At 39.3% G+C, this 136,338-nt stretch overlaps 8 protein-coding genes, 1 non-coding gene and 1 pseudogene across 11 annotated transcripts; 5 read left to right on the top strand and 5 right to left on the bottom strand.

Annotated features, from left to right (window-relative positions):
• Window positions 1-201: 201 nt before the first annotated feature.
• Window positions 202-3,809, top strand: LOC143876383 (mediator of RNA polymerase II transcription subunit 27-like; annotated as a pseudogene). The gene is made up of 6 exons (XR_013250376.1): window positions 202-289; window positions 415-580; window positions 2,231-2,695; window positions 3,207-3,266; window positions 3,377-3,445; window positions 3,527-3,809. The product of XR_013250376.1 is annotated as a mediator of RNA polymerase II transcription subunit 27-like (transcript).
• Window positions 3,810-17,730: 13,921 nt separating this feature from the next.
• On the bottom strand, window positions 17,731-18,093 carry LOC143876382 (uncharacterized). The gene has a single exon (XM_077378090.1). The coding sequence runs from the start codon at window positions 18,091-18,093 to the stop codon at window positions 17,731-17,733; it is 363 nt and encodes a 120-aa protein (XP_077234205.1).
• Window positions 18,094-22,095: 4,002 nt separating this feature from the next.
• On the bottom strand, window positions 22,096-24,499 carry LOC143877673 (transcription factor MYB105-like). Its single transcript, XM_077379860.1, has 4 exons — window positions 24,438-24,499; window positions 23,692-24,036; window positions 23,027-23,455; window positions 22,096-22,654 (listed from the first exon to the last, which is right to left on the bottom strand). The coding sequence occupies exons 2-4, from the start codon at window positions 24,014-24,016 to the stop codon at window positions 22,389-22,391; spliced, it is 1,020 nt and encodes a 339-aa protein (XP_077235975.1). The 5' UTR covers window positions 24,017-24,036; window positions 24,438-24,499; the 3' UTR covers window positions 22,096-22,388.
• A 24,777-nt stretch (window positions 24,500-49,276) lies between these two features.
• On the top strand, window positions 49,277-49,349 carry TRNAE-CUC (transfer RNA glutamic acid (anticodon CUC)). Its single transcript has one exon. It is a non-coding gene; the product is annotated as a tRNA-Glu (tRNA).
• A 3,956-nt stretch (window positions 49,350-53,305) lies between these two features.
• Window positions 53,306-59,229, top strand: LOC143877672 (phospholipid-transporting ATPase 1-like). Of its 2 annotated transcripts, XM_077379858.1 has the most exons (8): window positions 53,306-53,388; window positions 53,501-55,387; window positions 55,723-56,029; window positions 56,159-56,864; window positions 56,969-57,092; window positions 57,276-57,495; window positions 57,636-58,106; window positions 58,657-59,229. In XM_077379858.1, the coding sequence occupies exons 2-8, from the start codon at window positions 53,734-53,736 to the stop codon at window positions 58,868-58,870; spliced, it is 3,696 nt and encodes a 1,231-aa protein (XP_077235973.1). In that variant the 5' UTR covers window positions 53,306-53,388; window positions 53,501-53,733; the 3' UTR covers window positions 58,871-59,229. The 2 variants fall into 2 exon arrangements, with proteins under 2 accessions (XP_077235973.1, XP_077235972.1); XM_077379857.1 differs by having other exon boundaries at window positions 53,312-55,387.
• A 10,896-nt stretch (window positions 59,230-70,125) lies between these two features.
• Window positions 70,126-74,546, top strand: WOX11 (WUSCHEL related homeobox 11). Its single transcript, XM_077378384.1, has 3 exons — window positions 70,126-70,783; window positions 71,644-71,819; window positions 74,404-74,546. The coding sequence occupies exons 1-3, from the start codon at window positions 70,168-70,170 to the stop codon at window positions 74,422-74,424; spliced, it is 813 nt and encodes a 270-aa protein (XP_077234499.1). The 5' UTR covers window positions 70,126-70,167; the 3' UTR covers window positions 74,425-74,546.
• A 6,012-nt stretch (window positions 74,547-80,558) lies between these two features.
• Window positions 80,559-85,746, bottom strand: LOC143877671 (cyclic dof factor 1-like). Its single transcript, XM_077379856.1, has 2 exons — window positions 85,495-85,746; window positions 80,559-82,266 (listed from the first exon to the last, which is right to left on the bottom strand). Exons 1-2 carry the CDS (start codon window positions 85,612-85,614, stop codon window positions 80,869-80,871), a joined length of 1,518 nt encoding a protein of 505 aa, XP_077235971.1. The 5' UTR covers window positions 85,615-85,746; the 3' UTR covers window positions 80,559-80,868.
• A 420-nt stretch (window positions 85,747-86,166) lies between these two features.
• On the top strand, window positions 86,167-122,325 carry LOC143876697 (uncharacterized). Its single transcript, XM_077378383.1, has 6 exons — window positions 86,167-86,490; window positions 118,775-119,141; window positions 119,230-119,388; window positions 119,473-119,559; window positions 119,651-121,750; window positions 121,833-122,325. The coding sequence occupies exons 2-6, from the start codon at window positions 118,786-118,788 to the stop codon at window positions 121,867-121,869; spliced, it is 2,739 nt and encodes a 912-aa protein (XP_077234498.1). The 5' UTR covers window positions 86,167-86,490; window positions 118,775-118,785; the 3' UTR covers window positions 121,870-122,325.
• LOC143876381 (uncharacterized) lies at window positions 99,811-115,661 on the bottom strand. The gene is made up of 6 exons (XM_077378089.1): window positions 113,770-115,661; window positions 102,566-106,261; window positions 101,856-102,112; window positions 100,774-101,006; window positions 100,185-100,545; window positions 99,811-99,828 (listed from the first exon to the last, which is right to left on the bottom strand). Exons 2-6 carry the CDS (start codon window positions 106,095-106,097, stop codon window positions 99,811-99,813), a joined length of 4,401 nt encoding a protein of 1,466 aa, XP_077234204.1. The 5' UTR covers window positions 106,098-106,261; window positions 113,770-115,661.
• Window positions 122,326-123,289: 964 nt separating the features above from the next.
• LOC143876696 (putative ubiquitin-like-specific protease 1B) lies at window positions 123,290-124,472 on the bottom strand. The gene is made up of 5 exons (XM_077378382.1): window positions 124,324-124,472; window positions 124,122-124,217; window positions 123,817-124,035; window positions 123,632-123,729; window positions 123,290-123,541 (listed from the first exon to the last, which is right to left on the bottom strand). The coding sequence occupies exons 1-5, from the start codon at window positions 124,432-124,434 to the stop codon at window positions 123,394-123,396; spliced, it is 672 nt and encodes a 223-aa protein (XP_077234497.1). The 5' UTR covers window positions 124,435-124,472; the 3' UTR covers window positions 123,290-123,393.
• Window positions 124,473-136,338: the final 11,866 nt, after the last annotated feature.

Here is a 136,338-nt window from a genome sequence, read left to right as displayed (position 1 = left end):
GATAGAGGTTTGCTGGCTGATTTGTTCAGCTCTTAACCTCCATTCACTTTTCATTCTAACCTTGTGAATCAAGGATTTTCGTCAGTTTATTGCTTTAGTGTCTCCTCATTGAGGTTTAGCGCATCCAATTTGAGAAATCCCAGCAAGAAGTAGTAGCCAAGAACCTGTCCTCACTGGTTCGTGCAAAGGAACTACTGGAATATGGAAGAGTTTCGTCTGCTCTGTGTTGAAATCTTCTCCAGAAACCGAACTGTAAGTTCATCAATTTGTCTTTTGGCCTTAGCGTCTGGTTATTGCAAGGAACGGGATCTTCTATTGTTGTATATTAAAGCAATACAGTCTTCATTATAAATAGACCCTTAATTCTTCATCTCAGCTAAGTATTATTAAACATTTGGTTTCTTTTCATCTTAGGAAGGCAACTGGAAGTTTCTGGAGTTTTAAATGGATCTTTTCAGTCACGGGGCTACTCTTGGGGTTTGCGCATACCCCTTGTTTGTCCAGATGGTGCTGTTGTCGCATATGCTTGGAAGCGTCAACTTGCTGAGCAGGCTGGTGCATCTGCCGTTGACAGAACTAGGTACATTTAAACATCTTTTATACAATGACAGCAAAAAGCTGCCCAATTGACAAAGTTACGCAAGTTTGTTTATCATCTGGAGAGTTCTCCACCTGGTGCTTCTTCTTTATGTCCTTGTCTCAAATGATATGATATCTACCAGTCTTAAGCTCCACCTGAAGCAAGAGTTCGGCAAATTCTTTGGCAGAAAGTCTGAATTGCCTACTAGGTGGAATGCTAACAATTTATTTTTAGAGATGAAATAAGCAAATCGCCCAAAAGAAAGGCAAAAGAGGGGACAATACTCAACTCAACTCAGCCTTTGTCCCAAACTAGTTGGGGTCGGCTAAATGAATCCTTTAGAAAATTTTCATCAAGAAGGTGAAGAATCTACCCGGCTCAAATTGACTAAGTCTAATCCAGACACTAGTTGGGTTTGTCTACATGGATCATTTTCTTCCATTCTCTCCTATCCAAGGTCATGTTCATCAAATAACAAAAAATGTTTGATGAATTTGTTAGATCTAAAACACAAGGGGAAAATATAAATAACAAATTTTTTTGATGAATTTGTATGATCTAACACATACATGCATTTGATCTAGCCCTACACAAAGTTAACAAACCAAGTCTAAGTAGCTTTTAACATTTTTAAGGAAAAATTGAAAAAAAAAACTAAAAAAATAAAAACTCGTCTAGCATATTTATGATAAAGCCAAACAACACACCCAAAACTAGATCAACTCTTATTTAGGCACTTGAAAGTTAAAACCATATGAGCTGGAAAAAGAGCACAAAGATTAAGCATTTTCATCCGAAACAAAAAGGTCCGAAACAGATGGTTTGGTGCATTGATTTGTAAGTTAGACGATCAAAGCGTTTTTTTTTCTCAAAGAGTTGAGAAAGGTCCCTAAAATCTTGCTAGAAACCTTTCCCAGGCGTTGAAATAAAGAACCAATTTGAGTTCGTTGTGGGCAACAATGTGCAATTTGGATATGGTTGTGACCATATTAGATCATAACTTGCAGTAAGCTTCACCAGCTAAGCCCTTGCTCACCAGTTATTATGAATATTGCGAACTAATTCCCAAGATTAGTCAAAAAACGAGAACTATAATTTCAAAGAGCTACATATTTTCTAGTGGATGGAAAAGATCTTTATGACTAAGTGATTGGAACTGGGAGGATATTCTGGTTGTTTGCAAAGTTTCAGGTACATATCTTTTTTTTTTCGTGTTTAATAGCTCAATTTTCTTCATTGTTTTTCCATAGTAACTTTGAAACTTTTCCTTTATGCTCTGTTTGGTTTGCAGGAATTTGCTGGAAAAGTTTAGAGAAGAATATTTTTGCAGAATTTCTTGATTTTCCATTGTTTGATTAGACATGAACAAAGTAACTTGAACCACTGCAGCTCAAGTTTTATTTACAGGGACCTTCAATTTACTATGATGTCACTCTAAATCAGCCATAATTCTGGAAATGAAAATTTTTCCTAGGAAAAATATTACCACAAGAAATGTTTTTCCTGCAATCCAAACAGGGCTATGTATCCATTTCTTTATTTTTAAAATTAGCTTGGCTTATAAAACTAAAAAGTGCAACAGAGGCAGTGAACAAGACTGGAATAAAATGTTCAATGTCCATTTATTATTATTACTCCTGAATATTTCAGACTAGCCCTCAAGGCATTTACAGACCAGGAGAGGCGGTTTTGTCCCCACCTTGAAGAAAATCATCTTGGCCAAACTAGTGGTGGAGATGTTGGAGCTTTTAAGAAACATTGTTTTTCCCGAACATCAGGAACGAGTCATTCAGATGACCTTAGGGAAGGCAGAACTTTATCTGATGTTCTAATCCTTTTGGAAAAACAAGCACCTGGCATGAGAATTTTCACTTACCAACGCTTAGATTGGCTGAAAAGGGCTTCATCATTGTCAGCAAATGAGATTCTCATTGACCCGTCCAAGGAACAGAACCTTCATGCTTCTAGTAAGTTAAGAGGATCCGTTGGTGCTGTGGCTGCAGATGAGGTTGCTGTTATTGAGTTGTTGGTGCCTTAGTTTTCAGAGCTATAGTATCATTGCATCCAGCCGGTTCTATAAACCCCGATGCCGTGGCATTTTTCTCTCCCAATGAGGTAATCTTGGCACTGGTTTTCCTATGAATGATTGTTTGAACTTGATACTGTCGGTTAAGATATTTTTCTTTCCAAGCATTCATAGCTTTATGTTCCATAGTTCTGCAAGAAGCTGAAGTGATTCTCCAAATGCTATCTTGGTCTATTCACTGCTTGATTTATTAATTTCAATTTTATGGTTTATTTACACTGACTATGTTCATAGAATCATAGTTAGGCAGTAAAAGCTATCAAAAGACAACGCATCTGTAGGTTGGATATCTTTACCATTAAAAAAAAAAATCTGTAGGTTGGATATCTATAGCCTCTCTTAAACAAGTACATAATGATTTCATAGACAACTCTGTTGTTTGCTGTGTTAAATGATACTATGTTTTCACCTTGTATTTTTACTTGATTACTATTGCGTTTTCATATTGTCGACATTTCAATTTAAGTTTTGTTGTTCACTTATTGTATTGATTATAGAAATCCTAGTCGGAGCCTCTAACCTATGAATATTCTATTATAGGGAGGCAGCTATATACACTAGAGAGGCTTTTCTGTCCATCATGTATTTAGGCACATCACGGTAAGGCCTTACACAGCCCACATACTTTACCTAATCGCAGTTCAGCTAGCTATGTATATCTACTTGGTTTTCACTTACATACTGTGGTGTTTTTCTTCATTGAATTGCAGGAACATGCTGGCAAGGCATTGCAGTGCTTTTTGGGTGCCAAAGCTGATGCGTCATTAGACCTTCTTTTGGTAATCTCGCTTTTTGGGTGCCAAAGCTGATGCGTCATTAGACCTTCTTTTGGTAATCTCTCTCTCTCTCTCTCTCTCAGAAAAAAAAGTGAAAGAAAAAAGAGAGGCAAGAGCATGATGTGCAGGGGAACTAAAGAAAACGCATGGGCTGCACAACAAAGGAATCCCTAGTTCTTTTCTTTTGCAGCCTCTCCCATGTAAAGTGAGTGGCATGTGATTTATCGGCTGTTCTGTAAGGCCAAGCTATCTTTGCTGTTTTCCGGTTCTCTTTTATTTGCTCCATTCCGCACGTATATGATCTCTATTTTTCATGTATACCCACCTGTTGATTCAACTTTGACGTGCTATTTATGTTGTTTTCGTAGCATTGGATCTGCAGCTACCAGACTCTATTTATGAAGGTTTGCAGGTAGTAAGAATGACTTTTTCGTTGTATTTATTTCTTTATATGCTTTTGAGTTTTAAACTTGCAATATTGTTGTGGTGCAGCAACTGTGGACGACTTCTGATGATGGATAAGCCTTCAGCTTTGCTCTTGCCTCCTGTTCATCTCCCCTATCGGCAATTTTCTACAACTAGAATTTCACTGATCCAAGAAGCATTGGCTCCAAAACTTCGAAGTTTAGAAGTCACCACTGCATATCATATTGGATGTTTTTCTGATGAATCCTAGGTGTATGGTGTATTCCAATGCCTGACATTAACTTATGTGGGTCAGGTATGCTCGCAAGTGACCATTTTTGGTTTTTCGACTGAAAATATATTGGCTAACCTAATAAATTGACAAATTTACTTCCTGGTGTTGAGAAATTGCTGTTCTTTTTCTTTTTCACGAAGTTGCGTACTAAATATATTGGCTAACCTAATAAATTGACAAATTTGCTTCTAGGTGTAGAGAAATTGCTTTTGTAGATAATCTGCTTTGCTTTTTTCTTTTCCATGAAAAGTTGCATGTATTACATGTTGGAAGTTTGAAATTGAAGGACCTCTAAAGCTTGTTCTTGTACTTGATTCTACTGATGCTTCAAATGTTTGTTGATTTTAATTGAATTTGTACATCCATATGTGATATTTTTTAATGGTACTTACATCCATATGTGATGCAAGCAAAGATCATATACACACTCATAATTAAGAAAAGATGATTCAAGAATGGAATCCGAGTGTAGGTCAAAAAGGAAACAAAAACTAATAACTTCAACAGCATTCCGTAATCCGTATGGAGCTCCATTAGCCACAAAATAGGCAGGCTTGATTTATAGATATGTTTAGTATTTTTATTTAATTTTGGGTAAATTTTATTTAGGCTTTGGTGGACCAAATGAAAAAAATGTTAATGGTGTTCTTATTTAGTAGGGAATCTAATTTTAGAAGTTCTATAGTTTTAGCAGTTCGTTTTTTGGGTTTCTTGGACATCATGTAACATAATTTCTATTTTTATTTTGGGTTGCTTTATAATAGAAATTATGCTTTATTATTTAAGTTGGTTTGAGGGTGAAGATTAATTCTATAACTTTGTAGGATAAAACTTGGGTTTTAAGGATTTTTGGGGTTGTATTTTTTTTCTGAGTTTGATGTACTCTAGAGATCAATGAGTAGTTACAAGTTTTTCCTTTTGGGTCGTGGAGAAGAAAAAACATAAAAAAGTGAGTGATGTAGTTTTAGCTTTCTCTCAGTTATGAATTTTTATTAGCGGTTATATTGGGACCTGGGTAGAACTCACCCTTAAAAGCTAGCCGTTAACGGGATGGCGCCCATTCCCTTATAAGCCCACCACATCTTTTTCACTTTACCTACGCGGGATCTTCTTGCTTTTGTGTGGAACCCCCAACAATCTCCCCCTCCACCAGAAGCAGTATGGGCAATCTCGCCCCGCCACGCAATGGCAATGTGGGAATTACGAGATTTTCTCCGATGGAATTTCACCATCCTCGGAGGCACACTGAGGTTATTGAGATCTTCTCCGAAGGACTTTTCCGTCCTCGGAGGTGCACACTGGATTTAGCCCGTCCCGGCTCTGATACCACTTGTTGGGACCTATGTAGAACTCACCCTTAAAAGCTATAGCCGGGGGGGGGGGGCGGGTTGCCCATTCCCTTATTAGCCCACCACACCATTTTCATTTTACCCATGTGGGGTCTCTTTGCTTCTAGTGGAGCCCCCAACAGGATACTTTTTTTATTTTAAATAACTTGAGACTCCCATGAAATGTCAAGAAGCGAAGAGAATATTATATAAGGAGTGTCTGTCGTGGGAGATGACTTTGTCACCATCTAGAATCACTTCACACACCTTTCTACGATGGTGAACACGCGGACGAAAGATATTTGAACACAACTAGTCTTCCTCTTCCAGGCTTGGGTTGTCATCATCAGAAACTAAACCAGTTTGCGTGTGCTGGTTTCTTCTGATAATCCTCATCAAAGTCTCTCTTTTTTTGTAATTTCCTTGTTTCAATCAAATTCTTGGCTCTCATGAAAATTCATAAGTGGAAATATCACTTTAATCGCACCGAGAACACTTTACAGTAGTGATGTTTTTGTCATTTTTCCTTCCCATCAAATCCCATTTTTTACTAGATTCTCCATGACTCATTACAAGTTGTATCTTTCGTACGGGCAAATACTAGCAGTTAGTCTAAGAGGTATCTTGTAGCCTTTTGTTGAACATCAAGTATGATGACCTTTGCCTTTCTGAAATGACTGACTGACATTAAAGAGGGTCCATTTAAAAATAAAAAATAAAAAAAAATGACAAGAAATATATTAAAAATTATATGAGGTTTACATGAGAGAGGGTCCAGGAGTTCCCAATATACTACAACGTATGAGGACCCGGGAGGTAATCTTGAAGCCTAGGAAAACAAAAAAGAAAGCAGGAAAAAACCAATACTCAGTCTCCATATGCTTTATCCCTATATGTCCACCCTTCCAGACCAAAAGAAAATTGTTTCTGCCACTAGAGCTGCAAATGAACCGAGCCGCTCGCAAACATGTTTAGGTTCGGCTTGTTAAAAGCTCGGCTCAGGCTCGTTCGATTAATAAACGAGCCAAACCCGAGCCCAAAAATTAAGCTCGTAAAATAAACGAGCCGAAGTTGAACTTTGTATAGTTCGGCTTGGAAAAGCTCGTGAGCTTTTTAGGCTTGGTTCATAAAGCCGAGCTGAGTCGAGCTTTAAAGCTCAGATTATGTTTGTTTTTTAATGATAAAATAAAAGAATGTGGGCTATTTATTAGAAATGAAAGGTTGGCCGAATGGTTAAGGCTTTGGATTTAGAGGGCCTGGGTTCAAATCCCACAAATGTTTGTTTTTATTATTCTTGAGCCGAGCCGAGCTTTCTCGAATATTTCATAAGCCGAACCGAACACGAGCCTTCATAAAAACTAAACGAGCAAAGCCCGAACACCCCCAAGCTCGGCTCGTTTGCAGCCCTATCTGCCACCTTCCTAGAAGGTCTTTCTTCATCTTTTTTCAGGGGTTTTAGATACCCCTGATAAAAAGTCTAAAATAACTTTACGATCTTCCATCGAAGATCTTGAAAACAACTGCTAGTAGCACTTCTCAAAAAAATTCTCTTCAACAAGTTCAAGCAAACTCTCCCTCAAGCTGTACACTTTCACAGTTCCTTCAACAGATACTTAGTCTTAAAACCAAAAACTTCTTCATCCAACACGATGGCAGAGGGATCCGTAGGCTTCAACTCCTTGCCTTCAATGGCCTTTCCTACAGCGATCTTGTCCTCCAATTTTTTACTCCTAAAACTCACTTAATGATGGCCCATTGGAACTCACTTAATGACTAATGAATCCTAAAACCCTCAAAATGCCTAATGCTAATAAAAGAAAAACAATGCAATTCTCACAATAATTAATTCAATCTATAATGACGGTCCCCATCACTCTCTATTCATGTGTCAACTATACTTTTTTTCTAGATTCTCTTTGTTATATGATTGGTGATGACTTCGTCACCATCTAGAATCACATCACACACCTTTCTACGATGTTGAACACGTGAACGAAAGTTGTTTGAATGCAACTAGTCCTCCTCTTCCAGGCCTTGGGTTGTCATCATCAGAAAGTAAACCAGTTTACTTGTTGGTTTCTTCTTCATAATCCTCATCAAATGCTCATTTTTTGGGAATCTCCCTCACTTCAATAAAATTATAGTCTCTTCTCAAAATTCATAAGCGGAAATATGACTTTCATTGCACCGGAAACACTTTAGACGAGTGTAACTAGATTTTCCATGACTCATTAGAAGTTATTGCCACTGTACGAGCAAACAGTAGCAGTCCCTCAAATAGGCATCTGTCTAGCCTTTTGTTGATTTCCACCAAAGGATGACCTGGGCCTTTCTCAAATGAGACTCCCATTAATGATGGCCCATTGGAACTACTCACTTAAATTAAAACATGACTAATGACTCCCAAAACCCTCTCAATGTCTAAAGCTAATAAAAGAAAAACAATGCAATCCTCACCAGAATTAATTCAATCTAACAGGACGGGCCTATCAATATCTATTCATGTGTCAACATTTTTTTATATATTCTCTTGTTATTTGATTGGGTAGTTTGAAGAAACTCAAACAAGCATCCTACATGAACACCGTGAAGCGGGTGGTTGTGATGCAATGGCAAGGGGAGTAAAACATTTATGCCATTCTTTTTGGAGGAGAAATAAATTAGGTGTACTGGTGTTGTTAGTAATACGGATACTTAAGCTACACACCATCCGACCCAATATCATTCTCATCATCATTTGCCATTATTTTTTAACCCCTGCTTTCTAGAATGAATCCAGTTTTTAGAATCCAACATGTAGGGGCCCGTCTGGATACGTGGGTTTTAGAATATGGAATTTCTTTAAAATTGTAGCTAAGAGACAAAAGAAGAAGCAGACTAGCTGTCCTTTTTTACTCATTTTTCCTTCTCGCCCTTCTTTCCTTCGGCAAGAGAGTAACAGATCCTCCCATATTTCTAGGTTTTAGAAATCTCAAGATGCATGAGAGATTTTTAAAACCTGAATTTCTCACTTAAAATCCAAGAAACATTATCAAGACCATGGTTTTAAATTTTGGTTTCGACTAAAATTTCGGATTTATCCGAAACCGAAATTTCAGGCAAAATTTGGTGTTGGCCGACGAAATCCCAGATTTAAATCCTAGAATTTTAGGACGAAAGTTCGATCGAAATTATTGAAATTTTGGTGATTTCGTTTGAAATTTGTTAGCATAATAAAAAATTGTTATTTTAGTATAAATTTCCATGAAGTTTCTAAAAATTCGAATGAATTTCGGTTTCGGAACCTTTTCGTTTCGGTCCTCAACGAAATCCGGTTGAAATTTAATACCATGGTCAAGACAGCATACAACAGCTTGATCATGAACCCTCTTTTACACTGTTTTCAAACTGAAAACCTAGATTCTAAAATCTGCGTATCCAAACGGCCGGTAGCCTTCTTAAATGGATTATTCTTTTTTAAACGAGAATGGTTTGGCCGTGCTAGTGGTTTACTACATTATCTCTCCAATTCAAGAATCATGTTCATCATCCTAATTAAAAATACATCCAAATGCATGCACCTTTGTTGCTTTTGTTCGTTCAATATGCCACATCTAAAATCACATCCAATGAAAGATCATTAGTTTATTTTTCGAACTCAGACTTTTGAGAAAGCCAACAGCCAGTTGCAACAAAAAAAGCAATTAGAATACGTGGTGTCGTGGTTTTGCTGATTATGATTTTGTTTCATCTTTTAATAGATGTCAAATCAGGTGGGAAACATAAAGCAACCATACTGATAAAGATGTTTTAAAGGCAGCAACTGGGTCGAAGTCTATGGTCCAAAATCATTACGTTTAAGTGAAGTTTAGAGAACATTATTGGGATATGATAAAGACTAAGAAAGTGATTTGTGTGAGAAGATGAGATTCTAGCGTCTAATGTAAAGAAGCCCAACTGTATACTAGAAATCCAAGGCCCCAATCGATGATGATAATCTAGTTAACTAAATAAAAAATGAAAATCTACCTATAACTTACCATCCATTAAGAATTTTCAATGATGTGACATCAATGGCATTAAAAAAAATCAACGGTTAGGGTTTGTAGCTTGACCTACTTTTGGGTGCATGGTAAAGAGGACAGCCGACCTTATTTTGTGTATCGTGTTGGATTTCTTTATTAGAGCATTTGCTTTCGTAACCCTATATTTGTTATTATTTGGGATGTGGGTTTGGGTTATGGCCGGACTTTTCATGATGATAGTACCTCATTTAAGTCAGCAATGGCTGCCCCATGCATGATGACATCTATTGAAGAGAAAAAGAAAAGCTGATTCCTTGTTAAAACTGTACTTCTTCTTTCCTTTCTCGAAAAACATGGTAAATGCTTTTTGATACAAGGACGTGGGTGTTTTACGTTTTTATTATTCTCTCCATTAGGAACTTAACTAATACCCTAAAAGCCTCGGGTTTGATGGAAAGTATCATGCTAGGTCCACCGTCCACACACCACTCGGATTGTAACATTATCCCCCACTCCATATCGAACATATCCTGGGGCTCACTCTGTTATGGCTTTAATTCTATTGGGTTTAGGTGGGCCTTTTTTCATGTCGTGGCCGGTGGCTTATTTTCTGAAGCTTTCACTCTGGTTGTTTGTTTGTACTTTGTACCCTGACAACTCCAACATCCCTATAGTTTCCAAAATAGCAATATAATGAGAAATAATGAGCTATCTAAATAAAAATGATGAATATGTGGAAGTTCTCTGAAGGTGGTTGAAAGAAAAGGTTGGATCACATTAGTTCTCCCCCTCTCTCTCTCTCTCTCTCTCTCTCTCTCTCTCTCTCTCTCTCCATAGTTCTGTTCAATACATAAAGAAGTAAGAGGTACACCAACCTTATGTATCTTTCATTATTAATCAGAGTACTTATTTTTTCTGCATGGGGAGCTCAGTATGAGGTACACCAACCATAAGTACAGTATAATAAATATAAAAATAAGGGAAATATTATCAGCACTACTGTATTTTGATGATGGCACTCCTTACTTTATTAAAAGTACGGTATGGACCGCACCATAGAATGATCCAAACCGTCCATTAGATGGGCCACAGTCTAAATAGGTTGTGCCCCAACGGGGGGTTAGGATCAACCCTCTAACATTCAGATTGGAGGGTTAGGATCAACCTATGGAAATGATCTTTGGGGCACAACCTATTTAGGCTGTGGCCTATCTAATGGACGGTTTAGATCATCCTATGGTGCGGTCAATACCGTACTTTTAATAAAGTGAAGAGTGCCCTTATCAAAATACAGTAGTGCTGATAACATTTCCCTAGAAATAATTGTCATTTGAAAGGATATTATGGTCCGCTACGGAGACTCTGCATCTTTTATTTTTTATTCTGATACTCCTAGTTCCAATAAACATATTTGATCGGTACTTAATAGCTAACAGCCTTTAAAAGCTCAGTAGAAAACTGTAAAATGAACTCAGTTGTATTTTCGTATTTCTCTTACTCATAGAAAGAGAAAAACAGGAACTCAGTTGTATTTTCGTATTTCTCTTACTCATAGAAAGAGGGAACTCAGTTGTATTTAAAATCTTTCTGCTAAGCGTACCTCCAAGTGTTGCGTATTTGTGACGCTAGTGTGTCTGTCAGAGGATTTTCATGACGTTCGTCGGATGTGTGTCAGGACCCGGCGGATGACTTGCCGGAGACTCAGAAGGCAGAGTACTCCTCAAATATTCTATTCCGATCTATTCGGTTTCTTTTTCCTTGCAACGTAATAGATGTACTATCAGAAATCGATCCTTTTCCTTTTTCATGAAAAGGCAACGCAAATTTTAAAATAAAAAATTTAATTTGAAAAAAATCAATTAGAATTTCATTCCAACCAAGGTGGAATGGGAATACTACATCGGATAGATGATTTGATGTAGATGGGCTTATAATGACGGTTAACGGTTAGCTTTTCTAAGGGTGAGTTCTACCCGGGTCCCAACAAGCGGTATCAGAGCCGGAGCATGGTAACCCTGGTTTAGCCTCCGAGAATGGAACGATCCCTCGGGGAAGATCTCGACAACCCCAGTATGCCTATGAGGACAGAAAAATTCCTCGGGAAAAGATCTCGTAGTTCCCACGTTGCTCCCCCTTAGGTGGGCGAGATTGTCCACATTGCTTCTGTGTGGCGGGGGAGATTGTTGGGGTTCCACGCAAAAGCGAAGATCCCACATCGGATATATGAATGGATGTGGATGGGCTTATAAGGGTTTGGGCACCCTCCCCTTAACGGCTAGCTTTTAAGCGTGAGCTCTATCCGGGTCAAAACAATTTCCACCTGATCTCATTCCTGCTCCTTGATTCTCTTCGTTTTTTTAACTAAATGCTGAAATCCGAATAGGATACCAATTCTTGCATCTTATTCGACAATCCAAAGTAACCTTATCCTTCTTTTTATCCTTTTTGCGTAGGTAAGCTGGGATCATGGTTTAATTTGAGATATCAGAATCTCCCTTCCTAAATTGGCATTAGGCCACTCTATATGAAGATGGACCTAAGTTCCCACGCGAGGACCAAGCATGTCAAGTTGGACTATCAATGGGTATGTGAAAAGGTTGCTCTTAGTCATTGATTGAATATAAACCAATACTGGGAAGATATTTTTCAAGATTGAAGAATAACCAATTTCAAAATTTCATGATTATTTTGCATATAATTTAAGAATTTCTAAGAGAAATTCTATTGATAGCAAAAGCCCAATTACCTCATCAATTATGTCTGGGACCCACCAATGACAAATTATGTCAGCTGTGAGGACCCGCTTGTTTTGGATTTTGAGAGTTGATTTATGTTCCAAACTGATTGGTAGACTTAAAATCAAACGCAATTTCGAGTCCAATAATCAGATGGGTGCATGTCATGAGGTCATGATCAGTGCCTTTCCAGAACATATTTAAATTAATTAGTTTGAAATTGCATGAATGGCACACCCACTCTTTCTATATCTTTTCTAAACTGTTATCTTTTAAATCATTATTCACATATATTTTATTTCCTCTGATGACGCTAACATAGTATGTCTCTATTCCCCAGTCAATCATCTACGCATGCTATGCATGAAGTGTAGTTAAAATTTAATGGGAAATAATATTCCATCGAAAAAAATCCATGAAAATTTTTCATGGAGAATTTTGGAGAATTTTTCATTTTCAAAGATGTATTTACTAATTTCCGAAAATTTAATTTTTATAGAAACAATCTTCTAATACTAACAATTTTTTTCATTAAAAATTGATGAAAAAAAATTTCAAATAAAAAATTCCATGAAAATTAATGAATGACAACTGGCGATGATATCTTCGCCCCCCTTTCATTACGCATGCGCCCCCTTATAACGCGATTTTGACGTCAAAAGGCATTAAAGTTTCCCACTTTTCAGGTCAGATCACATTACAAGGGAGCACATGCGTATGCAGGGGGAGTGAGAATATCATCTCCATATATATATATATATATATATATATATATATAGAGGAAAAGGATTGTACGCTCGAGTGTACCAAGCTTATGGTACGCTCGAGTGCCCAATCACATGTGGGCCCACTTTGTTAGGATGATCCAAAGCATTCATTTGAAAGGCCCTTACATAGATGGGTTGTGTACCAAAAATCAGCTCCATAGGATCATCCTAATCCATCCATTTGTGGAGGTCAAAATGGACAGACATTGTCTGTCCACAAATCTGCCCATTTTTGCCCTCCACTTTTGGAGGGGTTAGGATGATTCAATGGAGCTGATTTTTGGTACACACCCTATCTATGATAGGGCCTTGCAAATGAATGCTTTGGATCACCACAAAAAATGTGGGACCCATGTGATTTGGCACTCGAGCGTACCATAAACTTGGTACGCTCGAGCGTACAATCCTTTTCCTCATATATATATATATATATATATATATATATATTATTATTATCGAACAAATGCTAAACTAAAGGGCGCTTCACACTTTCCAATGCTATTATAAATACACTTTGATGATGTGGATCCAATGGTGGCACCCTTGCCAGTTGCCACTGATTTTTGTAAGGGTAACCTCTTCCATTTAGCATTTCTCAAATTTCAGTAGCTTTTAGCATCCGCATACACTTTCGAGTTGCTATCGACACTTCTCAGAGTGCGGATATCAAAATCCTTTTCTCTCTCTGTTTTTTTTGTTTTCCTGAAATTTACCCGTATCTACAGTAAATTTAAGTCCTCGGGAGAGTAGCAAGATAACGACCATTGGATGTAAAAATCGTTAGCGTTTTCTTTTCACTCTTCTCTCCCCTCTTCAGCACACGTGTCAACCATCTCACGTGAATCTAAAAACGGGTTTCGAAAGCAAGAACAGAAAAACGGGTCGACTTAATAAAGCCTTGGATAGAAATAGAAATTGATTTCGATTATACGGGGCCTCAAAGACTCTATCACGCCTGTCAAACGTCAAGAGAATCTGATTTCCTTCCTGTAAATGCTTTGAGATTCTCTACCATCACCATGACAACAAAATCTCTGTCTTTCCTTCTATTTCTCTCTGTTCTCACAAACACAGAGCTTGTGAGGACAGAAGAAACAGAACCCTACACCTGTATTTTTCTCTGCCACCTTCAATTTTCACATATGGGTATTTAGTTTTGTGGCCATTTCAAGCGTCTTATCTATCAAACTCAGTCAAACAAGCAACTATCATGCCTTTGAAGAAAACCCATTCGTCTTAAATTAGCCGGATTTTGCAGAGAGCATCTTTAATCTCTCTTTCTTTCTCAGATCGTATATCTGTTGGGTTATCCTATCCTACTGTTAGTCATGATTGAAAAGAGTCAGTCATGTAACTTGAAGAACCCAACCTTACTTTACTTGGAAATCTCCTCCTTTTGCTATTTTTAGGCAAAGGAAAAATAAATGACCTTCTACAGCTCACTTTGCCACCTCACCATCGTTATCTCTACTCAAAGGCCTATTTGGGCTTAGCCCTTTGGACGTGATGATGAATCTGCCTGCCTCGCTAGCTAATCGTATTTAAGGATCTAAATCCAAATCCCTGCACAGCTTTAAATTGCGTAAAAAAACAGAGAAAAAATAAACATTATTTTAATTTTTAACCTTTTGACCATGCTCTTCAAAACCTATATTTTCTATGTTCTCTCTTTGGTTAGATGAGATTTTAGTGGAAGTAGTAGTCAACAAGGAGGTGACAAGGGCGGGATATGTGTAGACTTGTCTGAGAAGATTAGAGGGAATTTTGGGGAATTTTGGTAGTGTGTTTGGTTAGATGTCAAAGCATGTGGGAGAATGGAGGGGTGTCGTTAACAAAATAAATAGTAGAAGAGAGAGAAAGAAGAGAGAGAAAGAGAGAAAAAAGTAATAATTACACATGGCATTTCATATTCTACTCTTCTCCCCTCTAAATTTTACCAAAAACAAGGTTTGGCATTGGCAAAGTAGAGGAGGGGACAATCCCGCCATATAGGCGCCACCTAAGCCAAAAGCTAATAATTATGTCTCTTCCATGTCTAGAAGTCCAATGGGATTTTAGCTAAAAAACGACAACCAAACAACATTTGGTATTTCATATCCCTAGAAATGCTCAGCCGTCTTCCCTACTTTTTGCAACCAAACAGAGCAATTAAATGAAAAACTTAGTCCTAAAGGGTGGGTACTGATGATGCCGAAATCTGCTTGTTATGATCTAGCGGTGATAGAGAGGGTCCTGCAAGCAACCTACACTCACAAAAAGTGCTTTAGCGGGCCGGAAGTTGTGGCTCCGGACGGCGACTTTGACACTCGAGTAAGAAATTGGTATCACAGGAAAACTAAAAGAAAGAGATGCGACTCAGAAGTGTTACTAGTGAGTATGAATATCCGCTTTGAGTGTGAGGGTCTCTCTTTATAGAGAATAGAGTCCATAATGATAAGAAACTTACTGTTTTAGGAGTCTTGCCTAATTGGTCGACTTTCCCAGGAGATAAGTTTATATCTATTTTTGATAGATATCATATATTCCTGAACAGGTGAGTTGTTGCTAATAGAGGTTTCCCTAGATGGAAAGTCACCGCCTTACATTATAATTCCTCTTTGAGGGACTGTTTCCCGTTTGGGAACGATGCTATTTATAAGGAGAGGATAACAACTTGTAATCCTTCCTTCTACAATCAATAAGTCGGTTCCTAATTAGTCGGAAGCGCCACGTGTCGCTCATCAACGGTTAGTCCAATCTGATATTTCCGTAACACGGAGAAAGCTTCTTGGAGGACGGTAATGTCGCTAGAAGCTTTTAGGCTTTTAACAAGCATGCCGTCGACATATACTTCCATATTGTGACCAATCTGAGAAGCGAAGATTTTATTCACCAACTGTCGATACGTTGCTCTCGCATTTTTAAGGCCGAATGTCATCACTTTGCAACAGAACAACCCTTGCTATGTGATAAAAGATGTTTTGGGAATGTCGGGTATCTGGTTGTATCCAGAAAAAGCATCCATGAAGCTCAGCATCTGGTGACTGGATGTGGCATCTATTAACATGTCAATTCGGGGAAGGGGATAATGATCCTTTGGGCAAGCACGATTTAGGTTGGTGAAATCTACACATATTCGCCACGTCCCAGTTCCCACTCGCATTTTTTACCATCACCACGTTTGCTAGTCACTCCGGGTAGTGTACCTCCCGAATGAACCCTACCTGTAGGAGCTTATCGACCTCCTCCTTTATGGCCTTTTGGCGTTCAGGGGCGAAATTTTGTTTCTTTTGTTTTATCAACCGGAAGGAGGGGTCGATGCTGAGTCGATGGACGGCTACATCTGTCGATATTCCTGGCATGTCTAAAGCAGACGAAGCAAAAATGTCCGCATTAGTCCTTAAAAAATTGACCAAGTTGGTTCGGGACTTACCTGTAAGGAGTGATCCAATTTGAACCATCCGTACCGAATCTCCCTCGAAGAGGGCTTCTAAGTCTGGTTCCTCTACAGACTCTCCCCGAGTCATTCGGTGATCCAATCGAGGGTCGGTACTGCCGATATGGAGTGATACTTTGGCTTTTTTTTGCTACCCTGATATACTCGGCATAGCAGTTTCTGGCTTTTTCCTGGTCTCCTTTCACCTCTCTAACTCCTGCCTTCGTAGGAAATTTAATTTTAAGGTGGGGAGTGGAGACAACTGCCTCAAGCTCATTAAGTGCGGGGCGTCCAATTATGGCGTTGTACATAGAAGGGACCTTTACAACAAAAAAAGTCTACATGATAGTTTTCTGGCAAGGCTCAGTGCCGAAGGTCACGGGGAGATCTATCCGCCCTTCGATACCGATTGAGCCGCCGGAAAACCCATAAATAACCCACGGGACGGGTGTAAGTCTGTCTAATCCGAGATGCATTTCCTTGAACGTCGTAATGAAGGATGTTTGAAAGAACTTCCTGTGTCTATCAGTATCTGACATTGAAATTGGCAATGATGAGACATACTACAACTGCATCGTCATGGTGACGTTGAATTGTCCCATGGTCTTGTTCGGTGAAGACTATTGGTTCCTCATCGTCTGAGGATTCGGAACGAGGTTTCTTTGTTGGGGCTTCCACCGCATGAACCTAGGCCACGTATGCTTTTTGCCTTGATAGGGTCGGTCCTCCAGAAGCTAACCCTCTTGTGATTACGTCGATATTTCCTGCTATTCTAAGAGGAGGATCCGACCTTGTAGCTGAGGATTGTCTTGCTTTAGAGGGTGTCCTTACCTGCTCAGTTCCAGAGGTGGAGGGATTCTGATTTCCCAGGTTAGACGGACCAGTCGACCCTTGTACTTCCGATTTGAGGGTCGGTCGAGGACCTTGAAGGTACTTATTAATACGGCCGAGTCCAGCCAACCTCTCAATTTCCACTTTAAGATGGTGGCACTCGTCGGTGGTATGACCATGATCAACATGATAATGGCAATACTTGTTGGTGTTACGCTTCCGACCGGTGCTTTTCATCTTTTTTGGCCATTGAAGATCCTCCTTACCTCGAATTTCATAGAGAATATTTGAAACAGAGGTGTTCAGCGGGGTATAGTTGTATCTTTCAAATTGCTACGAGGGAGGTCGGTTGTTGGGTTGTGACGGTCGGTTATCAGACCGAAGGGGTTTATTCCGACCACTGCCGGACCAGTTTTCTCTTTCTGCTTCTCCGGAGCTTTAGGAAGTTTTATTTCTCTCTCCATGGCGAAAGATTCGTCGTTGTTAACATATTTGTCTGCTACCACCATTAGTTCCTCGAGATCTCTGGGATGTTGAGGGCTACTTTAAAATCTCTATCATGGATGGCGGATTTCATAGCTGCTCTCACCATCTCATGATTGGGATCTTTGATTTGAGATAATTCAGCCCTAAATCGTCCTACAAAAGATCGTAAGGTTTCATCATTTCCTTGCCGAAGAGCTAGGAGTGCATCGGCGGGTTTTCTCTGTGGTTGGCTATTGGCAAAATACGTAACGAATTCCTGACTAAGCTCTCGGAATGAGGATATGGAGTTTGGTTTGAGGCGACCATACCAACGGTTTGCCCCCCTTTTCAAATAAGAAGAGAATGCGAGACACATAATCGCATCGTTGGCACCCTTAAATTCCATTGCTCTTTGGTATGCTTGTAAGTATTCCAACGGATACGTCGTACCATCATAGAGATCTAGCCTTAGTATGTCAAAATTTGGTAGCAATTGAGCCTGTGTGATGGTCTCTATGAAGGGCGATTATATCTTATTTTCTCATTCAGCCAGGAGATCTGGTTCATAAGGTTTTCTGATGTGGCACTGTATCTCCTTGACTTGTCGTTGAAGTTCGGCGAAAAAGATCTGAGTCAGGGGCATTAACTCCGTCTAATGGATTTTGTTGCGGGTTAACTTGCCCTTGATCCGTATTTCCCGCGCTATTAGCTCTTTGGGGAATATTATTATTCTGGACCCGGGGTAAGTCTGAAGGTCAGTTCCAGTGCACGTCCGTTGTTCGCCTCCCCGTCTCCATGATTCGGCCCCAGACTGGTGATTGAGGCCTAGGCCCGAGGGTCGATTATTCGCCGGCCTTCTGTTGCGAGGATTGCTTCCTTCGGGTGACTCGTCTTGTTCTTCCTCTAAAGTGAATTCCCCACGTTTGTGATTAGTGGGGAGCCGTTGAGCGTTTCAATATCTCCTGAAGGGCAACAAAAACACTTCCAACTTGTGTTGCCAGTTGGTTGAACATTGTCATGGTGACTGGAGCTATGTCGTCTTTGGTGGGAACTTCCTCAGGAATAGAATTTCTGGGGATCGTAGCTTGTGTTTCACTTCTGGTAATTACTCCTTCGTCCTGTGGGTTGACAGTGACGGATTTCGAGGCTTTTGATCTCGAATTTGTCATGGTCCCACAGATGGCGCCAATCTGATGATGCCTAAATCTGCTTGGTACGATCTAGCGGTGATAGACAGGGTCCTGCATGCCACCTGTACTCACAGAAAGTGTGTTAACGGGCTCGGAGTTGTGGCTCCGGACGGCCACTTCAACACTCAAGTCAGAAATCGGTATCACAGGAAAACTAAAGGAAAGAGATGAGACTCAGAAGTGTTACCAATGAGTATGAATAACCGCTTTGAGTGTGAGGGTTTCTTTTTATAGAGAATGGAGTCCACAATGATAAGAAACTTACTGTTTTAGGAGTCTTGCCTAATTGGTCGACTTCCTCGGGAGATAAGTTGTTCCTCGGGAGATAAATTTATATCTATTTTTTGTAGATATCATATATCCCGGAATAGGTAAGTTGTTGCTAATAGAGGTTTCCCCTAGATGGAAAGTCACCGCCTTACATTATAATTCCTCTTTGAAGGATGGTTTCCCATTTGGGAACGATGCTATTTTATAAGGAGAGGATAACAACTTGTAATATTTCCTTCTACAATCAGTAAGTCGGTTCCTAATTAGTCGGAAGCGCCACGTGTCCTCATCAACGGTTAGTGCCGATTTTACCCCCAACAGGTACCTCATAGGCCATGTATGGCAAGAATGAAAAAGTATTCCATGAATATTCATAAACCCAATTGTGCGAGAGTACCTGATAAGGAGAGGAAGAGAATTGACTGGGGGGAGTAGAGATCATAAAAGAACCTAAAAACACTAGTGAAAAGAAAGGGAGATGATAAATTCGCACCCCCTGTAGGATGATGCACACCATTTCAACGTGAATTGACGTAAAAAAGCGTCAGAGTTTAACGTTTTTTACGTCAATTCAGGCTAAAGGAGTGTGAAGTGCGAATCATCCTACAGCGGGTGCGAATTTATCATCACCCGAAGAAAATACCTGCTTAGAATTAGACACACACACATATGGAAACTTCAATAGATAATAGGGTTAAGATCATCCTATTGAAATGATTTTTTGGGCACAACCTATTTACGTTGTGGCCCCATAAATGGACGGTTTGGACCTTCCTATAGAGTAGGGCCACCCATCATAGAATTACTCGTTATTATAAGGACGACATTCAGTTTAGCATTCCTCATCATGTATGGCTTTGTAGTATTACTAAAGTCATTCACGTCTTCTGAATTGGGACATAAGTATTAGAATGTGACAATATTCTCTTAAAAATCCGGCTAATTTATCAGGAAGCCACTTTAAAGTTGATATATTGTGACAATATTCTCTTAAAAATTATAAATAATAAAAATTGCCCTTTGGATTTCTGACATTTGCAGCCCTTTTTGTGTTGTGATTTGGATCCGGATGAAATCCTTTGATTTCTAAATCAGTGACTGACAGTGAAAAAAATCAGATTTCCAAATATGTTGTGGAAATAAGTAATTGGAAATCCACATATCTCACAGTTTCCTTCACCCTCTTTGCTCCTCAGCTTGTCCCCTCCTGTAGGAAGTACCCCCTTCCTTCTCTGTATCCCTCAACATGAGCTGGCGGATCTATTCATTTTGTGTTCAAAACTCAATTCCAAATCCAGATACAAAATATGAGGTATCCAAAAGGCCGTAATGTTTAGTAACTACACTCATTTTTGGACTCTTGCACTGATTGTGAAAACATTATTTTGCGGGTTTTTGCAAAATGATCATAATACCCTTAGCCTTTGCGCAGTTCGTACATTTTTGTAGACTAATTTAATTTCTTGACACTTTAAGAGCACATTGTTTCAATCTGGAAGGTCCGTTCAGTCATGCCCGCCCTTGAATTGAGTGGTTAATCCTAATCCTTTGAATGCTGGGCTGCAAATGAACCACCATATTTAGAAATGGGTGACGCTCAAATTTAACTAATAATGAGTTTTTGATTGAATGTCATGATCACCAGATCGATGCAAATTCTAGGCCATGACCAAGGTTTTAAATTTCGGTTTCGGTACTGATTTCGGACCCCACTGAAATTTGAAATTTCGGGCCGAAATTTTGTAACAATTTTAAAATAAAAATAAAAAATGGCATTTAATCGAAATTACCGAAATTTGGAATTTCGCGAAATTCCTAATTTCGAGAAATTTTGGTTTCGGTCCCCACATGGCCATGACCAATCTGATAAGGATAGCTGTAGGTAAGAGAAAGTGGAGGAAAATATTAAGAGGGTTAGAATAGTTGTTACTGAGAAAGACATGTTTTAGATTTGAATAGGATTTGCATAGTCGCTATACTTACCTTCTAATTTTCTTCTATTTAAACCACTTCAAGGGCCCTGAATCCACAAATGTGGTTGCAATACATGCACGTTTTTCAACGGCCAGTAACTTTACTCTTAATCTCATTCTTCAAATCTAGACCGTCAACGTTAGATCAATTATTGCCCACATTAGATTTGATAAATTGGTTGAATTTTCCATTCTATTGATGGTTTGCGTGGGCATCATACAGACTATCGATGATCTGAAGATTATTTTCACCTTTCTAGCAGAAAAAGTCAGGCAAGACTTTTCGGATTTGATGAATTGATTTCTAGTCCAAAACTAGTTATTGGACTCAAAATCAAACACAACTTTGAGTCCAATAATCAGTTTTTCACTCAAAATCAATTCTCAAAATTGTCAGCATGTAATCTTAAGCCTCAAATGGTTTTTAAGTTTAATATGATTATTTACTAATAATCATATTTTAGGTCCAAAAAAATTATTATTGGACACAAATTGAGGGTAGACATTGGTGGAGTATCCCATTATTGGAGCCAAAGTTAGTTTGGTCCTTGTTGTTTCCTTAATTTAATGGGTTATGCACATGGTTTTAAATTTCAACTGAAACCCGAAATCGACACCGAAATCAACCAAAACCGAAACGGTCATTTATTTTGGCCAAAATTTCAGTCAAAATTTCGGTTTTTCCGAAATTTGGCCAAAAAAATTTGCTTTTTTAAATATTAATTTAATATTTCACCGAATACAATATTAAATTTGGGTTTTGTACCAGATTTCGACCTAAATTTCGAAATGAGGGTCCGAAACGGGTACCGAAACCGAAATTTTAAACCTTGGTTATGCATGTAGACATTGGTGAAGTATCTCATTTATTTTTTAAGGAAAAAATTTTGAGCTTTATTTTAAGTACATGGATAGGCATAGGAGAAAAGTTGCAAATGATATTTGATCCCATGGAAGATAAACAGCCTCATCACATAAGAAAACTAGGTTTATAGCATCAGATCAGAATAACAAAGGGGGGAAATGTCCAAACAAAAGAGACTTGAGGATTATTGCAGCAAAAAAAAAATACTCATGTTAGGCTTGCTTTTCTGCTGATAAACAAAATTTTTTTTCTAACCCCCCATTAGTCTTCCTTTTTCTTTTCTTACCTTTCTTTCTGTTATTTTCTGTACATACACTGTAAAAAGACCCTCACTTTCTCACCATAAACTCGAAAGAAAGCCTCAATGGTAACCCATTTTTCTCTATATGCCCCGAAATCCTCTCTAGGTTGCTCCAACACCAAGGAAATCAATGAAAGGCAAACTCATCTGCTCTCTGCCATGATCACTTTCCCCATAACCAAAGAGTTTCAATCTGTTGTTGGCCTCCGATTCAGTGGCTGAAACTTCAGAGTTTGAAACTGAATAACCAAATTGATCAACACCAGTCACCATCATCATCATAGGACCAGGATGATAGAAACCATTCCCAGAATGATCAAACTTTTTACAACATCCATTTCTCATAGGTACCATCTTTTCATCTGAGCCTGTAACAAATCAAGATAAAATATAATGCCATGAGAAAATGATGCCTCAAACCAGGACAAAAGGGAAAAAACAGAAATGATCCCAAAAGAAACAAATACACAAAACAAATCATCCATCCATCAAAAGAAGAAAGACCCATCAAAATCATATGCCAAAGCATGGAGAAATAAATGAAATGAAAAGGGGGAAAATCCAATCAGCAGAAAAATTAGACCGGAAATATAGGCAGGCAATTCTAACTGAACCATAACAAATGGAAAAAATACCCATAAAACCAATGGCTCAATAAAGTTGGAAAGCAATTAGCAAATGAAACTTATAAAAATAGAAATACAGAACAAAAAAAACTTAGAAAAGAAAACTAAACATACCCATAAGAAATTGAAAGGGCAGGTACTGTTGGGGAGGGCTAAATCTGGTGAAGACAGCAGGAACAATCCTGGTTGATGAATTAAGAGAAAGGTCAGTAGAGGTTGAGGCAGATTCATCTTTATTGCTAGTGATTGTTGATTCACTACATGCATTGTTGCTCATCTCCATCCTCTTATGAAGGGTCTGAGAGTTGGGCTTTCTCCTTCTATAAGCACTTGAGTGCTCTCTATGCTTTCTTGCCATGATCACATGCCAATGGTTCTTGACAGCATTATCAGTCCTACCAGGAAATAACCTGGCAATCATTGCCCATTTGTTTCCATAGAGTCTATGAGCAGCCATAAGCCTCTCCTCTTCTTCCTCGCTGAAAGCCCTCCTGTTTATCCTTGGATCTAGTTGGTTAAACCATCTTAATCTGCAACTTTTCCCTGTCCAAACAACAAAAATCAATACCAAAAAAAAAATATACTGAACAAAAGGTGGAAAAAAAAAAGAATTCTTGGGTCAGGTTCACAAGAAATGAAGATAAAAAAACAGGGTTTTCTTGTAATGGGATTTGGAAATCATTAGAATGAGATACAAAATCCCACTAGAACATTTTAAATTGGGGGTTTTCATTTATGGTCTTTTCACATGCTTTATATGTGTTGGGTATTTCTATTACCTGATCTTCCATCCAGTTTCTCAGCAATCAGATTCCAGTTCTGAGGGCCATATTGAGAAACCAGCTCTTTGAGCCTGGCATCTTCAACAGGTCTCCAATGGCCTCTTGCACAAAGCTTAGACTGCCCACCTCCCAAATTCTCACAATCATCCTCCTCATCTTGAACCAATCCAACTTCATTTTTCTCATTCCCAAAATACCCTTCTCTACCACCATCACTCCCATAGCTCTTCCCTTCAAAAGCTGTATGGCTTAACACCTGAAAACCCATCTCACTACACTTCTCGGCAGAATGAGAGCCCGGAGGTGGAGGATAAAAACCCATCTCTGCAATATTCCTGAAACCTTCACCATCACCATTCTGACAGTCAGTAGATTGCAGATATTGCAGACTCATTTTCCTCCAAAAAAAAAACCAAAAGTGTCGGGAAAAAAAAAAAAAAAAAAACTTGGGTTATCCCTCTACGGGCAGTAAAAAAACTTGGGTTATCCCTCTACGGGCAGTGGTATTTCATACAACATGAAAACCAAACTTCTTGACAAAAACAAAATGCAAAATCACACAAAACCCAACTCAGAGCCGAAAAAGAGAGATTTTATTCACTAAAAAGAGGACTTTGAGACATTTTCCCCATCTGGTCCTCTGTATCTCAATACTAAGAGCATTTAGAACATGAAGAAATCTGTGGAACAGAGAAAAAAAAAATATAATATAAAAAGAGATCCTAGAAAGGAGAAACCCACACGGCTATCTCTCTCTCCAGAGTCCTTACTTTGAGACTGATTTCTCTGTGGGTTTAGTGTTGCATGTAACTCAAAAACCGCTCGTGTGGTAAGAGTAGAGTCTCCTTTTATCTACGTGTCTTTCTGCCCTGTCCCTCTCTTTCTTGACAAAAAAACCAGAACTTGTTTGTCCATTAGCAAATCCCTTGTGCTTTTCAAAGTTAGAAAATTCTAAACACCGCCCCACCTGTCCTACTACTATTCTTAAAACGGTTTTTTAATTCAATGTGATAATATTTCCTAGAATCCTAACCTAAATTTTAAATAAATTCACCCCTTTTTCCCATATATTCGTTTCCCCTTTCTTTAATTACAATCCCATATTATATTGTTGTTAATATGCTGTTTTATCCGTTGTATATTTTTTATTTTCTCATTTTCACAATTATAGTATAATGCTGACATAACCTTTGTTGAAGTATAAATGATTAAATGACACCAACTTTAATAGCTTAAGCTTTTGGACAAGGTTTAAAATTTTGGTTTCGGTACCGGTTTAGGACCCTGAAATTTCAAAATTTCGGTCGAAATCTGGTACAAAACCCAAAACCAATATTTTATTCAGTATTAAATTTTGGCCGAAATTATTGAAATTTTGGTAATTCTGGTCGAAATTTCGGTGAAATATTAAATTAATATTAAAAAAACAGAATTTTTGGGTCAAATTTCTGAAAAACCAAAATTTCGACCGCCAAAATAAAATACCATTTCGGTTTTTATCGATTTCAGTGTCGTCGGTCGAAATTTAAAACCATAGTTTTTGAGTAATTGATTGATTCCCACCCTTATCCCATAATTTTCTACAATTTAAAATCAGTTTTAAAATGTTTATGTTTATTAAATCCAATTTTCGAATTCCTAATTTCTTCTATTTCGAATTGCTAAACACATTCCAACGTTCTTTAAACTGTCGAAACCAAAAAAAAAAAAAAAAAACAAGTTATTATGAAGAAATATTTTTCCCAGAATCCAAACAGTGCCTAAGTTCTAGAACAGTTTAATTTTACAAATATTTTCGTTTAGTCAAAGTCCCTATTTTACTCAGCCATGCTTCCAATTTTTCTTATTCATTCAAACCCACTTTCGGTTTTCCTTTTCTCTTTTCTTTTACTATAGATTTCTTGCGGTGTGACCCACATTAATTTCCTTTCCTTGTTTTTAGTTCAGTTTCTTGAATTTGATAATTTAATCCCAAGACAAAGTTGCCAAGAGCTCGCGAAATGCCTACTGGATGGTCCCTAGCAAATCCCTTATATTAATTAGCAAATACATGTTGGAAAAAAAAAATAACTATAAAATATCATATCGGGCTCCCTGTTACGTTACGGACGGTGACCATGAATCACCCACATGTCGTGTTCGAGTTTCATGTCCTAGATGTTACTTAGTGTTGTATTCTTAAGGTTATTGGTTCAATCATAGTAGAGCGGAAAGCAACCCCAACCGACACATATGTTAACTTGCTAAACGTCCTGAGGGGGGGGCCTACCTAAGTTTGGGTTTGACCTAGCTTGGCATGGAACAAGTTTAAATGGCTTAGCCTACTGTGTGTTCTACAGTCTTAGGGCTTATGATGTATTAGTTAGATATCTAATATTTGGTATTAGAGTATTTGAATTATAGAATGGGTGACCTATAGAGAGGACTATCCGAAAAAGGTTACTTGGTAATTAAAAATTAGAGTGAGAGCCATTAGAGTGAGGTTACCATAGAGCTAGCCGACAAGGAAGGAGCGAATTGTGGGACTAGGTTGGACCCAACTTGGTATGGTGCAAGTTTAAAGGGCTTACTTAGCCTACTGCACTCCATCAGTCCTGGGACATTTTGGAGAAATGGTTAGGTAGTACCTATCACAGTAGTCTCAATATAAATTAAAATTAAAATTTGGTAGAGTGACATCTCCACTATTTATATATAACTAATGAATAAGAAAGAATAGACGGTCTAAAATTTTAATATGGTAAGAATTATAGTGTTTAAAAATGGGTTGAGTGGCCTATTTATATATCTCTTCATTTTTATTTTTTAAATTCTCCGATTATTCAAGGATGGGAAAGATATGCCAAATAAAACAAGTAATGCCAAACACCTTGTCACACTCTACTATGCATTACATTCTAAAAATAGGAAAATTTCTGCGTGTTTCCAGCTTGGAATCAGATGCTATGCCTCTTGTGAATAAACTGCCGAACGGCTCCAAAACAAATTTACAAACTATGGGAAAAAATTTATAGAAGAAAAAACAAGAAATTTTAAACAGATCATTTTCAGCAATCTGTTAATTTTGATTTATTTGATATCAATATACTATTTAATAAAAATAGGCTGCTTATATTGGTACTACTTATGTTATAATAATTGCACAAACTCAGTTGTCTTTTGATTTTTAATTGGTTTCTAAGAGCTTTTGGGAACTGTAATATCCTTTTTGACAGCTGCAAAAACAAGAAGAGGCAAGAGTTGGTGCAATTATTAAAATATGGTAGTGCTAACATCAATGACCTAAAAAATAGTGCATTTGGTTTTGTTTGTTGAGTATTTCCTCACCTTTTTTTTCCCACAATTTCATCCTCCTCTAATTGTCTTCTAAAAATAACTACATCCTCACCTCCCTTTTGTTCTCTTTTGCTGAGAATAAAGTAATTTTCAGAAAAAGACAAACAAACACATGGTAGAAATGTCATTTAAAATATCACAATTACTCCTTACAAATTTCATAAGAAAATATTATAGGTCTCCTTGGTCTTCAATATCTTCCAACTGCAATCCTAGGATAAGGGAATTCAATATGCAATGATCACACACACTAGAACTAATCAGATTGTTACATATTTATTAATTCAAATGGATCTAACCATGCAAATTACTATAATACAAAGAAGAGATTAGAATAAGAAACTTATCTTGATTGGCTATGGCTGTGATCATCCGGGCTGAATCTTCTACTATCTCATGGGTCTGTCATATCTCTGGAAGGAAAGATCCTGTAGTCAAGTTAGATTACAAAATAGAACAACCCTTTTTTATAGAAAAATACCTTTTAGAGTTTCACCAACAATAGAACTCTAATTAGCCTGATCTATTTAACCAGCTACATTATCCGAACCTATCTAATGTAGTTGATTGGGCACACTAATCATCTGAGTCTCAATAAGGATTAGATGTGCCGATGAACCTTATTGCCTTTACTGATCGCTATGGTCAATGTGTAACACCAGTAATTTCACTTCTTATTAGGCCATTCTTTACAAAAATTGCAGCCATCTTGAACATCTAATTAGAACATTGGGTTAGAAATAGGTAATTTATACTAGCACTCCAACATTTAGTAGTAGCAAGCTCCTCTTCATTTCATTCCGTTGATTATTCATACCCAGATCACAAACACAAGAATTTAAGAATCATGAAAATTCTAATAATTTACCACTTTAATAGTGCCAATTTGTTGGGTTGGATTGGATCGGGATAAGCGGCGCAATCAGAAGACCATATGAACATTTTTTATTTTTTTTTGCTTCTACAACGCAATGTGGAAATGTAAACAGCGATAAAATGTGGGCACCATTTTGCTGGAATCATGAATATGCCATCATGATCAAAGGGTTAAAAATGTGGGTCCTTGTTTGAATCATGATCAATGGTAAATGCCCTTCTTATTTCCTATTTGCTGAATTTAGTAAGATAGTAACATGGTGTGACACCCAACTAACGTAAAAGGAGAAACATCTCCAAAATACAAAACGAGATAAAAAACATCAGAGTCAGGAGTTTCATGGCAGTAAATAGCAACTCATAATTTTCCTTTTTTTGCCATTTTCTACCGTCTACAAGGCTTAGGGTTCATAGCCTTTAGACTCTAAGATAGGAAAGGCTACTGTTCCCTACAAAACAAAGGACTATTATTAATTTGTGGGGTCATGTGTCCTACAACCTGCACCTATGATTGTACACCTTAGTCCAGGGTACTTTGATGCCTTTCATATTTCCCTATTTATTTCCGGTGAATGTAACACGCCAAACAAATATAGCGATGTGACAAGGGTAACCCCACGCAACTTTTATTAAAAAAATTAGAATCTGATATTCCTGCCCCCCCCTTTTTTCGAATCTCGCCCCTTTCATCGTTATCATTATATATCTTCTAATTTCAAATGGGACTGAAAGTTGGAATATCAACGTCCACGTCAGTTATATGACATTCAGGACTATAGAGCTTTGCTACGTGGTCCATGTGTCACTTTTGCTGACGTGTCGAAAGCTGAGACATGCTTACCCATCGAAAAGAAAAAATCTTTGTTGTGTACGTTTCTAATTTCTATCGACTACCATCCATGGTTTTAAATTTCGACCGAAATCCGAAATTTCGGATACCGGTGGGACCGAAATCGAAAATTTCCGAAATTCAATTTTTCGCCATTCGAAATTTTGGTTTGGTGACATTATTTATTTAAAAAAAAAGTATTATTTTGAAATTTGGGTCCGGAATTTGGAACAAAATTACCAAATTTCGGTGAAATCTGAAATTTCAGTTTTTGGTGGGGTCCGAAACGGTTACCTAAACCGAAATTTTAAACCATGCTGCCATAATGTTGGATCGTCATCGATGGGTTTAAGAAAATGAGTGCTATTATAAAAAAAAAAAGGGATTGCGATGTCATGTCCCAAAGAAAAACTTTATGATAGAGAGTTAAGTAAAAGCCACCTAGCCCTTGTAAATCTCACGGTCGGGCATCATATAAAAACTCGTTCCTCAGCTGTAATTTTTCATCATGGATCCTTCTTGTAAATGACATTCATGACCTCGTATGATGTCAAGTCTCAATAACGGGAAAATGGTATTGCCATCCACATGCCATCGTTCTTTTTCAAATAGAAAAACTTCATTGGTCCCTATAAATTGTACGGAGCAAATGAATTGTAAATTGAAGAAATGGTTCAATGCAAGTTGGTGGGAATACCTGCTCTTATTATAAATGAAAAGTAACATTTATTTTCCAAAAGGAACAGATTCCGGGAATACCTCTCTGTGAGGGGGAGTCAGTAATTGTAGTTCCTTTGTTGTCTGGCTTTTTCTCCAATGGGTTTGTTTACCCGAATATAAATAGAGATGGCCTATGGATATTTTGCCGTTTTCCAAGAATTTTAGAAAGGGTTTTTGTTAGAACACAGAATTCTTAAACCCGGCCTACTAGAGAGATGGTGAGTTTCTTGGGTTAAGTTGGATCCGGTCGGGTTTTTAATGTATAGCTTTCTATAGTGATTATTTCAAAAAGTCTAGAAAACAACAAATCTTCACACAAAAAATCTCTAAATCTCTAAGGCTCTGTTCACTCGCGTTCCCGGGAGACCAAATCCCGAGAAAACACCCTTTCTTTTTCCGAAAAAGCTAAAATTCGCATGTTCACTTGTCTTCATGGGATTTTGAAGGAGCCTAGGTGGAAAATGTCACATCTGGCATGAGAATTGGGAAAAATGATGCGGAAATGAGTATTTTCTCACAAGTGTGAGATTCCCTTTCCCTTTATTTTGGTGGGATCTGTTTTCCCAGGAAAACTAGTGAAAAAGGTGGTCAAGCAATTTCTCAGGAAACCTTTTCATGTAGAGTTCCTACGCAAGTGAACAGGCGTGGGAAACCTTTTCCTGCATAGTTTCCCTGGATTTCTTTTCCTAATGCCACGTCAGGTTTCCGAAAAACCTTTTCTTTTCCTTTTTCGGGAAAACAAGTGAACAGAGTCTAAACCTAAGTTGTCAAGTACATAATTTTGGTAAGGAAACAACTTTTTTTCACTTCACAAACATAACCACCTCAATGAAAACAATTATACCTGAAAATAATTTGGCATGTTATTTATGAGATATTTAAGAAAACCATAGCACACCTAAACGAGTTGAGTCGGGCTTCATGTTTTTTCTTTAAACCCGGCCCATGTTATTTTCGGGTTGACGCAGGTCGGGTAATACCCGACCCAAGTTGAGTAAAAAGAATGACCAAGGGAAGAAAAAGCTGGTGGATCATTTTTCTTCTCAAATTCCTCATTTCCACAAATTAGGGAATTGCTAGCGTCCATTGCGAAAGCTTTTTGTCTCCATTCACAAGGTGGCTGGTCTGACGTGCCACAGACCAGCCGCGAAAAGCCTTTTGCGATGGAGCTTAGCAAATCCCTTGTAAATAACATAGCTAACCCTCAAACTTCCATGTGATGAGGGCATTTTGATCCAAATGGAAAAAGCTGCCCTACTTTCCATAATAACTGAGAAATTAGATAAAAATAAGCCTATATTTTAGGTGTATTTTCAACGGCTATGATGGTTTCTGATTTTGACTGTGGCAGAGGAAAAATGCAGGTGACAGGGAGACAGTATAGGGAGTTGTTTCCCTTCTACCGGATATGAGAAGCGTAAAAGCAAGGGAAAGATCTCGTGAGAGATTTGGTTTTTCGTAAGTTTCTTTGTCCTGTTGGCACGTGTGAAGTCATGCTTACGAAACGTCTCTCAGAAGCGAACCGTTTAATAACCTTTTTACCACGACCCACGTCAATCCAAAACTGCTTTTTCGCTCGTACTTTTCTCTTCCGTTTTTCTTTGTTTCTTCTTTTTAATCTTTTTTCTTTTTTTCTTTCTGCTCTGAAACCGTTTCGCTTTTACATGACGGGGAAAGTGGTTACACGTGCATTGCATTGTTGCAAATCTCGGTCGTACACGTGTACGGCATGCAGGGCGATTACAGACGATTTCTAAATCCGTGTGGGGAAAAGTTTTCCCGGGCAATAAAATCTCGGGGGATTCTGTGTTTGGCGGGACTCGTGTTAGTGGGTCCCATTCTTTTTCTTTTTCTTTTTTTTTAAAAAGCTGTCTTTTTTTAGTGGGTCCCATTCTTTTTCGGGAATGGATGGGTGAGAATGGTTCGATGCTGGTAACGGAAAGAGAGCGACCTTTTTTCAGTTCTGTCTTATTTCGAATGAAATCAAAAGCTAACAAATGAATTGGCTAAGTTGGTTTTTGTCTTTCGAACTCCCATTGATTGAATTTAGTTCTTTAATCGCTACCGTCCATAAAGTGGGCCCCGTGTGGATAGGCAAACAATGGACTTGAATTGGAGTGTTTAGGATTGTTGGATCGGGGAGCTCTATCGTTGTATAGAGGAGATTAAAATTTAATTAAAACAAGAATCTCTATTGTTCAAGATTTGCATGGTTCGTGATATTTTTTAGTGAATCCGTAGATGTGGTCATGAGATGTATCGAATCAGATCCTTTGTTCAATAAAATGTGAGTTGAGTTTTTTTTATTTTTTTTTATTGTCTTATTTCCTTGCAGATTTAAGGGTCTTCTTTTCCGCATGCTTCCACCATGTTATCTCACTTTACATGAAAAGTTGAAAATATGCTTAGACATATCCCCCCTTTCGATAATGTTTCTCATGCTTACCTTCTAGTCTTCTTCTTATTCTTCTTCTTGAAGTCCATTCCCTTCTTCCTTTCTAGAGTAATTAATCTAGTCTGTACTTGAGTAACTTGCCAAACTACACTTCAACTATACTCGCACTATGTTAACGTAGGCCAATGTCTGAGTATAGTCCCAAAGGCCAAAGTGCCTTTCTCTTGTATGCCCTTCCAAATTAACTTCTTCTAAAGTGGTTAGAAATTCCCAGAGCACCCCTAGATTTATCCCTTCCCACCCTATTTTAATTTTAATGCATTTTTACTTGTTTCTCACTATGTAAGTGTTTAAAACGAAAATTTGGTCCTCGTTGTTTTAGGTGGCTGCCATTTCTTTGTCTCCTAAAGCTCCCGCTGTTATCACATGGACAAGAGCCTACTATTTGTTCCGCACGTGTGGATCCTTCTATCAAGAGAACAATATCACGTTCTCTTTATGGTAAGACGCCCGTATCACGAGATGGATCCGCATCCATACACAGGGGTGAAACTCGGGTCGGGTTGAGGCCAACCCGACCTAACCTGATTTCCAACCCGGCTGGGCTCAACCCGACCCAACCTGATTTGCAATCGGGTCAACCCGATTTTCAATTCATGCACATGATTTTTATGGATCCCACTGTTTTTTTTTTTTGCTCACATTCCTACACAGGCATCCACCATATAAAAATTCTTTGTAACTGAACTGAAGAATAAATTTATGTTGAAATTTAAGCACATTTCTAGCTTCAATGGAAAATGTGTTCAGTTGAAATCAGGTTTTAAGCACATTTAAGCACATATCGGAATTGAAAATCGGGTTTCAGGTCGGGTCGGATTGCCTGACACCCCAACCTCACCCAACCCAATTTCCAATTCGGATTGATTTTTCCCAACCCAACCCGATTTAAAAAAAACCCAACCCAACCCAAATTCGGGTTCAACCCGACCCGAGTTGCACCCCTGTGTGACCATCACTTTGCTTTTAGCTCACTTGCCAACACCCTCGATTTGCTAAGAAGTTTGGCTCTTAGATAACAATCATCTTTTGGCCCACCTGTGCGATGTTGGACTTGATCGGGTCCATTGACGTAATCGATGATCATAAGTCCACCACATTTCTTCCTACCCCACCTTGATCTGATGATACCAACCGTTGGATCGATGAGGCCTCATTCCAACGGAAGCTCGACTAGGACCATGTGGGTCACCCCACAAAAAATAATAATAATTAATTACTTGGAGTACATGATCCTTCATTACAAATAAGTGGTCCCTGCATTTTGATCTATTTGTTCCTTTATTGTAGCCTCAAAGTGACACATGGGTTATGACTGACCACTAACCCCAAATTATGTTGATCTTTTTCTTATATTAATTATGTTGATCTTTTTCTTATATTCAAGGGTGTTGAAATTGCTAAGATGCAAGTTGATGCATATGCATCTCACCATCTTAATGTTTTCTCCACGTGCAATTTTGGGGAGGTTCAAGTCTTCTCGAAGGTTGAATATCATTAACTCCCTATCAAAACCATTGGGACTTGCTAAGCAATTTTGCAAAAAGCCATTTCGCGGCTCACTTTTTCTAGAGAGGACAGCTACCAAGTAGCAGATTTTGTCTTATTCATTTGATTCATCTGAGGTGGCTGTTCTATCCCGAAAAAGTGAAGCGCGAAAAAACTTCTCTGCTGAGAAAGTGAGCCCCAAGATGTGTTTTTTTTTTGTTACGAAATAGCATAGAAATTTCCTGAATACAGTTGCAATCTTATAAAATAGTTTCTCTTTCCTCCATGAATATGGTTGAAAATTCTTCTTAATTAGGTTTTCAGCACGTATCACTTGTAAGGGAGACATAAAAAATCGTCTTAGGATCCTTTAGGTTAGCCGGGGCTTTCCCCTTTCTTGCGAAAGGACACAAAATGCAGCCTTTGTTGAAAAAGAAGCCCTTAGGGCATCCCCCAAGACTACTTTATTTGACCAGAACTTTCACAAACCATCCACAGACAGAGACTCACCACACCTTGCTTTCTCACACAAAAAACAACTTCATTATCATGACAACAAGGTTCCCTTTTGTCTTCTCCAATGGACCCCATATGCTTAATACAAATGGCCTGGGCCCCATCTAACTCATTACCTAGGTTTCCATCTTTTCTTTATATTTTCCCTCTTCCGATCAAATCACTTTCCTACCTTCTTTACACCACCCTTAGTATTTGCGACACTACATTCCAAATCTCATCCCTAGAGATATGAAACCCTCATTGACATCAAACCCTAGGGCAGCAAGAAGGAACTTTCATACATCCTGTATATAAATATATATTATATTTATATATGAGGATAGAGTTGCTGCGCTCGAGCGCAGAAACAGGGTGGGGCCACATTTTGGGTGGGATCCAAAGCATTCATTTGATGGGGAGGGTGTCCACCAAAAATCAGCTTCATTGGATCACCTTAAGGTGTCCATTTGTGGGCAAAAAATGGACAGATTTTGGTAGCCCCCCCCCCCAAATCCAAGATGGCGCCTTCCAAATGAATAGTTAGGATCATCCCCCAATGTCCCCACCCCCTATTTCTGTGCTCGAGCGCATCAACTCTTTTCTCTTTATATATACACATGGTTTTATGAGGGCCATGATGTTGAAGCTGGATACTAAACCCACTTTTGATCTTTATATATTTTAAGTTATTAGATTAGATGTAATTTGAAAATAAACAGTTGTACAATAAGTAAAAGTGGATGTATGCATGACCTTTTGGGCTGGAGGTGTTCTAAAGATTCTGCCCTCCTCTCCTTTCATTTTCTCTTCATGGTCTTCACCTTCATCATCTCATTCAGTATTCCATGCACATGTTTCAGACCTTACCAATAGTCACAGGGGGTCGAGTCCAAAGTGCCATTTTCCTACAACTGTCCAGTCATGGTTTGGCACTGTGCCATCGGACTCATGCCTAACTACGCCGTGACTAGTGAGAGATCATCTGACTGAGGTTGGACTAAGTACATGATAAGGAGGGGCTCACACATGAGACCAACAAGGTCTCATTTCTTGCAGGACCTAGGGTTTGGCCTTTGTCAACAAGTGGGTTATTCATATTCTCTCTAACTATTTATTGCATGTGTGGGAATCTCAATACGCACATATGTTACAAATCCGAATCAATTCCCTATCTGATTGATCTTCTTAGAGGGAACATCTGTTAGAATATGTGAGATCCACCGTTGGATTAGGTGTAGATCTCACAGTTAGATCTTCTTGTGGGAGATTAAGCAAGTTGGTTAATGAGGCAACCCACTAGAATAGGCAGCTAGATTTAATTAGTAAGTAGATTAGATTAGAATATTCCATCATTATCTCTTTCCATAGTCTGCTTGATCTCTTTCTATGTTTATCATGTATGTGTTCAATATAAGCACACCTTGAACTCTATTGTAAATCATCCAAGTTTAGTGAAAAATCATAAATTTATCATGGTATCAAAGCCTCACGATCCTAGTTTGGTCTGAGCACAACACATCAAGCTTCGTTCTCCGGCGGACGGCAGCCGTCCGCCCGGCCACCATCCTTTCCCTCCCCAAATCTCTTTGTCTTCTGCTTTCTCCTTGATATCTCTGCTGCTACTTAACTCTAGCCTCTGCCCGCTCCTTCTCTATATATGTTTTTTTTTTCCATTAATATTTGGCGCATCCCCACTGCGCATCCCCGCCGGGCAGCCATCCTTACTTATCACGATCTCAGTAGCCCCTTGCAAATCCCGTTGATACTTCCCATCGGATATGGATTGTGTCCATGCCATTGAACCAGTCAAAAAAAAAAAGAAAAAAAAAAGAAGCTTTCACAAGAAAAGTGTGCTGTGTTGCCATGGATGAGCTTGTTGAAGAATGCCCTCTAAATGTTCTTTCATGTCTAAATCCCTACTCAATGTTACTTTCATGTCTAAATCTAATCAACCTTTTTGTTGCTTATTCTTGTACCAGGTTGATTGCTTACTTTCATGTCTAAATCTAATCAACCTGGTTGATTAGATTTCCATTCCACTTCTTTTCATTCCAAGCACACCCAAATACCAATCATGCTACCCTAGATATTGATAAGGACTCTCCCTTGATTCCTTGTTTTTCCCTTGCATATTTTAATGTAATCCTTTTCTTGCGGGACTCACTATTTTTGATATATCCACTCTTTTTCTGCATTGTTCAACATTTTAAATGTTGCACACTATTGCCGATATTTGTCATCAAAATCTTCGCCGCTATTTGGTTTTCTCTTCCCTACTCGTCTTTCTCTCTTACTACTAGATTCTTTCTCTCTTATTTAAGTTGATGTGCCTTTCTTAAGGTGCGTGCCTGAAATAATTCCTCTACTTAGGTGAGGTACCTCGAATCCTTGAGGTGCGTGCCCGAGAGAGGCCTCTTCCTGCCCATTCCGGCATTGGTCCATTGTGACTCATTTCTTGCCCATTCCGGCATTGGTCCATAGTGACCCATTACTGCTCGCCCATCAAGGCTTGAGTATCATCTAGCTCTTTTGAGGCTATGATCTATTGGCTTTTAAGCCCTCTTCGAGACATATCAACAAGTGGCGTCTTCTTCGGCATTCAATATCGGTTATCAACGGCAACAACATCAAGGAATATTCATCATCAATCTTCAGTAGTGCTCTTCAAATCAAAAGATTCTATTTTCTTATGGGGAGAAAATCTTATTTTCTTATTGGGGAATTTCATTGTAATCAAAAGTATGTTGATTTTTCAATCCACATACGCTTGAGGGGGCATGTTAGAATATGTGAGATCCACCGTTGGATTAGGTGTAGATCTCACAGTTAGATCTTCTTGTGGGAGATTAGGCAAGTTGGTTAATGAGGCAACCCACTAGAATAGGCAGCTAGATTTAATTAGTAAGTAGATTAGATTAGAATATTCCATCATTATCTCTTTCCATAGTCTGCTTGATCTCAATATAAGCACACCTTGAACTCTATTGTAAATCATCCAAGTTTAGTGAAAAATCATAAATTTATCAACATCAGCCTCTTGACCCACTTTGAGGGAAGAGTCAATTCTCGTGTGCGCAAAGACACAATTTTTAAGATAAATTTCTTCATTTATTTGAAAAAGGCTATTCACATTTTATTTATACCAAACAAAAAACACACTTGCCAATTTCCTCTAAAACTCCTACACAAGCTAGTCTAAATACCTTAGCCCTTATCTCTAGTACTCCCACCCATATCAAACAAGAAATCTCCACAAACTACAAATATCTAAACTAATTTATTAATTTCACCATAAGTGAGACCCATCTAGGCATGTAACAACATACGTATTTACACAGGTTCAAACGTTGGGTCCAACTCCCATGACAGGAGCAAAGAGAGTCAAGAAAATTGTAGATCTTGATAATGCTTCTCAATTCCTTAATCTAATTCACTATTCTAGGGTTAGGTTTAGGGTTAGCTAACAAACATTTGTTCTGTCCTCATCTCTTGTTACACTCAAACGATTCCCCCATCACATTTTTAAGAACCCAACCCTACAAACTCAAAACACTAATCGACAAAACTCACAAATTAAATTGAAAATTGAGAGGGAGACCATGGCTAGAATATATTCCACATCCATTCCCCATATGCCTAAACAACCCCTCAAACACATGAGGTCACCCCAAATACCTAAAACATTTTCTCTAGAAAGAGATATAAGGTTTAAAATGAAACGACTCATCTATCCCAAATCATTTCTTAATCCTCAATCTTGCCTAATTAAATATCCGTACCTCCAATTTATTATATAAGTTCTGAGCATTATGCTATTCGCGCATACCCTTTACCTACTCACTACCATGGCAGTTGCTCAAATCCCGGAGATCAATGTCGAGACCCACATCCCCATAAGCTACAACCGATGGATACCTACTTTTCTCGCATCAACAAGTGTAGAGAAAATGACTTAAAATCATTAATTAATGGACCCTAATGGAGTTCTTAGTCCTAGTAACAAACAGTTGAACAACTCAATTGGGATTCTCTTGTCATGAAATAAGACTAGTGTTATGCATGTCCCTTACTACAATATAGTAAGATAATTTATCTAAAATTGTATGTATTTTCTTGTCCCAACTTGCTGTTAGAATATCCCTTCGGAGTTATAGGTAATTATGTTCAAGTGTATTCCATATTTGTTTGGGGGAAATGTTATCAGCACTACTGTATTTTGATGAGGGCACTCCTCACTTTACTAAAAGTACTATATGTCCCACACCATAGGATAATCCAAACCGTCCATTAGATGGGCCACAGCCTAAATAGGTTGTGCCCCAAAAATCATTTCCATTGGTTGATCCTAACCCTAGGATGTGAATGTTAGAGTGTTGATCCTAACCCTCTATAGATCGGAGGGTTAGGATCAATCTATGGAAATAATTTTTGTGGCACAACCTGTTAAAGTATAAACGATAAATAACGCCACCTTTCTTCAACAGCTTAAGCTTTTGGAGAAGTTGGTTAGTTAACATGGTATCAAAGCCAAAGGTCTCGAGTTTAAACCTCCCGGATAGCAGAAATCCACATGCGATGGTCGGCCTAAAGTGGGACCACATGTGCCACGTGTTTGCCAAGTGAGCCACACGTAAGGGGAGTGTTAAAGTATAAAAGATAAATAACTCCTTTCTCTAACATCTTAAGCTTTTGAAGAAGTTGGTAGTTTAATACAACCTAATTAGGCTGTGGCCCATCTAATGGACTGTTTGGACCATCTTATGGTGCGGGTCATACCGTACTTTTAATAAAGGGAACTTAATTACATGGAAATGGGTAAACCATTTTCTTGCATGACCCTGTCGGGAATTTCTCTTCTCAATCGAGACATCTAAATTTCCTAGATTGTTACTTGCCAACCAAATAATAACAGTAAGAATAAATGGAGCTAGAACATACACCCTTAAAATTAAACATGACAGCTTAGTCGGTTGTCCACTACATGAAAAAGAAAAAGAAAAGGAAAATCAAATAAAACAAATTGGATTTGGTCAAATCACGGTATAAGAAGGGGAGCGTGCGCGTAATGGAGGGGGAGTGAAAATATCATCGCCCTTTTAAATTGCTTTACTTTGAAATCTATTGTTTTTGTGGCATGATGGCAAAAACAATTGTATATTGCACTTTTGGCCCTCCAAAAAAAAGATGGCAGTTTTAGAGTTAGTTTATATGTGCAGTCTAATAAATCTAGGTTTGGTGCAATTTGTATGTGAACTTGTAATCCAAAAATATTATTTAGATAGCAAGTTTAGAGACAAATTAATTATTCCCAAAATTCAATTTTATTGCATATCTAAACTAGCCTTAGAAAGGTAAATGGAAACTATAGTTTGGATTTGCAGGGGTGAAAGACTTGAGAGATCTCCCTACCAATAAACTACCATAAAGACTTGAGAGACCTCCCTACCAATATACTATAAAGTAGTTTATAAAGTGCTGGACCTTGACACCTTGTCTATATCTTGGCCTACTGCTTAGTGGGCTTTCGATGTACTACTGGCCCATTGAGTTTTTTGGCCTAGAGCTTTTGGCCCATTGAGTTACCCAAATGCCTCTGTTTGGCTTTTATCCATAATCCATGAAACCGATGGCCTTTATAGCAGATTTTTAAACTCAAAACATGTGTTGGAAAATGAAAGCTAGAGCCCTAATTCTTGCCTGGCGAGTTAAAGCTGCTGCTGCTGCTGTTGAAAGCCCTTCATAAGATTCTGCAGAAAGATGGCTTCTTGAGGTTTGTAACTTTTAAAACCTGCCTCGGAATAGAAAAAGTGTAAGGGTATGTTAGAAAATTGAGTCATTGATCGTAAATAGAAGGGAAGTCTCGAAATTTACTAAGATTATCAATTGTATTTGATGGGTTCGTTTTCTCTTCCTTTGTTAAATTACTTTCCTATTTTATTGAATTTAATAATAATTATCTTGTTAGTCAAAAATCAAAACGTTCATCGATTTTAACCCTTGAGGGAACAAAAAACAGAACAATAATAAAATGAGAGGTGAAATGGATATGCAACAAATAGGATTATGATTATTGTCTCTGACATTTTCCATTGAATTTTCTGATTTCATCTGGGTTTTTCTTAATTTGTATTACAATGTTTTTGGTAGATAAGCTGGGGTTTAGCAAGACCCCTACCAGTGTGTATTAATATAAAAATGATATTGCAGTTGAATGTAAGAAGCCTCGTTAAAATCTTGAGATACAAAGTTAAGAAGTGAGGGAGGGGTAAAGAAGGGGAGGATATCATTCCCTTTACAAGGGCATTCCTCCATGGACCTTTGCAGCTTCCATTAATCACATTTACATTAAGAATAGAGTCTGATTGATAGAACACTGCGTTCTATCAAAACAGAAAATAGAGAAGAAGATGATAGAGAAAGAGGAGAACAATGAGTTAATTCGAGGAAACTCAGGCCTCCATTGAGTTAATTCGAAGAAACTCGACCTCCAATGTGCTAACTGCACTGATTGTGATTAGTCCTTGCTGAATAGCCATACAACATCTACATTACATAAAAATTGAGGAATGTAAAATAGGAAACATAATCCCTTTAAAAAAAATAGGTAACATAAATAAGCAAAATAGGAAAATGAAATTAAGGAAACCTACTAGAATGTGAAAATAACATTAATAAGGAAAACTGGTTCTAAGGCTGATTCTATCAAGATGCAAGCTTTAATTTCATTGCCAGTAGAACCCTTGGGCTCTATTTGGCTGCATGTAGTTACCTTGAAGACAGGGGCGGAGCCAGGAATTTACAGTTGGGGGGGCCGGATTAATTTACACTTGTCTACATTGGTAATTGGGGGGGCCATGGCCACTAAACTAGCTAGGCATGCAACTATAGCCATGCACCATATAAAGGAATTTTGCAAGTCATGGGGGGGCCATGGCCCCCCTCAAGCTATATGTGCCTCCGCCCCTGCTTGTAGATTAGTGGTATAAGTAGTCAATAGGGAGGAGACAAACATTTGATTTACCTAGAATTTACGTTGTAGAATAGTGATAAGTAGTGTTTGGTTGCCAACCTTGTAGAGTAGTGCGAGGGGGTGTCATTAACAATATAGAAGGAGAAGAGAAAGAGGGAAGAGAGAGAGAGAGAGAGAGAAAAGGCATCATTCTCCAAGCCAAATTCCAGGGCAAATGCCTGTGAGTTCCAGGGCAAATAGTTCCTCGATTTTTGTATTGATGGAAAAATGGCCTTGGGTGTAGCCTTCTGATTCCCTGGTAATGCCTCCTATTCCTGCTCAACCTTGCTCGAGCGAGGAGTCTATATTGATCTTGTACACATTTATATTACTATTACATAACTTGAAAGTGGTGACTGTAGGTGACTGTAGGTCGTCCCTGAGAAACCGGACATGGTAATTCCTGTGGCTAAATGTACTCCTTAACTCTAAATCAGTTTTTTTTTCCTTGAAAATTTTGTGCAAAAAATGGTGGGTGTCTCATCTCTGGTTTTGGCCGCATTGGGCCTACCTTGTTGAGTTACAAAATATTTTATATTACTTTAATGAAGATCTATATTAATATGCCGTGATAAATTGATTACATGTCGTTTAGTGTAAAGTACACTTCGATGAATGGGGTGTTTATTATGTCTCAGAGCACTCCATGGAAAAGTGATGGAGCTGGGAATCTCCTCCATACATGTCATGTAAAAGTATACGGACTGCCATTCCATAGAACCATTATGGAAGGGCCATTCCCCAAATATCACTCAGGTAGGCTGATCTGAGGTATCCTAATTGCAGCCTACAAATGGGTGATTAACACAAAAAATGGGGCAAAAGTTGTCCAGGATTGGACAATTAGGATGGTCTCAACTCAACTCAACTCAACTAAGCCTTTGTCCTAAACAACTTGGGGTCGGCTACAGTTAGGATGGTCTGATTTCTAAAATTTACGAGTCCTTGCCTATTATCAAGTCATTCTCAGTGCTTCATAGATAAAGCCTGCTTGAATGACTAACATAGAGATGAAAGTTGAAAAGTTAGTGTACAAACTGATCAATTTGAGATCAAATTGGGGCTGAACTGGGCCTTGACTAGGGCTCAAATCGGTTCATCACCATGCCAATTTAAACTATGTGATTTAGAGTTGTCTTTCTGTATTTTTAAACTACAGTTAAACCTAATTGCAAGAATCTTCCTCATTCTAGTACCATCATTGAGTGTGATCAAAGATGGGAGACATTCACCCATTACAAGAATTTTGAAACTCAAACGTAGCTTAAATCTCCTAAAGTTTGGTTGTTAATTGTGAAAGAAGCCATGTTGCTAAAGAAGTTGCTATTCTTGGCAAACTCTTTGTGGGAGTTTGCTACTTAATACTTTAACTGAAACAGGTATTTTGAAGGATTTTGACGATTATAAATAGTTCTAGAAGCCCTGAACTTCTATAGGTATATTTCTCTCCTCAAGTATACACTATGTAGAAGTTCATGAGTGCTGCTATGAAATCACTTTATAATGCATACCTTGGTTCACATCGGTGCAGTTAAGTTGGCCTAAAAGCTATGTCAATTCTTTTAAGGTTTCTCTCTTTCCTCTTGATATTTTAATGTGAAGTTTGAAACCCTTACCTCAACACTACATGCTTGAGGGCATCATCACTGGGGCAAAGGATCAACTTCATTTTTAAGTTTGATATCATGTGCAGCTTCTTTTTCTTCTCAGATTACTGATCCTAGGCCCTGTTCATTTGGGATTTTGACGACCGATTGTGAGCCCCAAACCTATTATCGGACTCAAATTTAATTATTATTTTGAGTCCAATAATAGGTTTTGGGCTCACAATCGGCTGTCCCATTCTCAAACGAACAGGGCCTCAGAAAGTTAATACGCTTTGCTCTTGTGCTTTGAGGTGATACTATTCTTGTAATATTTTGGGTTTCGAAGCTTGAGAGCGATGATCTTTCTAGTAAGGCAGATTAATCCGAGACAGAACATGTAACCTTCAAAGAAAAAAAAATCTGAGACAGAACATGAGACTGAAAATACAGAAAGCATGAGTGAAAGGGCAAAACAATCACTAAAGAAATGTACATGAAAGTATTAACTCTTTTGCATGATTCATGGCAGGAAATCTCTGCAATTACTCTTAAGTATTAATTTTAATCATTCCATTTTTTTCTTAATTATGTTTGCTACTATGTATTTTGTCTTCCTGTAGCTGATTGTCAATGAAATGAGCAGTTTCCTTTGAAAGGGACACTCGTTGTGTAAGAGTCCCAATTATTATTATTATTATTTTTTATGAAAGTTTGGCATTGAGAGGTGGAACTGGAGCTCACAAGCCAAAGAGGCTACTTTCCTAACCGTGTCTTTCAGTTTATCTTTCTGGAATAATCAAATCATGTATTTTGAAAAGAGGACCACTTGAGTAGCTCACTAAACTTCTCCAAATTTAAATTCCCTCATTCCACAAGTGAAAGCGATGGGAAACATGCAAATTCATGGGGTTCCCTTTGCTCCTACTAGTGAGTGTTGGCAGAATTAAAAGTACATCCAGACTTAATTTCCAGTTCAAACTGGCATGTTCATTTTCTCTATCATTGACAAAAAGACCATCCAAAAGTTCCCCAAATACATTGAGTTGACAAGGTTAAAGTCTATGATTTGGCCGACACTTCGAATTTATTGCCGACTCACGTGTCCTGCCGTGTCCGACACGACACCCGTGTCCACACGTGTCGACACTCCTTTGGACACTTTTACTTGTATTGCTGGAAGTGTTAGACTTAATGTGGGTGTATGGACATGTTTTTGTACCGTGTCAAGTGTGGCATTCTGTTTTTTTATTGAATATTGTGTGTACCTCATTTAGACAACTCGCATCCATGTTGAAACTGGACACAGGAATCCATATCCACAAATCATGATTACATATACTTTCTATTTTAGTTGTGTCCCTGTTTCTAAAGTCTGGGGGTTTGCTGTGTCTGACACTCCGTGTCCGTGTCGACACGCGACACTCATGTCCATGTCCACAAATCATAGGTTAAAGTAGCTTATATTTAGGGAACTACCAAGCACCTTCATTCCATATGATTATTTAAAAAAAAATAAAAATTCAGGTGTGAATATGGGTATGAGACACAATTTCTGAGGGTGTAGAATGTAGTATATAGAAGAAACTGTGGCATGTAAAAATATGGGTATATTAGAGTAGTTGGTATTTTAATTAGCCATCCATGTGTTGGTAACTGCAACTCTGCAACTAATTTATGTTCTTATTTTTTGTACCTTAGGATCATCGCTTTATGGGGATTTCCATGCCTGTATTTTGTTTCTTTTACACTTACAAAATGATAGGCTTTATTATTCATGTTGATGGTTGATATATGGACAGGTCTCTTGCAATTGAAACACAACTTCAAAGTGTTAAAAAAAGCTATTTTACATTTTCTAACATTTTCCTAAACTCACATAGATCAATCCTACCATCACCATTTTCGTCAAAAACTCTGACCATCTTCTTGCAGTCCTCCAACTTCATGCCTTCTTTGAACCCCAACTTGCACATGACAGTTTGCAATTCAGTGGCATTTATGAACCCATCTCCATCCTTGTCAAACACAGAAAAAGCTTCCTCCAATTCCTCAATGCTCGCTTCCTTCTCCTCCATTAAAATGGAAATTTCTTCCAAAAGTCCGAAGTTTCTACATTTCCCATCATAACACCTTTCAATCTCCTTGCCAAAGCTCGCCATCCCAAGCGTCTCTATGACTGTATGGACATCATTTCCTGTCAAAATCCCTTCATGGGCACCATTAATCTCTGTGTTTTTCGATGAAATTTTCTTCCCACAAGACTCACAGTCCTCCTGACTGTAAATTTCACTCTGCATTCTCTCTGCATCCACATAACATCTGTTTTGTTTATGTGGAAACCACTGGAATTCGATAAGGAGAGAGGTTAGAGTGTAAAACAGTAGGGGCTCAACAAAGTTAAGGATCCAAAATGGGGTAAGGATCATGTTTTCTGTCATGTCTGTTGTTACAGTTATGAAAAGGGCTATTGCTGAGGGGTTTCACAGGAAGATCTTCTCTCTCTCTCTCAAATATATAGATAATAGATTGTTTTCCCGTGTGGGGAGGTAAATTTCGTAGAAGGTTGCATGAAGTTTCTTTGCTGTATAGTCTATAGTATTAAGTAATTGGGTCTTCGGTTTCTTTGAAAGCAACATATAGAAGATGCTGTGAAATTTCTGTGAAAATGTTGTCTCTGGTTAAAATCATTTCATAGTTGACTTGATACTATTCAATGTACAGTGTATATAATATACGTGTGTGATACGGACCAATGGGGGACAAACATTAGGCGAAATTATCAACAGGACCCATGCTTTTCAAAAATTACCAATGAGGGACAAAAGAGGTCTTGTCGGTAAAAGCTGGATGAAAACGCCCTTTGGCATTTACAACACGTTTTGACTTTTTTTTCTTCTCTCTTCCCTCTTCTTTTACTTTTCCATTATCACCTTTTTGATTTTTTACCTTACTAGTCATTTTCCTCCTTGTTCAGCTACCATTGTTGCTGGCAAATCCTGAAAACTTGAATGTTGAGTTCTTACCATCTATATCCAGGTTTTTTTTTTTTTTTAGGGTTTTGTACTATTTTTCATTCCACTGTTTCTGATTTATCTTGTTTAGGGTTTAAGCGGTTTGTATTTTAGGGTGTGTTCTAGAGATAATGCATGGATGGCTTCACTCACTTTTTTGGACGACAAGTGGTTGTATAAGAAAAAGTTGATGTAATACATGAATGGATGGGTACACATTTTTTGATTTACTTAAATTTTTTTTTTGTAATACACAAGTTGGGATGTAATATACGAAGCACATTTAATGAAAACAACATCCATTTCTTTTGTTATTTCTATCACGAGTAGAATTGTAATGCCATTAGAAGAGTTGCTATAGGCAGGGGGTTTTGTAGTAGAAGGGGTTTATCAACTCAAAAGTAGGGTTACCAATTTTCGAATGGGCTTATCAAGTGCTTGAAAATTGGCCGAGGGTACTGGAGTTTTGGAAGTGGGTTTTCAAGTCTCTAGGATTGAGGTTATCTAATATAAAAATGGGGTTACCAATTTCTGAATGAGGTGATCAAGTCTTTGAAAAGTGGCCAAGGGTACTGGAGTTTTGGAAAGGGGTTTTCAAGTCTATGGGAATGGGGTTATCTAGTATAAAAAATGGGGTTACCAATTTCTGAATGGGCTTATCAAGTCCTTGAAAATCGGCCGAGGGTACTGGAGTTTTGGAAGGGGGTTTTCAAGTCTTTGGGATTGGGGTTATCAAGTATTAAAATGGGGTTACCAATTTTCGAATGGGCTTGTCAAGTCCCTGAAAATTGGCCAAGGGTACTAGAGTTTTGGAAGGGGGTTTTCAAGAATTTGGGATTGGGGTTATCTAGTATCAAAATGAGGTTACCAATTTAATAATGGGCTTGTCAAGTCCCTTAAAATTGCCCAACAGTACTGAAGTTTTGGAAGGGGTTTGCAAGTCTCTAGGGTTGGGCTTATCCAGTATCAAAATGGGGTTACCAAATTCCGAATGGGCTTATCAAGTCCCTTATGAACACGTTTTTACTTCCTGTTCTTTTTTTACTCGTTCATTTTCACTATTTTTTTTCTTTCTACCCTACGATTCATCTTCCTCATCCTCCATTAAAAGGGAGAAGGAGAAATGCAAAACCTTAAAAGAAATGAAAAACAAAACCTAGATATAGAGAGACAGATGGGAATGAACTCATGTTTCAAGTTTTCGAGCTTTCTCGCCTCCAATGGTGGCTAAATGATGAAGAAGATGATTGGTAAGGTAAAAAAAAACATAGTTGAAAATGAAAAAGTAAAAAAAAAAAAGGGAAAGAAGAGAGAAGAGGGAAAAGTGGAAAAGTAAAACGTGTTGCTTAAGAAAATGGCATTTTGGTCGAACTTTTAATGACAAGACCTCTTTTGTCCCTCGTTGATAATTTCTGAAAAGCATGGGTCCTGTTGATAATTCCACCTAATTTTTGTCCCCCATTGGTAATTGTTCCTTCTTTGAAAGCAACATGAAGATGCTATGAAATTTCTGTGAAATTGTTCTCCGGTTAAAATCATTTCATAGTTGACTTGATACTATTCATAATATATATGTGATAAGTATCTGAGTGTCTGTGTGATCCGGACCATTCATTTAATGGGCCCAGCCATGTTATGAAAGATGGGTATTTTGATCATTCCACCCACATTATGTATTACAAGATAGGGTGTTCTTAGTAAGTTCTATCCATATGATTTTTATACCTAAAAAATACTTTCTTCAAAAAGAATGGATAAGTGCAATTCCACCATTTGGTAGGAATTATGCCTATCCATTTTTTGATGAAAAATGATTCTTTGGGGTGGCTCTTATAATGGGCAGTTGTGCGAAAAACAATAGATATGAACCCGGCAAGTATGATCTAAAGATAATCTATTCTACAATCAATTGCTTCTCCCTCTATTCATGGATAGAACTTATCATGGATATATTGTAGCAAAAGAGGAAAGGCATCGCAATTAGAGATCGAGATCAATGCAGATGATCAATTGATCAATTAGTGGAGCCACATGGTCTTGTATGCACAATTGAACCGTTGATCTTGTAGATCATCATTAGTCGATCCACGGTCTCGATTCCATAGCCGGATTTGTCGTCAACTGATCGGATCTGATCAAACACACAGGGGCCCAAAAAGTGGATATTAGGTAGAGCCAAGGGCCAGAATAATGGGTATGATCATGTATACATCCTATATGTGTGCCCAAAAGTGGCTATTAGTAAGAGCCTAACTGCCATAGTCTCTCTGTGGATTAGTTGATTCAACGGATCCAATTCGGACCGGATCCACCTATCTGTAGTGGGCTCACATTGAGCCCACTCACTTAATACTTAAGCTACCCTCTCTATTGTATCCATAGGGGGGCCACGTAAACTTCAGATCTAAATGTAGACTCAAAATCCAATGGAGCATAATAGATCCAAATTGAGGGTGTCAATCATTCATTTATGTCTATTTCTGTGTTTGTTTTCAATGACGATTATTGGCTTTTTGGAGTTTCTTTCCTTCTACCTCCTCTAACCCAAGTCCTACCACTGTACAAAGTAAGTGGACTTAGGACACTCCAATGGACGGTCCAATTCGAAACGGATCGCAACCCAAACTCAAAAGGTAGGATCCGAAAGCACTGGTCACTCCAACTGAGGATCCGAATGGATCGAGACCAAGACATCTAGTGGCAGAAGAAATTTAAGCAAAGAAGCAAAGGTGAAGACCAATTCAAGGTGGGCCTACCACATGTACGATTGAGATCATATTGGGCCCACATCGAGTGTTTTTGTGAAGAAAAGTACTCGTGGGTTTAAAGGTGATGGCATTTTCCAGGAAATTGTGCCTTCGAACTTCAAAGTGCATGAGGCTTTTTTTTTAAGTACAGTGCATACGTTTTCAATGCAGCCATGCCTTTCAACGTGAGTCACGGATAATGCAGTTTGATACACGCGTGGGCTTTCGAATCAACAAAGCCAACATTGGGCTTTGTTTAGGTTTGTCACAATAAGCCCACCAAATCTGTTGAGGGTTATCTGGACCGTCCTTTTGGTGGGCCCTCTCTGTGGATGAAAATTATTCTTAGATAGGAAAAGACCAAGATCTACATGGACGGGTGGATCTTCACAAACAGTATGGTAAGATTAAACATTTGTGATTTTTGGCCCATGGCCCACTCCGTCAACAGGTTATTTCGGTTCGTTTTCAACCATTAGTAATTTAGTAGTGTTCTTCATAGAAATGACGTCGACTGTAATTTTACGAGGAAAATGGTTTAGCTCCCTTTGATAGATAGAGAGGTCTTAATTAAAGAGTTAATTAAGAAGATTTTATAAAGCGGAATGATATTTGCCCCCTCTGACAATAAAATACCCCCCTAATGGTATTTGTTAAGTTTTAGAGACAAAGAAAAATGTTAAAGGGGTGAATTTATCCTAAAGCAGTGAACCATTCTCACAGGGGGCGGGGGGTGGTTATCCGTTTAAGGGGGGAAAATATCATTTCCCATTTATAAAATAAAAATGTAATTAGAATTAGAGGCCCTCTTAGGATTAATAGGATCTTATAACGATAAAATTAGATCCACTAACATATTAACTATAAAAGTGTGGTGTTTACAAACCGACGGGTACTTTAGTCTTTCACTAAATTACAGGTGGTCTTATAGAAATTTTAAAATAAGATATGCGGGGTTTCAAATGTTTTAAAAGAAATTAATTTACAGTGATTTCAATGTAGCACAGTGATTTCAATGTAGCAACAATCCGTTGTAGTCTAGTTGGTTAGGATACTCGGCTCTCACCCGAGAGACCCGGGTTCAAGTCCCGGCAACGGAACTTTTTTCACACTTTTTCCACCGTGCTCCTCTCTCTCTCTCTCTCTCCTGCAGAAAAGAGAACGGTTAACAAACAGTCTAGTCACGATCAACCGCGAGGATCAATTCTATGGTGACACCTGGGACATGTATTTTCAATCATGACCACTGATCTTGTAGACTATTATTACAAGGGGAGCCACGAAGTCTTGATCCATGCCAAAAGGAAATTGCCTTTGATAGAGAACTGAAAATCAGTGGTTTAGTTTTCTTGGCACAACCTTAAAAATGTCAATAAGGGCTTAAGATTTAAAATATTAATGGGATTCCATGAAATTATTTTTCATGGATGCCAAACTTGCCCCTCGAAAAATCTTCTAAGTGAAGATCCAGCAAGAATACTTGGGTACTTGTAAAAAGCTCGAAGTGCCTAGATCAATCTGAATGGACAAGGGAAGATGAGATAGGGTATGATATTCCAGAGCAAACTCTATTGTTCTCTCTGTGGTGCCAGTTGCTTTATTTTTCAGCAACTTCTTCGGAAAGGTTTTCTCATCTCCTATGTATTAGGTCCATTCACATTCAATCAAGGGTTGAAATCAAACTTTGTGGATAGACTTTTCATCTCCAAACATGGAGAGACTTCTCATCCCTGCGGTAGCCCACTACCTCCAATTATACACACCTATCTAACACAACTACTCTCTCACTAGGTGGGATATTGTCAACCACCTGATGAGCCACTCACACTAATCTGGTTGGCAAGCAGTAGGCACATCCTTTCCCAATGTTCCCAATGCACATGTCATGAGATTGATAAAGGCGCCAAACCGGAAATCAGTTTACTTATACAAAATAATAACATATAAATATAATTAGGAAAACAATGCATGTGAGTGTGTGCAATATGTGTCCAGGAATTGTCACATGATGATCATCACCATCAACGGAACTCTAATCGAGGGCTGATGGCCACACGATCCAACACTAAGGATATTCTTGTCGTAAAAAATAATTATTTATATATTTTTTTGAATGATAGCCAAAAATTTATTAAAATAAAAGAGACTGAATGGTCAAAGTACAAGAAGTAAAAGATAATTATTTATATGTTAGACGCTTTACACAATATGGATTGTTTAGGATGATCATGTATAAGCCTTCCTACAATAGGAGGCACCCACTTTCAAGATGATCATGTATTTGCACCCCACTATAGATGGCCCACGGTTCAAAATCTACCCGTCATAAACCTAATTCGTTTTAGATTGTGATAATCCAAAATCGGTTTGGCACTCACAATCAATTGTCATAATCTTAAAAACAAGGTCTTACCTGTTCGTTTTAGATTGTGACAACCAATTGTGAACCCCAAACCAACTAGGGTTTGTCGTTCATCATCGGTTGTCATAATCTAAAACAAACAGTGCCTAAGCTGTTTGGTTTGGATTTTGGAGTCACAATCGATTCTTAAAATCCAAAACAAACACGGCCTACATCTTGATCTTGATATGGGCTTTTATATAAAGAAAGGGGTTCCATTATTGAAGCAAGAACTGTGGATATCATTCCCTTTTCTTAACAATCTATTTGCAAGCCTCAAATCAGTGGGTTACGATTATCTAGTGAGGTAGATTTTTGGGACATAACCATTCATAGTGGGTCTAGCTGTTGAACGGCTTGGATCATCAGACAAGTATCTCTATTTGTACTGCTGATCTTGGAAAAATAGGGTCTGGCACAATGTTTATCTTCAACAGAACCAAGGGAAGAAGAAACTAAGAAACATTGAAACCCTAGAAACTGGAGATGAAATTCTACTCGTTGGATTCAAAAATCAAAGCTTAGTTGGCAGACATTAAATTAGTTTATTTGTAATAAGGCGTAGGGGTGTAATAGAAATAATTGAGAAGAATATTCATTTGTTGAGAATTAAATATACAAACCCATCCGCGCCATTTCCTAAACTATTAATTAAAAACTTTACCAAATATATTTTAAACCCACTTGCCTAAAAGGCGATGAAAAAACAGAGAAAAAGAATGAAAGATAGAAAGAAACACGTGCAATGGAATCAACACATTAGTTTATCTTTTCTGTTAACTTAAGGCTGTTGATATTTGCACTACCATGTTCTGATCATTGCATTTACTCATCTTATCTTTTATTATTTAAATAGTTGTCATAGTTCTCATAGAGCTCTCAGAAGCCCATTAAAAAAGAAATGAGAAGCTTGGGGTTGAACAATTATTAAAACATGGTTGTGCCAATATTTAGTAGCCTAACTAAATAAATAAAAGAAATTTTTTTTATTATACCACATTTGAAACTTAGGAAATGAAGCAATGAATTTGTAGACGAGTTTGCTTTTGGATGAGCAGCCAAAATTAGCGAGAGCATCCACGACAATGTTTTCTGTTGGGGTTCCACGCAAAAGCAATAGTCCCACATTAGACATGTGGATGGGTTATAAGAGAATGACCACCCTCCCTCTAATGGCTAGCTTTTAGAGGTGAGTTCTACTCGGGTCCCAACAAGTGGTATTAGAGCTCAGGTGGAGCAATCGTCAAGGCCGGGTAAAGTGATCGTGAGTGTTGTGGAGTAAGCACTACACCGTGAAGTGTAGTAATATGAGATGGCCGTAAAATCGAGTTCTACCCGGTTAAATTCCCTACAAATGGTATCAGAGCTAGGGCTACCCGGGCCCCAACATTTTCCTCCCTATATTGGTGATGGCAAGAAGGCTTGATCTGATGAAGCTATGAATGAATATCCTTCTATATGTATTGAATCGTCCAAGGAACTTGCTCCTTGCCGAGAATGAGGCCGACAAGTACTTTGTTGTCCAATTCCACTATCAAGTTCCTCACTTGGAGAGCCCAACAACATCTAAGACTATCTAGGAGAGCAGATGTTTCTGCAAGCATGTTTGTGCATGCCCTTAACACAGTAGGAGGAGAAAGTCTTATAATTTACAGTTCTGAAAGCCTTTCTCAACTTCTAGCTATTAGAAGATTAGCAAGATGTAATGATGAATAGACGCGATCATGACTCAGCGAACGTGCCATATGTACGGAGTAATCAGGACCGTTGATCTGATGGGTCATTTGTTCATGGTGAATGGATCTAAGTCTAGTGCTGAATGGAGATCGCATTTGCAAGAGTGAGACGTAGAGAGATAAATAATATATTTAAGGAAATGATATCAACACAACCATGTTTTGATATTTGCACTAACTCATCTTGTCGTTTATTATTTAAATAGCTGTCTAAAGTCATTAGAATTCCAAAAAAGCTCTCACAACCTAATTAAAAAAGAAATGGCAAGCTGGGTTAGTGCAATTATTAAAATATGGTTGTGCTGATATCATTTCCCTATATGTATTGACATCACAGATGACATGAACAAAGGTCTAGAATCATCCCATGAGGTTGAGACCTACAAGGGAAAAAAGAATTCTTAGATAGAGTTGCTTAATAATAATTTCTAGAAAATTTAGACTGCCCATAAAGTCACTGTTACAATCCATGGTAAAAGGCAATTTTTGGGTCCTACAACGGATTATGGGGGTGCATGTATTTGAAATCAAGACTGTGGATCTTGCTGAAGTAAGGCCCATGTTCATGCTTTGAGATTTTTTTCTATAATGGGATTCATCTATAGAGAGAGAGAGAGAGAGAGAGAGAGAGAGAGAGAGTAGAAACATGGGCATTTAATTCCTACAATACACATTAGCAATCCCTTATTTTCCAACACGGGAGAGAAAGCGAAACACCGTAGAAAAACACTTCCAATTCAATTTTTCAAAGTTAGAGAAAATGAGCCACCGGTCAAATCGGTTGAAAGAAAAACAAAGTCTTTTTAAGCAAATAGAATACTTGTTGTTCTAGAACACCTCTCTATTTCTATGGAAAGACTTTTAATTTGTTGCTTCCCACTACGATCCTTCCCCGTTTCTCGCTTTCGCCGCCCCTTTCCTCTCTCTAAAACACTCTTTGCATTTTTTTGCCAGTAAGGACCACCACTCATCTCGCTTGATCCTTCTGCTTTTTCCCAACAGGTAAGTTTCCAATTAGAAACCAAACAGAAAGATGAAGGAAACCACTTTTCATTTTCTTTCTTTCCTTACAACAAACTTACAGTAATCTCTTGTTTTTTCCCTCTTTTTGCAGTACTGAAATTACACCACTTGCCACATCTAAACCAACAAAATCACTCTTTTTTAAATTTCTCTCAGCTCTGTTCGATCCGAATTCTGAAACTAAAAACCCAAACAAAACAAAACCCTATTCTTCTTTTCTTCTCTTGTTGCTGTTGTTTGGACTGTTGAGTCTGTGCCCCTTTAGATCCGAATTGGGTCCGGGACTTATGAATTTGGACCTTAGGGGCTTCTGATCTTCGGATCATGGCCTCAGGCCGCCCTCTATTGCTCCCTTCCCCTAAAACCCCAGCTTCCCCTTACCCTCCGCGCCCCCCTTTTTCTGATCTTCCAAAACCCATCTCTGAACAACCAAACCCTAACCCTAATTTCAATCCTTCAATGGATCGCCCCATACCATATTCATCTTCAAAAAGAAGTGGGTCTTCTAGATCAAAAGCCTCCTCTGGTAGGAATTCAATTGAGGGCTCAGATTCATCTGGACCAATCACAACAACTGTGGGGAATATAGCCTTGGCGGGTTCGGGTTTTTCATCCTCAAACAGACGGAGGTACGGTTCGAGGGGCGCTGGATCAGAGGGTTTGGCATCTCAGAGAGAGATCAGTGATGAAGACGCAAGGCTAATCTATATAAATGACCCTGAAAAAACAAATGAAAAGTTCGAATTCGCGGGCAATTCAATTAGGACTGCAAAGTACTCTGTTATCACCTTCTTGCCTCGCAATCTATTCGAGCAATTCCATCGTGTTGCGTACATATACTTCCTTGTGATTGCCATATTGAATCAGCTACCTCAACTTGCAGTGTTTGGAAGGGGCGCGTCTATTCTTCCACTGGCTTTTGTTCTGCTTGTGACGGCCATTAAGGACGGTTATGAGGATTGGAGGCGGCATAGGTCGGATCGAATTGAGAATAATCGAATGGCGACTGTGCTGGTAAATGGTCAGTTTGAATCTAAGAAATGGAAGAATATTCGGGTTGGCGAAATTATCAGGGTTTGTGCTAATGATACTCTCCCCTGTGACATGGTCTTACTCTCCACGAGCGATCCCACTGGCGTTGCCTATGTACAAACTATCAATTTAGATGGAGAATCGAATTTGAAAACCCGTTACGCGAAACAGGAGACTTTGTCTAGGATGCCTGAGGAGGGGGGGATTGAAGGGTTGATCAAGTTGGAGCAGCCAAATAGGAACATTTATGGTTTCATGGCGAATATGGAGATTGATGGGGAACGTTTCTCTCTTGGTCCCTCGAACATTATACTCCGTGGTTGTGAGATCAAGAACACCACTTGGGCTGTTGGGGTCGCAGTCTATACGGGTCAAGAGACTAAGGTGATGCTCAACAGCTCTGGTGCCCCGTCTAAGAGAAGCCGGTTAGAGACCGATATGAACAGAGAAATAATACTTTTATCACTGTTTCTTATAGGCCTTTGTTCGATAGTCTCTACTTGTGCTGGTATCTGGCTGCGCCATCACAAGGATGAGCTGAATTTATTGCCATATTATAGGAAGAGGGATTTCTCTGAGCCAGAGGTGGGGAACTACAACTACTATGGATTGGGGTTGGAGATTTTGTTCACATTTCTCATGTCGGTGATCGTGTTCCAAATCATGATCCCAATCTCACTTTATATATCGATGGAACTCGTCCGCCTAGGACAGGCCTACTTCATGATTCAAGATGCCAAAATGTTCGATGAGGCCTCAAATTCGAGGTTCCAGTGCAGGGCTTTGAATATAAATGAGGACTTGGGGCAGATAAAGTACATCTTCTCGGATAAGACCGGGACACTCACAGAGAATAAGATGGAGTTTCAGTGTGCTAGCATACAGGGAGTAGACTACAACAGCAGAAAAGATCCGCTGGACGAGCAAGATGATCATCCTGTCATTGGTATACATATAATGGATTCTGTTTTTAATTAGTCAGGCCCTGTTCGTTTAGGTCCTGTTCGTTTGAGATTATGATAATCGATGGTGAGCCCCCAAACCAATTATTGGACATAAAAGTAATGTAATTTGCGCCCAATAATCGGTTTGGAGGCTCACATCGGTTGTCATAAACGTACATTTAAATCTGAGTCCAATAATCGGTTTAGCACTTACAATCAGTTGCCATAATCTTAAACGAACAGGGCCTTAATCTTGTGATATTTCAATTTGTGGAATTATATTATTGATTTGGTTGTACTAAGAGGGAGACATTGTTGTGTTTTGTGTTTGGATCAGTTGAAGGTCAAGTTTTGAGACCGAAGATGAAGGTGAAGACTAATCTGGAGCTCCTGAATGTACTGAGAAGTGGCAAGGAATCAGAGGAAGGACATAATGTGTATGATTTCTTCCTTGCACTTGCTGCTTGTAATACTATTGTGCCTATCATTGTGGAGACACAAGAGTCGGGAGTGAGGTTGATAGATTATCAAGGTGAGTCTCCTGATGAACAGGCATTGGTTTATGCTGCTGCTGCCTATGGATTTGTGCTTATAGAACGAACGTCGGGGCACATTGTCATTGATGTTCGGGGGGACAGACAAAGGTAACATCATCTCTCTTGCTTGTTTTATTCCCTCAGATTATTTGACTCATACCTTTTCATTTTACTAATATTTGCAGTAGTAGTAATAGCAATTCTTGTTGTTATTGGTGCGAATTATGGGCTGTGCAGGTTCGATGTGTTGGGTATGCATGAGTTTGACAGTGATCGCAAGAGGATGTCAGTTATAGTTGGTTGCCCTGATAAGACCGTGAAACTATTTGTCAAAGGAGCAGATAGTTCGATGTTTATTGTCATTGATAAATCCTTTTATTCTGATGTCATTCGTGCGACGGAGACCCATCTGCATGACTACTCATCGTTGGGTCTGCGAACTTTGGTTGTTGGCATGCGGAAGCTGAGTGGTTTGGAGTTTGAGGAGTGGCAGTCAGCCTATGAGCAAGCAAATAATGCATTGATGGGGAGGGCCAGCTTACTGCGAGCCATTGCAGTCAATGTCGAAAGCAATATCCGCTTATTGGGAGTTTCTGCCATTGAAGATAGGTTGCAACAAGGTGTACCAGAAGCCATAGAATCTCTGAGGCAAGCAGGGATTAAAGTGTGGGTTTTGACAGGAGATAAGCAAGAAACTGCCATTTCCATTGGCTACTCTTGTAAACTCCTTACTAGTGAAATGACTCAGATCATAATAAACAGCAATTCCAAGGAATCCTGTAGAAAGAGTCTAGAGGATGCAAAGGCCATGGCTAAGAAAATTTCAGCATTATCTGCTAGTGCAATAAATAATGGAGACTTGGGATCTGGTAGAGTCCCACTGGCTTTGATTATTGATGGCACCAGCCTTGTCTACATTCTTGAAACCGAACTAGAAAATGAGGTATATATGGATCTGCTCATAGATTCTATATACGAGTTCTCTACTTTTTCATCTTTTAGCTGCTGATTTATATGCTGATTTGAACTTGTTTTTATATGGTGCAGCTGTTCGAGTTGGCAACAGGTTGTAGTGTTGTGTTATGTTGCCGAGTGGCTCCATTGCAGAAAGCTGGGATCGTTGCTCTTATAAAGAACAGGACGGATGACATGACTCTTGCCATTGGAGATGGTAAATATATTGCTCTCTTCTCATTGTATGAATGTATTCCAGATAATTATATGGGTGGGGTTACACAGTTGCCCTCGTTTATTCTGTTCATTTACAGGCATTTATGTTTACAAGAAATTAAACATGTGTTTCATCTGTGTTGTGACTTAATCTGACAATCAATGTGATTTTTGTGATACCCAGGTGCAAACGATGTTTCAATGATCCAAATGGCCGACGTTGGCGTTGGAATCAGCGGCCAAGAGGGCCGCCAAGCTGTCATGGCCTCGGATTTCGCCATGGGGCAATTTAGGTTTCTAGTACCCCTATTATTGGTCCATGGCCACTGGAATTACCAGCGTATGGGCTACATGATTCTGTACAACTTTTACAGAAATGCTGCCTTTGTGATGATCCTTTTCTGGTTAGCATTTTCTGAATTACTCCGATTCAATCCAAATGGATTGCACATTACCCGTCATTTCTTCCATTGATTGCACTGTTTAATTGAAGTTTTGGGCTATCAATCACTGTTTAATTGAAGTTTTGGGCTATTTGATGTAGGTATGTGCTTTACACAGCCTTTACTTTGACAACTGCAATCAATGAATGGAGTAGTGTGCTGTATTCTGTGATCTACACTTCGGTGCCAACAATCGTTGTGGGAGTTCTGGAGAAGGACTTGACTAGGAGGACTCTGCTCAAGTATCCTCAGCTATATGGGGTTGGACATAGACAGGAATGCTATAACTCAAGACTGTTTTGGTTAACCATGGCAGATACACTCTGGCAAAGTGTAGTTATTTTCTATGTTCCCTACTTTGCATATAGGCATGGTATTAGGGATGGTAGTATTGATGTGTCAAGCATAGGCGACGTATGGACTATGGCGGTGGTAATACTTGTTAACCTTCACTTGGCTATGGACATAATTCGGTGGACATGGCTCACACATGCAGTTCTATGGGGCTCCATAGTTGCGACATGCATCTGTGTCATTATCATTGATGCCATACCACAATTACCTGGCTACTGGTACTCTCTCTCTCTCTGTGTGTGTGTGTGTGGATGCTACCAAAGTTAGTTCTGATTTGCAAATACTATCATTTTAATTAAATTTATTTGCAAATGGGACATTAAGGCCTCTATCAAGCTATTCTTATATCATTTCTAAAACTGTGATGACCAGTATTTGCATATAATCTTATATGCATACTCTCATATGTAAACAATCTAATTTGTAAATATTGTTGTAAATAGTTTTACATCTATCTTAGTGAATGACTTCCAAAGTTTCTTTAATGCCCTGTCTGCAAATAAGATTAACGATAACAATCATATTTTCAAATAAGGACCTGATTTTGGGGGCATCCAAAGAAGGCCTGAACAGGGCATGCAATTCCAGGCAGTAAAATCCCCGGACATGCACATAGTAATGCAAGAGGACTCCTATGCTCATTTGCAGGGATAGGGATTCATTACATTTATTTGCATGTACACGTAAAAAATACATTCAAACGTTTGTGAATTTGAACATATCCTTGAAGAAAGATGTGACATTTGTCTTGTTATTTTATTTTTCCAGGGCAATTTTCCATGTTGTGTCCTCTGGGTTGTTCTGGGCGAGCTTACTTGCTATCCTGGTAACAGCATTGATTCCACGATTCGTAATAAAGGTTTTCATTCAACATATAAGGCCTTGTGATGTTCAGGTCGCGAGAGAAGCTGAGAAATTTGGCAATTCAAGTGAATCCACTGCGGTAGATGTAGAAATGAATACGATCCGAAGAGAGAGGTGATGCCACCATTTTTTGTCTTATTTTTCCTGTGTGTATCATATACTATTCTTTAAGCTGCATCAGGTGTCATGCCAGTTGTGAGCTTTCTAACTATCCGAATGGGTAGGATTTGTAATCCTTGCAGATATGTTTTTTTACATTGATTTTAGTAAATTATTGAAGGCCAATTAGCATTGTACACTGAATTTTCATGTGCACCTTTCAATTCCTTCATAATTTATTTGCAATGTTTAAAAACTATCAACACTCCAATTGCATTTTTCCTGTTGAGTTTTGTTTGTGGGTCATTAGTTTTTTTTTTTTTTTTTTCTTTTCATCTGTTGCCTTGCATTTCTGTGGAAATAAATTAACCATTGACATGTCATGTTTTGTCCTTTGGTTATTTTCTTATAAGCCTAAATACAGTAGAAATAGAAAAGTCTGGGTTTCTCTGCCCTTTTTTCTATGAGCTACACGTTGAGGACAGTAAATCAAACATGATACATGGAATTTAATTGTTTGATTGGCTGGAAATGACCAGTCTACTAGTTTCCTCTGTTTACTATTTATACAGACCTTTTCTTTCTTATGTTAATGTATTACTATGTCGATGGGCCTCAGTAGGTTAACTGATGATGAGAGCCTTGATTGGCCCGCTTCAAGAAGCAAAAGAGATTAAAACAAAATGAAGGAAAGTGTAGCCTAAAGGGGGTCAATGGGTCGGACTCAATCACAACTTTGGTTGAAAAATGAATAGCCCGAATCTAGAGAGGGTATGATTGTAAGGTAAATTTTGAATCAAATTTGTCTGTGGATCCGACCTGTTGACAACCCTAATGGGCCTGTAAAGAACAATGCTTAGCAAATGCAAGATAAATTGAGTACATGGGCCAAATAGTGACTTTAAGGGATTTGCTAGGGACATTCGCATAAAGGTATGTCAAAGGCTCACTTTTCAGTAGACTGTCTTATTCATATTCATCTGAGGTAGCTGCTCTCTCATGCAGTCCCAGCCGCGAAATGCCTTTATCCAAAAGTCCCTAGCAAATATCTCGTGTGTAGCTAACCTTAATCATAGCACCACCCTTGATAATTGATACAACCACACCCAACTTTATAAGAGACCATTGTTGGATCAAACAAGAAGGCGAGAAGTTGTACCCTATTGCATGCAGCCAAGCGCGTACACCATAAAGTTTGACACACATACACCTAAGCGCGTGCACACAATAGGGTACAACTAGGGCTGCAACTCGAGCCGGGTTTTACCCGACCCGCATCGACCCGACCCGAAAATAGCCTGGGTTGGGTTCAGGTTTCATGGGTTTCGGGTCGAGCCGGGTTGAGCATTCAAAAGCCTGCATGAATCTCGGGTCGAGCCGGGTTTGAAGGAGCCCGGCCCGACCCGACCCGACCCGAGTTACATAAGTTATAGTATGTACATTTTTTTCTATTGTTAGTTAAAAGTTAAAAGTGAAAACCCACGCTCGACTGTTATTATATGTGAGTGTAATTTCTGCTTCTATGAATTGAGTTGATTCAAGTGTTTGATTCAACATTGTTTGATTGTAATTACAACATTGTTTGATTACAACATTGTTTGATTCAAGTGTAATGTGAGTGTAATTACATCATTGTTTGATTCAAGTGTAATTTCTGCTTCTATGAGTTGAGTTGCCTTGCCAAATAAGAATTTTCCTTAAAAGTTTACGTCAACGTGAAAAAATCCGACCCGACCCGAACCGACCCGAGATTTATCATGGGTAGGGCCGGGTTTGGGAATTGTGGGTTTTCCGAAAAAAAACCCAACCCGACCCGACCCGAGATATTTCTCGGGTAGGGTTGGGTTCTCCAAAACCCGACCCGCCCGACCCGAGTTGCAGCCCTAGGTACAACCTAGCTTGGGTTGAGATCGTGGGACCTTCTCATCAAAACATGAGGTGTAAAATAGTGGGCCCCACCCATGTCTAATGCTGGTTTGACCGTTTGAGTGGAATTGGACACAACATGGTGTAAAATAGTGGCCCCATCCCATGCTTGTACTTGGGTGGGAGCCAGTGAGCCCACTCGTGAGGTGTGAAACGGTGAGCCCCACCACATGCATGGATTTGGGTTGAGATGGTGGGCCGTACTATATCAAAACATGAAGTGTGAAATTGTGGGCCCTGCTATATCAAAACATGAGGTGTAAAATGGTGGGCCGCACCCATGCTATGCATGCTTGTGAAATGATAGGCCTCACCTTATCAAAACGTGTGGTAAACTAATGGGACCCACCTCCATGAGGTGTATTGCAAAATCCGTGGCAAAAACTGACTTTCTAGAGATACCGTTTTCCCAAAATAATTTTCCTGGAAACAAAATGAATGACAATGGAAAGAAACATAGTTTTGTACGCGCTCTTTTTTACTTGGGACAGCCTCCTCTATACTAGTGTAAAAGAGTAGTCACATAATTTACACTAAATGGGGCCGCCCCAAGTGAAAAAAGGGAAATAAATTAAATAATATATCACTTTCCTATACTTTCCATGGATAAGGGCACACCATATTGTTTATAGTGAAGAACTCCTTTGTACTTTAGATCGTGACCTTTCTTAAAAGCGGGAAGAGGGGTGGCCAGCTCACCCTAAAGATTGTGACCTCTGTACTAAAGATTGTGACCTTTCTTTATTCATTGAGATGCCTGTGTTTTTTCACATGCATGCTTAGAAATTACTCATTGAAAAGTTCTTTTCTTTCTTCTTCTGACCAAAACTAAAGAAAAAAATTGTGTTTTTATTACCTTGAATTTCTGGATTAACCAAGATTCACTTGTTTTTCGTTTGCTTTCTGAAACTGTGTTGCAACTTGCAACACAGTTAAACGATTATAGATTATTTGCATAATTGTTTTAGTTCTTCAAAGGGTCAATTTTTTGAAAAAAGAGATGTGGCTAACTGAATATTTGTAGAAGAATACGCGAATTAAGTTGTTGTTGAGTGCCAGAATTATTGGGCAAAACGCTTATTCAAGTTTTGTATTCATCTTTCTCTCTTGCATATATACTTGCATTATTCTTGTGTGTGTGTATGTGTGTGAGGAATCCTGAAGGAATCTAAAATTTAAGGGCCTTTTTGCCCAAGAATTGGGTGCTTCTTGAAGAAGTTTTTACATCCTGTTTTGAAGATGTTTTTGTGAATTTAATGATTCCAGAAAATTTATTTGCATGTTTGAAAGGATGGATGGAAATTGTTCTTTTAATTTTTTTTAGAATAAGGACATTTTTTAAATTCAACATTTTCTTTTTTAGGAGTCAAAGAATTGATACAAGAGAGCCATCATTTTGAAGCAAAAGTGTGAGCGGCGCAACGCGGAGAATAAGTAAACAAAAGACGTAAGAAATCTCACGTATGCCGTGTCTAGCAAAATCGTAAAGATGCAATTGTTATTTTTACCACTACCAAACTAAATCATCCATCATCCCATTTAACATTTCAAACGATTATCAAAACTAAAACTACATGCCTACTAGAAAAAACAAACAACTAGCTTCCTACAAAATATAAATGTTAACAAATAAACTTACCAAAGTTATGAAACATCTAAAATGATAGTCATTTCCAAACTACATAACCAAAACATAATAAATACTTGTAGAAATCATGTTTCCCATATCTTTTTTTTGAAATGGTAATTTATATATTGAAGGAAGAGAAACCGAGATGGTTCTCAACGATTATGATAAATAGATAAACATCAAAATTAAAATGACTCAAGGCGGAAGATAGTCGAACCATTCCAAACCCAACCTAGACACACCCGATCTAGCTGGAGCATCTGCTTCACCATTGGCAGATCTCCTTACATGATTAAAAGCTATAGAAGATCCTAGGTTAAGTTTGAGATCTCATTAAAGAAGGAGAGAAACCTCCAAGGAGGATCAACCTTTCCCGAGAGCCAACTGATCACGTTTAAGGAATCACCTTCTACAACCACCTTATCATATGAATCTTTATTCAGATGCTTGATGCCATGAAAAGCCGCCCTAAGCTCCGCTTCACTAGAATCACATATGCCAATAGGACCAGAATAAGCCCACATGACCAAGCCAGAGGAATCTCTGCATAGGCCTCCAACATCTAAAGGACCCAGATTGCTCAAACAAGAACCTTCAAAATTTAGTTTAATAAAATCATGAGGGGCTACCCACTTTTGCACAATCAAGGATATTTTCTCCCTATCATTGCACACTATCCGCCAATCCTCCCAAAGATCAAAAGCCGATACAAATCTAAACAAAGGGGTACTTCTAGCCCACAAGATGGAGACCGCAATAATTTTGATATAAAGCCTATATCGAGATTTAGCCACCCCATCAAACACCATATAATTCCTCTCTTTTCATGTTTCCCATATCTTAATTTCAAGTTTCTAAATTTCTGATAGCTTTGGCATTTCAAATTTCTAATTTTTTCCATACTACTATTTTTAAGAAGTTGCCGCAATTTAAAACTAGCCAAAAAGCCCGAAGTTGCAGCTATTGCGTAGGAACTTTTCCTAATGTGCATCCGCAAAATCTTCTAACAATTTTTGGATTGCAAGAATCACCTCATGTTGAGAAGAATTGACCTTCTAATATAGTTATGTTTTGCTCAAAAAAGGAGAATTCAGCTTCAAATTCGATACATCATCCTCCGACAAATCTCCCTCGTTTTCTCATTTCAACTATAAAAGCTTGTAAGTATTTGGGTGTTTTGTGATGTCAATATGTAACTTGGTCTCGGCATACTCCGATAGGATTGTTTCACAACTACCGCCTTTGATAACCAACGAGCAAAGCTATTTCGCCAATGGAAAATATTATTTTTGAGCCGGTTAATAGAATTGTCTCGAGGTGAAATCATTTCCTTATGAATGACCAAGGCTTCCCAAATGTTGCCTTGTAGTTTCACTGCATTCTCCTCATCCTCATACTTTTTGTAGACAATCATCGTAGACAACAACGAATAAAGAACACGAAGAACAAGTAAACAAAAGACATAGGAAATCTCGCGTGTGCTATGTCGAGCAAAAATGTAAGGACGCAATTGTTATTTTCACCACTACCAAACTCAATCGTTCATCATCCCATTTAACATTTCAAAAGATTCTAAAACTAAAACTACCTAGTTAGTAGGAAAAGCTAACTACCTTTCAAAAAAAGAAGGAGAAGCTAACTAGCTTCTTACAAAATAGAAAGGTTAACAAATAAACTAAGCAAAGGAAACTTCTAAAATGATATTCCTTTCCAAACTACCATAAGAAACAGAATAAAAAATTATGGAAATTGTGTTTCATATATCTCTCAAGTTTATAAATTTCCCATAGCTTTGACATTTCAGATTTCCAAAATTTTCACTACTATCTTTAGGAGGTTGTCGCAATTTATAACTAGCCCAAAATCCGAACTATTGCGTAGGAAAATTTCCATCGTTTGTGAAACTTTCATAAAATGCATCCTCAAAATCTTCCTCCAATTTTTGGATTACATCAATGAGTTTACGTTAATTAAGTCAGGCAAAAATGTAATGTTTGCAAGTACCTTCTTGTGGTGAAGGAACAACATCCCTTCTATATGTCAATCAAGAAACTCACAAATTTGTTTGTACAAACACAAGTCAAATGTTTATATCAAAAGTGCGCCAAGAAAAACAAACCACAGAGCATATAATATGAACTTTGAAACAATTTCCAACCAAGACAGGCCAATGAAATTACAACTCGAATGGAAGTCATCTTGGCAACAGGACTAAAAGTCTCATCATAATCCTCTTTATACTTTTGAGAGAACCCTCTAACTACCAACATTACTTTGAATCTATCCACACTCCCATCCGCTTTCTGCTTCAATTTGTACATCCATTTACATGTAACCGGATTCACATCCTTAGGCTTAGGAACAAGATTCCAAGTTTTATTTTTCACAAGTGTATTCATCTCTTCATCCATGGCATTCTTCTATTCTCTTATCCTTTTTGTTTCATCAAAGTAAGAAGGCTCATTATCATCAAATGGACCGGAAAGAAAACAAGAATAAGTGCTTATCATGTTTTCATCCCGATACCGTGCCGGCTTGACAATCTTTCTTTTTGATCTTCTAGGATGTGATACACTACACTGCTCTTCATTAGTTTCGTCATTTTGCTCATCTTCTTGAACATGACATGCAACACCACTCCTCCTATCACCTTGCTCCCCCATCGACAAAGAAGAGGAAGACCCAAATTCTATTGGAACATTTGGTGTCACTGGCAAGTTCATTGTTGCTTGAGGCTCAAACTCAATAAGGATGTGCTCACCTACCCAGAAATACCTTTCAAACCATAATAAGAAGAGACTTCATCAAACACAACATCTCTTGAAACAATGAACTTGTGAGTTGTAGGATCCATGCACTTCCAACCTTTCTTCCTTTCATCATACCCAATGAAAATTCACTTATTTGCATTAGCATCCAACTTGGTTCTCCTTTAATCCGGCACATGCACATAGCAAATTGAACCAAAAACCTTAAAATGCTTGACACTAGGCTTCACCCCAAATATCAACTCATAAGGAGACTTCATATTAATCGGACTAAGAGGCACCCGATTAATCACATAAGTTGCACATGCCATACCTTCTGCCCATAAGACCTTGGGTAAGTTTGCATGCAACCAACTTTTACAAGTTTTCACAAGATGCATAATCTTCCTCTCCGCAACTCCGTTTTGTTGAGGCGTATAGGCACAAGTGAGATCTCTTTGTATACCATGGTTACGACAAAATATAACAAAGTCATCAAAAGTAAATTCTCCACCATTATCGGTTCTCAACCGCTTGATCTTCTTATGAAGCACACCTTCAACGGTTTTCTTAAACTCAACAAACTTGGACAATGCATCGGATTTCTCCCTTATAAAATACACCCAAGTGAATCTAGTAAAATCATCAACAAATAACAACATACAGATGAAGCCGGAAAATAAAAGTGTACTATAAGGTCCCATTACATCACTATATTGAACCTATTACATCATTTTTCATTAATTTTGAATAGGTTTATGACCATCTTTGCATCCTTAGCCAAGCAAAGCTAGAATAAAAACGCCCATGTTGGGGTCTAGAAGAATAGTGTGTTAGGTAGAGCAATCTACAATGCACCAGGGAATCATAGTTTTGTGAACACCATCTATCATTTTTTGTCTCTTTCTCTTTGTATCCTTACGTTTTTTATACTTGTTAAAAATATACATATACGTATATGTGTAGTATGTCCTTTAAACCTTACAAGGAAAGTAATCTGAGCGAAGAGAAAAGCTGTCAGGAACGTGGGCTCTGGATTTAAGTTGTTCTTCATTGCAGGCTTTTTTTTGCCGTTCATGGCTAAAATCCAAAACCTTTTAGAACCTTGTAGACATGACAGAATTGGCTACCTACCTCTCTTAAAGTACTCACAGACTAAACTATTCTGTTATTTGCAGACACCGACCAACCTTTGGTTTAGCTTTTAGCGCACATCCATTGGAATTTCTTAGGAGACATCTAAACTACTTGACCTTTAAGTGGTATGCACCAAAACCACACGTTTTACCGTCTCAGCTTGTTGTATTGAAACAAAAATTTCCATAGAAAGTGATATTCCATGGAAAAAATAGGTTTGCAATTTTCCTTGAAAAAAAGGAAAGAATTTCGATTTTGGAGAAAAATAAAGTTTACCAAAGGCTGGAAAACTTGTTTTTCATAGAAGAAAATTTCTTGGAAAATTTTTACCATACAACCAAACAGAGTGTCAGTACCATTTTGCTTTTACTAAAGTTACCCATCATTTATTATACAATTTTAAATTAAATGATACTTAATTACATTAACTGTAGCATGTGGGGAAGCCACTAATTAAGTAATAGTATTAGGCTTTTATATCCCATTGGATGTAGATTGTGGCTCATTTCTGTTTATTTCGTCGTCAATCTGGAGTTTTGAACACCACCAATTCAATGGACAGGATCGTCCAACCGGTGAATCTATTGAATATGGACCCATCTAAATTAGGGCCCACTAGATGAACCCATGATGAGGTGGCAGTCTTGTCGGCAACCTCTCTATTCATTCATCGATGCCTTACACGTGTGTACAAAATACAGATTTCAATTGATCGAACCGTCCATCTGGTGGGCCCAGCAAAGATTCCTTCGCGAACAAGGGAAAGCAAAACATAAGTCGACCAAAACATAAGGCTAGTAATTCTCTTTCAGTCTCGACTCGTAACTTTTAATATTATAGTTTGTAGTGTTTCAACAAAAAGCCACGTCTACAATTACGTCATGCAGAATAAATTAGGGCACGGTTTTTGTGACCGTTTCTTGGATTTATCCTCTATTTCAAATATGCCCTCCTTCAAAAGGGGGAACATTTCCCCATGTATATACACTACTCACATAGTCACATGCCTCTCCCTTCATTCCATATGGACCAAAACAACCCTCCTTAACCATAGCGCACCCCCCACTGGTAAAATTTAGTGCAAACCACCAAATGTAAAATTCTTATTCTTTGGTTCTAGTCTTCAAGTACCCTGAGTGTCCTATTGTAAACTTTGCTCGTGTGTATATTGATCAACATCATTGATTCTAGCATAGGTCGAAAATCATGGTCTTTTGATGATCCTAATTCCTCAATCAATCTATTTTTCGCATGCTTAGTGTAAGAACTACTAGTCAAAATGGGGGCCCGTCGGATCAATTAGGCCACCAAACCTACACTAGTCTAAATACCATTTGTTAGTTCACAAACCCTTACAATTGTTTTTTGAGAGGTAGGTATTTTATTAAGAATAGATGAAAAATAGCCTAACCAAGGAGGTCGAGGCTGAAGTAAAAATGAGAAGGTACAAATTCAAAGTGAGAAAAGAGTCGGGGAGGAGAGGAAGTTGTTAATCTCCAACCTTTGTTGATGGACCCTATCCCTAGCTAGCTAGTCGATCTACCACACTATATGCTAACCTCCTAATGTGTTGGATTTTAATTTGAGCTCCTGCAATCCGATCCTAAATCTCATCAATAGTACCACTTCAAGAAACAGAGCGTAGAGCGACTGTTAAAATTACGGCCACTATTTGTTCATATTTAGTGACGGTTGATTCTCAACGTACCGTCGTTGCATGACTTTTTATTTTTATGTTTTCTTCGCCAAATTGCTCGATGCTTATGCTTTTTTCAATCCAATCGCATATTTTATGCCAGTTATAATCCAATCATATATTTTATGCCAGTCATAGCTGTGCTCTTTTTTCTATTAGCCCTTGTTTGGCAAGCTGCCTTTTCACAGGTTGATAGATAATTTGATAAGCCAATGATTTTTTAATGTAACTTATCAATTATGATAAATTGGATCGGGACAATTACTAAGTAACTGTCACGGTAGATACTTAAAAAAATGCATTAAATGTTGTTTTACATAAACTTATTGGTGACGGATAAAATTTCCGTCCTATACTTTGACGCAATTGATTACATCGTCTTTTACGCCCATAGTGGCCTCCATTTTTTCGGTTTTGGCGACGGAAACACAAAATCTTCACTATAAAGCACAATTACTGATGGTAACTGACCTTCACTATTTTTTTTATATTAATTTTTTTTTTGTGAATCATTTATATTTCTTTTTCTGATAACTTAATTTCTGATTAGTGCAGAACAAATGGGGTGGCTGATAGACTCACAAGACAAGGGGTAGAGAAGGAAGAGTTGGAGATTTACGATTTTCTACGCCCTTGTTCTTTGTTTGCTCTTTTTATCTTGGGTTGTAAATCCCATCCTTTGCTTTTTTGTATCTCTTTCTTTGACCATCTTGGTCTCTATTTAATGAAATCATTTTTCTGTTAAAAAAAAAAGAATTTAAGGTCATGCAATTATTTAGAATTGTTAAACTTAAACTTTAGAATATTCAAAAGAAATTTAGTTTAAAATTAGGTAAAAATTTATTCAAAGAAGAGGAATGATAGAATGAAGGGCTCCCTTGCGAAAACCAGCTTCAAGGGCACCTACATTGGTCAGTTTCAGCAAAGTGCATTTATGACGGGATGGCGCAAAAAAAAAAGGAAATGGCTTTGACGTTGCTGAAACTAACTAATGGGGGTGCCTTTGAAGTTGGTTTTTGCCATGGTGCCCTTCATTTTATCATTCCTCTTCCAAGAATTAGTTTATTAGTGAATAATTTATTTTTCATTTAGTGGCTTAGTGTTAAGTTTGTTTAAAACTTCTTTTGTGTGTGTGTGTGTGTGAATCCATGTGAAAAGATTGGAATTTAAGTTAGGGTTTGATTTTTGTGAATCCATATGATAAGGGTTAGGGATTTGTTAGTATATATTTTTTCTGATTAAGTTAATTTCTGATTGGTTTAGAATTTAAGGTCTTGCATTCTTTTAGAATTGTCAATGTTAAAGTTCAGAATTTATTTTATTTTAGAATATTAAAAACAGTTTAGTTTAAAAATAGTTAAGAATTCATTAATAAAACAGATTATTAATGAATAATTATTTTTTATTTATTCACTTATTGTTAAGTTTGTTTATGTACCTATGTTAGATTAAAGTAAGACAATTAAAGAAACTAACAGGCCAGTTAATTAGTTATTAAAACATGGAATTAATATTGTAATGCTTAGGATAATAGTATTATAACTATTATACATAAATTAATTTGAGTTAGGATTCTGGATTCCACATAACTATAGCTTGCATCTCGTAGCTACTTTGCTAGGGACCATTGCAGAAGGCATTTTGCTTACCGGCTGTTGCATGAGAGAGCAGCCACAGGATGAATTAAATGAATAAGACAAAAAATGAGCCTATGTGGCTGCTCTATGATGCAAAGCCGGTCCGCGAAATGCCTTCTGACATGGTCCCTAGCAAATCCCGTACTTTTTTCATTTTAGTGTGATCTACATTTACGTATGTATACCCCTACGTTGAGCTTTGCAAAATGTCAGTTATGCCCCTGTATAGACGGGGTCGGTGCCACTTTTCAATGAGACAAGAGGGGGCGGCATCTCGACCGTTTTCGAGGATGTGTAGACCGGTTCGCGACGAAAATGCCAGAGGGACTATGGACGGTGAAGGTCATAATTGTCATTTAGTATTTTACACAACCCTCCAAAGATGAAGGCTATTTTCGTACTTTCACGGCTGTCCCAGGCAAATTGTACATTCCCTCCCTTCCCTTTAAATAGCTTAGTACCCCCCCTTTGATTTCTTCTTCATCGCTTCTATTTTCTGAACTGGGCTTTGTTGATTTGATTCTACAATCTGAGTTCAGTAAAATGGAAGATAATAAGGTTCAAGAAACCAATAGTCCGAGCCAGGGCTCGGACAAAGGTGAGCCAGTGAGATCAAGGTGGACCCCTAGGCCAGAACAGATACTCATATTGGAGTCCATATTCAACAGTGGTATGGTGAATCCACCTAGAGATGAAACAGTGAGAATAAGGAAAATGCTTGAGCAATTTGGCACTGTTGGTGATACCAATGTCTTCTATTGGTTCCAAAACCGACGCTCTCGAACCAGACGTCGCCAACGTTTGATTCAGGCAGGTCTTGCCGCCAATAACCAAACTCTGACCGACGGTGCTATTCGATATCAACACACTTCTTCTGTGGGGAATTTTGCTTCTTCTTCTTCTTCTTCTTCTATCTCTCCACCTTCACCACCTTCTTCTTTCTCTCCACCTTCACCATCTTCTAATATTGTCCCATCTTTGTCTTCTTTATCTTCACCTTCATCATCATCTTCTTCGCGTGGAGTTGTCAGTGGTGAAAGTGGTGTCAATGAGTTCTTTGAAATCTCTAAGCAATTGGGTTTGACGGAGATCGAGCTAAACCCAATGATTTGTTCAGACATTTGGAATTTCGATAATTCGAATGTGCACTACCAATCTGGTAAGTTGCATGAATAACTCCTCCTTTTCTATCTCCTTTTTTTCCTTGTCAAAATCTATGGTAGTGACAGTTTGTTGTGGTTTCTTCTCTATATTAAAAACAGCAAAACTAATTTCCGGGAACTTTTGTTACTTGGGGCATTTTTGGCAATCATGAAAAAAAAAGCATTCCATGTGAGAGATGGGGTGAGAGGGAGGGACTTGGGAGGGTGAGAGTATGGGGAGAATGAAAACCCCCTAAAAAACAGTGTGGGAAAACCCTATTTGAATTAGGATTTTTTTCACTTTTTTTAGGGATTTCTCGTGCTTTCTCCATGTTCTCTCCCACTCTCAGGTCTCTCTCCCACCCTCCTTCCCAACTCTTCTTTTACAATTGGGCCCACTAATATTCTGTAGAATAAATTTCCAAACATGCCCTTAGGGTTTTTTTTTTAAGTGTATTGGAAGTTACAGTCCTCTCCTTAAGGCTAAGTTACTAATTTGTTTTTCCTATTTTTCACTTTAGTAAACCTAAATGTTAAAATCTACACTACCCAAGGGTTTTGATGAGAGAATTTCATTTCTCTTTTTGGTTAAGAACTAAGTGCAGTTACACCACCAAAATTTCCTTGTTTAAGGTTTTCTGATAATTTGTCTTAGTGGATATAAGAAATATATGTTCAATATCTACATCTCTCTCTCTTTTTTTTTTTTCTTTTTTCTTAATTTTGGTATTGAGATCCATCTTTTCACATTCATTAGGATTCTCCGTACTTAGAAGTATTGGATAAACATGCATAGAGGGCTTTAGATAATATTTTGCAATCAAATTAAATTCATATAAATTAGCAATTTATGTTATGGTATTTTACATGGCTGCAGGGTTGATAACTGTGTTCATCAATGGAGCTCCTTCCGAGATTCCTAGAGGGCCAATAGATATAAGAGCTATGTTTGGTCAAGATATGATTTTGATGCATTCCTCTGGCCAGCCTGTAGTTGTCAATGTACATGGAATTTCATTGCAGGGTCTGCAGCTTGGAGAAAACTATTTCTTGGTAAGCTTGGTTTTTTCCAAATAAGTCAGATTATTTTTTAAAATGATTTTTATCATAAATTACTAAATTTTTTTATAATTTCTTTTCTTTTTTTCAGTCTCTTACTCTCTTTGGCCGAGCTTCTCAATTTTATCTTCTATTTGCAGTCTCCATACAATCATTGCTATGCTTTAACTTGACAGATGCTTTTCTTTAGAATGAACATATTCCTGTTTTGGTAATATATATATATATATATATATATATATATATATATATATATATATATAGAGAGAGAGAGAGAGAGAGAGAGAGAGAGAGAGCGGTTTCTATACACATACACACTAGCTTAAAATACAGTGGAGGGCATATTGTTTGGGTGATCCAAACCATCCATTTGATTGGCCCTCACATAGATAGGGTGTTCACAAAATATCAGCTCCATAGGATCATCCCAACCCTACGATTTGTGGAGGTAAAATGGACGTGTATAAACATTCACAAATCTATCCATTTTTTGTCTCCACGGTTCGAAGGGTTAGGATGATACTATGGAGCTGATTTTTTGTGGACACCCTATCTATGTGAGGGCTAATCAAATTGGATCACCCAAACAATGTGGACCTCCACTGTATTTCAAGCTAGTGCGTAGATAACTTATCTACACATGTGTGTAGAAACCGTTTTCTCATATATATATATATATATATATATATATATATATATATATATATATATATATATATGAGGAAATGAAGTATGTGCAGCTGCACATATAAGCTATCTGTAAATGAGATCCAAAGCATATTTGTGCATGGCCACATTTTTTGGGGGATCTAAAGCATTCATTTGGAAGGCCTTTCCATGGATAGGGTGTGTACCAAAAATCAGCTCTATAGGATCATTCTAACCCAATCAAAGTTGGGGAGGGGAGGGGGGGGGGGGGGGGATGGACAGACATCCTTCCAAATGAATGCTTTGGATCCCCAAAAAATGAACCAATTGGGCTGATTTTTATACCCATGCACAGATAGCTTATCTGTGCAGCTGCACATACTTCATTTCCTATATATATATATATATATATATATATAACTATATATATATATATATATATATATATATATATAGTTATATATATATATATATATATATATATATATAACTATATATATATATATATAACTATATTTATATATATATATAAATATATATATATATATTTGAAATGGTGAGATTTCATTAAAACTATAACCTATATACTGTATACAAGTCTTTTCTTTCTTTTTGAATTGTATGATTTTGTCTTTTTAATATGCTTAGGAAAAACTATGTTCTTTTAGTATGCCCATATTCATATAGATATAGATATGAAACACACAAAGACAACTCTAAATCACAAAGTTTAACTTGCCGAGCTGATGAACTGATCTGAGCCCTAGTCGAGGCCTAGTCCAGCCTCATTTTGATCTCAAATTGATCAATATGAATGATATCATACACTAAGTTTTCAAATTTCAACTCTACATCAGCTAGTCAAGCTAGCAGGCTTTACATATCTATGAAATACTGAGAATGGCCGGATAATAGGCCAGGACTCATAAATTTTAGAAACCAGACCATCCTAACTGTTTGACTGTTGAATGCAGACTTTTGCCCCATTTTTTTTTGCTAATCATTCATTTATAGGCTGGAAATAGGATACCTCAGATCAGCCAATTCAAGTAAATTTTTGGGAAATGGTCCATCCATAATAAACACCCTATTTATTGTGTACTACAATATATGAAATGTAATCAATATCGCAACATAGATACAATAGAGCTAAAACCGGAGATGAGCCAGCCCCCACTCCGTTTTGCTCAAAATTTTCAAAAGGGCTGAACTAGTCCGGGATAGCACATTACATCAACTTGTGCTCATAGGGACCATTTGGATGCATGGATTTTATAATCCAGGATTGTAAAATCCAGGTTTTGGCTTATAATCCAAGTTTTAGCTTATAAAATCCAGGTTTTTGCTTGTAATTATAAAATCCATATATCCAAATGGCCCCATAATGTTTAGTATTATAAATGGATGAAAGCGCATAGGCTCTGTTTGTTTTGGATTTTGAGAACCGATTGCGAGTCAAAAACTGAATATTGGACTCAAATTTATGTTTAATTAAGTCCAACAACCAGTTTTGGACTCACAATCGGTTCTCAAGATCCTAAACAAATAGGGGCTGTGTATTATCCATCTCACAACCATATTAATTCTAATAGTCTTTTGTTTTAAGGACTCCTTTCTCTCTCTCATACTTTGTGAGTATAGTATGAGTTTATAAGAAAAAGAAATCCACACATGTTCTCAACTTAATTCAGTCTTTGACATCTCATGTTTTACTGGGTATTTTTTTTCGAATTCCATGAAAACTATCATCACTCTCCCAGTTTTTAATAGATCTAATTGGGTTATTCTAAAAAACAAACTTCCATGAAATCTCTCTCTCTCTCTCTCTCTCTCTCTCTTTCATGTTTTATAATTGTTATATGGGCAAGTGGGAATTTTGAGAATTCCATGAAAACTGTCACATCTGTTTCTAATTTATCTTTGTTTACAGGTTTCGAAACGCACTAAATAAGAAGTCGTTCAAGTTGCACTAACAAATGAGAAGACCTTACTCTACGCGGATTAGAGATATAAGAGCCTGTTGTTGTGTGTTTTTTTCTGTTCCGCCCTAAGAAAGCCCTTATCTTTGATCTTCTTCTCCCTTTCTTTAGAAAGCTAGATTATCACTTTCGTCGTTTAGGTTATAGAAGTTAGATATGAGATCGCAGATATGCCATGGTGTATTTGCAGTTTTGTTCTATCAAGTGAAACAAACGGAATCTATAGGTTTAATATTTTTATATTGTGCCAGTGCATGAAAGCTTGCTTTATGGGTGTTTCTTGGAAAAGAAGGAAATCCATTTGTTTATGTTTGTTTACTGTTCCATGGAAAGACATGTTAATCTTGAGAAGGGTGAGACCCCATGATCAATACCTTGTTTCTCATTAGAGGCTTTGGGTATATATCTCTCAAATCGATGCAACTTGGCTTTTGGATCCCTCCACCTCTAGTTTAGCCAATGCAAAGGAGACGGATGTTTGTTAGAGACTAGTTTATTTTATTTGAAATATACTCATGCACGGTTACTGAGAAAAATCATGTGAGAGATGAAGAGGGTGAGGTTTGAATTTCTTAACTATTAGGCCTCATTCAGCGTAAAATACTTTCTTATAAAATTTATACTAAGTTTTATTGGATAAGCCAAATTTTGAAATTCCTATCATTTATTTGAGTAAGAGGATTCTCTCTCTCTCTCTCTCATAGCTAGCCCATTAGATTATTCAGGGTTTTTAAAATATTAAAGATAAAATAAAATATCTGTTGACCTAGTCAACCCATTTTATTCATTAAATTAATAGCCCCAAACAACACTTCTTCAATTTCTAAGAAAGTTACATTAATATTTAATTAGATTACTATGGGAGCAAAGGATGCCAGCAAAAGAGTCTCACCCTATTTAACCGTAAATCAATTTCAAGTGAAATCGATTTATACAAATGCCTTCGATCTGGTACTTTGTTTGAAAATTTGTTGGATTATTCCGGCAAATTAGCGGGTCACCACTATAGTTCATAAGTAAAATTATAATGATCATCATTATTAAAATAACACCAGTGCATAACAAGTGATAAGGTCCGAGACACTTGTGAATAGGGCCTAGCATAAGGATGTGAACATGATTTGAATCTTTCAACTAGTAGGTGCTTTGGTAGAGATGTGAAATATATCTTGGGATCTCAAATCTCCAAAAAACACGATCAAACTCTGTTATTCGTGAAATATGTGATATCAGGAGACGCCCTAGAGACGTGTGAGGGTTTGTAATATTTTATTCAAAATAGTGGAATCGTTGGCTTGTCGCTCTGCTGTGGACGTAGCCCATACCAAACTGGTTGGGTGAACCACGTAAATCTGTGTGTTTTGTGTGTGATCTTTCATGTTTTTGTATTTGGATTTGGATACAAAATGACGGGCGTGGGTGGGTTGGGGGGGGTGGCGCTTGTGTTGTGTGTGTGTGTGTGTGTGTGTGAGAGAGAGAGAGAGAGAGAGAGAGAGAGAGAGAGAGAGAGATGTCTGGCTATTGTTGTAGCAAGGTTGAGGAGCAGCGAGGGTGAAGGTAATTGCCACAAATATTGATTTCCATATAATGTCTTGCGTAACAGAATTGAAAATCAGATTTTTTTCACTGCTGTAGCTGCTTTGGTAAGGATTTGAACTTTTGGTTGCGCTATAAATCCCAATAATCAGTTTATGACACAATCAACTCTCAAAATTCAAAACGAACAGGGCCTAAGTTTTGGAAGGTTGCACTTGGTATAAAGCCCATCACATGCTTGGATCCATATGCATGCCCTTAGATATAAGAGCCCATCTTGGGCTTCAACCTGGATGGGGCCTCAATATATTTGTAAGGGCAGCTTTAGGCCAACCCAGACCCAACTCAGCAACACTGTTAGGCTCCATCTGGTTGTAATCCTATGAGGTGAGGTGACGTGAAGTGGGCCTCATGTGGAGTGAATAAATATAAGATATAGCCACACCCGATTTGGCTTGCTTATCGGAAAGAATGATGGTTTCCAACTTGCAAGTATTTTCTAATCAGACAATGTAATTGACTATCTTTTGTGTTTGTTCAAGGAGTGATAGAATTCCTTAACCTTGTTTCTAGTTATAGGTGGGTGTTGCCCTGGCAAATGTGACCTTTCAAATGTCAGGTCCTCTGCTAAAGGGAGAGAGTAAATTGGGACTCCAATGTAGGCCTAGTGAATTCTTATGGGGCTGGATTGCCTAAGAAAGTGCTCCAGCATTCTTGACTTTGTGACAGCCATGAAAATGGAGATTCTATCATTTTGAATCAAACATTGGCACTGCAAAGATTTGCTTACAATTCCCTATGGAAAAGAACTTGTTGAGGACTATTTGGAGCAAACCTTTCACTAGCCTTTATAGCATAGCCCTATTCACACATTTCTTCTACTTTCAGATTAGTTATTGATGTTTCAGGGCCTAAAATAGCTATTTACCTACTTACTGCCATTCCTGCTGTCAAACACTGCATTTGTTTTGTTCCTCGCATTTTTTAAACAGAAAACATTGCTGATAACTAAGAGCATAGGTCACATAATGGACAAAATATGCTAGCCAGTTACAGGGGATATTAACAGAAATCTGAAATTGAAAGGTGAAACAAAATGCCACGACAGAAATATTACCTCTGTTGGGAAAGCCAGTCTGAACTGCTTAATAAAGATAGAGGGTGATTCATCTGAGGAACCCAGTTGGGGGAACCGGATCAATTCCTAATGGAGACTCTAAACCAGTTAGAGAGTGAAGCCTTCCAATTTACATGGGATCTGATTGAGCTTTAACTAGGAGAGATGTATGGGGAGTTAGACACTCAGGGATACATGATCAATCAGGAGATCTGTAAAAGTTGTAAAATTTTAAGCCTATGGGAATACCTGCAAAAGACCAGCTCTAAGAGTCCCTATAACTGGTGAAATTCAGCTTATTATGATTGAGGCGGTCAACTTGACATTAATACAACCACATCTACGTGAGTCTAGACATTTTCTCCAACTCCCCAACCAATTAGAGTTTTTATTTTTTGAATGGCAAAGAGAGAATTTATAAGAAAAAAAATGAGAGGAGAGAGACACGACCGAGATGGTCGGAGTTACACGATAAAAGACAAGAAGACAACAGATAAATAAAATACAAGAGCTATGAGGGTGACAAGAAATCAAAAATCTCAAGGGTGGCCCTGCTTACACCTGCTCGGGCGAGTCTATCCGCATCGCTATTGCCACAATCTCTTCACATGCTGAAAACGGACTTGGATCAATCATATCGGTAAATCTCCACGGATGGGGGTTGGCTACCGTCCATCCAGCTAATTATATTAAACGAGTCTCCCCCAACAATCAACCTACTTATGTCCCTCTCCTCTAAAATTCTAATACCTTTTTAAGACAGCTCTTAAGTCTGCTTCATTGGAATCCACGATACCAATTGGGCCAGAGTATGTCCAGCTCGTGCTCATCATACCCTGATCATCCCTAAGAACTCCTACGCCAGTTGACCCTGGGTTGCCAAAAACTCAAGCCGTGGAAGTTGAGGTTCAAGACCCTTTGTTCAAGAGGAGCCCATTGAGATGTAAAGGGAGACATCTGTCCTTTTTTCATGGCTTTCCATGAGGGCATAGTGTTGGATAGGGGCATTGGGACCACATTCATAACATTGATTCACAAAGTTTAAGTGATCGTGAACTTGTCAGACTTTAAACTTATTAATTTGGTGAGAAGTCTTTATAAGGTATTGGCAAAAGTTCTGGCAAAGCGTTTAAAGATCTTACCTAAGGTCATCTCCAACACCCAATCTGCTTTTGTCCAAGAAAGGCAAAATCTAGACTGTTTTAATTGCAAATGAAACAGTGGATTACTACCATAAATCTGGCAGAAAAGGCATATTTTGTAAGCGGAATATGGAGAAGGCTTGTAATACGGTGGATTGGAACGGTCTAGAGTATTTGATCGGTCGGATGAAATTTGGTGACAGATGGCGAGCATATATGAGGAGGTGTGTCTTCTACATGTTTTTTCATCCTCGTGAATGGTTCCACTAAAGGATTTTTCATATCTTCAAGAGGGTTGAGATAAGCATATCCTTTCTTATTCTTGATAGTTGCAGAAACTCTAAGTAGAATGATTGATAAAGGCAGAAACTATGGAATTATTGACGCCTTTAAGATTGGGGACCAAGGAACGGAAGTATCCCATCTCCATTCTGCTGGTGGCGCTCGTTTTCAGTGAGGTAGATATTGGGAAAGTGTAAAGTTTGAAAGCTATCCTTAGGTGTACTTAAGTGGTTATCAGGCAGAGATCCAATTTTCGAAGGGCGAGATTGTTGGGCATTCGTATTTTTGGATCTTGGCAGGTCTCCTTTGGTGCTCTATTGATTAGTTTCCAATCACTTATCTCCGTCATCAGTTAGGTGAAGGCAGGCCCAAGAGGCAGGTGTATAATCCTATAGTCGAAACGGTAGAGAAAAGACTCAAAACTTGGAAGCAGTGATTGGTATCGTTAGGGAGAAGAATTAATCTAATTAAGACAATTCTTGCTAATATTCCATTGTATTTCCTATCGGTTTTCAGAAGCCCACTAAGTGTGATCAATCGGATTGAGGTGATCCATAGGGATTTTCATGGGGTGGCAGTGATGAAAAAAGGAAGACTCAACCAACTAGAGTTAAGGAGGTTAATATAAAAATTAGTCAGTAGATAATGTGTTTATGTAGTATGATAAGTCTGGTATATCCACTGTAAGCCGTATTTTTTTGAGGCATATGTGGATGAAGAAAAATGAACAGGTTTGGTAAGAGGATCCCATATTCCCATCCTCACTTTTCAATCCCATATGAGACACTCCAGTAGCTGCTTTGCCTAGATCCCTTCAAGACTAGGTTTTCTTACCAGTGATATGAAATGGGTTGGCATGTTTCTCATATGCACTACAAATGCTTGCTACATATATGGTTTCTATGTTCAAGCATGTACAGGTAAACCTATGGTGAGAGGACCCACATGTGTCGGTGCCTCTGTGTTGTAAGACATTTGTAAATATGCAACTCATACATTAGTAATGAACATCTCAGCAAAAGGAGACATACTCCCACATGATATCTACATAAACATGTAAGTTCAGGTGGTAAATCCACACATCCTCACAATCCTGTTCTCCATATGAAATGAACAAGTACCTTTCTTTTTTAATGATAAGATCAAAATGCATGTTTATAGTGAATGACCAGGAACCCTAGATCATTTAAGAAATGAAACAGCAAATCTAACCTTCTAAAATAGTTGAATATGATGGAACTGATGTCATAATTACAAATGCTTCAGATGGCTTTCATAAGCTACCATGCGAAAGATGCAATGCAAAAATCAAGGCACAGCAATGTACTATAAATTTTAAGTATTTTACATTTCGACCACTGGATCTGGTTTTCTGATATCCATCATGACTAATGATTTGTTTAATGGGATTAATTGGATCCTGGTTTCTTAAGCTTTAAACATCAAATTATTATTTGTTGACACAATTTTGTGCACCAGTTGCAACTCCACATTTTTTTTGAAAGGTAACAGTAGTTGCTAACTCCTCATGTACTTTATTGTTAGAAGAAATTTGTGGTCCTTTCGATGAGTTTACGAATATATTAAAATCTTGTTATCAGGTTCATTATCAGGAAAGAGCTGCAGGTTACCAGAAAAATGTTAAACTTTTGAACACCAAAACTGGCCTTATAGCTTTAAGTGGTTTTCAGAAGACAACAAGAAGAAGTTGAAATTAAAACATGGAAATGGTGCAAACTTTGAAAGAGAAAGATATGATATAATAAACACCAGCAATTCAAAGATAAATTTAAACCATATAAAGTTCGGAACGAATGTTCTCCATCCAAACAAGACCCTACCAAAACCCAGATAGAGATCTCGTCAGGAGTTAAGTTCAGAAATTCAGACCATAGTTTTCGAAGTTGCACCCCTCCTCACAAACCATGAATCGATTGGGGAAGTGATTTACGACTCTTTCCCTTTGGAATTACTCATGCATGAAATAGACCCCAAATCTGGAAACTAAGACTTGGACATGGTATGAGTGTAGCAGCTATAAACAACAACTTGCTCGCTATTATCTGTCTAATATTTACAGCAGAAACTTTTGAAAGCCCACGGGATGGGTTACAATACTCGCAAATTCCCTGTCGTTCAGAGAAAGTTCAAACAAATGACATTGAGCTTCTCTACGGCTGGTTTGCTGCCAAATCCCATCCTCTGAACCAAAAACATATATAAATGCTGACGTAGCCAGAAACTAAAATCTGCTCCACATATGCTTTTATACAACAGAAGAGAAGCTGATTTGCATACATAGACTAATAAAATAAAGGAAAAGGTTCCTGCAAACATCTCTATGTGCTCTCCTGGAATGTCTGAGAGCGGGACAAAGCCGCCGGGTTAGCTTGCAAGACCTGTGCAGAATCCAATGTGTGACCCTTGCCTTCCATCTTGGGCTGGAAAGCTTTGAAGATACCACCTTTTGTTATTCTTTCATTCTGATCTTGCTTAATACCAAGGGTGGCCCATATAGAACTCCTTGCAGCTTCATCTGGGTCATCAATTCTTAGTGTCTTGGGAACCCAAAGGCATTTCTCTGATTTTTCTTCTGCCTGTACATTTGTATCTCTGGAGTGCTTGCCTAAGGTTGGAGAGCCATTGCCCGAGCTATTGCTAGTAGAGGATGAGGGTGATGGGCCACCATTAGATGGAGCCCATGGCACATTCCATGTTCCACCGGCCCAGCCAGGCATGCAGCTCCAATAGGAGGCAGGCACAAATGGGAAAGGAATGGTTGGTGCGCAGAAGGCAGGAGCTGCGACCATCGGTGGTGTGCTCCAAGGGACTGGATTAGGGTTACCATTTTCAGGTCCATAAACCAGCTCGGATGAGCACCTACCAGCTGCCATGGCAGCAACATTGTTCCACCCCGGATTCCAAGGGTAAGGCCAAGGAGGTCCAGCATAGCACTGCACATGATGTGGCGGAGTAAGTCCACTACAACACCCTGGGATACCTCCTTGCTCCATCTGACCTGGATTTTTAGGTTGTTCAGTTTCCAAGCAAGTGGAGGTCGTCACGGAGGAACCGCATGACGGTTCCTCTACATTTTCGCCACATGCAACGGGGGGCCGTTCAACATTTTTCTTCTGGTTTCCGAGATTCAGGACATTTTCCATGGATTCACAGAGGGGTGCATCTGGCCCAAACTTTAGGAAAGTTCCATTACCCTTCAGAGGCCTAGGAGGAGTAGAAGGCCCGCACGACAGAACCTGATTATTGCCAACATGAGCGGCGTCGACCCGAGTGGTTGGTATTCCATCAGAAGATACCACAATGTGACGGTAATGCGAAGCTGAGTGCTTATTTTTCCGCCGCCCAGCACCCACAGGAACGTTTCTCATTGACCCCCCGGCTGTCCAGTATCTCTGGCAGTTTTTGCAGAAGTGCCTAGGTTGGTTGACATTGTAATTGTTGTAGTAACAGAATTTCGTGTCTAAACTGTTGCAGCGAGGACAAGGGAGGATCTTGTCCGGCTTCTTGAGAACCTTCACTTGTTCGGCTTCATCAGTTTCTATCGGGTCTTCCTCCGGCTTAGGGTTTGCTATTGCTTTGTCATCCTGACTTAGGGGTTGGTTGCCGTTTTCGTTGCCATTATGCATACAAGAAGTGCTATCTGGCTCACTTTGCTCTTCTGTGGGATCTGTCATCTGATCTTCAACTTCGGCACCCATTGTTTCTCTCCATGTATCCTGAAATTCGAAATCAAAACCAGTGACTTCACAATAAAGAAAATGATCTAGCATGCATTATGTTATTAAACCTATGATTTGTGGACAAGCACATGAGTGTCGCGTGTCGACACAGATATGGAGTGTCAGACATGGCAAATCTACAAAATTTAGAAACAGGGACACAGCTAAAATAGAAAGTATATATAACCATGATTTTGTGGATATGGATTCATGTCGAGTTTTGACACGGATACGAGTTGTATGGCATGGTAACATCTTAAAATTTAGAAATGGTGACATATACATACATATAAAATTACTGATTATGATTGTCACAATATAAATAGAGAGAACGGTTCCTACACATATGTGTAGATAAGTTATCTACACACTAGCTTAAAATACAGTGGGGGCCACATTATTTGGGTGATCCAAACCATTTATTTTTAAGGCCCTCACATAGATAGGGTGTCCACAAAAAATCAGATCCATAGGATCATCCTAACCATTCGAACTGTGGAGGCAAAAAATGGAGTAATTTGTGAAGGTTTAAAGACATCCATTTTACCTCCACAAATCGTACGGTTGGGATGATCCTATGGATCTGATTTTTTGTAGACACCCTATCTATGTGAGGGCCTTTATAATGGATGGCTTGGATCACCCAAACAATGTGGGCCCCCACTGTATTTTAAGCTAGTGTGTAGAGAACTCTCTACACATATGTGTAGGAACCGTTTTCTCATATAAATATGGTATTCATTTAGCAAACTACTATATCTTAATATTAAACTATAATCTAAAACAAACATAAGATAATAGAATAACAACGCATTCATTAATTTAATCTAGTTGTCTTCCGTCCATGGTTTTAAATTTCAGCCGAAACGTTTCGTTTCGGCCGAAATATTTCGTTTCGGCCGAAATATTTCGCTTTCGGTGGAAAACGAAACGAAATTCACAGTGAGTCGGAAAAGTACCAAATTTCGCCGAAACGTTTCGGAAATTTCGGCCGAAACGTTTCGTTTCGGTAAAATTTCGGTGAAATTTCGGAAATCTCAGTGAAATTTCGGAAATTTCGGTGAAACGTTTCGGAAATTTCGGTGAAACGTTTCGGTGAAGTACAAAATTTCACCCGAAATTTCGGAAATTTCGGTGAAACGTTTCGAAAATTTCCGAAATTTTTTTCAAGATTTCGTCCGAAATTTCGTACCAAAACCGAAACGTTTCGGTTTCGGTGATGACCGAAACGTTTCGGTTTCGGTGATGACCGAAACCGAGATTTAAAACCTTGCTTCCGTCTCGAATATACAACGAGAAAGGGAGATACATTGAATATAGTATTGGAGTAATAGTTTCTTTAGGGTTTTAAGTTTAGGGGAGGGGATATAACATCAAATATTAGTTAAAGAGTAGCCAAAAAAGAGTTTATAATAAAAGGAGAGATAATAATAAAAGAGGTAAACTATATTTCGTGATTTATTTCTTTCCCTCTGATTTTTAAAAAATAATAATAAAAGAGGTAAACAAAATATGCAATAATAAAAAAGAATGTCACACTTGACACGGCACAAAAACGTGCCCACACGCCCACATTTTTTTTTGTAAGTTGACATATTTCATTAATATTCAGATAGCAATCGGGACCATGAGTCTCAGCCTGCAATACAAAATATTAAAGTAAATTGGGACGGGCATGACCAGGACCAATTCAAAAATAAACAAAAACATTTACAGTAGAGTGTAAGCATTCCTATTCTCTATTTTGTAGATTGCAATCTTTTCATCTTTTCTTACAAGCATGTGCATTTATCACCTGAACCTGTTAAGACTCCATCTAACTCCTAACCAGCAACCTGGAATTCAAAACCAGCACCCTCTTGGACTTTAGGATGATTGAAAACTCAAAAGCTACTAAAATTTACCTCCTTAAACTCCAACACTTCGGAACTAAGACACTCCCAGAAAAAATATCATAGTTAAAGCATCCAGACAAGAGGCCTAAGCAAAAGAATGAATCTCTCAAACTACAGCTATAAAAAGTAATTTCTGGATAATCAACAAGTCAATCATAAAGCTATTTTGACGGTAGATTCCTGGGGTAATGCAGAAGGGATCCATCCTTCAGGATCTACGACCCCAAAATCTGAAACTTCAAAAATCATAGTCTCGCCTGAATTTTCTCAATGCCTTCTTTTTCCTATCTTTTTCGTTTCTATATCTGTTTCTTTTCTGTTCTTCCTCTATTCCTATTTTTCCTTTCCTTTTGCCTTCTCATTCTAACCAGCTAGATTTTTTTTTTCCTCTACTCCTATCTCCTTCTTCTTTTTCTCTTTTTTTTTCCGAGGCCGGAAGGCCTTTCATACAGGGTTACTAACCTCGGCCCCCTTATCCCCATTTTCCTTTCCAATTTCTCTTCGCTCCTTCAGATCCCTGATAGCCATAGAACGAAATAAATTTTTTGTGGCTTCCAAATTGTCATCGAAACCTATTCCGAAGACATCCCCTATTTCCAGAAGTTCATCCATTCCTCAAGAAGAATGACTTTATCTTCTTCTGATTCCAGAAAGTCCACCAACCTTGAATCCGCTTCTTGTCTATCCTCAACCACACATATTCGATTTCGAATCTCCAAACTAACTTCCCGGTCTAGGGAGTCCCTTGACTCCTGGGAGACACCTTCTGAGATACCCATCAAACTCTCCAAACGCTCAATCTCTGCAGCCTTAACCTCCTCCGAACGTTGGCGACGGGCTTGACGCTCCTCTTCTAAAGCCTTTTTTAAGAAATCGAACTTGTATATCGATCCGGCATAACCTTTGCACGAATTAACCCTAAAATGAATCCGTAATTTATGAAACTCCTGCTGATTCTAGCCCTAATGAGAAAACCCAATAAACAAATTGGGCTTTAGGGTTTCTAAAGCAGTAAAAATTCGTAACTTTCAACAAATATAAGAAATCCAGGATATAAAATCGATTTTAAGGCAATTAACGAATTCATATATCTATTCAGTATTTACAAATCTGTAATTTTCTCTTCTCGATATCCAAAGGAAAAAAAAAAAAACTCAGTAGGGTTTCTAAAATAACTAGAATCAATATTTTTTCATAGAAAATTCAGAGCTAAAAAAGGAAATTAAAAAAAGAAGGAAGAAAATAGAAAAAAGTTAAGAGAAAAACCATCTCTATTTCTCATTTGAACAAAACCCTAAACCTAAAGATTTAAACACAAAAGGGACCATACCTTTTCATGGGCTGGGTTCGATTTTGAAACCAGATGGGATTTCTTCGCTGACTCATGACTGTCTAATAGCGGGATTGTCTTCCCAAAAAGCTTGATCGCAGGATCTCTGATCTCAGACATATCCTAGCCGTCCGATTCCCCACGTTTCTCCCTTGCTGAAACCTAAGCGCACATCCTTCACCAGAAGCAGAAAAACAGAGAGAGAGACCAAAAACTGAGAGAAAAGCACCAACAGCGTGACTGGGAGGGAGTGTGAGAGAGAGAGAGGGGATTTTTTTTACCGGGGAATGCCGGTTTGGTTTTATGCCAGATGTTCATCCATGTCAGCATCTCGATCGATCCTCAGCCACTATTCCTCGTGGCTGTGGATGTAATTGCATGACGTCATTGACGGGAATGGATATGATGCAAACCGGAATGGAAAAGAGCCCCTCCCGCTTTGCTTTTTAGGCTGCATTAGTTACTATATTGCCCCTGCTCATATTTACAAATGACTACGGCTTGCCTTTCATCTACAGTATTTTAAAGGAAAATTTGTTAGGAAAATGCAAAGATTTGATGATATTGTGAAGTAAGGGTAGAGTTGCAGAATTTTTAAAAGAGGGGTTGTCAGGTTTTTAAAAGACGAAAATACCCTTCTTTAGTTTTACTTTTAACCCATTAGTTTTAACTTTTAACCCTTATTTTTACATTTCATTTTAACCTTCTCTCTGTTTCTCTCTTCCCAAACGACTCGCCGGAGAAACTCGCCGTCGACCTCGTCTCCGACGTCGCTCCCGACGGCCGTTGTACTCGCCGGAAGCAGGAGACCCATAAACTTTCACCGTTTGTCACTTTTCCCATTCTCTCTTCCCAAACGACGGTTTATCTCGCCGGAGAAACTCGCCGTCGACCTCGTACGTCTCTCCCGAAGCCCGTTCTACTCGCCGGAACCACGACATAGTCGGCGGAAACCACCCCCTCTCGCCGGAATTCAGTTTTCTCCCCTACACGAAGGTAATTTTCAAATATTTCTTCTAGGGTTTAGTTTATTTTGGGTTTTTTTTAGGGGTTGGATCTCACACACTTCTAACAATGTATGTTGCTCTACATTGCTCTGTGAAGCTCTTTTAAGTGCCTCTTGACTAGTGTGTGAGACGGATATGCATTAGTATGTAATTTTTAAGGCTTTGAAATGGTTTCGAAGGGGTTTCATTTGGAGGGTTTTGGAATTTTGAGGGTTTCAATGGGCTGGAACTATTAATTGTTAGGAACAAAATATTTTGATATAGGGTTTGTAGGTTTTCAATGGTTGGGCATTGATTTTTGGTTTGAAAGGGTTTGATTTAGGGCTTTAAATGGTTTCAATGATCTCATTTAGGGTTTCAATGGGTTTGAATGGTTTAGGGTTTGATGTAGAATTTTTCAATGCTTTAATTTAGGGTTTCAATGGTTTCAGTGGTTTAAATGGGTTAATTTAGGGTTTGGTTTCAATGATTTCAATGGTTTGAAAGGGTTTCATTTAGGGTTTCAAACAGCATTTTGGGATTGAAAGGGTTTCATGTAGGGTTTCATTATTTTCATTTTGGGTTTCAAAGTATTTCAATGGTTTAGGGTAAAATTTAGGGTTGATTTAGGATTTCAATAGTTGTCAATGGTTTGAGTAAGGGTTTTAGTTGGGGTTTCAATTCTTTCATTTAGGGTTTCAATGCTTGCAATGGTTTAAGGGGTTTCAGTTAGGATTTCAATGGGTTTCAATGGTTTCATTTAGGTTTTCAATGGTTTCGGCATATTTCATGTTGGATTTCACTCTAGTTCATAGGGTTTCATTTAAGGTTTGAAAAGGTTTCAATGGTTTATGGTTGCATTTATGGTTTCATTTATGCTCTGTATGGTTGCCGGGTTTTTTTTGTTCCTGGGAGTTATGTGGGAGAAAAAAATACCCTGGGAGATAGGTGGGAAAAAAAAAGTCCTAGAAGTATCCTGGTAAAATAAAAATCCCATGTTTGGTTGACCGGATTATGGTGGGAAAAAAAAAACCTTTGTTTGGTTGGTTGAAATGTTGGGTAGAAAAAAAATCTTCTGAAGCTTATTTTTGGTTCCTGAGTTTATTTTTGTTCCTGGGGTTATCTTGGGATGGGATGAAAAGGCAATCATTACAAAAGTGGGATTAAAAAATTCACCCCACAAGTAATCATTACAAGAGTGGGATTAAAATAAACCTAGTGCTAAAAGGCAACCAAACATGGGATGGGACCAAAATTTAACTAACTCTCTCCCACATAACTCCCACAAAAAAAATCGGGCAACGAAACAGAGCATTAGTGTTTCATATAGGGTTTTAATGGATTTAATGGTTTGAAGGATTCATTTATGCTCTGTATGGTTGGCAGGTTTTTTTTGTTCCTGGGAGTTATGTGGGAGAAATAAATAGCCTGGAAGATATGGTGGGAAAAAAAAAACCTTTGTTTGGTTGGTTGAACTGTTGGGTAGAAAAAAATTCTTCCGAAGCTTATTTTTGGTTCCTGAGTTTATTTTTGTTCCTGGGGTTATCTTGGGATGGGATGAAAAGGCAATCATTACAAAAGTGGGATTAAAAAATTCACCCCACAAGTAATCATTACAAGAGTGGGATTAAAATAAACCTAGTGCTAAAAGGCAACCAAACATGGGATGGGACCAAAATTTAACTAACTCTCTCCCACATAACTCCCAGGAACAAAAAAAACCCGGCAACCAAACAGAGCATTAGGGTTTCAATGGTTGCATTGGGGTTTGAAAGGGTTTTATTTAGGGCTTATGAAATTGGAACCAGTATTCCATGGAAGTTGGATCCATGGAACCAAATATTAGAAAGTTGGAAGCAGTATTCGATGGATCCTCTATCTAGTAATATTGGTTCCAACTGTGTAATTTAAGGTTCCCTGGATCCGCTAATCAGTAATCTGTTCCAACAGTCTAATATGTGGTTCCAACTGTCGAAATTGTTGTTCGAAAGGGTTTCATTTGACTTGGTATTTCAGCATTTTTCATTTTCGGTGTGAAAGGGTTTCATTCAATGCGTTAAAGGCTTTCACTTGGGGTTTCAATGGTTTTGAGTGGTTTCAATGGTATGAATGGATCCTCTCTGCGGTAAATACTAATTCCAATTTCATAATATGTGATTCGAAATGTTGTTTTAGTGGTTCCGAGGATCCTGTGACAGTGGTTTGAAGTGGTTCGGAGTCTGTAAAGAGTGGTTTTGTTTGAAGTTTGTAAATGTTTTAAATTCAAGTATCTATATAGTGTTCCATGTGTGTAATAGTAATTAAATGTGGTTTGAAGTGTGTTATACTGCATCGTACTTTTGTGAATGGAATAATAGTGTGTTTGAAGTTTCTTTTCGTTCAAGTATCTTGTCCTGGTTTCTGCAGAGAAGAAGTGGAAGTGGTTCTCTTTTTCGTATTTGCAACCCCCTAAAAACCTAAGCCAAAACCCCAATATAGAGATCATGCCGCGCACGAAGAACACGAAGAACGCGAAGAAGACTGCCACTGTGCCCGAAGGCTCTTCCAGCCGCAAACGGAAAGGGAAGGCTGTCCGTGAGCCCTCCCCTCCCTCCCCTCCCTCCGAGGAAGCCGAATATACGGGCGAAGGAGAGGAGGATGTCGAGGTCGGGTCCGTGAAGGCGGCATCCTCCGTTCGTCGTATAGAAAGGAAGGGCATATTGCGAGGTAGGAAAATCGTCTTTGAAAATCTTGTCGCATATGATGTTCGATCCCTTTTTTGTGGCCTTTGGATGGGTCAATTTTCTCGGAGTACACTGCGATTCATACCCGACTCTTGTGAAACAATTCTATGCCAATTATAGAGTCGACGAAGATTATAAGTTCTTCCAGTCCACAGTCAATAATAAAACCTTTCGCATGACCATGGAGAAGTTTTGTGAAGTCAACTCTCTTCCCACCACAGGCGACGAGATTTTCTTCTGGCCCGGTACCATGGATGACTTTGTGGACCCCGATCCTGAGGACGATGCCGAGGGACGCGAGATCCCTCCTGCAATCCTCTAAGATCTCCACAAAGTGAAGGAGAGCTCTGCCAAGGAACTCTCGAAACTGATGCCACCCTCATAGCATAGCTCGAGTGGCGATATAAAAAGAAAGAGATATGTCTTGATCCGGACCCAGGGCTCGAAACCGAGACATACCTAAAATAAACTCAGAGTCGCCATCCATGGACATGCCATGGAACCAAAACAAATGCTCTGTTTGCAATGGATAACCAGAGATACAAAAGGTCCGTGCCTGATGACGAATGGGGAAGGGGTTAGGCGCCCCCAATTCGCCCAAGTGCAAGCACCTGGTCTCTTATGCCATTTATTATTAACTCCAAAGAAGTTTGGGTAAAAATCATGTGAAATGGGAACAATCCTCAGGATTCGTCTACCTAAGCATGCATTTCCTGAGGATAAAATAATAAGCACACATAAAATAAAATGAAAGATGTGGCACCTAAGCATAGCTAGGTTATGAGTGACATGCCTAATGGGTGTCTAAGTTCTGATGTGCAAACACATGCAAGCTATAGCTAAAAGGTATAGGATCAGTACTAGAAAATAAGAAAAACACATCAAAACACACAATAACAATACAACAAATCCTAAGACTCTAAATTATTAGCCCGAGTCCTCGGATGGTCTGGTATTCATCCAAAGAAGCCTACGTATCCCCGCCTCCACGAGAATCAAGGCAACGTAGTTCTTCGTACCTATTCTAAGCTAGGATGCCTAAGACACCTAGACCTCTATCCTAGACTCGATCTAAAAGACCGGACTAATTATTAAAGCTTCTTGAACGATTATTTAAATTCCAGTGAATTGTAGATTTTAGGACACCCTATATGTCCTAGCTAAATGCAGGTTAGCCCTAAGCTAATGCAGGTGGTTCCTACAACCTATGTGTAGCTAGGCTGTGTGTCCTAAGGAAAACCAAGGGATCGCTAACGTATCCAAGACCTAGTCATCAGTCGGCGATGTGAATCGCCAACTGACCGGACGGAGGCGCTCCTATAACTCTAGGACAGACCCCTAACTCTAAAACAAGCACACAACAAACAAACAATCAAACAACCTATCAAAAGAAAAACCCTAACTCTAAAACTCTCTATCTAGGAGAAACTCCTAACTCTAGAGGAAGATCTTTTGAAAACAAGATTTTAAAGGTTTTTGAAGAAGGTTTAAAACATTTATTTACAAAAAAAGTTTGGCTGGACTTGGGATGTAAATCCCAAGCTGCACTACGTACCTCGGAAGAGGATCAAGCCAACGTAGTTCGAAAATCGAACTCGCCTACTACGCTTCTAAAAGAAACACTCAACACTTAAGATTTTTTAAAGGTTTTTTATGTTTTTCAAATGTTTTTGATATTTTTAAAGTTTTCAAATGTTTTTGAGATTTAAATTTCTAATGTTTTTGGATTTTAAAGCTTTTCCAATGCTCAAGACCTTTAAATGTTTTCAATCTTAAAGGGGACACGCAAGTAATACCATAAACTAAGGCAAAGCCTTAAAGCAAAAAGGGGAAACCCCAAACAAGCAACAAAGGTCTCAAAGAGACGATCCACAACAAGAAACTGGCGTCTCAAAGAGACAAACCACAACAAGAAAGATAGCGCCCCAAGAACAGAGAAAACAATCTAAGATCCTAAGCAGGGAAGGCTCTATATGACTGAATTAGTCTCTAATGGAAAAACTCCTAACTAATAACACTAGGGAGGAAGTACAAATGAGTCAGAGACTGTAATAACACTACAAATGATGAATGAGTCAAAGACTCTCTAGTCAGGGCTGACTCCTATGCGAATGGACTATCGAATAAGGAGAAGCTCACAAGTAAAAAGAATAAAAGACCATGTGCATAGTTGGCAAAGGTGAAACACCCAGCCGGGCCGGACAGCTACCTAGCCCTAGGGTGCAACAAATGTGCAACCCAATACCCATAAGGGTAGGGGTATGAAGCCAAGCCGAGAAGGGTGTTCTCCCAAAAACCAAACGACGCACAAAGATGAGGTTAAGCAAGAGAATGAGACTGGGCAAGTCTCCTATATACAAAGGAGGGGTATGCTATTTGGACTGAGCAAGTCCCCTAAGGATGGGCTTGGGCTAGCGCCTTCATCGCCCCGATACAAGCATTAGAATCAATATAGGCTCAAAACAATCTAAAAAAAAAAAGAAAAGGTGAAATTTCCACTCAACATGTAATTTTCACAAAAAATGGTCAAAAATGCCGAACAAGTCATGGGAATGATTCAATATATGATTTAAAACTTGTTACCAAGCTCAAAACATCCCAAACACTCATTAAAATTGAATAGAGCTCATATTGTCCATGATTTTCAAGAAATAGCACAATCATGACATATAATGTTAAAAGTGCAACTTTGAACTGACTTTTAGACCCCTCAAACATCAAAACCATCAAAAACTCTACCAATCAAAATTGTAGATCTCAGCATGAATGACATTCTCTCAGTTGACCAGTTCGTTCGGATCTAGCCAGAAGTGTCCGGAAAATGGCCTCTTCCGATCCATCGCCATTAAAAGACATATTAGCGTTTTAACTGAAAGTTCGGGCTCAGTTTTGACACTTAAAACATCGCTTCTGGAAAAATTCACTCAAGGACAAAGTATTAGAAAATCTTGTGAAGAACATTTTTTCTTTGTATGGCTTTGGACGAAACAGATCTGGAATAGCCTAAAAATGGCCAGCAAGCTGCTGTTGCAGAAATGACAGTTTGTTTAAAAAAAATGAAGCTTGCAAGTCGTTTTTGACATATTAAAAAGCATTTATGGAAACATTTGCTCAATAAGACAGTTTTAGGAAACATTATAACAAACACTTTTCCAGTTGACAGTTTTGAGCAATTCCGATCAGAAGCAGCCCAAAAATTACTCGACACGATAATTTCTAAAACACTTGGAACAAAAATATCATTATGGACTAAACTTTAAACGAGCATAACTCTCTCGTCTTTTGGCCAAATTTGGGCCGCCATATGTCGAACTGACCGGCTTGACGAGATCTACAAGATTGATATGTTTGCTTTTTTAAAAGTTTTGAGTATTTGAGGTCGAGAAAGGAAAAAATTCATAACTGGACAGCAAAGATCACCATACCTAGGAGAATACACACTCACTCACACCCATACACACACATATATATACGCAGACATATGTTCACATATATACACAACACACACTCACACACACAGACATACATACATTAGCCACTGAGAAAAACGAATTCCTAAATGCATGCAAAACCATTCCACAATTCTCAATTAAAGGCAGAGCATAGGACCAAAACTCATTTGACAACACCGTGGAAATCACAAAGTGAATCACTCAAGGACAGGCACAATATAAGTTTCTAGATGGACCGACCTTGATTTTGATTTTCAGTTCAAGCACAATGGAAAGGAGATACAGTACTTGTCAGTTTAAGATAATGAAGATGAACGATAACAGTTTTCCTTTCAAACACAATAAAAACGAACTTCCAGTGGGTTAACAAACAGCCCTTACACCAGTGTAGTAAACTAAATATGTAAACGAATGCATTACCAGTGACTTATTCACCCCTTGGACATAAAACTGAATTGGTGGAATAAAATGAGATGAGTTTGGTTGATGGGCTAAAATGTGCTTAAGACAGGGGTTGAAATGTGTTTAGGAATGTGCATAAAACCGAGGCTGAACTATGGGACAGATTTGTGCCAAAACTGGGACAGCAACATGGAATGAATTTATCCCAAAACAAGGGCAGCAACATGGACTGAAGTGGGGACATAATTTGTGCTAAAACAAGGGTGAGTTGTGAACAGATTTTTGTGCTAAACATGGCTGAATATAGGGACAGATTTGTGCCAAAACTGGGACAGCAGCATGGACCGAACTGTGGGCAGAATCGTGCCTCAAATTGGGGCAGAGATGCGCTTAAAAATGGGGTGAATCATGGGTGAAAACTGTGCTGAAACAGGGAGCAGCAGTATGGACAGCATTTATGTTAAAACAAGGGCAGCAATGGGGCTGAAATAGAGGTGAATCTGTGCTGAAACGGAGGTAGCAATAGGGTGCAAACCTGGGGCAGCAACATGGACCGGGTTGTGAAAGAACTGGGACTGATTCGGGAGGGGAACCATGGACAGAATTGTGCTAAAACAGTGGGGCTGAAATGAAGTGAATAAACTGATTTTTATACACAGAAATAGGAGCTGAAATGATGTGCAAACAACTAGTCCTCCCTATAGATCTGCTATACACAGTTCACACGTATGAGAACAAATAATGCACAAGTACCCTACAAACCAATACATGCAGCAGAAATCTGTTATAAACAGTCCATACATATGAGAATAACTCATGCACAAGTACCCTACATACCCCAATATGTGCAGCAGACTAAACGATGAAGTAGTCGCTGTGAATAGAGATTACCAGATGCACGGAGTCTCGCCGGAGTTAGATCGGGTTGTGAATTTTTTGCCGGATTCAATCAGCCCCCTAGTGATGACAAAATGGTGGAGGACCGGAGGTAGGAGTCGGAAGTAGAAGAAGAAGAGGCACGGTTATGGGTTGGGGCAGATTTCCAAATTAGAGGGTAGCTCAGGTGGCTGTTATGGAATAAAGTAGAAGAAGAGGGTTTTGGTGTTAGAGATGAAGGTGGAAGAGATGGTGGTAGAGGGTTTAATGGATATCGGTTGAGATAGTGGGTTTCGGGCTATGCTAAGGAATGGAAGGGAGCCCAGTTAGGCCATATGCAAGTGGGAAGGGGATCAAATTTTTCTAAGGTAGGAGGGAGTGGGAATTCCTTTGTTTTTTTTTTTTTATCTCCTTCCCTCTGTTTTCTCCCTACGAGAATGAGTTCTCTCTTTGTGTTCTATCCCTCTCCTCCATCCTTCAATTAAGGGTAGGTTCAATTAAGAATCAAAGCCTCTTTCCATAAAATATTAGTTGTTCCCTAAATAGTGTATAGAAGATGCCATCCACATTTTGCAAAGCAATTTTTTATTTTAGCAAATGTGATGCAATCATTTTAAAATTAATATTTTAAGCATGCACTCATCATTATACTATTTCTCAAATTGAAAACCGTATGGCTCCATGCAAGGGAAGAAGAAAAATACTACCTTTCCAATCACCATGCTTCTCTTTTCTTTCTTTTCTTTTTTTTAAATTGCTATTTTAAACAACACCACACCCATTCCCATGTTCAAAACCATGTGGCTCCATGTAAGGGAAAAGAAAAAATGCTACCTTTTCAATCACAACATGCTTCCCTTTTCTTTCTTTTTTCCTTTTTTTTTTAAATTGCTATTTTAAACAACACCACACCCATTCCCATGTTCAAAACCGTGTGCCCTCTTTCAACAAATTTTTTTTTTTATATTTAGCTTTAATTAATAAAATACCCCTCCATGAAGTGTTGTACAAGCAACCCTTTTCTTCTCTTAAATCATTTGCCATATGATCTAGACCGTCCAAGCAATATGCCATTGCCTATATGGATTGCGCCCCCTTAAATCATTCCTCTATGACGATCCAGACCATCCAATTGATGGGTCCCAACCTAGGCAGGTTGTGTCCTCCTAAATTATTTCAATGGGCTGATCTGATCTGTACAATTGATGGGCTGAAATGTAAGTTGGTTGCACCCTCGAAAATCTCTTCTATGGGATGATCTGAAGCATTCAAATAATTGGCTATCAAGTGATAGGCTTGGATCACTCATAATGTGGGCCCCCTGAGTCTCTCCCATTGGATGATCTAAACCATCCATTTGGATGATCCATATTGCAAATTAGTTGTGCCACAAAATTAATTCTAATTAGAATAATTTCAACCATCAATTTGACGATCCACAACTTCAAAAATCATTTTCAAGAATGGTTCGGATCGTTTGGTGGGCCTCAACATGGAATAGATGTGGACCCAAATTATTTCGATAGAATGGTCTGAACTGGTTCATTTGATGCAACATAATGTAGATTGGCTGCGCCCCTCTAAATCATTTCTGTAGGCTTATCTGAATAACTCAACTTGATGATCGTAACAAAATTGGTTGTTAAAACGACTTCTCTGAGATTTTGACCGTTCTCTTGATGGTCATCTTTAGGCGTTGGATCAAAGTAGTTCAAAACTCATTTTTCACTAAAACAATGTGCGGGCCCCCCTGTTTGATCCAAATCTAAACAAATGCTCAAGGCGGGCCCACCAAACGGATCCAAATTCTCTTTTGCTCGGATTCTTATGAATAATCTCTCTCAACACTTAACGGAAAAAATGCGAAACATGGCGGAGATGATTGGATGGGGTTTTGCCCAAGCATAGCGAACTTGGGTCCGATCAAAATGGGGTGTCTACAGATGCCCCTCTTTGGCAGAGCGTGTGTAACACGCGAATGGCAAAGCTGAACAGACAACGCATTTTGATCGACCCGAAAACAAAGCAAACCAATTTTTTTTTTTTTTTTTGGTTCTAAGAACGATATTTGCAAAAGCAAAACAGTAAAATACATGACAACAAAAATCAAAATTTAGAAGCAAATAAGGCAGTGGCCTCTCATTGACTCTTAACTCGGCAAACATGACATCTCAATGAGATAGTCTCTCTCTAATACTCATGACTCAACTATCTAAACTATTTAACAAAGATGAAGGAACGATTATAAAAACACAAACACACACACTATTTTTTTTTTTTTTCAGGCTAAGCCAAAGTAAACATAACAATTGCTCAAAGAGCACCAACCAAACAAACAAACAAATCATTCCAATCACTCAAAGAGTTTTCATTTTACCACCGAGTTTTTATCCTGGAATCGACAGCCAGAAAATACCTGACATAACAAAGTTAGAGGTCGAAGGAAGAAACAAAGTCTATAACATAGCAAAGCTAGGACGAAAGAGATACATCGAGTTTTTATCCTGGAGTCGATAGCCAGAAAACACCTGACATAACAAAGTTAGAGGTCGAAGGAAGAAACAATGGCTATAACTTAGCAAAGCTAGGAGCCAAGGAGATATATCGAGTTTTTATCCTGGAATCGAGAGCCAGATCATTCAAAACGGGTAAAGAATTGTTTGAGAAGACTCAAAGTTTCAATACCGGATTTCAAAACGGGTAAAGAATGTTTGAGAAGACTCAAACTTTCGATACCGGATTACAAGACGAGTAGAGAATATTTGAGAAGACTCAAATTTTCAATACCGGATTTCAAAACGGGTAAAGAATGTTTGAGAAGACTCAAACTTTCAATACCGGATTACAAGACGGGTAGAGAATATTTGAGAAGACTCAAATTTTCAATACCGGATTTCAAAACGGGTAAAGAATGTTTGAGAAGACTCAAACTTTCAATACCGGATTACAAGACGGGTAGAGAATATTTGAGAAGACTCAAATTTTCAATACCGGATTTCAAAACGGGTAAAGAATGTTTGAGAAGACTCAAACTTTCAATACCGGATTACAAGACGGGTAGAGAATATTTGAGAAGACTCAAATTTTCAATACCGGATTTCAAACGGGTAAAGAATGTTTGAGAAGACTCAAACTTTCAATACCGGATTACAAGACGGGTAGAGAATATTTGAGAAGACTCAAATTTTCGATACCGGATTTCAAAACGGATAAAGAATGTTTGAGAAGACTCAAACTTTCAATACCGGATTACAAGACGGGTAGAGAATATTTGAGAAGACTCAAATTTTCAATACCGGATTTCAAACGGGTAAAGAATGTTTGAGAAGACTCAAACTTTCAATACCGGATTACAAGACGGGTAGAGAATATTTGAGAAGACTCAAATTTTCGATACCGGATTACAAGACGGGTAGAGAATATTTGAGAAGACTCAAATTTTCAATACCGGATTTCAAAACGGGTAAAGAATGTTTGAGAAGACTCAAACTTTCAATACCGGATTACAGGACGGGTAGAGAATATTTGAGAAGACTCAAATTTTCAAGACCGGAGAGGATGCTATCTCAAGCTTTTTATTCTAAAAAATGATGGTCAGGTCGCTCCTATCATAACCTCCCAGAGATCAGAGGGGAGGAAAGATAGCTAAAACATAGCATAGCTGGAATAGATCTGGAAATCATAACCTTTACCACAGGTATAACTCAAAGGTATTTGACGAAATCTCGCGGGCATTGGCCCCTTTAAACAAATAAACCAAAACTCAGCCTATATTTTGAAAAATGCAAAACTCAATTTTAAATTCCAACGAGGATTGGATTTTTCTGAAGAAACTGATCAAGGAGCCTAGCTCGAAAGGGGATGTTTGAGCTTCTCTTATCTTTATTTGACAAGAATAGCCATCTCAACTCTAAAGTTTTGTTCGACGTCTTTTATGACTTGGGAAACCAAGTCATAAAAGATGCCCCTAGTATGATTTTATTTCCATTACAAGATTCATAAGAGAGCCAAACGCAAGGGTTCAACTGAAAGGCTTTCATTTCAAAGAAATGCTTGAGGTTACAAAGCTTTTACAAATATAGGAAAATGGGTTCTGCTCAAAGCATTCTTCCTCCTGCACTTCGTGATAACATTCCGAATAAACTTGAAAAGTTGCCCCTTCTGAACTCTGCTCTGTTCGGCTCTGTCCGCAGGAGATGCAACTTCTTACTTTTAAAGCTTATCACCCCAGCCTCAAGAGAAGTAAAGGCTAAAGTTGACCTTAAAGACCTGACTTTGACCTGACAATGAAAGATTTTGACACACGATAAACGAGACTTTGACAAATGACAGACGAAAACTTTGACAAATGCACTACATAGACTCTAAAAGAGACTGAATCTGCTTCTTAATTTGATAAATGTTTAAGGTGGTAACAGTCTACCGCTCTTAGGATCTTTTGAATACCGCATCTAAAAGTGTTTCATTCCTCTTTTCGGTATTTCAGTCACGGTTATTACCTCCTTTGGATTACTTAGCTTTAACCACTTTAACTTGAAGAAGTATCGAAAGAAATTATGCTGGCGCTTACTCAGACTCTGATGTAATGCCCAAAACGGAAGCACAATCGGCTTTCAAAAGCCATCCTCTGTGAAATCACTGCCATACCGAATTGCCCCTTCTAGGGTTTCGATTCAGCGGACCGCACGCCTTAATTTTTGTCTGGACTGTCTGCCCTTGCAGCTTTTTCCATCCAGCAGGCTTAGCACCCTGATTTTTGCCTAAGCCACCCTTTCGGGTTTTCAACTTAGCGGGTGAATGACCCTAACTTTTGCCTAGAACGCCCTTGCGGGTTTTCAGTCTAGCGGGTCCAAGACTCCATCATTTTTCTTTTCTCTTTTTTTTTACAAACCTGGGCCAATAACACCAGAAGGACTTTTAGGTAGGCTCGGGTTCAAACAGGATAACATTTGGTAAGTTGTGAGCAATTAGACCGAATCTGGATCCTCCAGACTGCCTACGTATCCCCAAAGAAAATGGGAATCAGGTCCCGCGTAGTTCGAGGTTAATATCTTTTATGACGAGAGTCATAAAAGATGCCCTTGGTTTAAGTTTGATAAAGAGATTTTGCTTTTGGCTCAAAGGAGTTTAGCAAAAAGGGGTTTTCATTTTTGAAATCTGGGCTATTGGCTTAACAGGCTCAAGTCGTCCAAAGATGGCCTTCCAGTGTTTTAGGCGTAATATTTCTTTAACTGATCCAGGTTTGTAGGTTCTGTTAATTTTTCTCCATTTTCATTGAGGAGTCTTACGGCTTTTCCTGGCAGGACTTCATCGACAATATAAGGACCAGACCAATTTGGACGAAACTTCCCTCTTGGATCAAATACCGGTGCCCTATAGGACTTCAAGACAAGATCCCCTGGCTTCAAATCTCGGACACGAACCTTCTTATTGAACGCCCTTTCAATCCGCCTTTGATACCCCTGGATATGGTACAGAGTTCGTAACCTCTTCTCATCTATCATCTGCAGTTCTTGATGTCTGGCCTTCGCCCATTCAGATTCTGGCAAGCTTGCCTCTATCATCACTCTTAGAGATGAGATTCTGAGTTCAACAGGCAAAACTGCTTCCATTCCATACACTAAAGAATATGGAGTGACACCTGTAGAAGATCTGATCGACGTCCTGTAAGCCCACAAAGCATAAGGAAGCTTGTTTGACCAGTCTTTATAAGTTTCTGTCATCTTGCTGATGATTACCTTGATGTTCTTATTTGCTGCTTCAACGGCTCCATTCGTCTGCGGCCTATAAGGAGACGACTTGTGATGCTTTATTTTAAACTCTTCACACAAGTGCGCTACTTTCTTCTTGAAGTGAGAACCATTATCTGAGATTAACTCATGAGGTACTCCATATCTGCAAATAATGTTGGCACGGATGAACTTTGCAACTGTATTCGAAGTAATAGAAGCATATGAAGCGGCTTCAATCCATTTCGTAAAGTAATCAATTGCGACCAGAATGTATTCATGCCCGCTCGAAGACTTCGGATGAACCTTCCCAATTATGTCAATTCCCCATACTGAAAACGGCCATGGAGAAGTCATAGAGTGCAACTCCGAAGGAGGTACATGAATAAGATTTGCATAGACTTGACACTTATGGCATTTCTTCACAAATGCGAAGCAGTCTGCTTCCATTGTGGGCCAATAGAATCCAAGTCTCAAAATCTTTCTTGACAACATTTTCCCATTCATATGAGGTCCACAAACTCCCTCATGGGTCTGCTCGATAAGCTCAACTGCTTTGTCTTCATCAACACACAAAAGCTGGATTCCGTCAAAGGATCTGCGATATAACTGATCACCACAAATAACAAAATTGGCAGCTAATTTCTGAAGGGTTCTTCGCTCTTTTCCAGAAGCCTCAGGTGGATGCCCTTCACCAGATATGAGATTCCCGATGTCTGTATACCAGGGCTTTCCATCTGGGCACCTGGCTGCTATTTCGATAACGTTCACATGTGCTGGCTCCCATTGCAGTCGCACTGTAAGTGGCTGGACCCCCATTGTTGCTGAAATGTCTAACATAGAAGCCAGTGTAGCCAAAGCATCAGCAAAATGATTCTTTGTTCTGTACAAGTGAGTGAACGTAATGCTCCTGAACTTCTGGACCAAAGATTCGAGATATGCGTTATACGGGATCAATTTATCTTCCCGAGTCTTCCATTTTCCATTAGTCTGGCAAATGATCAAAATGGAATCTCCAAACACATCAATGTCTTGAATCTGCAAAGCTAAGGCTGCCTCCAGTCCGGCAATACAAGCTTCATACTCGGCCATGTTGTTGGTGCACTCAAACTGCAACTTGATAGATATAGGAATATACTCCTTCTGAGGTGATACGAGTACTGCTCCTATTCCCTGACCTTGGTTATTGACTGCACCATCAAAATACATTGTCCATCTGGTATTTGGAGTATCTTCTTCAACATCCATAATCTCTTCATCGGGAAATTCAACCTTTAGGAATGCATTCTCTTCCACAGGGGAATCAGCTAACTGTTCTGCAATGACCCGCCCTTTAACAGACTTCTGAGTGACATAAGTAATGTCGAACTCAGATAACAATAACAGCCACCTTGCGGTTCTTCCAGTAAGAGCAGGCTTCTCAAACAGATACTTCAACGGATCCATTCGTGAAAGCAGAAGTACTTTACTTGATAACAAGTAATGCCGGAGCCTCTGAGTTGCCCAAACTAATGCTAGACAGGTCTTCTCCAAGATTGTATATTTCACTTCGTATTCTAGCATCTTCTTGCTGATGTAGTATACTGGCCTTTCCTTCTTTGACCCTGAATCTTGCTGAGCAAGCATACAACCCATCGCCGTATCTGTGATGGACAAATACAACAATAATGGCTGACCCAGGATGACTGGGGATAAAACAGGAGGTAAGGATAAACACTGCTTAATCTTTTCAAAAGCCACCTGGCACTCTTCGGTCCATTTCTTCGATGAATTCTTCTTCAGAAGCTTGAAAATAGGCTCACAGGTCATGGTCAGGTGAGCTATAAACCGTCTCAGATACTGAACTTTCCCGAGAAAACCTCGGATCTGCTTTTCGGTCCTCGGCGGTTCCATCTCCTGAATCGCTTTGATTTTCTGAGGATCTACTTCGATTCCCCTTTCACTCACCATGAATCCAAGTAGCTTTCCTGAAGTAACCCCGAATACACACTTGCTGGGGTTTAGACGAAGCTGATACTTTCTGATTCTTTCAAAGAATTTTCTTAAAGCGACAGTATGCTCTGGTCGAGTCTTTCCCTTGACGATCATATCATCTACATAGACCTCGACTTCTTTGTGGATCATATCATGAAGAAGAGTAGTTGCAGCTCTCTGATAAGTAGCACCTGCATTCTTCAACCCAAAAGGCATTACTCTGTAACAGTAAGTTCCCCACTGAGTAGTAAACGCTGTCTTGATCATATCTTCTGGAGTCATCTTAATCTGATTATATCCTGAAAACCCATCCATAAAAGATAACAGAGCATGACCAGCGGTATTGTCCACCAGAAGATCAATGTTCGGAAGCGGAAAATCGTCCTTCGGGCTTGCTTTGTTGAGGTCCCTGAAGTCCACACACATCCTGACCTTTCCGTCCTTTTTGGGCACCGGCACTATATTCGCTAGCCATTCTGGATATTCAACAACTTGAATGAATTTTACTTCCAATAGCTTTTTAACTTCATCATGAACTTTTAACTCCCATTCTGTTTTAAGTTTTCGAAGTTTTTGCTTCTTTGGCTTTGCGCCAGGGATTAGAGGCAATCGATGCTGGACAATGTCTTCGCTCAATCCCGGCATGTCATCATAAGACCAAGCAAAAACCTCCTTGAACTCCTTAAGTAAAGTGATTAATTCCTCACGCTCTTCGGGAGATAAAGTTTTGCCAATTCGTATTTCCCGAATTAAGGTTTCGTCACCAATATTTACAGTTTCAATTTCCTCTTCGAGCGGTCTTGCTCGGCGACTCTCCTCTTGTTGAATCATATGTTTGATTTCAAGGGGAGTTTCGTCGGCATCCTCATCAGAGAAGGAATCTTGATTATCATTATTAATATTATCAGTTTTAAGAGCAGATTCAGTACTTGAAATGGAAACAGGAGAAACAGAAACAGGAATGTATGTAAAAGAGTCTTTCATTTCATTCATAGAATTGGTTACATCAAGAATGGAATAGCCCACAGCAGGCATTGCATTGGACTTTAACGATGTATTCAAAGACTCAACAGACAACTCAACATTGAACTCAACCAACGCTGGCATATGTGCAGTTGAAGAAATAAACTCATCATCTAAAGTACTCTTGGACTCGACCTTATTAGAAAGAGACTTGTCACCGACTTCGGAACCAGATCCAACTTCTACGGTACCTGCATCAAAAGAATCGTTAGAATAAACAAACTCAATATCAGACTGGGAAGTAGACGTATACTTAGAGACTACTGACTCTTTTGAGGAAACGGGACTATACTGAAAGACTACTCGAGGTAAAACCTGGGAGGTCCAGTTGGTCAAGGGTCCCTCGGCTGGGGTGATTAACTCTGCGGGGTTCAGAATGAATGCATCTCTGCCTATCACTGCCACCTCTGACGCTTCGGTCTCACCGCCAACCACTGGATATTCAATCTGAAACATGACATTCAGACAGCTCGGCTCTAAAACATCGGCCCAATCAGTTTCCGATGCTTCCTCAGTAATCCGAACACTCATTGGCGCTTCTGATAACTCCAGGTTAAAGAATATTTCGAAACCCGGAAACCTCTGCCCTGTCACATCATCGGTCCATGGCTCAGCAAACCCGCAAAATGGAAAATCTGCCCCCTCTTTTCTGAAAATGCCGTTTCTGACCAGACTGATTGATCCCATAGGCAATTCTAGTCCCCGGCGGCGGCACTCGGCCCATTTCAGCATGTATCTTTTCATTTCCTTGACCTCCTGCTCGGTCGGCTCATATCCCAGGCCAAAGAGACCATTGAAAGTTCTGATCACAGGCCACTCAGTAGGGCCTTGATGATATTTGCCCAGCCCTGCGCCCGGAATATAACCTTGTTTACGGATCATCCTGACTACATTCGAGTTGGTGCTAGTCAAGAAGAAAACTTCCTCGCCCATGGCTTCTTTCATGGATATGACCGACACCTCCAGTGAAAAACCTGTCAAGCTGACATCGGCTTCCTTCCCAACTACTAGCTCTTGTGAAATCTGCCCAATCTCTAAGTCCGGGTCACCCTTTACAGTCACTACCCTGCCGTTATGAACAAACTTCAACTTTTGATGAAGGGTAGAAGGGATAACTCCGACCTTATGCAGCCAAGGTCGACCCAATAACAGCAAGAAAGAAGCCTTAATGTCCAATACTTGAAATTCGATGTCGAAGTCTTCTCCTCCAATCTGGATTTCAGTGGCCAGGGTTCCGATGACATCTCGCCGGGTGCCATCATACGCTAATATACCCTGCTCAGAAGGAATGAAATCCCCGGGCCCGAAGCCCAAAGTTGCTGCAGTACTTAGAGGACAAATATTCAGAGCGGACCCATTGTCGACTAGCACTTCGGGTACCCTTTTCTTGTTGCAGATCACAGTAATTTTGAGTGAACGGGCATGGTCACTCCCTTCAGGAGGTAAATCATCGTCCGTGAAAGATATTACCTTGGAAGTCCTAGTTACCGCGACTAGGCTTACTAACTCATCGGGAGTGATCTCAGTTGACACCTGAGCAGCATTCAACTCCTTGAGTACAACCTTCCTGTGCTTAGACGAAGACATAAGTAGGCCCCAAATGGAAACGTTTGCTTGGGTCTTCTTCAGCTGCTTCAACAGATTATCTTCTTCCTCATCTGCACTCGGCCTACTCTGCCCCTGATTCTCAGCTGCTCTTACTGCTTCTGCAGGGTTTTCTGCTCTCAATTCCGCGGGCTTGAACACACGGCCACCCCTGGTAACATGACGAAGCTCGTCACACTGATCTTCTAACAGAAGCAAATCATCTGCATCCATTCTCAGAACATACGGAGTTTCAATTACCTCCTCTTCTTCAAAATCACCCATCCTTAGAACATAAGGCGTTTCCTTTTCTGCCTCGACATCTTCACATCGAAGGACATATGGAGAGGACGCCTCTGCCAAGCTGGTGCTCCCCCTCCAGAGGGCATAAGACCTTTCTCTTTCCATCTCCTCGATCTCTTCAGGATCAAATCTTAGAATATAAGGTTCATCAGGAGTGATTGCACAAATGAGAATGGATGGATCAAGAACTGGCTCCTCGACAAAAATGGCATTCGTCGCAGGAGGAGGAATTGCACGATGATTGGGAAGGGGATTCCGAGTTACATTGGGCCTTTCCACCTCAAGCTTTCCGTTCTCTAACATAGTCTGGAGCGCATGCTTTAAGGCCAGACATCTTTCAGTGAGGTGACCCGAATTTCTGTGGTATTCACAATACTGGTCTGCTCTCCAATATGGGGGTAACGGGTTAGGTACTGGCCTAATTTCAGGTAGCCTGATTTTCTTATCCCTTATCAACTTTTTCAGAATCAGAGGTAAAGGGTATGGGAGCGGATCAAAGTGTCTCAGAGGTTTTTGTTCTACTGGGGCTGGGGCTGGTCTCGCCACCTCTGTTACAGTCCTGGCCTCCGGGCGAACATAGTTTACGTGGTCAACTTCTTTCTGTGCGACCACGGGTCTCTTTCCTTCCCTGATCTCTGATGGGAGCCTGGCCCTCAGACCCTTAGCTATTGCATCCTCAGTCCTCGTCCCAGTCTTAATTAGATGGTCAAAATCGGTGTAATGCTGAGGGGACAAAAAATGGAAATACTGCGGCGACAAACCCTTGATCACCAGCTTGATCTGATCTTCTTCTGATAGCCTCTCGCTTAGCTGGGCAGACTTTCGACGCCAACGACGGATGAAAAAAGTAAAGGTCTCCAGAGGACCTTGCTTTAACTGCTTGAGATCCCTTTTGGTAACCTCTATCCCCTCTTCCATAGAAAACTGCTCTACAAATTTGTTGGAGATGCTTTGTAAGGTCTTCACCTCTTCGGGCTTTCGACGTAGAAACCACTTCTTCGCCACCCCAGTAAGAGACATTGGAAAGACCCTGGCCATTTGCTCAGGAGATAGCCCACACTGCTGCGACATCTCAATAAACCACCTCATATGATTCCGGGGACATCCAGTCCCATCATATTTGTCGTAATCGGGGGTTTTGAATTTAGGGGGCAAGGTGACTCCCGGAGACATTATCAGCTCAGATATATCGAACTGCTTTGGGCCTTGATGCTTCAAGCCTTCCATTTCTTTTGTCAGCTTCTCCAATTGATCAGCTACCTGTTTTTCTTTATTATATCGGGCCACATCTGGAATGCAATATTCTTCAGCATACTGCCCTTCCTCTAGGTCGACGTCTACTGGTGAAATGAAAGGGTGGTTCAAATTTGCAGGGCTCGGATTTGCCGGTATAGCGGGAGGGGGTTGAACCGTAGGTGCTCTAGAAGTAGAGACCTTTTCATTAGACTGGGCTTTCATTTGGGCCATCTCCTCTTTCATAAAGGCCATATCCCGGGTAAGATTCACCATCATCTCTTGAATTTTAGTTAGCGCATCATTGGGTTCAGCCATTTGGACAGACTCTAGGGATTCAGATGATTCAGATAAAGAGGATGCAGATTGTTCAGGTAAGGTTAACGGTTCAAATTGACGAATGAGTCTAGACGTGGTTGACTGTCTAGACCATGCAGGTTGACTGACACCTGAGGGAGCGATGTTTGCTCGATTTTAGAATCCTGTATTGGAAATTAACATACTAAATTAAAACGATAAGCATTGAGATAAAGTATTCTGTACCAAATAAGATAAGAGAAAGACATAAATGCTATTCCATTGATCAATAGTCAAAATGTAGTTACAATCAAAACATTAGTCTTTGTTAACAATTGGATGAAAGTAACCATTTACAATGAAATTTGAAGAAATTAAAATGACAATTTCGTGAAGAGGAATCTTCAAAGCTCTTCGATCCGAGCTCTCTTGTTTGCAGGCTCCTCCAGTATTTCTCCCTTCCGAAGTTTAGATGCGAAAGCAGATCTCCTCTCCGCGATTTTGTCTCTCCAAGCAGCTACTATGGATGCAATGAGATCAGGAGTAAGGTTTTCACAGCTAGGTGGTGTGATAACCTTAGGAGTACAAGAGTGTGCGGTAATCTGACAAGGGAAGCACAAAGGTGCATAGAAAGATGATTTCTCTAAACCCATAAGATAAACAAATGAGTATGGGTAGGTGCTGGTGATAATTTGTGGACATGATTGACTCACCCAATGAAATTGGTTTTCCCTTACATTCTGCAGCCAATGGCGCCATTCATTAAGCTGAGATTGCTTAACCTTTGTCTTCCAAGAATGAAAACTCTTAAGAGTGTACTCAATGCTGTTTTGTGGCTGAAGGATAGTGAGTTTCTCACATAGCCACACAAATAACAGCTTAGCACATCCGAAAAAATTATCCTGCACCTTTTTACTAGCAATGAGGTCTAAGCCATAAAAGGTTTCGGCTAGCATTGTAGGGACAGGATTTCTCCCCTCATTTATCTGATCTACTATCGCCAACAAAGTGAAAGGGGCGGCACTAGAGTCTCTGCGAAGGACATGGCGTGCAAAGACAACAAAGACTAACGCATTACGTCGACACTCCTGAAAACGGGAGTCAGTAGGATCGACGTTTTTGGAAAACAACTTAATGAGGGTCTGAAATTGCACATTTCTCTCTGTTAAGCAATGCAGAGTTTTCACAACCTTATTTTCGAATAATCTGCGAAAGAGATCATGAGGAAAGTCTATGCTCGAAGGTCGGATCCAAAGTCCCTCAGGAGGAAGCTCTAGCAAGGCACACCAATCTTCAAATACAGGACAAAGTTCAAAAGATCCAAATCGAAAGACATGGAAGACAGGGTCCCAAAATCCAGCAGCTGCTTGAAGAAACTTCCAATTTATACCACGACTATTCAGATGGGTAAAAGAACTGATGAAACGCTCGGCCACACTCCTTTCTTCACATCTCAACGGAAAAGATTTAACAGTCTCAGCTATCCACTTGTCTAACAAATTATTCGCCATGATCAGACCTAAAATTCAGATAGGACAAAGATCAGGAGAGAATGGGGATAACTTTGCATAGACAAATGACCAGGGTAATCTGAAAATCAATTTCATTAAAAAGATGAACTCTGTGATAATGAATTTTTCATCAAAGATGAGAGGTAGCCAATAGATCAGAAAAATAAACCACGGCCATAAGATGACAGAAGTAGGTCATAAACCGGATCTAAATCTGGTGATGAATACCATTAACTGTACGATCAAGAGGATCAATCATGCTAGACCATGGTCATAAGGACAGCGAACGAGCTATCGGCCAGATCTCAAGACAAAACAGGTAAGGATCTAATCCTACTGAGCAATGTATATATGGGAATCAAGACAAAGTAGACTGACTCCAAAGGATAGCAATCATGCTCAACATGTGTTGCGAAAAATTCGGCAGCACAACGGCTATACAAGGAAGTCAAGGTAAGGCAAACTCATGGTTTTCCTAATTCTAAGAAATAGCGGTTATGCTCAAAATATTCTGGACCAAATCCGGCAGCATAACGACGCTAAACAAGGAAGTAAGGTAGGGTAAACTCATGGATTTCCTAACTCAAAGAGATAGCGATCATGCTCAAAATATTCTGGATAAAATCCGGCAGCATAACGGCTAGACAAAGGATTCCCACAACTCAATATATGAACAACGGTGGTAGGATAAATTCGGAATATGGTTACCAGAGAAAGGTGACCAAATGAAGGACCGACCAAAGGTGAGAGCATATATGACAACGGGTCAAATCCTATAATCAACAGATCAAAGGACAAAACCAGGTCAAGGATATGGCAAGCAAAAGCCATTGACTAGATCTAAATCCGAATAACGAATGGATATAACCAATTGAAATGAATAAGGAACTCTAACTTAAGAGGAGAACCCTAATATACATAATCAGTATATATAGGCATATATACATACACACAAATCCTAACCAGGGGCACCAGCCCTAATTCTAATCTAGCGGAGTCAAGGAAGTCTCGACTCAAGACAGACTGATGAGTGAACTAGGACCGTGTTGTAGCCATGTAAAATGAGCTACCCTAGTCTACAAATGGGACAAAGCTCCTAACTCTAGGCTCCACATGTGTGAGCAACACATGTTCGACCCTATATGAATGTAATATACTTATATAAACACGGGTACTTCCTAGTTAGGTTTCACTAAGTCAGTAAGTATATACATAATATATCAAACAAAATAGGGCTCCGGACTCAATCTAATGGGTACTATGCGTATGAAACATACTTAATATGTATAACAAAAGTACGCCCAATGTTATACATAGTATGCTTCATTGCTCATCGGCTGCTGTAAACACAAGTACGCCCAGTGTTTACGGCTGCAGCACCGGCGCATAGCTTGGAAATAGATTCAACAGTACCATCAGGGTGTAATGACATCCCAGTCGGGCACGCATTCAATCTATCCCGTGGAACCAATAATAATGAAAAACAATGAAATAAGTAAAGAATAAACAATATGATAACATATGATGTGCAGTGTGTGAATCCCTTGTTTTAATTACGCACCTATCTGGTGCCCCTGGATTCTAACGATAGAATTCCCATTTAAAATGATTTTAGCTCAAATTTCTCCGAAGTTTGTAAAAATGGCATTTTTATAGAGTTAGGCAATGTTTCAAGAACTCCCCAGCAGAGTCGCCAGCCTGTGGACCCCGATCCTGAGGACGATGCCGAGGGACGCGAGATCCCTCCTGCAATCCTCTAAGATCTCCACAAAGTGAAGGAGAGCTCTGCCAAGGAACTCTCGAAACTGATGCCACCCTCATAGCATAGCTCGAGTGGCGATATAAAAAGAAAGAGATATGTCTTGATCCGGACCCAGGGCTCGAAACCGAGACATACCTAAAATAAACTCAGAGTCGCCATCCATGGACATGCCATGGAACCAAAACAAATGCTCTGTTTGCAATGGATAACCAGAGATACAAAAGGTCCGTGCCTGATGACGAATGGGGAAGGGGTTAGGCGCCCCCAATTCGCCCAAGTGCAAGCACCTGGTCTCTTATGCCATTTATTATTAACTCCAAAGAAGTTTGGGTAAAAATCATGTGAAATGGGAACAATCCTCAGGATTCGTCTACCTAAGCATGCATTTCCTGAGGATAAAATAATAAGCACACATAAAATAAAATGAAAGATGTGGCACCTAAGCATAGCTAGGTTATGAGTGACATGCCTAATGGGTGTCTAAGTTCTGATGTGCAAACACATGCAAGCTATAGCTAAAAGGTATAGGATCAGTACTAGAAAATAAGAAAAACACATCAAAACACACAATAACAATACAACAAATCCTAAGACTCTAAATTATTAGCCCGAGTCCTCGGATGGTCTGGTATTCATCCAAAGAAGCCTACGTATCCCCGCCTCCACGAGAATCAAGGCAACGTAGTTCTTCGTACCTATTCTAAGCTAGGATGCCTAAGACACCTAGACCTCTATCCTAGACTCGATCTAAAAGACCGGACTAATTATTAAAGCTTCTTGAACGATTATTTAAATTCCAGTGAATTGTAGATTTTAGGACACCCTATATGTCCTAGCTAAATGCAGGTTAGCCCTAAGCTAATGCAGGTGGTTCCTACAACCTATGTGTAGCTAGGCTGTGTGTCCTAAGGAAAACCAAGGGATCGCTAACGTATCCAAGACCTAGTCATCAGTCGGCGATGTGAATCGCCAACTGACCGGACGGAGGCGCTCCTATAACTCTAGGACAGACCCCTAACTCTAAAACAAGCACACAACAAACAAACAATCAAACAACCTATCAAAAGAAAAACCCTAACTCTAAAACTCTCTATCTAGGAGAAACTCCTAACTCTAGAGGAAGATCTTTTGAAAACAAGATTTTAAAGGTTTTTGAAGAAGGTTTAAAACATTTATTTACAAAAAAAGTTTGGCTGGACTTGGGATGTAAATCCCAAGCTGCACTACGTACCTCGGAAGAGGATCAAGCCAACGTAGTTCGAAAATCGAACTCGCCTACTACGCTTCTAAAAGAAACACTCAACACTTAAGATTTTTTAAAGGTTTTTTATGTTTTTCAAATGTTTTTGATATTTTTAAAGTTTTCAAATGTTTTTGAGATTTAAATTTCTAATGTTTTTGGATTTTAAAGCTTTTCCAATGCTCAAGACCTTTAAATGTTTTCAATCTTAAAGGGGACACGCAAGTAATACCATAAACTAAGGCAAAGCCTTAAAGCAAAAAGGGGAAACCCCAAACAAGCAACAAAGGTCTCAAAGAGACGATCCACAACAAGAAACTGGCGTCTCAAAGAGACAAACCACAACAAGAAAGATAGCGCCCCAAGAACAGAGAAAACAATCTAAGATCCTAAGCAGGGAAGGCTCTATATGACTGAATTAGTCTCTAATGGAAAAACTCCTAACTAATAACACTAGGGAGGAAGTACAAATGAGTCAGAGACTGTAATAACACTACAAATGATGAATGAGTCAAAGACTCTCTAGTCAGGGCTGACTCCTATGCGAATGGACTATCGAATAAGGAGAAGCTCACAAGTAAAAAGAATAAAAGACCATGTGCATAGTTGGCAAAGGTGAAACACCCAGCCGGGCCGGACAGCTACCTAGCCCTAGGGTGCAACAAATGTGCAACCCAATACCCATAAGGGTAGGGGTATGAAGCCAAGCCGAGAAGGGTGTTCTCCCAAAAACCAAACGACGCACAAAGATGAGGTTAAGCAAGAGAATGATACTGGGCAAGTCTCCTATATACAAAGGAGGGGTATGCTATTTGGACTGAGCAAGTCCCCTAAGGATGGGCTTGGGCTAGCGCCTTCATCGCCCCGATACAAGCATTAGAATCAATATAGGCTCAAAACAATCTAAAAAAAAAAGAAAAGGTGAAATTTCCACTCAACATGTAATTTTCACAAAAAATGGTCAAAAATGCCGAACAAGTCATGGGAATGATTCAATATATGATTTAAAACTTGTTACCAAGCTCAAAACATCCCAAACACTCATTAAAATTGAATAGAGCTCATATTGTCCATGATTTTCAAGAAATAGCACAATCATGACATATAATGTTAAAAGTGCAACTTTGAACTGACTTTTAGACCCCTCAAACATCAAAACCATCAAAAACTCTACCAATCAAAATTGTAGATCTCAGCATGAATGACATTCTCTCAGTTGACCAGTTCGTTCGGATCTAGCCAGAAGTGTCCGGAAAATGGCCTCTTCCGATCCATCGCCATTAAAAGACATATTAGCGTTTTAACTGAAAGTTCGGGCTCAGTTTTGACACTTAAAACATCGCTTCTGGAAAAATTCACTCAAGGACAAAGTATTAGAAAATCTTGTGAAGAACATTTTTTCTTTGTATGGCTTTGGACGAAACAGATCTGGAATAGCCTAAAAATGGCCAGCAAGCTGCTGTTGCAGAAATGACAGTTTGTTTAAAAAAAATGAAGCTTGCAAGTCGTTTTTGACATATTAAAAAGCATTTATGGAAACATTTGCTCAATAAGACAGTTTTAGGAAACATTATAACAAACACTTTTCCAGTTGACAGTTTTGAGCAATTCCGATCAGAAGCAGCCCAAAAATTACTCGACACGATAATTTCTAAAACACTTGGAACAAAAATATCATTATGGACTAAACTTTAAACGAGCATAACTCTCTCGTCTTTTGGCCAAATTTGGGCCGCCATATGTCGAACTGACCGGCTTGACGAGATCTACAAGATTGATATGTTTGCTTTTTTAAAAGTTTTGAGTATTTGAGGTCGAGAAAGGAAAAAATTCATAACTGGACAGCAAAGATCACCATACCTAGGAGAATACACACTCACTCACACCCATACACACACATATATATACGCAGACATATGTTCACATATATACACAACACACACTCACACACACAGACATACATACATTAGCCACTGAGAAAAACGAATTCCTAAATGCATGCAAAACCATTCCACAATTCTCAATTAAAGGCAGAGCATAGGACCAAAACTCATTTGACAACACCGTGGAAATCACAAAGTGAATCACTCAAGGACAGGCACAATATAAGTTTCTAGATGGACCGACCTTGATTTTGATTTTCAGTTCAAGCACAATGGAAAGGAGATACAGTACTTGTCAGTTTAAGATAATGAAGATGAACGATAACAGTTTTCCTTTCAAACACAATAAAAACGAACTTCCAGTGGGTTAACAAACAGCCCTTACACCAGTGTAGTAAACTAAATATGTAAACGAATGCATTACCAGTGACTTATTCACCCCTTGGACATAAAACTGAATTGGTGGAATAAAATGAGATGAGTTTGGTTGATGGGCTAAAATGTGCTTAAGACAGGGGTTGAAATGTGTTTAGGAATGTGCATAAAACCGAGGCTGAACTATGGGACAGATTTGTGCCAAAACTGGGACAGCAACATGGAATGAATTTATCCCAAAACAAGGGCAGCAACATGGACTGAAGTGGGGACATAATTTGTGCTAAAACAAGGGTGAGTTGTGAACAGATTTTTGTGCTAAACATGGCTGAATATAGGGACAGATTTGTGCCAAAACTGGGACAGCAGCATGGACCGAACTGTGGGCAGAATCGTGCCTCAAATTGGGGCAGAGATGCGCTTAAAAATGGGGTGAATCATGGGTGAAAACTGTGCTGAAACAGGGAGCAGCAGTATGGACAGCATTTATGTTAAAACAAGGGCAGCAATGGGGCTGAAATAGAGGTGAATCTGTGCTGAAACGGAGGTAGCAATAGGGTGCAAACCTGGGGCAGCAACATGGACCGGGTTGTGAAAGAACTGGGACTGATTCGGGAGGGGAACCATGGACAGAATTGTGCTAAAACAGTGGGGCTGAAATGAAGTGAATAAACTGATTTTTATACACAGAAATAGGAGCTGAAATGATGTGCAAACAACTAGTCCTCCCTATAGATCTGCTATACACAGTTCACACGTATGAGAACAAATAATGCACAAGTACCCTACAAACCAATACATGCAGCAGAAATCTGTTATAAACAGTCCATACATATGAGAATAACTCATGCACAAGTACCCTACATACCCCAATATGTGCAGCAGACTAAACGATGAAGTAGTCGCTGTGAATAGAGATTACCAGATGCACGGAGTCTCGCCGGAGTTAGATCGGGTTGTGAATTTTTTGCCGGATTCAATCAGCCCCCTAGTGATGACAAAATGGTGGAGGACCGGAGGTAGGAGTCGGAAGTAGAAGAAGAAGAGGCACGGTTATGGGTTGGGGCAGATTTCCAAATTAGAGGGTAGCTCAGGTGGCTGTTATGGAATAAAGTAGAAGAAGAGGGTTTTGGTGTTAGAGATGAAGGTGGAAGAGATGGTGGTAGAGGGTTTAATGGATATCGGTTGAGATAGTGGGTTTCGGGCTATGCTAAGGAATGGAAGGGAGCCCAGTTAGGCCATATGCAAGTGGGAAGGGGATCAAATTTTTCTAAGGTAGGAGGGAGTGGGAATTCCTTTGTTTTTTTTTTTTTATCTCCTTCCCTCTGTTTTCTCCCTACGAGAATGAGTTCTCTCTTTGTGTTCTATCCCTCTCCTCCATCCTTCAATTAAGGGTAGGTTCAATTAAGAATCAAAGCCTCTTTCCATAAAATATTAGTTGTTCCCTAAATAGTGTATAGAAGATGCCATCCACATTTTGCAAAGCAATTTTTTATTTTAGCAAATGTGATGCAATCATTTTAAAATTGATATTTTAAGCATGCACTCATCATTATACTATTTCTCAAATTGAAAACCGTATGGCTCCATGCAAGGGAAGAAGAAAAATACTACCTTTCCAATCACCATGCTTCTCTTTTCTTTCTTTTCTTTTTTTTAAATTGCTATTTTAAACAACACCACACCCATTCCCATGTTCAAAACCATGTGGCTCCATGTAAGGGAAAAGAAAAAATGCTACCTTTTCAATCACAACATGCTTCCCTTTTCTTTCTTTTTTCCTTTTTTTTTTAAATTGCTATTTTAAACAACACCACACCCATTCCCATGTTCAAAACCGTGTGCCCTCTTTCAACAAATTTTTTTTTTATATTTAGCTTTAATTAATAAAATACCCCTCCATGAAGTGTTGTACAAGCAACCCTTTTCTTCTCTTAAATCATTTGCCATATGATCTAGACCGTCCAAGCAATATGCCATTGCCTATATGGATTGCGCCCCCTTAAATCATTCCTCTATGACGATCCAGACCATCCAATTGATGGGTCCCAACCTAGGCAGGTTGTGTCCTCCTAAATTATTTCAATGGGCTGATCTGATCTGTACAATTGATGGGCTGAAATGTAAGTTGGTTGCACCCTCGAAAATCTCTTCTATGGGATGATCTGAAGCATTCAAATAATTGGCTATCAAGTGATAGGCTTGGATCACTCATAATGTGGGCCCCCTGAGTCTCTCCCATTGGATGATCTAAACCATCCATTTGGATGATCCATATTGCAAATTAGTTGTGCCACAAAATTAATTCTAATTAGAATAATTTCAACCATCAATTTGACGATCCACAACTTCAAAAATCATTTTCAAGAATGGTTCGGATCGTTTGGTGGGCCTCAACATGGAATAGATGTGGACCCAAATTATTTCGATAGAATGGTCTGAACTGGTTCATTTGATGCAACATAATGTAGATTGGCTGCGCCCCTCTAAATCATTTCTGTAGGCTTATCTGAATAACTCAACTTGATGATCGTAACAAAATTGGTTGTTAAAACGACTTCTCTGAGATTTTGACCGTTCTCTTGATGGTCATCTTTAGGCGTTGGATCAAAGTAGTTCAAAACTCATTTTTCACTAAAACAATGTGCGGGCCCCCCTGTTTGATCCAAATCTAAACAAATGCTCAAGGCGGGCCCACCAAACGGATCCAAATTCTCTTTTGCTCGGATTCTTATGAATAATCTCTCTCAACACTTAACGGAAAAAATGCGAAACATGGCGGAGATGATTGGATGGGGTTTTGCCCAAGCATAGCGAACTTGGGTCCGATCAAAATGGGGTGTCTACAGACTTTGATCGTTATATGGTTGATATTTGTTATGAAGTGATATGTTACTATGGTTTATATTTGTTAATGAAACTATCAGAAGAGGAGACCGAGATGGTCATACAAGGCGGGTTTCCCCTCTGTGCAAGTAGACTTTCAGTTTTAGACGCCTGTCATGGATTTTATTGTTTGTGGTTTTGTTGGTTATCTCATTTATATTTCAGACTGTTTTCTTTAGAAAATCTTCAGATATTTCATTATATCTTCTGTTCTTTAATGATTTTATATGAAGTTGGTGACAGTTGAGTAGAAGTTTTTTGGGTTTTCCCTTCTTCTTCTTTTTTTTTTTTTTTTGAAGATGAAGCAAAATTTGTTAATGAAACTATCAGAAGAGGAGACCGAGATCGTCATAGAAGGCGGGTTTCCCCTTTGTGCAACTAGACTTCCAGTTTCAGACTTCTGTCATGGATTTTCTTGGCTAGCAGCCCTTCTCAGTATGTTTAGGTCTGTTCATGGCTGTGAAAGTGGATGGTGTAGTGAACATGTCACTTTCTATGGTTGTAGTGCACATGTCACGTTCTATGGTTGTGGTGATGGTTCTGGGACATTGTATGGTAATCTACGGAACCACATTTTATACTCCTGAACCACTGCGGAACCACATTTTACCTCGGAACCACTAGGGAACCACATTTTCAACACCAGAACCATTAGGGAACCACATTTTATACCTCCGAATCGCTACGGAACCACATTTTTTATCCCGGAACCACTAGGGAACCACATTTTATAAGCCGAAAGCACTACGTAACCACATTTTATAGTTCGGAACCACTACGGAACCACAATTTCCACCCCAGAACCACTAGGGAACCACATTTTCAACCCCGGAACCATTAGGAACCAGATTTCATACCTCGGCTCCACTAGGGAACCACATTTGATATCCCAGAAGCACTAGGGAACCATGTTTTATACATCGGAACCACTAGGGAACCATATTTTCTAGCCCGGAACCACTAGAGAACCACATTTTATAAGCCGAAACGGAACCACATTTTCTACCGCGGAACCATTATGGAAGCACATTTTATAGTGGTTTCGGCTTATAAAATGGGCTTCCTTCTGGGTTCCGGGGTGAAGAAGGTGGTTCAGTAATGGTTTCGGGGTGAAAAATGTGGTTCTGTAATGGTTCCGACGTAGAAAATGTGGTTCTGTAATGGTTCCGACGTAGAAAATGTGGTTCTGTAGTGGTTTCGGGTTATAAAATGTGGTTCCTTACTGGTTCCGTTGTGAAAAATGTGGTTTCCTAATGGTTTCGGGGTGTAAAATGTGGTTCCGTAATGGTTTCGCCATAGAAAATGTGGTTCCGTAGTGGTTTCGGGTTATAAAATGTGGTTCCTTAGTGGTTCCGTGTTGAAAAATGTGGTTCTATAATGGTTTCGAGGTATAAAATGTGGTTCTGTAATGGTTCCGCCATAGAAAATGTGGTTCCGTAGTGGTTTCGGCTTATACAATGTGGTTCCCTAGTGGTTGCGGGGTGAAAAATGTGGTTCCCTAATGGTTTCGGGGTGAAAATGTGTTTCTGTAATGGTTCCAACGTAGAAAATGTGGTTCCGTAGTGGTTTCGGCTTATAAAATGGGCATCCTTCTGGGTTCCGGGGTGAAGAAGGTGGTTCAGTAATGGTTTGGGGGTGAAAAATGTGGTTCCGTAATGGTTCCGACGAAGAAAATGTGGTTCCGTACTGGTTTCGGCTTATAAAATGTGGTTCCCTAGTGGTCCGGGGTGAAAACTGTGGTTCCCTAATGGTTTCGGGGTGAAAAATGTAGTTATGTAATGGTTCTGACGTAGAAAATGTGGTTTCGTATTGGTTTCGGCTTATAAAATGTGGTTCCCTACTGGTTCCGTTGTGAAAAATGTGGTTCCCTAATGGTTTCGGGGTGAAAAATGTGGTTCCGTAATGGTTCCGACGAAGAAAATGTGGTTCCGTACTGGTTTCGGCTTATAAAATGTGCTTCCCTAGTGGTTCCGGGGTGAAAACTGTGGTTCCCTAATGGTTTCAGGGTGAAAAATGTAGTTATGTAATGGTTCCGACGTAGAAAATGTGGTTTCGTATTGGTTTCGGCTTATAAAATGTGGTTCCCTACTGGTTCCGTTGTGAAAAATGTGGTTCCCTAATGGTTTCGGGGTGAAAAATGTGGTTCCGTAATGGTTCCGACGAAGAAAATGTGGTTCCGTACTGGTTTCGGCTTATAAAATGTGCTTCCCTAGTGGTTCCGGGGTGAAAACTGTGGTTCCCTAATGGTTTCGGGGTGAAAAATGTAGTTATGTAATGGTTCCGACGTAGAAAATGTGGTTTCGTATTGGTTTCGGCTTATAAAATGTGGTTCCCTACTGGTTCCGTTGTGAAAAATGTGGTTCCCTAATGGTTTCGGGGTGAAAAATGTGGTTCCGTAATGGTTCCGACGAAGAAAATGTGGTTCCGTAGTGGTTTCGGCTTATAAAATGTGGTTCCCTACTGGTTCCGTTGTGAAAAATGTGGTTCCGTAATGGTTTCGGGCTGAAAAATGTGGTTCCGTAATGGTTCCGCCTTAGAAAATGTGGTTCCGTAGTGGTTTCGGCTTATAAAATGTGGTTCCCTACTGGTTCCGTTGTGAAAAATGTGGTTCCGTAATGGTTCCGCCTTAGAAAATGTGGTTCCGTAGTGGTTTCGGCTTATACAATGTGGTTCCCTACTGGTTCCGGGTTGAAAAATGTGGTTCCCTAATGGGTTCGAGGTATAAAATGTGGTTCCCTAATGGGGTGAAAACTGTGGTTCCCTAATGGTTTCGGGGTGAAAAATGTAGTTCTGTAATGGTACCGCCATAGAAAATGTGGTTCCGTAGTGGTTTCGGCTTATAAAATGTGGTTCCCTAGTGGTTCCGGGGTGAAAACTGTGGTTCCCTAATGGTGAAAAATGTAGTTCTGTAATGGTTCCGACGTAGAAAATGTGGTTCCGTAGTGGTTTCGGCTTATAAAATGTGCTTCGAAAAGTGTAATAGTTATGTTTTGGTCCAATTAATATGATAAGTGTACTAATAATGGTTCTGATCGAAACAGGGTGTGCAAAAATGGTGGAAAACAGGGCTTCTTTTATGTTACACGTTGATGGGTACTTGAAGGATGAAGTATCATTCGAATATATTGGCGGGACGAAAATGTGTTTAACTGTGAATCGCCATATAAATTTTCTGGAATTTCAGTCTCTAATTCACCAAAGGATTGGGACCACTGGATGTCGCGTGTCATTATCTATAAAATGTCGATATGTCATGGATCCATATCAAATCGTGTTATGCGACATTCGAAATGATCATGACCTAGGTATGGTGATGATGGTTTTTGAGAATAGCCTCTTTAATTCTATCAGCCTGTACATACGTAAAGAGTACAGAGTTGGAGAAATTATATCTGCACCCATGAAGAGGTAAAATATTAAGTCAGCTGGACTTTGGCATTCTTTAAATTCTCATTCCATTAGAATATTATCTCATGTGGAAATTTTCATTGCTCAGAAATGTAGTTCAGATAAATGAACATTATGAAGCTTCTACTCCAATCGAACCTGCTTTGAGTCCCAAAAATAATTCCGTTCGTGCAGTGTCAGCAACACCTATTGCAGCTGAAGCTCCCAGCAAACGAAGACGACATGGCGAAGGACATACCAACAATAGGTACTATCCGTGTATTGAATTGTGATTCCATTGATGAATTTATGATTCCATTATTGTTACTCTAATTGTTGATCGGGTTGGCAGATATTCAGTAGACTTGGATGAAGATTATGAGGATCCAATTTTTAATGAGACAGAGGAAGATACAACTGAACATAAGAGCACTTCCATGTAATAAATTAAAGAAATTATATTTAGTTGGGAGGTTATATTTTTCTCTCATTGAATTTCATTCTAACCTAGTCCTTTCCTTACCATACAGGCACGATGCACGGTTCAGTAGGGATTTTCATAGTGATATGCATGTTAATGATGCCATTTGCGAGGATGGTAATGAGGACTTTGATGAGGACAATGACGACTTTGATGAGGACGATGACAGCCGATTCGGAGAAGAGCAGGATGGTGTAGATGATCAGGATAGTTTAGATAACATTATCGGGGACGAGGATGGTGTAGATAACATTATCGGAGACCAGGATGGTGTACATAACATTATCGGCGACCCGTTCGGTAATACGTATACAAGGGAGCCGATGGAAGTAGATGAAATGGTTGTGGATGAATTAAATGTGGGGAGAATAGGACTTGAGGAGTTCAAGGTGGGGGGAATCTTCCCGAATTTTAAAGTATTTAAGAACAAAGTTAGAGAGTATGCAATTGATAGGCGTTTTGTATTCGTCCCAGTAGACTCAAAACCTACAAAGTATGCTGTTAGATGCAAGAATGGAAGTTGTCCTTTCAGAATTACTGGGACAAATTACCTGGATTCTGTCAGGGTGAACAGGTTTGTGCCAGAGCATACATGCTCAAGTACGATGAGTGGTAATGATCATCCCCTTGCCACAGCATCTTGGGCAGCTGAAACCTGCCTAGGGTTATTTCCCCGTCCAGGAGACGTGACACCTAGTTTGATAAGAGCATACGTCAAGGATAAGTGGAGTATAACCTTAAGCTATACGAAGGCTTTCAATGCGAAGGTCATTATACACGAAATTATGTGTGGAAATGCGGAGGCTTCTTACCGCATCCTTCCTGCATATGCTCAGGAGATGGAGAGATGTAATCCCGGCACCATTATGCGTGTATACCGAACCCGGCAGCTATGGGCTAGTGGAGATAACACATTTGGTCGTTTATTTTGGTCATTCGGCCCCAGCATCCGTGCGTTCAGTCGCACAGTTAGACCCCTGATACTAATTGATGGGACACATTTGCGGGGGAAATATAAAGGAATCTTATTAGCTGCGACAACTGTAGATGGTGATGGTGGATTATTTCCGTTAGCTTTTGCTGTGGTTGAGAACGAGAACTTTGACAGTTGGCTATGGTTTCTTGTTTTACTCCGCCAGAGAGTGATGCCAATAGAAAAAAACAACAATGAATTTACGATTTCCTCCGATCGGATGAAGGGTCTGGTTAGAGCTGTTGCTGAAGCATTACCGGGATCATACCATAGCTACTGTATTCGTCACCTCAATGCCAATCTGTTGAAGACCTTTAAGAGTCAAAAACTTTGTAAACTATTTTCGAGAGCGGCATATGCCTTAAGGGAGAGTGACCATAAGGAGGCGATAGAACTCATAAAAGCAAAGAATGAAAAAGCAGAGAAATGGATATCTGATATTCCTAAAGAAAATTGGGCTAATGTACATTTTAAAGGGGCCAGGTGGAATGTGCTCACCACTAATGCAGCAGAGTGCTTCAACAACGTATTGAAGGGCGCAAGGGAGTTGCCGATTGCTGCTCTAGTTGATCACACTAGATGGAAAGTACAAGACTTCTTCCAGTTTCGCCGGAAAGCTGCGGCTACATGGAAAACGCATTTAACTCATAGAGCAGAAAAGTGGTTGGACAGATCATGTTCGTTTGGCAGTAAGTTTCTACCCCGCGCGTGTAGTTGGAATGAATATGAAGTGCTCTCATCCACTCATACGGATAGTGTGGATTTAGAGAAGAAAACATGTACGTGTGGTCTTTTCCAAACGATGGGATTGCCGTGTGGGCATGCCATAGCAGCTATGGGATTAAATAAGCTTGACCGATACAAATACTGCCAGGATTGGTTTTTGGCTTCAACATATCGGAGTACGTATGAGGAGGTGATTCATCCAACTTTAGATCGAACACAATGGCCCGAGCCATCCACTGATTTAGTAGTACTATTGCCACCGCGAGTAAGACGACAGCCCGGACGACCGAAAAAAGTACGAATAGAGAGAGGGTTGCAATTTGGCAAACATCACAACTGCAAATCATGTGGGGAACCTGGACATAACAAAAGAACGTGTAAAAATCCTCCCCTCGTAAATCGTCAGTTAAATATGACTCCCATCGGTCCATCCGCACCTACACAGAACAGGTATGTTTCATTATTACGCACTCGATATGATTTTCATATTAAACCTATAATTGTTATTGATTGTACCAACTTTCTCTTGTAGGTCCGGAGTGTCCTTCGCACCTCCTTTCTTTACTTAGGGATGGAGTTGTTGGTTTTTCTGTACAAAGTGACAATGATTTTGGGAACCTTGTTACTACACATGATACTTACTCACACGAAAATTGTAAAAAGTGGCAATGATTTTGGGAACCTTGTTACTACACATGATACTTACTCACACGAAAATTGTAAAAAGTGGCAATGATTTTGGGAACCTTGTTACTACACATGATACTTACTCACACGAAAATTGTTCAATTTATACGTTGTTGTATCTACTACTTGCCCGGAACTGTACATTTTTTGGAACCACAATTTTGGAACACCTGGTTGAATAATTTTGTCTGGAACCACAATTTTAATTGCTATTGGATACACCCTGTTCATATTCGAACAACTGCTTCAACACTTTTTTTCGTTATTGCCATGTTTATGTTGACCTCTCTCTATGTCTCTATCTCTCTATCCTCTCTCTCTTTCTCACTCTGTGTATAGAGTTGGTCTCCAATCTGGGTTTATTTGGGAGTCCGAAACAACCTTCGGAAGTCTTATCCGGAAGTCCGACGATTAATTCGGACTCCCGAATTCATGCAAGTAGAATTGCCATCCAATCTGGGCATCACCGGGGATGTCCAGTACTTTTTTGTTCCAACTGGGCATCATTCGGGAGTCCAAATGCGTCGTCGGAATTCGGAATCGGAAGTCCGATAGTTCCTTCGGACTCCTAAAGGATCTCCAGTAGTTTATGGTATCTACTGGAAAGAAGTCGGGAGTCCGAACGCATCGTCGGACTTCCTCGTAGGAATTCCGAAGGTCCAATCGGACTCCCGAAGGATGTCCAGTACTTTTTGGGTATCACTGGCCATCATTCGGGTGTCCGAATGCATCGTCGGACTTCCTATTCGGAATTCCGAAGGTCCAATCGGACTCCCGAAGGAAGTCCAGTACTTTTTGGGTATCACTGGCCATCATTCGGGAGTCCGAATGCATCGGCGGACTTCCTCTTCGGAATTCCGAAGGTCCAATCGGACTCCCGAAGGATGTCCAGTACTTTATGGGTTTCACTGGCCATTATTCGGGAGTCCGAATGCATCGTCGGACATCCGAATCGGTATTCCGACGGTCCAATCGGACTCCCGAATGATCTCATGTTTCTTGTAATTGTCAGTGGAGTTATAAATGTTAGTTCATCCTATCTTTAGAACAGTTTAAGATTAGGTCCCTTAGCTCTTAAGTGGTTTTATTTGATATAAAAACCTTGTAATGGCTAATTTTTCAAATCGATGATGAAATTTACCCAAGAATTGTGTATTTCAGTAGAAAGGAGGGCTGACTCATCCCTCGACATGGGAGAAGAGGTTGATCTTCGCTCTAAGAAAACCAATCACATTGGGAATGGATTTGGGTTCGTACAACCAACTAGCTTATCACATCCCACATGTAACAGAATGGAGTGCAATAAAAAAAAATTTGTTTCCAAAGGCAATCCATACCTCACTGTCCCAAAATTACTTACACCTGAGTGCCTGCTATAAAGTTACAACATCAGTTCCTCCCAAAAGTTAAATGGATACTTTCCCATACACCCCATTTAACATTTCAGAAAATAGAGAAGTTCGCATAGCTGTAATATCTTTCTGCGTGAAATCCAAACTAGCGTCACGGCTGAGGTATTCCATCTCTTTCAAAACGAATAGCCCACAATCGTAGCTGCAAAACATGAAGAATATGCAACAATAAGAATTCGAATTAATCGTTTACGTAGATTTCCCTAACTCAAGTAATTGGAAGTTACATCACCCGTTATTTTGTATGGGCCGAACAACGACTTCATCAATGGGGAATGCACTGATATCAATGTCTTTCACCCTTTTGAACCATTCAACAAGGTAATCAACCTACAAATCAATAATTCAGTACGTTATGCAGGTAGTCAGCAGAAATTAATATTTGGCTAACGAAATTGGACTTAGGGTAGTACTCACAAGGGGTTGCACCCTTGTAGGATCCGTGCGAGCGACTAGCGAGTCGTAAAGAGCGAAGGTACACTGACCCATATCCAAGAGTAGAAGAACCCAATGAACCAAATCTATGTTGACTGGAATGAGTACTTTTCTTAGCTCTTTAACTGAGATATGCTCTAGACGCTGTACGAATCGGGAACATACTTCGGGATTTTCACATCTATCGGTTATTATAAGTTGCTGCAACCACGAAAAGAAATGTTATAATTGCCGGCAGCTTCAAATATAGAAATCATTACTTGTAATGTAAGTCACTTGAATCTCACAGCTAGATGGGTAGTCAGGGAAATGCATGCTCCCTTTTGTTCTTTTCGCAAACATTCGTCCCGCGAGTTCAAGTAGTCTGTATATACATTAACGATCTACAAAACAGACCATTGGTCAACGAGAAGGAACTTAATAAGAAATGTGCGCTCACTCTTTACGTTACTCAATGAACCATATCTAAGAAATAACATAAAATCTTACCGGAGATGATAACCACCCTCTACGATCGCTTAGTAGAAGCAAGTCTTCTTTACACATGTAGTACCCATCACTTTGAATGACTTTGTCACTGCAAATCCAGTAAAAAGTCATCTCCCTCTATGGACCTTAGCTCAGATCATTCTACTGAAACAACCTATCTATGAATTTGATCGGAGAAGATAGAGTTCTAAAAAATGAAACGGGCATTCCAACACAATCTAAGTTATAAGGAATTTACCAAGGTTGTAGCGCTGCCAATGCATCCACCTTGGTCGCTGCAGGCCCGGTGACTTTGGCAAGAGCATCCTTGAATTTTCGCTGGTGGATGTAATATGGCGATCTCATTGCTCTACTAGGTCTTGTTCGCCTTCGACGTTGCTTTACATTATTTTCAATGCTCCATTGTTTACTCTTCATTTCGGGAGTGTCAAGCAAGATAGCAACTATATTAGCTGCAGCCTCTCGGTCATCCTCTGTAATTTGACTATTAATATAGATCTCGTCTTTTCGATCAACAACCACATCTTTCCCAACATCATACCCAAACTCTACAATATCCATCGTCTTCGGATCTTCTACTAATCCACCCTCCGAACGTCCCTTATCACTCCCTATCCCAACATCCCCATCTTTCTTTTCAATATGTCCTGTTTTATCCATTTCTTCATCATCATTTGTTTGCTTCTTCTTTCTTCGACTATATTTCTTTTTATCCTTCACTACCTTCTCCTCCTCACCCGATAACTGTACATCTTTCTTCTTCAATGAATCTGTCCCTTTCAACTGACTGAACTCACTTTTTAGCTCCCTCACTTCACTTTTTAGCTCCCCCACTTCACTTTTTAGCTCCCCCACTTCACTTTTTAGCTCCCTCACTTCACGTTCAAGTTTCTCTATCGTCTCCAACGAAGAACTATGAGATGCAGATTCCTCTACTTCTTTGATAAGTCCCTCTCTTACTTTCATCCCTCTCCTTCTTCGTTCTCTCCCCTTACATGCCACAATTGGCCCGATCGCATTCAGAAGTCCCTCTCTTACTTTCATCCGTCTCCTTCTTCGTTCTCTCCCCTTACATGACACAATTGGCCCGATCGCATTCAGAAGTCCCTCTCTTACTTTCATCCGTCTCCTTCTTCGTTCTCTCCCCTTACATGACACAATTGGCCCGATCGCATCCCCCACTGTAGGCACAATTGCCCCAATCGAATCCCCCACTGAAGCCTCTACAGCACTAACAACGTCGGCCTCAACCTGGCCGAGCAGTAGGGCTTCCTCTCTCGCCATAGTTTTAACCATCAGAACCACCTGAAATAAATGTCATATTTTTTTTATTACAAATACGAATGTAATAAAACAACACGCAAGACATACATACATACAACGACCAATTAACATTAATCTCTCACCTCAGTTGGTTTTACCATCCCATCACGAACACGGTCAATCAACTTTCTATGCTCCGTCTTCTTCGTATCCTCACCGATCCACTTAAATAGACGTGGATAAGCATCAGGGTAATCAGGTACCCAGAACGTGGTATGCTCAAATACCCATACCTGAAATGCGGCTACATTATTTACGCACTCCTAATAATTTAGAAACAAGTAACTATAAGGCATGAATGGAAAATTACCTGTAAAATGATAGAGCAACCCAATATATGGCCCTTCCCACCAAGTGCAGCATGTGAATTTAAGGACAGGACCAAGAATTCATGAACGAGATAAGCCCACGCAACATCTCCTATAGTCCCCATATCAATATAAGGGAATAGGCAAGAACATGCCTTGTGATCCCTCTGTGCGAACAACACAGTACTGCAAAATAACAATATCAAATGTTTCACTGTGGACTTTATCGACTCTTCTTCATTTGAATCCATTTCCGCATGAATAACATTTACGACCTCTTCGAAGGTGGCTGTTGGAAGCCGAAACCTCCAACCATCCACCGTTGTGATGCTATCCCAATCTAGTTGCACCCTCTTCCCTCTCATAGTTAAGCCTAATATTTTGGCTACATCACTAACTAGAAAAGGAACTACAATGCTCCCCAATCTAAATGCTTTCCGCTTCGGATCCCACTTTCTCACCAATGTCGACAAAATCCTCTTGCGCAACTCCACATCCTCGAGGTTCTTGTGTAGTACCAAATCTCTGAATGGGGTCTCATTTATCAAATTCTTATGCGCATCATGTAACCGGAACGTTTTGAAGGACTCCTGGAAGCGGGAAGGACAGCATCTAGAGAAGACATATTTGGCCTGCAAAAAAAGCTATTAGGAAACAGTTGAGGTAGAAAGTTAAGGAGATGCAAATGGAAATGGAGAAGTTAATCACCATGACGAACCCGCAACGAAAGAAATGGGAACCTTTGTATCCTTAAGTTAAACACAATCTGTACAAAGCAGCGACAACCACTTCAAACACAGTGTTAGTCCCATGCACAGGTAAACAGAATCAAAATTATCCATAAAGGCCTCACAAATATCCCCAAGTCACTTTAGAGTTGTACCATTCATTGGATTAGTAGGACCATTGCTATTCATAACAACCATGAAAACATACCAGTCATCCAAGACAGAGAAATTGAACAACCATAATAACATATCATCCATTCATCCATCCACAATAACATATCAAACCCAAATATAACATACCTACCATCCATTAATCCATAATATCAACCATAATAACATACCATCCATATACATGCCAAAAAAAGTAAACCAACAAGTAAATAACTGCATAGGGATCATGTACAGTTCTCATCGGCAGCAACAACCTAATGATCTGGGGGCAGAAGGCGGCGGACGAACTCGCTGAGTGAAGAAACCTGCTCAGTGAGGGAGCTGAATGACGTCCCATACTCCTGCCGGAGGGTGGAGACCTCGGTGCGTAGGGCGCTCACAGCCTGCTGTGTCGCGACATGGTCCTCACGATGAGATGCAAGGAGCTGAGAAAGCGCAGCAAACTTCTCGTCAAAGTACTGACGATGTGCAACGAGCTCCTCTGCCGATACACGCTGAGCCTGCGGACGAGGTGGTGGAGCGGGCCTCTGGTCATCAAGTCGCATTGCCTTTATAGTTGTACGATTCATTGGATTAGAAGGACGAACGCGTTCTTCGCTACCTTCGATCAGCTTCTCATGCTGGAAGATACGTGTCAAAAGCATCCCAAATGGTAGACTAGCCAAGGCCTTTGTCCTGGTGTCCTCCATGAAGCTAAGTATGATATAGCCAAGGTGAAGGGGCTGGCCCTTTAGAAGTCGATACATAATAAACGCCTCAAAAGGCCGGACCATGTCACTATTACCTCCGCGAGGCGTGATATTGCTGATCAGAATCTTGTGTAGGACTTTGCACCTACGGCTAAGGGAATTGTAGGACACGTTGGTTGACCCGTCATTAGGTGGGGGTCTGCAACCAAGCTCCCCATAAGCAGTGACAGGATCAACCATATAACGATCAAAGTCATCCATGGTACCGGGCCAAAAGAAACTCTCGTCGCCTGTGGTGGGAAGAGAGGCGACTTCACAAAACTTCTCCATGGTCATGCGAAAGGTTTTATTATTGACTGTGGACTGGAAGAACTTATAATCTTCGTCGACTCTATAATTGGCATAGAATTGTTTCACAAGAGTCGGGTATGAATCGCACTGTACTCCGAGAAAATTGACCCATCCAAAGGCCACAAAAAGGGATCGAACATCATATGCGGCAAGATCTTCAAAGACGATTTTCCTACCTCGCAATATGCCCTTCCTTTCTATACGACGGACGGAGGATGCCGCCTTTACGGAGCCGACCTCGACATCCTCCTCTCCTTCGCCCATATATTCGGCTTCCTCGGAGGAAGGTGAGGGAGGGGAGGGCTCACGGACAGCCTTCCCTTTCCGTTTGCGGCTGGAAGAGTGTTGGGGCACAGTGGCAGTCTTCTTCGCGTTCTTTGTGCGCGGCATGATCTCTATATTGGGGTTTTGGCTTACGCTTTTAGGGGGTTGCAAATACGAAAAAGGGAACCACTTCCACTTCTTCTCTGCAGAAACCAGGACAAGATACTTGAACGAAAACAAACTTCAAACACACTATTATTCCATTCACCAAAGTACGATGCAGTATAACACACTTCAAACCACATTTAATTACTATTACACACATGGAACACTATATAGATACTTGAATTTAAAAACATTTACAAACTTCAAACAAAACCACTCTTTACCGCAGAGAAGATCCATGCATACCATTGAAACCACTCAAAACCATTGAAACCCCAAGTGAATGAAACGCATTGAATGAAACCCTTTCACACCGAAAATCAAAAATGCTGAAATACCAAGTCAAATGAAACCCTTTCAAACAACAATTTCGACAGTTGGAACCACATATTAGACTGTTGGAACAGATTACTGATTAGCGCATCCAGGGAACCTTAAATTACACAGTTGGAACCAATATTACTAGATAGAGGATCCATCGAATACTGCTTCCAACTTTCTAATATTTGGTTCCATGGATCCAACTTCCATGGAATACTGGTTCCAATTTCATAAGCCCTAAATAAAACCCTTTCAAACCCCAATGCAACCATTGAAACCCTAATGCTCTGTTTGGTTGCCGGGTTCTTTTTGGCTCGTGGGAGTTATGTGGGAGAGTTAGTTAAATTTTGGTCCCATCCCATGTTTGGTTGCCTTTTACCACTAGGTTTATTTTAATCCCACTCTTGTAATGATTACTTGTGGGGTGAACTTTTTAATCCCACTTTTGTAATGATTGCCTTTTCATCCCATCCCAACATAACCCCAGGAACTAAAATAAACTCAAGAATCAATAATAAGCTTCAGAAGAATTTTTTTCTACCCAACAGTTCAACCAACCAAACAAAGGTTATTTTTTTCCCACCATATCTCTCAGGCTATTTTTTTCTCCCACATAACCAAACATGGGATTTTTATTTTACCAGGATACTTCTAGGACTTTTTTTTTCCCACCTATCTCCCAGGGTATTTTTTTCTCCCACATAACTCCCAGGAACAAAAAAAACCCGGCAACCATACAGAGCATAAATGAAACCATAAATGCAACCATAAACCATTGAAACCTTTTCAAACCTTAAATGAAACCCTATGAACTAGAGTGAAATCCAACATGAAATATGCCGAAACCATTGAAAACCTAAATGAAACCATTGAAACCCATTGAAATCCTAACTGAAACCCCTTAAACCATTGCAAGCATTGAAACCCTAAATGAAAGAATTGAAACCCCAACTAAAACCCTTACTCAAACCATTGACAACTATTGAAATCCTAAATCAACCCTAAATTTTACCCTAAACCATTGAAATACTTTGAAACCCAAAATGAAAATAATGAAACCCTACATGAAACCCTTTCAATCCCAAAATGCTGTTTGAAACCCTAAATGAAACCCTTTCAAACCATTGAAACCATTGAAACCAAACCCTAAATTAACCCATTTAAACCACTGAAACCATTGAAACCCTAAATTAAAGCATTGAAAAATCCTACATCAAACCCTAAACCATTCAAACCCATTGAAACCCTAAATGAGATCATTGAAACCATTTAAAGTCCTAAATCAAACCCTTTCAAACCAAAAATCAATGCCCAACCATTGAAAACCTACAAACCCTATATCAAAATATTTTGTTCCTAACAATTAATAGTTCCAGCCCATTGAAACCCTCAAAATTCCAAAACCCTCCAAATGAAACCCCTTCGAAACCATTTCAAAGCCTTAAAAATTACATACTAATGCATATCCGTCTCACACACTAGTCAAGAGGCACTTAAAAGAGCTTCACAGAGCAATGTAGAGCAACATACATTGTTAGAAGTGTGTGAGATCCAACCCCTAAAAAAAACCCAAAATAAACTAAACCCTAGAAGAAATATTTGAAAATTACCTTCGTGTAGGGGAGAAAACTGAATTCCGGCGAGAGGGGGTGGTTTCCGCCGACTATGTCGTGGTTCCGGCGAGTAGAACGGGCTTCGGGAGAGACGTACGAGGTCGACGGCGAGTTTCTCCGGCGAGATAAACCGTCGTTTGGGAAGAGAGAATGGGAAAAGTGACAAACGGTGAAAGTTTATGGGTCTCCTGCTTCCGGCGAGTACAACGGCCGTCGGGAGCGACGTCGGAGACGAGGTCGACGGCGAGTTTCTCCGGCGAGTCGTTTGGGAAGAGAGAAACAGAGAGAAGGTTAAAATGAAATGTAAAAATAAGGGTTAAAAGTTAAAACTAATGGGTTAAAAAGTAAAACTAAAGAAGGGTATTTTCGTCTTTTAAAAACCTGACAACCCCTCTTTTAAAAATTCTGCAACTCTACCCTTACTTCACAATATCATCAAATCTTTGCATTTTCCTAACAAATTTCCCTATTTTAAATGATTGACCTTCCAATGTTGCGAAAATAACCGTAATACATTTAAGGGCATTTTCGGTATAAAGTAGTAGCCAGTGCTATTTTTATTTTGTGTAGAAAAGTACGAGATTTTATATGGTACAAGCTCTTATAGTCCCGTATTTTTTAAAAAGTACTATACGGACCACACTAGTATGATGATCCAAACCGTCCATATATGATGGAACCATGGTTTTAAATTTCGACCAAAATCCGACCGAAACCGAAATGTTCCGAAACCAAATAGCAGAAATTTAGAAAATTTCATAAATTTCGGCGATATCTATTATAAAATATAAACTTTTTATCCTTTACAAACTTTCGATCGAAATCATCCACGATTTAAAAATCCACCATTTCGTGCGCTTGTACCGAATTTTGGCCAAAATTTCGGGATTCAGCTGGAATTTTGATTTCAGATAAGTCCGAAATTTTAGCCGAAACTGAAATTTAAAACCATGGATTGAACACATGTTAAATATAGGATGATCCTAGCCCTCCCATCTATAATAGATGTTTCCATAATATGCAGTTCCTCTATAGATCGGAGGTCTGGGATCATCCTATTGAAATGATTTTTTGGGAACAACCTACTTATGTTATGGCCCATGACATGGACGGTTTGGATCATCCTATAGTGTGGTCCGTACATTACTCTTTGAAAAATACGGGAGTACAAGGGCTTACACCATATAAAAACTCGAAAAGTGCACGGTTCGCATTCCGGTTTTCATATGCGACCGGCATTAGCCAGTTAGCGCCTGGCCTGCTTCCGCCTCTCACCGTCTCACCCACGTTACCTCCTCTGCCACGTAGTCAATATATTCTCCCGGGATGATGGGCCCACAGAAAAAGTCGCGAAAAGCGCACCTCGTAGCTGTCAATCCGGTCATCGTTGGTCAGCTTTTCTGAAGCGAATGGGCCGTATAGATTAAAACACGTGTCAGCATCTCCAAACCTGTCCTAGCCAATAAAGGAATCTTCAACGTCGTGGATTTTATACGCGACCATCTTCTCAGCGATCCGACAACCATGGGCCTTACACGTGCCCGTTTTTAAAAAAAGCGTACGTTTTTAGCTTTTCACGTTTTTGACTTTTCTCTCTCTCTTCAGTTTTCCTATTTATTATTTTGAAAAGTTCCTTTCTAGGAGGACCTTTTAAGACAGCTCAACTCCCTTTCTCTTCTTTCTTATTTTTATGTTGAGAAAAGTACGGAATGGGTAATAGTTTCGTGCGATTACGGATTGGGCAGTGATAAATCGACTCCCCTAATGGATAAATGGACTCCCCATGTGTCTATCTCTCTCCTCTTTCAAGACACATGGGGAGTCGATTCATTAATTTGGGGAGTCGATTCATCACTCCCCTTACGGATTTAGGGTACCTTTTAAAACAAGAATGGTGATTCCTCAAAAAGGAGTGGGGAAAGGACACCAATACGCTTTTGACATGATCAGAGTCCTCGTATGTTGCCCTTTCTAATGGATGAGAACATCAACATTATCTTTAAAAATTTTCAAGGATGAGAACGTCAATGCGGGAGGGTGAAAATATCATAAAAAAGAGTTAAAGTTGCTCACTTTTCACATCAAATCATGTCATAAGGGGAGCACATGCGTATCTTTTGGAGAATAACGGCTCACGTCTGTTTTGGCTTAGAACGACGATATTAATAAACATTTTATTATTCTCCACGTCTCTTTTGGCTTAGAACACCGCCAGAATATCAAGTACACCGCTGGATTCAAGAAACTCCTATCTTTCAAAGATATCAAGTACGCTGTAGAATATCGAGTGCGCTGTTGGATTTTCTAAGTTCAAGCATGTGTTCCAAACGTATCGAGTACGCCGCCGGAATATCGAATACGCCTCTAGATTTTAGAGAATGCCGCCGGAATATCAAGGGATACGCCGGCGGAAATAGGGTACCCCTTGATATTTCTCTTTTATATTTATATTTTTCTTCATCGGCAAGATTATTATTCAGAGCTTTAAATGCATTGATTTATCCGCTAACCATAATGCAATTCATTCCATGCTAGAAATGTTGAGCTTTGCCTTTGTCCAAGTCATGATACTATAAAGAAAATGTGGCCCCCACAGCAATATCTTATTGCTACGACGGTATGCTGACTTGGAAAGACCTAGTCACCTTCTTAGAATGATCATGACCTACATGAGAAACATTGGTTGGACCCACCTCCTTAGAAATGTCATTGAACCTTGATTGGATAATCTTAAACCCTTTGAAGTGCTTTATCTTGCACATAGGATTTTTGTTCAGAATAGGACTGAGACCATGTGGGGTCATCTCGTGAACTTTTACAAGACCAACGGTCTCGATTAACATACATGCCCCCTTATGGGTTCTAAAAATTATCTCTTACAGAGTTACAGTTGGTCGTGAAAGTACTTTCACGAAGTCGTTCTCTTCCTAAATTGGCTTCTTAGAGATAAACCTCTAGCCGATGTGCATGTGGCACGTGGTCCATGACATGACAAAGAGCCACAAGTGAGAAGGAAATTGCCTTATAGATCAACCATAACCTCTTAGGCCCTGTTCGTTTGGGATTATCACAGCAGATAAGCCCTCAACAAATTTTGAGTCCAATAATCGGTTTGAGGGCTCACCGTCGGCTGTCATAATCCCAAACGAACAGGGCCTTAGCCATGGGTTAGCCATTAGGCCTTAGCCATGTCATCCCCTTGAGCACGAACTAAATTGAGCAGGAATTTAAGTGTAAAAAAAAAATCATGGATTGCATGGTCAGAAAACAAGCCAAGGGACCTGGAGTGATGGAGTGACAACAGCCTCATGTCATGCCTGTTTGGATGTACAAAGAATTTTTTTCCATAGAAAATAAATTTTCCAACATTTCACAAACTCATTTTTCATTGGCTTTTTCTAAAATTTAAATTCCTTGCTTTTAAGGAAAATTCCAAACATTCTATACCTTAGAATTTTTTTCCTATAAATTTTTTGTAATTTTTTCCCTCAGGTCCAAACCTCCATGTTTAAGTATTTTTAGGTAAAAAACTCAAAATATCGACTTTTTCAGTTCTTTTGCTGAAAAACTTTAACCTGGCTAAACCTTTTGTAATCTGATTTCCATTAAAAAATTCAAAAACGAACTTTTTAAAGTATGGTTAAACATGATCTAAGTGGTCTCCTGTGGTCCATGTCCACCTTTTGGAAAAGGGCCATAGTGTTACCCTCTTTTTCCTTGCTGAAGAGGATGCTACTACTTTAGAAAGTCGATAGCTTCTATGAGTTTACATATGGTGTCGGACTTTATAAAGACGATAGCTTCTATGAGTTTACATATGGTGTCGGCGCAAGATCAGGTCACCTTCCTTGATGTATTTGATCCAACAACAGCTGAATTTTTATGAGGCTGTCGTTGGATAAAATATCAAAGATGACATTTGTGGTGGACCCATTAGGACACAGCAACGTACCGACACCATATAAGTTCGACCCCCTTGGCAAAAGCAGAAGTCCCAAAAGTCAGCATCCTTTTGAATAAGGGAGTACAACACTTTTTTCTTCTACGAGCAAGAGATGAAAAGGGATTCTTTGCTTCAATTGCAAAATTTTCCATGCACCAGCTGATGACAACATGCTTACTTAAAGACCCATTAATAGAGAATCCGACATTAGGGAGGGAAATGGCCAAGGAATCGAAATTTAATAAGAAGGAACAAGGCTCTCTTGATGAAATGGCCTTGGTGTTTTAGCACGGAAAAGAACGCTCTTAGGCGAAATGTTATCAAGTAGGAGGAAACAAGGGATGAGTGGGAGGTAGGTAGACTACGTAGAGGTCGAGACTTGGGATGGATCGTAGGAGTTCACTGTCCCTATTTTGACACTTTCTCTAAAGGAATTATATTTTGGGTGGGATATGGAAAGAGAGGGTTTTTAGAGTGATAGGTGGTTAATTATTATCTTGTTGTCCTGGGATTTCCTGAGCCTCTTTAGAATTGCAAGGAACAAAAATGCAAGGGTATCTGAGTGTTTTCAAACAGTGTGGGGAAGAATGGTGTTGGGGATATAATTATCTTGTAACTTTAGAGACCATGAGGTTGTTTGGTTTTCTAACCTTTTGTGAAGATTGGAGGAGATCTACATCCCTATGGACTACCCTGATCGTAGATTGTGGGCCCTTGAATCTAATGACATATTCTCAGTTAAATCCCTATTTAGATTCTTGTACAGTTCACCGGTATCTTCATTACTTGGCATAGTATTTGGAAATCCCTTGTCCCGCCAAGAGTTCTAGCTTTTGTTGGATGATGATTCTAAATACAGGACGGGCTGAGAGATCGTCACTTTCATTTGGTGAACAAGTGCTATCTTTGCAATTTGGATGAGGAATCCCCATCACATATTTTCATTGATTGCATATTGGCTTCTTACATACAGGAGTAGGGTCTTAGTGGGTTTGGAGTTAGTTGGCTATTCCCAAATTCAATCAAAGACATATTGTTGAGTTGGAGAATTACAGGTTTGGGATCTTTCGGACTAAAGCTTTCGTATCACATGTCTTTTGTTGTTTTTTGGATCATTTGGGAGGAAGAAATGTGTGGAACTTTGAAGGTTGAGAATCCACACTTGACAGGATATATAGTTTGGAATATCAAATCAATACTGTAGGGGTGCAACTCGGGTTGGGTCAGGTTGGGCTAAAGCTGACCCGAGAAACCTTTTTTTCCAACCCGAACCTGACCTGATTTCCAACACGACGAGTTTCGACCCGAGAAACCCTTTTTTCCAACCCGAACCCGATTTCTAACCCGACAAGTTTTGACCCGACCCAACCTGAGGAACCCTTTTTTCCAACCCGAACCTAACCCAACCCGACCCAACCCAAGTTTTTAAGCCTACAAAAAACAAATTTCATAAAAGATCGATGGTGGGTTTCACTTGGGTCGGGTTGCCCAATCCCTCAACCCGAACTCAACCTGGGTTGGGAAAACTCAACCCGAACCCGATCCGAACTCAACCCCACCCGAGTTTTTTTCCTGGTTGAACCCAGCCCGAGTTGCACCCCTAATCAATAGTAGTCTATTGAGCTCTTCAACACCATTCTTTGCCGGGAAACAAGAATAGATATCATCATTAGAAATTGGGACACAATTTTGAGAGGTAACATTCCAAAAAATCAAGTGATAGCAAGATGGAAACCACCTTCTATAAACATTATCAAGCTAAATGTCTATGGTTGCTCTCTTGGCAACCCAGGCAAGGCAGGCATTGGAGGAGTTCTTAGGAATTGCTCATGTGATATAATCTTTTCCTTTGCGGGCCGAGGTCCATGCACTTCATCAAGGATTGAAAATGGAAGTGGAAAGCAACTCTTCTAATGCAGTCTTGTGGGCTAAAGAGATTAGTGACGGTCCATGAAAACTTGCTAGTCTTATGGATGAAATAAAAGATGTGTTTGTATGGTTTTTGCTCTTTCTTTTCACTCCAACAAGTGCCAACGATTTTGTTATTCAAATCAGGTGCTTCTATCAAATCATTATATATGGGGCAATCCTTACCACTCAAAGTGCACATGTAATCCGATCTTACTTAATAAAATTGTT

Source organism: Tasmannia lanceolata, unplaced genomic scaffold (genome assembly GCF_043159265.1).
Source record: "Tasmannia lanceolata isolate RefF3 unplaced genomic scaffold, GAP_Taslan_0.1 ptg000005l, whole genome shotgun sequence".
Lineage (NCBI taxonomy): Eukaryota > Viridiplantae > Streptophyta > Magnoliopsida > Canellales > Winteraceae > Tasmannia > Tasmannia lanceolata.
Note: the sequence above shows the minus strand (reverse complement) of the source record. Positions and strands in the feature narration are given on the sequence as shown.

Coding starts and splice junctions, on each gene's coding strand:
- LOC143877673 (XM_077379860.1), bottom strand. CDS start 24,016: ATGGGTTTTTATCCTCCACCTCCGGGCTCTCATTCTGCCGAGAAGTGT. Junction 23,456..23,691: donor GAAACTGGATGGAAGATCAG/GTAATAGAAATA, acceptor TTGTTTGGACAG/GGAAAAGTTGCAGATTAAGA. Junction 22,655..23,026: donor GCCCTTTCAATTTCTTATGG/GTATGTTTAGTT, acceptor GATTTGTTACAG/GCTCAGATGAAAAGATGGTA.
- WOX11 (XM_077378384.1), top strand. CDS start 70,168: ATGGAAGATAATAAGGTTCAAGAAACCAATAGTCCGAGCCAGGGCTCG. Junction 70,784..71,643: donor GAATGTGCACTACCAATCTG/GTAAGTTGCATG, acceptor ACATGGCTGCAG/GGTTGATAACTGTGTTCATC. Junction 71,820..74,403: donor TTGGAGAAAACTATTTCTTG/GTAAGCTTGGTT, acceptor CTTTGTTTACAG/GTTTCGAAACGCACTAAATA.
- LOC143876696 (XM_077378382.1), bottom strand. CDS start 124,434: ATGACTTTTTACTGGATTTGCAGTGACAAAGTCATTCAAAGTGATGGG. Junction 124,218..124,323: donor GAGGGTGGTTATCATCTCCG/GTAAGATTTTAT, acceptor TCTGTTTTGTAG/ATCGTTAATGTATATACAGA. Junction 123,730..123,816: donor CTACAAGGGTGCAACCCCTT/GTGAGTACTACC, acceptor ATTGATTTGTAG/GTTGATTACCTTGTTGAATG.
- LOC143876382 (XM_077378090.1), bottom strand. CDS start 18,093: ATGGAATTTAAGGGTGCCAACGATGCGATTATGTGTCTCGCATTCTCT.
- LOC143877671 (XM_077379856.1), bottom strand. CDS start 85,614: ATGTCTGAGATCAGAGATCCTGCGATCAAGCTTTTTGGGAAGACAATC. Junction 82,267..85,494: donor CGAACCCAGCCCATGAAAAG/GTATGGTCCCTT, acceptor TTCGAATTTCAG/GATACATGGAGAGAAACAAT.
- LOC143876697 (XM_077378383.1), top strand. CDS start 118,786: ATGGTGGAAAACAGGGCTTCTTTTATGTTACACGTTGATGGGTACTTG. Junction 119,142..119,229: donor ATATCTGCACCCATGAAGAG/GTAAAATATTAA, acceptor TTCATTGCTCAG/AAATGTAGTTCAGATAAATG. Junction 119,560..119,650: donor GAACATAAGAGCACTTCCAT/GTAATAAATTAA, acceptor CTTACCATACAG/GCACGATGCACGGTTCAGTA.
- LOC143876381 (XM_077378089.1), bottom strand. CDS start 106,097: ATGGCTGAACCCAATGATGCGCTAACTAAAATTCAAGAGATGATGGTG. Junction 102,113..102,565: donor TTCTCCTGTTTCCATTTCAA/GTACTGAATCTG, acceptor TTGAATATCCAG/AATGGCTAGCGAATATAGTG. Junction 100,546..100,773: donor CCTATATCTATCAAGTTGCA/GTTTGAGTGCAC, acceptor TCACTTGTACAG/AACAAAGAATCATTTTGCTG.
- LOC143877672 (XM_077379858.1), top strand. CDS start 53,734: ATGGCCTCAGGCCGCCCTCTATTGCTCCCTTCCCCTAAAACCCCAGCT. Junction 55,388..55,722: donor AGATGATCATCCTGTCATTG/GTATACATATAA, acceptor TGTTTGGATCAG/TTGAAGGTCAAGTTTTGAGA. Junction 56,030..56,158: donor GTTCGGGGGGACAGACAAAG/GTAACATCATCT, acceptor TGGGCTGTGCAG/GTTCGATGTGTTGGGTATGC.